The sequence below is a fragment of the Epinephelus moara genome, chromosome 6 (assembly GCF_006386435.1).
Source record: "Epinephelus moara isolate mb chromosome 6, YSFRI_EMoa_1.0, whole genome shotgun sequence".
In the NCBI taxonomy this organism is placed as follows: domain Eukaryota; kingdom Metazoa; phylum Chordata; class Actinopteri; order Perciformes; family Serranidae; genus Epinephelus; species Epinephelus moara.
Window position 1 is genome coordinate 9,662,217 of NC_065511.1, and position 144,179 is coordinate 9,806,395.

Consider the following 144,179-nt stretch of genomic DNA (forward strand, 5'->3'; position numbering starts at 1 on the left):
GTGACAGACCATTTGACATCAATCAGAGTGACAGCGTGGCATGGCACACTGCAGAGAAATTCAAAAGGAATTCCCCGATGACAAACAAATCTTATAACAGTGTCACTGGTCTCCTATATTTACAGTATTATTATGGCAGTGTCATAAAATATGCTTCTTTCTATTTGGGTGAACTGAAACTTTACATTATTTCTGTCAAAGACTGTATTTGGAATAGAATAAGCATGGGCTGATTATGAGACAATTGGCCCCACCACTTCTTCTACACAGGAGCAAGACACACAGACTTAGTGGAAGTTTTGTGTCTCTAGTTGTATGTGGTTTTGTGTCTCTTTCATTTCATTTTTGTCATTTTTTTTGTCTCATTATTTTGTGTCTCCTTGTGTTTTTTTTGTTTTTTTTTGTGGTCATTTGGGTGTCTTTGAGGTAATTTTGTGTCTTTAGAAGTAATTTGGTGTCTTTTTTGTCATTTTGTGTGGCTTTGCGGTTGTTTTGTGTCTCTTTTTGTAGTTGTTTTGTGTCTCTTTGCAGTTCCTTTGCATGTATTTGGGCTCTTTTTCTGTGCCATTTTGGTATTTTAGTTTTTTTGGGGGTTCATTTTGGGTCTCTGAGATAATTTTGTATCTTTAGAAGTAATTTTGTGTCTTTTTAGGTCATTTTGTGTCTCTTTGTCATCATTTTGTGCCTCTGGACATTTCGTTTGCCTCTCTTTGTGGTCTTTTTGTGTCTCTTTATTGTCATTGTGAGTACTATTCTCTACATGTTTATTTAACAACTGATATTCTACAAATGAAGGCGAGGGAGCCCCCTGACACTTTGGGCCTTTGGGCCTGTGCCTGGGCCTGCTCAGTTATCCATCCATGAGTTTAAGTGATGTTTAAGGTATTCATTTATTTTCTTTTAGGTAGTACCTGTCCTTTTTTCTGCTGTAAGTAAAGAAAGAACAGCAAGAAAAGTAGCTGTTGATACTTCTGAGTCTAAATTGATTTTTACAGAATATCCTTGAAAAAGAAAAAAGAGGGATGCAGCAAAGAACGCTAAGAGAAGAGCACAAGAGACATAGCGGCAGAAGAAAGTCAGTGAGATAGCAAGAAATGAGAGGTGAAGAAGAAAGTACACAGACAGAAAGAGAAAGAGGGAGGGAGGTAGAAGCCCACTCTTCTCTTTCCTCTGAAGAGAAAAAGGTAGACTGAAGGATGACAGCAGGGTCTGAAAGCAGCAGCCCTCTGAGAGGATCATAGCTCCTGTCAGACCATCACTCTAGATGTCATAAATTCTCTCTCTCTCTCTCTCTCCCACACACACACACACACACACACACACACACACACACACATACACACACACACATTGAGGCATAAAAGCAGACAGCTCAGTGGGACCTGTCTGAGGAAAACACAAGTGAATGGAGGAGAAAACACCGGGGTCAACAGAGGTTGATGGACACACTGTACAAAACACACACACGTTTTCTGCACTTTGCGAACATAAACCTTGGATGACATTCAGGCGAAAAAATTAGGGGCATGGAGAGACAACCCTGTGGCATAAAAATAACTCTAATACACAACTAATTTGAAAAATGTTTTGTAGGAAACACAAAGCTGCCTGGATTACAGTTTTTATCAACATAAGAAGGAGCAGAGGCAGAGCATGGGGGTGCATGGCTTCTGGGGCTGCAGCCCTGAATTTTTTCCCAAAAGCCCAGAATCTTTTGGGTTTTAAAATACCTTCAAGTTTGTGTCATTCAGATAATAATATGTATGCCCATGTTGTTTATCCTACGATGCTATTCCCAAAAGGAATCTTATATAACTGAGTAAATGTTCCTCTGTTGGCCTTGGCATTGTTGTGGATCCTTAATTTTCAGTTAGAACAGCCCAAATTATTAAGGCATGGATTCAAATGTAGCAGATTTGTCAGCTAAAAAGTTATTTTGTGAATTCCACTCAATCATAGTATAACAGACATTGATTTCAAGATTAGGCTCATAATGCTGCTAACCCAAACACCTAGCCTACCCATGCTATATAACTTTAAAATAGTAACGTCTTTGCCACTGTTTAGGGGGCAGGAATGAAACTTTGTCATCATTAGCATTTGCTGTTTCTGGTTTGAGAATGATGAGGACGTTTCGACAACAGTTAGATACAAAACATGATAACAAATGAAAATGAATGCAGTAATATATATTTTGGATCACATATCTGACCCAGGCACTTCACAGAATGAAGAAACAGAATTTAAAAAGTGCTATCAATGCACAGAGCCATAGCAAGTGTCGATAACAATAACCAATGACACTCCTAACATCTCTTTTCCTCACACACAGCATGGTCAAACTGTGTCACATGAGAAAACATTGTTTTGTGAACAATATGATTGGCAGTATCGCTATACTGATCCATACATCCTGCCCGATTGGTACTGCGCAAGTCTAACTCTCAACAGAGATGAGAAGGAAGGGAAGTGGCTCACTCGTTAGCTACTTCTAGATACTACATGTAGTTAACATACTTTGTCACACTGATAAATCAGATTAATGTACGCTGGGCCACTCGGAGGTTGCTTCTGGGCCGGATGTGGCCAGTGGACAGCCAATCGAATTTGCTGAACAGGATTTTTTATTTTTTTTTTCCTTGGCAACTATCATGTTCTTTCCAAATGATGTACCTCCTTGTAGGTATTCTATCAACTCAAGTGGCTTGAAAAATAGTGTGTATTGCTGCTGTAAATGGGAAAAAAAATCTCTCCAAGGGAACATGCCTCAAATGTTTACAACATCTGGCTCCACCCCTAACAAGGAACAGTTAAGACTCAACCAACATTCACACCCACTTCACACTGTGATTGGCCAGGCATGTGGAGGTAACAAGGTAAGCAGGGTTTTAACCTCTATTTTAAGTCTTTCTGTTCCATTTTTCAGCTATCTCTGTTTTGTGTGTTTAAATGAGTGCAAAACCTGTAATGTCTTCCAAGAAAGATTGTCTGAAAATGTGCACTGTTAATCCCATATTTAATATTCTTACGCCCCTCCTGTCTGACAACTGGCTTTTCACTCCACCATCCAGTGTGGTCGTTCAGAACAACCAGTAGCGGCTCGTGGTGAAATTGGGTGGGAGGACTAACGCATTAGGCTTATGGCCTATACTGATCAATAGTTCAGCTGCAGTAACAGTAACATCACACAGACATACAGTACCAGGTTACAGCAACAATGCACTACAACAAAACTAGAGAATTAGGCTAACTACAAAAACGTTCTGATGCCAAAAGCTCTCTCTCTCTCTCTCTCTCTCTCTCTCTCTCTCTCTCTCTCTCTCTCTCGCTGGCTCGCTCACACACACACACACACACACACACACTGACTATCTTCCGTTGTACACACGGACAGGAAAGGTAACGTTAAAGAAAGGAAAGGAGTAATGCTCCTTTAATAAGAGGTTAGAGCTTGGGCCTAGGGCTGGGCAGTATGGCCTAAAATCAATATCATGGTATTATTTTGGGGGGATGCGGTGACGTTATGATATCACAGTATCGTCTTCTCTCCTTTTTTTACACCTTAAATAAAATAATTTAAAAAGCCATACAAGTCTAGGATGGAAACTATTTATCGTCAGAAGTAAAACGGTTGCTAATCCATCTATTATTGTGTATAAAACGTTATAGTATGTATAAACGTTAGAGGGAAGAGGGAGGGCCGGCGGCTCCCGGGCCCCCTTCTCCCGCGGGCCTGGGTTTGGTGCGGTCGGCCAGGCCACCTCCATCACGTAGCGAGGGGGGTGCGTGAGGGCCGGGCCCCGTTCTGCCGCCTTTAGCCCGAGTACTGCGGTATGAAGGTAACCACAAAAGCAGCACCGCGGCTCATGTTTACTGCGGTAAGTTACCGTCACTGCGAATACCACACAGCTCTACTTGGGCCTACCTTATTTGAAGAGAAGCTCACATCGACGGCCTTTCTGGGATGCAAACAGGTTAATCACCAAGTCATTTAAGTCCGATGATTTTTGGATGAGGTCCCGCTCGATAGACAGCATTTAAAATAATCCACCTCATTCAGCATAATGCTAACGCAATTAGCTCACGCTCCCACTACAGTAACAGCGGGCAGGCCCTCACTGTACTTCCACGCACTGTCATTGGCCAAAAGTCGTGGCCTAGTATGGGCTGTAAAAAAACAGCCCATTTAGATAAATCCTGCGTTTTTGTGACTGTTTTAGTGTTGTTGCAGCTATAGGTTCCACCAAATTCAATCAGTTCTAAGGTTCAATAATTAATATTTTAATATCTTCTTTAATTTAATAATTTTCTCGTCTTTATCGTCTTAGCCCTGCTAGCCAATTTATACCAGCCGTCTCTGAGAACAACTGTAAATACGTTCTGCTGTGGCTAGACAACACCTAGTATGAACTAGTTCTTTCAAGCATACCCCCACCTCCAAACAAGAGTTTAACAAAAACTACTATGTTTCCCAAACTTTGTCAAGTACTTATATACTTGAATCCAACAACAATCAACTTCCACAGACTGTATGGGTGTAATACGGGCTGGGTTTGGGTTTGGTACTCAACACCTTTAAGGTATCAGCTACAATAACAGTAACAATTAAAAAAAAAACCTGCATTCAACCATTTTTGTACCCAGATCTAGGAAAAATAACAAGAAAGACTGTCTGTACGGTTTTGCTCGCAGCCAATCACCACAAGGATTTTTTGATTTAATGTGCTGTGCAATTGGTCCTCAACAACAAAAGCTAAAACCCATACAGTCTGTGGTGTGGTGAAGTCGAGCACAGTGACGAAGTTGATGGTTCAGCATGCTAAGATGTCATCAAAACATTAAAAAATATGGCTATACTGCACACCTTTGGCAGTGGTATTTTACGCAACTGAATGATTCCATTTACGTGATGGGTATAAAATGAAGTAGGATAAAAATGAAGTACTCTATAGGTATTGGTATCACTTTAAGGGTATGGGTATTTCTTCTGGTACCATAATATTTTTTAAACAATAGCTAGCCCTAGATGTAATGCTCCAGTGTCCACAAACTTGTGGCCGTAAGTGTACCTGGCGAAGCAAATTAGTAATATATACATGTATTTTATGGGAGACGAGGTTGTAATGGAAGAAAATGATTGCAGTAGATACATTTTCCCTGATATAGAGAGGAAACAGCAATTTAATTATCACCCCGTCTGAACAAATAGCCCACTGAGTGTACGCGTCAGCTCTGTCATATATAGGATTAAGTGAGCAAACTCATTTCTGAGGTGTAGCTAACTATTCCATATCACCGGTGGCACTAGTGTGTGGCATTTTTGTTACTGTTCCCATTACCAGAGAGGGCCAAAGCTCTCAAACACACACCGAGCATCAAGAAAGAGCCTCTTCATGCCACTCCTCTGTATTCATTATCTTGTTCTGTGGTACACTAGGTGTGCTGTGCTGTGATGTGCTGTTCGGTGCGGCACTCTGCTGTGTCGCACTGAGCTGTGTTGGCTGTGTACACTTCCCTCCTCTCTGCTGTGCTCCCTATCACTAATGCAACAGACATTAGCATAGTGTTTGATGTCGAGTTAGGAGACATTTAGATGCTCTCTGTTTAACAACTGTGTCAAGTGTTTGCCGCGTCTATTTACTGCTAGAACAACATCAAACAATGCACACACAGGGCCACAATGACGCCGCGACTGTTGGAGGATGATGAGTGGAGGAGAGGTGGAGGGAGAGAGATAAAGAGTGAAAGCGAGAGAGGGAGAGAGAAAGGAATGACAGAAGAGCACTCCTTCTCCAGCATCCCTCCCAGCACTATAGAAAATGAAGAGTGCTGTGAATCAGCAGCACTGTGAGGAGACTGTGGTGTCCACTGCAGGTCTTCATTAGAGCACAGCCAAGCCAGGAAGAGCCCGCTCAGCCAAGTGCAGACCCAACTGAGCTGTTCAATACCTTTCTTTCTTTTTTTCACTGTAGTTTTGAATTAATCTGCATCATTCTTCTTCCAAATGTGTGTTTGTGTATGTCTGTATGCAAATAGTATCCCCATTGTGATTCCTTCCTTTGTGAGTTGAGAGTGAAAAACTGCCGCAACTAAATTTGTTTGTGCCGAGTCAAGGGAAGTTTATGCAAGATTAAAATGCAGATAAATGAAGATAAATCATTTGTAGATTTACAGGGAGCCCGAAGAGAAAGGAGAGACACAACAGCTCTGATGTTTGCATACGCTGGTTTCCATCCGCGCATGGAGGTTTGAAAAAGGATGAATTTTCTGCAGCTTTTATTATGTGTGACATGATCAGCATCTTACCTAAAGTCTGAATTTTTCATGGAACAGTAAGAGCTGATTGACTGGTGGATTGATCATGAGGCACACCTGTTTGCTTCTTAAAGATATTAAAAGCTAAGGCTCAACTTCTAGTAAGAATCAGCTGCAAGTCCCAGTTAGGTTTCCGTGCTTTGTTGTTTTCCCTCTGATGTGATTTAATTTCATGAGCAAAAATAAAAGTTTTGTGGTTCTACTGTCTGCAACCTTTCTTTACAATGCTACAGTCACCAGAAGAAAAATGCTGACACTGTATGTTTCTGCAAACCACAGGTACACTACATTTTTGTGTTGTAGACGTATCGTACGTGGAGGGGTTAGTGGATGGTGTGACACCCAGGTGGACACCCACCCTGCCAAGCTACACCCCACTGAAGACCACTATTGGAGACCAGCACACAACAAAACCTTGTTGTTGGGGGGTTTTGTTGTTGTTGTTGTTTTTGGTTTGCTTGGTGGTTTGTGACCCCTGTTTCCAGTAGCTTTTTAGCTGTCACTGTGCTTTCACTGAGGATAGTGCCATTAAAAGCAATTGTTTTTTTACAGAAACATTACTATGTTTTCTACCAGGACAGTGGCACAAAAAGTGATTGTTTGCAACCGAAAATTCACTATGTTTCCAGATGGAGCAGTGCCACGATAAGCCACTGTTATTTACAGAGACACTGCTGCATTTTCATCCTTCATTGTGCCACCAAAAGCGGATATTTTAAGCCAAAACTAGATATTTTTAAAACCAAAACCAAGTAATTAATGTGCCGAAACCTAACCTCATGTTAACTACAATGTTGTTGAAACACATGCTATATAATTTACAAATGTAACGTATCTGTAGTTTGCAGAAATGTACAATGGCAACATTAATTCTAGCGATTGAGTTGGGATTTTAAAAGTGTCTTTCTCACCCTGAGGAAAGTTTTACAAATATAAAACGTCCATGAAACAAAAATTCATAATTGAAAAGGTCCTAATTGATCTTGTTTGAAGTTTTAGGCGTCAGTTTTACAGACCTCTCTTTTATAATGATGGTCTACGGTGAAAATTATATGGCTTTATTTTATTTTTTTCACTGCAAACTGCAAGCAGCCACTGCAGTGTTCCTGGGGTCATGAGCTCACATCACTCACAGTCTTGCTAAATACTGCAGTGTAAACTGCACAGGAACTGGAATATAGGATTGAGATCATGTTATACCTATTCCTGTCCTTTATTCACATTATTTCTGATATATTTTAGATGACTGTATTACACATAACAATTTCAAATTTATTCCTCAATGTAACATTTATTCATTTCAGTTGTGCCTTCACAATTTATTGCCATTTAAAATCGTGTATCATCTGCATAAATAAGTGCATGCTCTTGAGGAGTATGTTTGTGTTTATTTGTGTGTTTCTTCTCTCTGCCATGGAGGAGCTCAGGAGGTGAAGAGGGCAGATAAGAAGACACAGAAAGAAAGACGAGTGAGAGAGCATAAGAAGAGGGAAAGCTCTGTGGAAGGAGGGAGATAAGAGGAAGAAGGTGAACAGCAACACTTGTCACTAACCTTAACCCTTTAGATTGGGATGGGTGGATTTTAATGGAATCCAGCAGGAGTGGGATGGGCTGAGGGTAAAGAAGATGGTGGGATCTTTCTGGTGGGATGCAGTGTTAAGTTACCAGCCCTGTCTCCTAATAAGTATGCAACAGCAAATATAATTTAATGATATGAATTACATTTTCTATTAACATTATTAGGAAATGCTGCTAATTAACAGTAAGTCAACATTGATGATTGATGATGTTCACTGACAATTTATTTCATTTGTTTTCCACCAAACAAGCCAATCAAGCAATTCACTATCTCTCATAGTCAGCCCCTCCAGGAGTTGCGATGTCACGATTGCAACAGTTAATGCAAATTCAACCAGTCCCAATGAATTCTGTGTGACCTTGTGATTTTGTCCAATAACCATAGCTTGTCTGCAAATTTGATCAATCATCATAGTACTTTCCCACCAAACTGACTTCCTCATGGTCCTGAAGATGCAAATATGTAGGACCCTGATGTCTCACATTTAGTAGCAAAAATGACTGCAAAAGTTTGTGTCAGGCAATTTACTGATGTTCTGCACTAAAGCAGGGGTAAACTGTTCTGCACTGTGTGCAAAGTTGTGGTGGTCATCGACTGACAAACACTTTTCTACCACAAAACACACCCAGGAATGACTTAAATTTGTGGACAAGACAAATCACCATGATAAAGGCTGTTGCATCCAGCACGACGGGTTTTTGCTACAGCAAAATCATGTTGTGCATTGCATCCACATCTATTGCACATGCTGAAAGAATCAAGGTAAGTTAGATTAAATATGTGTAAATATGTAGTCGTACACAGCATGTTTAACCTTGTTTTTTTGTTCAACATTTAATCCATATCACAATCTTTCCCTAACATTAACCAAAGTGCATTTGTTGCTTAGACCTAATCATAGTCACGAGTCTGGACGCAAATCTAGTATTGTATGGTCGCCATCCACTCTGATCTGATCACTTCCCTGTGTATTCATCGCGGTACATGAATGTGGTTTGTTATTTCCTCAAAGAAACGTTGCCTCTGAACACGATCCAGGCAGCAATTATGTAAAAATGACAACAACTGAGTAATGTACAAATTTCCAGTAGACAGGGTTGTATGTCACACAGCACTGTAACCAAAAAAGAAAATGTCTTTGTCTAATATTTGTAAACTCCCAATAAATCATATTTGCAATGCATAAAAGGTAAACACACATTTTTAACAAGTCTTCTATTTCTGCATTATTGCAGAAGCATAAGTTTTTTCAAATAACTAGGCTCTATGGTGTTGGGACAAAAATGAGCACAAGGAAAATGTCCTATTCTCACACTGAAATGTCTTATTATTAAAGTGTGAGTCATCATTATTGTAGGGTTGTTTTCTGTTGCTATTTAAATGTAGGTAAGAGTATTTGTCTGTTGCAGCTCCAAAATCCTCCATTGTGCTTAAAAATTAGAAATGAAATTTCCACCCAATTGAGTCAGATAATTCTAAATCTCATAAACCAAAAAAGTACCATACATGTAATTAATTCAGATAAAATAATGGAATAAAACTATGTTGATGTTCAACATATCTGAAAAACATATAATTTAACAGTAATCATATAAACTATAAAGTAAATTAAGTAAATTCTATGAGCTATAATTAAATAAAATTATCATAGTCTATTCATCTCAGTTTGGTTTGATTTAATTGCATAAATATTTTGGTTTCTGTTAGAATTTCTTGACTCATTTGAATGGAAATTTTATATGTAAGTGAAATTCATAAACCTGACAAAATAAACCAAAAATGTTTCTGGGAGTGTGCCATGTCACACACTTTTCATCACATTCATCTTCTTTTTTTTTTGTGCATACATCATCATTATGCATGCCTGCATTTCATCCCTGCAATCAATACCTGTCCATCATCCTGAGCCCGCGCAGTGTTTCTGATGTGAGGCTGTGTCCACTTACAGCAGGTGTTTCTGTGTTTGGGCTGTCAAGGACAAATGGTGGGAGATGGGAGCGTCAGTGGTAAGTAATGAAGAGCAATCTGTAAGGCATCTCTGCTCTATTCAGTTCCATCATCCGCGGGCTAAATGAGGCTACAGTAACTCTGGCAACCAGGTCTGACGAGTACGTCAAAAGACACTGTAGATGTGTGTGTTTTTAATGCACTTGTGTGTGTGTGTTGTGTGCACAGGTCGGTGGTTTTCGTATATCCATGCATGCATTTATAGGTTGCCTGTGTGTGTGTATGTTAAATGTGCGTGTGTGTGCTCTGGAGCATTGCCCTCTGAATCTCTACTTCCTGTATAACAATCCAGCAGAGGTGTGCTGCGGCCAGAGGCCTCTTTTCTTTGATATGAAGAGCAGCCAAAAGGTCTTTGGCTGGAGGCTGATATATGTCAATCAGCTTTTTTTTTTCCACCCCTCACACAGCGGCAGCAGCAGCAGGAGCGTCTGCCGTCCTGTCCGTCTCTCTCACCTACAGCGAATCCCTCCCCAGCGCTGATAACACTCCAAATAACAGGTGAGCGACTGCTGGCAGAAAGGAGATTGCCTGACCTTATTGTTTGCCTTTGCCTCCTCTTTGTTCTTCACAAATAAAGGGTTTTTTAATAAACTGAAAGGTCCTCTGCCGTGGCCCATAGAGAAAATGAAAGGGGGCAGTGAGGTATGGTACAATGTGGCGGGAAAAAAAGAGCAGCTCATCAGAAAATAACAAAGGTGCAAGTTAAAGATAAGGCGCCTGTCAGAGATTAATCCAGGCCCGCTTGATTGTTTTCTTTAATACCAGACCTGCTACAGCAAGCGATAAGTTTGCTGAGTAATTTGGTTTTCTAGGGGACGGGCAGCGAGTGGGTGGCTGGGTGCTCGAAATAATATTCAGGTGTGCTCCATAATTGATTTTTTTTTTCCACCCCTCAGTTCTCAAAGAAAAATGAGATGAAACTCAAAACTGCTTTGACTTGCCTTTCTGTTCACCCCACTCCCTCTTTCCCTTCTTTTCTCCCCCTTTTTTTCTCTCTTCCCTTCTCTCCTCTCTTTCCCCTTTGGATTAATAAACTGGCTTTGTTGAAGACAATAAAGGGAAGGAGAGAGTGTGCTTGAGGAAGCAGTTTTCTCTTCTTGCTAGCAGCTCCATTGTGATGGTTTCTGAAAGAGGCAGAGGAGAGAGAAGGATGGGTAGCACACACTGCAGACAGACAACACAGTGTGTGTGTGTGTGTGTCACGTTCTGATGAGTCGCAGGAAAATGAATGCAAAGAACAATAGATTAAAATCTATTAGTTTGGTAATGAAAAGCGCGGAAACAGTCACCCTATGTTAATTTGACTGCAGAAATAAAATATGTAAATACGGAAAGCGAGCTGAAAAAAAAGCAGCCCAACTCATCTGAATGGACTTTTTAATTTTCTGCAGCAATTACCATCCTTTCCCCTTTTCTATCTCTTCCCTTAGAGATCTTTCTCTCACTTGCTGTATAGGAAATGCTTTAAATTAGATTCATCCGAAAAGACAGCAGACTCATCAGGCAATACACACATCAGCTGTGTGCAAAGTTCTCCAAATCGTATTTTCTTTTTTATATATCTCAAAGGTGAGTAATAGGCTTTTGCATTTTTGAAAAGTATAGCAGCACGCAGGCTAAATCTCAGTGAAATATTTATCGTTAAATCAATCATTCATCATCATCATTTCCAGCCTTTATATGTCATCAGCACTGGGCCTGTTCACGTCTGTGTATTTGAATAAATAACTTGTTTTTACCCTGAAATAGGGATTGGAGAAACACACACACAGAGGAAAAGAAAAGGTTCTTATATTTTTCATCATTTCGCCATTTTGATGCCAGAATTGATCCACCTCACGAATCCCTCATCTCTCTGCCTCTCTCCTCCCTTCTGCTCTCCCTCTCTCTCTCTCTCCTCCATCGAAGCCTCTTCTGCAGGAGATGGCCTGTACTCTAGGGCTGTTTTCCAATTACGGTCCAACCTTTTCACAGAAGGTCATTATAATTAGAGATCCATTTAGCTTTTCTGTGAAAAGCACGAAATAAATTTTTGTGATTGTGGTCCCTGGAAGAGGAAGAAGGGGGGAAAAGGCTGTAGTGCCGATCTCAAGTGGCTCTATTATTATGGTTGGGTGGACAGGTTGCCTGCATTAATGGCTTCACTTGGGGGAGAGACTGGCCTTTTGCACATTACTAGCGCATGAATAGAAAAAGACATCTTGGAAATAGCTCTCCAAATCAATACCAGGCCTGTATGTGTCTGTGTGTTCACCTCAGCAACGGGAGGATAATGAGCAGAGGAGGACTTCATCAGGAGTGGAAGTTGCTGTGGACTATTGCCTGTCTGAAAAAAAATGAAGTCTTCATATGTAATCTGAGGGGAAATGATTACAGTCCTGCTAAGATTGTGTTTTTTGTAAGACAGTAACAAACCTGATCCTGTGTGTTTATACTATATAGCCTTGTAACCGGGGTGGCCTGGATCACAACCAAAATATCGACTGTGAGCGGAATTTTTTCTTCGTGAAGGTCTTTGTATTTTTCTTAACATTAGCCCAACAGACAATTTGATAAACCCTCTCTCCCTAACAGCAGGAGTCCAGCCATAGCTCTTAGCAACCATAACAAAGCACAACAGGCCTATCAAGCTTTGGATTTTCCAACTTGTCACATGGTATCCATGGCACCCATGGGTGGTGTACTTCTCAGCCTTTCCAAAATCGTAAAAAGTGTACAATAATGGATTTTAAAGCTTCTCCTTTAACATAAGCTGCAATCAAGTGGCATGCACCAAGTCTAAGAAGTGAAGCCAATACAGAAGTGCCTCAAATTTGCATCCTTTCTAATGGCCAGCAGGGGGCAAGCGCACTGGTTGCGAATGGAAGTTGGTTGTATGCAAGTCTATAAGAAAATGACCCTACTTCTCACTTGACTTATTACATGAGTAAACATTTTCCTAGTAAGTTTATGGTCTCAATGGCTAGTTTCAAGTCTTCTTCAATACAACATACAACGTTTATTTGTAAATAATCATCCCAATTGAGGGTAAGATACACAATAAGGCAGGGTATGCTGTGGCACGTGGCTATCTTATGATTTACATGTCGTGATAATGGCGGTGTCCTCAGGTTCTCAGTCAGATCCAAGTACAGCCACTTCTGGCTCCAAAAAACCAAGATGGCGACGGCCAAAATGCCAAACTTGAGGCTTCAAAACATGCATCAACAAACCAATGGGTGACGTAACAGTGGCTACACTTCTTCTTTGTACAAATTATGGCTGCAGTTGATAGCATGTTGGGCTAAGTAGCTTACTACCCATAACAGTAACCAAGCATTACTTCAAGTCAGAAGAGCACATCACTAATATTAGTTTGTTAAATTACTTTAGCCCCGAATGAGTTTTTATTAACATTAGCGAGATAGCATTACATTAGCCTAACACATCAATAGCTACATACGTGTAAAAGTGCAAATATAAGCTGACTATTTGAATATACACCTTTATATGTAAGCTAAGCACCAAGAAGCCAGGAATGGAAAAAATAGATTTTGGGATGGTTGCAGAGCAGAAGGTAGCTACTTTATTAGCTAGCTAGCTACAGCTAATACAATAGCGAAGCGTTCATTCTGAGTAAGCCGGCCACCTCATCATAACTGTTAGCTGACCTTTCTGATGTAAAACAGGTGAACAGTTCAACACTGTTGTAGCTACTGCTGCCACGTTATTTATTCTGTAATGAAGAAATGTATTAGTCACAGTCATCCACAAAAAAGCGTGTGAGGTACAAAGTATGTGCTTTTCACACAATATATGAGACTGTGTTTTATGGACAAGGATCCTAATTTAGATTCTATCAGCAGCCACACACAGATAGGAAGTGGATCTGTGCAGCATACAATCTATACAACAGTATGTTTTCTCCTCTCTGTATTACAGAAGCAGATGGCTGGGGACCAACACTCCAAAGTGGTGGAAACCAACTAATTGGTTTGTGGGAAATCGATATGGTGCCGGTAGCAAACCCCTCCTTTCCCCTCACAGTCCATCAGTCTCGCTCTGCAATTACCCCATTGATTGGCCAGTGTTAATTGCAGGTCTCATTATTGCAGGTTTCAGCCAGTCGCTATCACGGCAGCTCAGTTCAGAGGTTAACAGTAAGAAGTGACTGCAGAACATATATAGCATGAATGTGAGTACATACAGGTGCTCATACAGGATCAGTGGGCGAGACTAGTACATCTGACCCGATAATGATAATGAGATATTTATTGAACCTCATAGAAAAGTTCCCTGATTCTTTAGAGCAGCAGGAGGTCAGAGGTCAAGTCAGCTTCACAACAGCACCTTTGCAGCTGCTGGGGTGGCAGTGTGTTGTCTAATACCCCTAAGTTGTGTAGTGTGAACTAAGCTTAAAGGAACAGCTAACCCAAAAAAAAGAAAACACAAATTTTTCCTTGTACTATGTACAATCTAGATTAATAATTAGCACTACAGGTGAGAGGAAAAATGTGTTGATTTGGGGGTGAACTGTCCCTTTAGATGAAAATGTTAAATTAAAATACAACACTTTTTTTTTAGAACTCCATAAAGGACATAACGTGTCCACAGCATTACTCTGAATAGTATTTGGAGCCACATCCTCGCGTGCTAAGAGTCCAAAAAAACTATATTCTATTTAGACTACATCTTCTGTCACTATAAATGAAATGAAATGAAATTCATAAAGCTCCAGTCAACTGGCTGAAAGATTTGTATGTGCTAGTAATAAGGCTCTCAGCAAAAAAATAAAAAGATTTAACTTTGTGTTGAATTAGAAGTAGAAACGTAAATCAACAAATCCCCTGGGGGATGTTTTGTTCAACCAGTATGGCTGGCAGCAACCTTTCTCAGCTGGCTACAATGTAGGGTAATGACTGGGTCATGTATCTATCATGTCTCTGCACAAAAACAGCTTTTGTGATCAATTTTAGCTGCTATAGCAAAGCAATAAAAGATATTTGCATTATTTTCTTTATTGACGCATGTATGTTGCATCTCATTGTAGGGTTCAAGCGAAAGAAAAAAAACATTCATTCAGTAACTGCTTATCCTGTCAGAGGTCACGGGGGCTGGAGCCTATCCCAGCTGACACTGGGCGAGAGGCAGGGTACACCCTGGACAGGTCGCCAGACTATCACAGGGCTGACACATAGAGACAGACAACCATTCACACTCACATCACACCTATGGACAATTTAGAGTCACCAATTGACCTGCATGTCATCGGACTATGGGAGGAAGGAAACCTGGAAAAACTTACTCTGACATGGGGACAACATGCACACTCCACACAGAAGGGCTCCTCCACCCTGGGTTCAAACTAGGAACCCTTTTGCTGTGAGCCAGCAATGCTAACCACTACACCATCGTGGCACCCAAAAAAAGAAGCCAAAATGGTCTGGCATTATGGCATTTTTACTATTTGTATTTAAAACTTAAATGGCTCATTTGAACATGCTGTACCTTAAATTGTATTATTTTTGTCTCTGTCTTAAGGGGACAGATCAACCCAAAATCAAATATACATATTATTCATCTTATCTGTGTTGCCATTTATCAATATAGATTGTTTTATGTCTGCCTTCTCTTGAATACTGTATAATGCAACCGCACAGAGGAAAGCAGGAAATCCACTGCTAGCTCACCTAGCATCGCTGAGCTAGCTACTGTTACAGCTACAGGAGGACATCATTAATGTTTACATCTCGTGCTGTCATGACCACAAGCCTTTCATCTATGAGTAGATGCATGCTTCCTTCTGTGTGGTGATACGGTTGGCAGGTGTTGTTTGGGAGGAGGAAATTAGTTCCTACATGAAACTGCTCATGCTGAGTGCCATCTAGTTCCAATTTAATGGAGTGAGGGCAGACATCTCTACAGCAGATATGTCCAACACTCAGCAACTCGCACCAAAACAATATAGATTGATATATAGGTAAGAGGGAAAATATGTATTTTGGATTTTGGGGTGAACTGTTCCTTTAAAGCTGCATAATTTTGTAATATGTGCAAATAGTATGGCTCTCAGTGGGCAAAGCAATTGTCTGGTCATGTTTTCACTCACTGCCATTGTAGGAAGTGTTGATATAAAGCCTCGTGTTATGCGGGCATTCTTTATACATTTACATTTACAGTAACCTGTCATAACTGCCCGGGGGTGAAAAGATACTAACAGTATTTTTAATTGAAGTCAGCAGCAGTGCATGTGTGTACTGATGGGACGTTAACCCCAGGCCAGTATTTATAGGATGGCTTTCTTTACTTCCAAGCCGCCCTGCCTCCTCTCTTGTTGTTCATTTCAGCTTCATTTTGTTTCATATGACATTACTTCTGTCTGAAAGCAGACTGTATACTGGTGACAAAGCTCTGCAGAACAATGGGTCTGAAACTCCAGCGACATTACTTTCTTCACATTTTCTTCCCACACACTTGCAATATTAAATATCTTGCAGAATAAAGTGTTTTGTTAATTTTAGCTAACTATAGATGTATGATCATCCAGTAAAAGCATGTAAGAAAAGAAAGTGCAGGAATATGCATCTTATCCACACATTGAGGCTTTGTTGAGAGATGATATTCTAAGGAGAAATGTAAATCATTTCTTCAACAAAGTCACTGTCATGGTTCTAATTTCATGATGTGTCTAACTCTAACATGTTTCACAATACCGTCAGGGGATTTTTCAAAGCTAATGCAACAAGTAGAAGCAGAGATTAAACAATAAGAAATCACTCTAACTATAGATCTAAATATCTTGTTGATGCTGACATTTTTACAATCGAAGCATTTAGAATAATAAATGTGTGATTGTAACAGACTAAATTCACTGCCATTCTTCCCACACAGCAGATGTTTGTCTACTTAACTGTCATTTAATCTGCTGATATTCACAATAAAACTACTTCTTTCATACATTACAGTACAGTTAACCTAATTAAGAGTTAAACAGAGGATATAGGAGGATGTGATTGCTGCACAGTTACAGATGGGAGGCATTTCCCTACACTCAAAGGAGGGTAACAGACTTGTTTAAAATGAATCAGTCAGTTTAAACAGCAGTTACTTATTAGTAAAAAAAAATCTGTCTTTGTAAAAAGATTTCACAAGAACCACTGGGAAGCAGTGGTGAAGGATGTATTCAGATATTTTACTTAATTATAAGTAGCAATACCACAATGTAAAAAATATTCTGTGTAGAGTAAAAGCCCCTCATTCACAATCTTACTTGAGTGAAAATATACAAGTATTAGCAAAATGAACTGGAATGAATTAAGAGTAAAGTAGTTTAACACATGACAATGTATCATATTTTAAAAATTGATTTTATAACATTAAATAGATTTTTTTTGTCCAAAAGAAGTACAAAGAAGCATTAAATAAAAGTACACAAGTAAAGAACCCCTAACTCTAAAACAAACTGCACTTGATGGGAGGTAAAGTAAAACTACTACAGCTGTTTTCATGTTTGTTTTTTAAAATATGTATATATATAACATTGTGACAAAAGCCCAAAATATGACTGAAAGTACCAGCCAGAATTCCCTTTGGCTACACAAGGCATACAAACATGTAACTGGGTGCAATTATTAATCGAATTGATAATAATACCACCCTTTCTATCATACATTCATTTTTATTTCAGTAAAAATAGTAGAATTAAGTAGTATTTTTTTCTCAAAAGCAGGTTTATTGTATTATTTTCGACAGGTTGGGAACTAAAGGACCCTGGTGATACAATGTCACTTTTGGGGAAATAACATAGACTTACATGCATTTCCTGGATCTCTAACCTTAAGCCTAACCACTATTTGACTTATCCTTGCCCTCACTTCAAACTTCCTCTAACCCTACTGACCTTAAAATCAGTTTTTTCCCAAACTGGGGACATGGCTTTCTTGTGTCCCTGAATGGGCAAACCATTTCCACTAGACTGGTCTTGAGTCTGGTGTGTATCCCTGAAGGTAACTTAAGTCACAAACAAACACACAAATAGACACACTCTTCATTCATTCACACATTCAATTCCGTCATGCACACAGGTAAACACACACACACGCACACACACAGACACACACACACACACAGATACAAAGACACACACAAACAGAGTCTGCTCGTCCTGCTCTCTCCCATGGGTCTCTGTTAAAATTGACCTTCTCTGCCTTTCATCACAGGAAAATATCACCCTCAAAGAATAATAAGGCCGCCAGACACATTAATTAGAGAGCATCTATTTAGATAAACGTCTGAGTGAGACACACACAGACAGAGTGAGCAGGAATATGAGGGAAGTTATTAATATGCACTATGAAAATAATTGCACACACATCTAATATATGGAAATGGCACCTCTTTATTTGCAAATATTTTTGCCTTCTATAATTTTCATGTTACTATAGATTGGAATGTGAGACTTGCAGGCTTATGTATTTCCCGTTTGTGTCATCTTGGTTTATTATGGGTATATCTATGTATATTTATACTATTTGTTATGAAAAATGTGACTTTGGAAGAAGTGTTTCCTGTGTTTTAATATCCAGCTTGCAAAGTAGCGTCTCGCTCGGTCAGTCAAAGCACTCTTTGGTTTTCCAGCATTGTAGATATACTGAGCTTCAGTGTTCCTCAGGCTAGGACAGCAACATGTTGTAATTGTCCTGGTTTGGTGTGTGTGCCTCCTGCAATACACACAGCTGGTGGGGAAATGATGAAAATGAAATTTGAATCAAGTGACAGCTCTAGAGAAAAGTATATACAACATGTATCACTCTTTTTCCTTCCTGTCACAGGTGTGTGTATACGAACACGTATGCACCCGTCTGTGTATGCATGTAATGGCATGTCTACGTGTGTGTTTTTGTGCATCTGCAGGAGTTCTTACATGCATCCATGTACATGTGTGTGTGTGACCCTCTGTAAATAGGATTCTGTGCTCCATCTGGTCCCAGTCAGAACAGTTTGAGGCAGCGTCTCAATCAGAGCTGCAAATTGGTGTTGTTCTCATGTCGGTGCTGCAGCTGCCCGGCCCTCAGCCGCAACACACGGGCCGGGATCAGCTCTGCTCACACCTTCTCTGACAGCCAGCTGAAAACCGCCCTCTCATGCATCATTTGCCTTTGCTTCATGTGTGCAACTGTTTTTTGATAACCAAAACCCTCGCAGTGTATGTTGAGGATTCTGTGCGGAACACAAATGGGAAAAAAAATCAATGTCCTTGATAAACTTCTGCCTTAAAGAATGAAAGCTCCTGCTCACACACACATGTATTTCTCCTGGTCTTGGTTATTCTTTCGCTGCTTTCTAGTGCTGTTGTAAAAATTTCATTTATGTTGACATTAATTAAAGTGGTAACTATGACAAGGAAAGTGGGAGTTTTCTGTCATACCTAAGATGCAGAGCCATGACATTTAAGAGCCAGTAATCTGACAGGAATTGTCGTGTATTTAATTATATGCCATTATGGTTTTGTATGCCTATTATATGTTTTATTGCTTATTATGTTAGATTTTATTGGTGAAAAATTAAGGGGCATTTTATCTTTTGTTCTGCTGCTAGAGCACAAGTAGTTTGTTGCCACCAACATCCAAATTTTTGTCTGTTCTTTGAGCAACAGGTCACGATTGATGGTGTATGCTTTTCATAATTTTCATATTCATTTTTTTTTATTATGTGAACATTTGAATTGTTGCTTTAGTAATGTTCATTTACAACACCTCAGTCAGCTTTAGAGCAGCCGTCAGTATCTACGGACAAGTTGTGTTATTTTGTGTGTGTGTGTAGTCGAGGCAGGGGGTAACATGTTGGTTACCAAGGCGACAGGAAGATCTTTTCCCTGTATTTTTTTTTTTTTTTTTTTTTTTTTTTGTTACAGCAGGAAACAGGAAGACTTCATCAACTCTGGATGACCCCACAGAAACACAGGTGCAACATATTTCCTTTCTCTTTCTTGTTCTTTCTCTGTCTCTCTGTCTCACACACACACACACACACACACACACAGACACACACACACACACACACACACACACTCATGTGCATAGTGCTGGGGTGGTTAGTTGATTCATTGATTGGTAGATCAACAGATAATTAATAGGCAACTACTTTGATTGTCATTTATTCATTTGTTATATTTTCTGGCAAGTGTGCCGTGCAGTCCTTACAGCTCCAGCTTCTGTGAGACTGAGTGTCTGAGTTTTGGGAAGTTGTGACATGCTTTTTTGCTGCTTTTATTACATTTTATGGACCAAAGACTTCATAGATCTCTGTAATTGTAAAACATTATTACAAAAGAGTGAGGGCTATATATTACTTTTTGCTGGAGGGAAGGTAGTGTTAATGTTTAGGAAGAGAGGGGGAGGTATTCTCATTTTTACTACTACTTTTACTTTCCCTAGATTTAGTTACTAGATTTTATTTATATATTTTGAATATATATTTTGCTTTTTGAATATTTAAAATTAACAAGATGATGCAGAAAATATGCACATATGCAAAGTACAACAGGACTATTTTTCACATCACAGCATACACATGGATGCATTTTGCATAATATGCACTAATATGCATTAATGCATAATATAGTCATGATTAATTGTCATTGTTATAGCTAACAGCATTCATTCTCTCTTTCACTTTATTCTGCATTAAAAGTGTGTGGCAAAGTTAGCCGTAAATATAAAGAGAAGTGAAAGTAAGAGGGTTAGAAAAGAAAGCAAGCACTGAAAAGTGTTACCCATTTATCAACACACTGTCAAATATGTGTGACTCTAGGGTTAAAGTGCTCTGACCTCCTTGCAAACTGTACCCTCTAATACCACTGTACTGTTTACTTCATTGCTCTGACATTTCCACCAATAAAAAACAAAAGGACAGACATTTCCCAAGCAGCAAATCTGTGTGTCACTCACTCAGAAACCTGATTACAGCACCTGATGGAATTATCATATTTACAATAAGACCTTTCCATTATAACGCTCAGCTATTGTGCCTCAGATAGCTGCAGTACGTGATGAAATACAACACAGGCAAGATGCAGACAGTAAATGCCAGACCAATTTGACAGACGGGGAGGAAAAAAGCTGAGATAGATGCCTGACAAAATGAAAAATGAAATGGAAAAATGAGCAAAATGACACAGTGATAGTGATCTGAGGTCTCAGGTTTATATGCATATTAAACTGAATAGCAGATCAGCAGTGTCGTGTGGGGCTTACAACATTTAAGACAAAGTTTAAAAGCTGTATTTTTTATGAGATTCTCTAAAATAATTACATGTATTAATGGGAAAGATGTGTGGGCAAAAGGAAATGAAAGGTTACACTCTCAGATACCTCTTAACCAAGAAGACTCAGGGAATGTTTAACATGCCGCACTCTGGTTTGGACCTTTTCTTGGCTCCGTGCCTCATGAGTGTAATTTGGATGAGTGCAGCTCGCTTGCCTTTGGGCTCATTAACAACAATATAAACAGTAATTACTGTGATCGCCTAATTAATTCATTTAAAAATGCTGCACGGCGTAAAAGGCATGAGCAAATCTTTTCTGGAGATAACAATTTTACGGAATCATTGTTGACATAATTAGCAATTTCATGTTCCAAAATACAACCGAAAATAATTAAAAACTTTTTTTTTGTCCTATTTTACACATTTACTCTTTTATTATTCAGATTGCCTCCGCTTTTCTTTCCCTTTTCACTAAGCCTGCTTTCTGTGAGTTATCCTTCTCTGATCCTGTCTCTGTCTGCGTGGCAGCTCTGCAGTCCTGATAAATGTAATCCTCCCCTCTGGACACATTCTTTTGTTTTTGGGCCATTTTGAGGCTTTCCTCTGATCACCAAGCTCTACTTATTATAGAATTCTCTGCCTTCATTCTGCGGGTTTTGTTGAGGTAAAGAATGGTCATTTGGCCCTCAATTGTCCATTAATTCTATCTACTTTATTGGCTAGTTAATTGTGATTAACAGTAATTAAGATTCAGCTGAACAAAAAGTGGATTTGTTGTGGCTCGGCACAATGAATGATGAAATCTTTACATTTCTTCTGCCACACCCTCATCCTACAGAGATTTTCTCCTAACACAATGTTTCAATTAATCCAACCATTAAGCAGCATAGATATGTTCCATGATAACTTGTGATTATGCTTTCAATCTAAAAGATCAGCTCATATGAAATTCCCAGAGCAATGTTTTATGTTAACTGAAATTCCAACAACCTTTAACATATAACAAACATCAGATTTATAAAAAAAAAATATATATTTTCTATCACAAAATCTATATATTTTCTAAAATTCAGTGCTTTAATGGAAAAAACATCAGTGTATAAGATGAAACCACAATGTTCAAAGCATGTGACAAAGTGCTTTATGTTACAGGCGCAGTCCTCTGACCCTTCAAAACCCCAATTAGTATTCCTGCAGAATTTATTGCCACGCCTGGCATCACTTCTTGTTGATTACCTCTCTACTCATTAAAGTGAGAGCAGATTTATGGACAGATCTGACTGATGCATGGGTGAGGGGGGGAGAAAATCTCACTGTGTCAAAATGGTGACAAATGTATACAGGATCCAGTGCAGTGTGGCTGATGTTTTAAAAAGTGCCAGAGATTAATAAGTATCATTATTGCTGATCTTAAACAAAGGCAGGGGTTACATGGGGTAAGCTGTTCTACCTATACAGACCAGTAACAATATCTGAAGTACAAAAAGAAGCCTCTCATCCACACATACAAACACATGCACGCTGTTTTCTTGATGTAGGTATGCTATGCAAAATCTATGGTCATATGTGGCTAAATTGGTCCCGGGCCACCATTACAGAAACTATAACTGACATGGGCAAAGAAAAATATCTGTGGAACAGAATGAATGTGATACAGTAAAATGAATGAATGAATGAATGAATGAATGTGTGAGTCTTATTTTGTCTTGTGTTACAGTAAGTGAGATGCAGAAAACTGGAAAATACTGTGAAGCACAGCACTTGATCACCACCTGCTGGTGTAAATCACTATACCATGCTCTGTCTTTAAAACAGATTGATTGATTGATTGATTGATTGATTGATTGATTGATTGATTGATTGATTGATTGACTGAAAATGCTGGACACATATGGCAGTGACAGCTTGGATATTCTTTTGCAAAACTCATCATCACCTGTTGAAAAACAAAGATATTCACTCAGGAGTATGGACAGATTATGAGACAACGGGCTTTCGTTACAGCCGGGCACTAATGCACAGACTTGAAAAAAAGGCCCCCCCCTTCAGGAGCAGAACGACACCACATGATATGGAGTGTCATTTGTAGTAGTGTTGTCTCTCGTTGCAGGTGAACCACTGCTCTCAAATCCTGCTCTTAGTTCAAAAATGAACTAACCCTAACCTAACTAACCCTAACCCTAGCTTCAGTATTTAGGTATTGCTGATGATAAGGAGAAGCTGTCATACTCCTGTCCAAAGCTCTTTGCCACAGCACATCCTCTGCACAGGTATCATACTAAATACTACAGCATATGGATGGGAACAATTTCAACACAGATCGTGATTAAAAAAAACAAAAAAACACACAAGAAGTTGATTGTGGGGGAATCAGTGGCTTAGTGGATAGAGCAGGCGCCCCACGTACAAGGCTGTTGCCACAGGGGCCCTGGTTCGACTCCAGCCTGTGGCCATTTCCTGCATGTGCTCCCCCTCTCTCTCCCCCCTCACATTTGTCTGTCCTGTCAATTAAAGGCTAAAATGCCCCGAAAAATATCTTAAACAAAAAAAAAAGAAGTTGATTATGGTGAATTTCCATTATTAGAATAAACGTTAATATTGTGTCCAGTAGCACCTACTCCTGGTGGACCAATAATAAAAGAGACTCTGCATGAACAGGCTGCATACACAACAATATATATATATATAAAAAAAAGAAGTCAAAAGATCAATCTTTGGTTTTCATATTGAAAGATGAAATGTAAGACAAAGTGATTCCAGTATGTTTCAGCGTCATTTCAGGTGTTTTAAGCATTTTTTGATTATTAGCTGAATAATATCGTGAATCATAACTATTTTGGCCAGGATAATCGTGACATGAAATTTTCATAGTGTCCCTTGCATACAGCACACTATACAAATTATTACAGAAACCATGAAGTTCAGCCTGGGATTTTCTTAAGGCAGAGCTATTAGGCTGTTCTGATTTAAACTGCTTTTTGTATTTTGATGTAACATTCCTTTAGTCTCAGTATGTCAGGCAGCAATATAAAATGAAATGATAGATTAAACTAACAAATTTTGGATGAAATATTGAATTTGGCAGGTACACTAAATATCAAGACTCTGAGAAGAATCGGGACCAAAATAACATGACCAGAAGACATCCATTTTTAACTGAGCTCTGTGACTTTTTAACAAGAAATGTTAACAAAGGCTCTTGCCAAGAAGCTCCCTGACCCCTTGGGCCCCTGAGTCTGTGCCCTGCGGGCCTGTTCAGTAATCACGCCATGCTTTGGAGGGGTTTCCAAATAAAAACATGTTCATACGCTACATAACAGAAACATCAGATGCTACAAAGTACATAAGTCCTGCTTTAGATACTATTTTGGTGAATGGTTGGGGTTTCGCTGAGACTCAGTCTGAGGTGTTAAATCAACTCACTGGTCATTATTAAATGTATGTGTGAGTCTTCTTTGTGTTTGACCATGCAGTTTTTATCTATTTCCATAAACTACCTGTGAAATCATCAGATGTTTCATTGGTAAAATTGTCCTCAAGAAAATGATATTTTTGTAAGATTAAAGCACTACAGGTGAAACGATGCCCTACCTTCCCTGGTTGTCCACTAGATGTCGGTAGAGTCATATACAATATATATACTATAATGCAATACAGCTTGAGATGGCCAGAGAGGTGGAATTGACAGAACTCTCACTCTGCTCTGCTTTTTGGATACCACAAATGTACAAAGATGTGGATTGAACATAACGCCTCCAGCAGAGTGGGGGATTAAAATGCCGATTGTTTTTCAAAATAACTACCATACGTGTCGTGATTTATAAAATGTCTATTGGCAAACTTTATGCCATGCCCGACGGCGCATGCGTCATGACAGACAGATTTTTGTAGACCGGAAGAGGAGCCAGTTTTCCTCTCACGCAGCACATCTTGTGTATATTCTATCTTTGACCTAACTCTCAACACTCTGACACTTGTTGGGGATACATGTGTTCCTGAGAGTGTTGCTCTGCACTTTGCCGAGTTACCGGCAGATGAAAAAACCTCGTCTGGTAACATTTCTAACCTAAGTGGATTCATCTCCTGTTTGAGGTTAGCTATTTTTCGGCATTTATAGCTCTTATTAGCGTGTTATTGTAATATATAGCTGTGTTAAGTTACGTTATGGTAAACTGGTTAATTGTGCGACCGAGCATCTTCTTTACCTGGGTGAAACGAAAGCGGTCTCATTAAAATGACTTCCAGATATACTATAGTTTATAAAACGTTTAGCAAGCTAATGCTACTTTTCTCAGTTATGTACAGCAGCTGAGGTTAACACACAATTGACCGTGTGTAGCTTTGCTTTGGCGCATCCAAAAACTGTAGCATTTTAGCTCGCTATGCTAGTTGAGCTTTGTAGAGTAGAAAGCAACTTCTTCCCTTGACTCCGTGTGGATGCCACAAGGTTTACATGTTCCGCAGATTTTTATTCATTTGTTATTACGTGTGCCAGGTTTATGAACACGTATTATGCTCTTATTAATATGTATTTACAAATGCTGTAGAGATTTCCGAAGGTTGTGCTTTGGGCGGATACAAACTAGAACAACAAAACCTCTTAAGCACACAAACCGTTTCCTGTGCCTTAGACAGAAAGTGTGGAGGCATGTAGTTTGTATTTGAGGTGTCTGAGTGTTTCATGTAAAGCAGGAATTTCCTAAAGAGTTTCTCAGGAACCCAAGACCACACAGAGCCATGTCTGAAATGATGTAGCCTAACGTAAATACCTTGCTGTTACTGTATGTGTTTTGCAAAATCACAACTGTGCACTGTTGTACGCTAAAAACGAAAGTAGTCACCTTGCCTTATGCTATAAGCAAACTAGTCATAATAATAATAATACTGATAATAATACTAATAATGGATTGCTGCATTGAAGTGTAGTCCGGGTAAATACATTCCCTTCAGAGATTTTGTAAATCTCTGCATTACAGAGATGTGACACTTAGATACAGCAGATAACTGCTGTCACAAAGTTGGACCACAACCCAGTAAAATAGTTTTAAATGAATTTATTAAATGCAATGCAATGACATCAGCAGCTTTGATTAAAATTACCTACATATCTGCCAAGTTAGCTTTTTACAAGTTTATAAGTATCTGTGTGTATGTCTGTTGATAACCAACAAAAAAAATACTGTAGAGAAATGCCCATTTACAAGGTTTTAGGTAATTTAGTTATATCAGTTTTATCATGACATAGTTTGTCCACCAGGGAGCAACTGTAAATTGTCCTGTATAGTATGTGTCTTGGTGAAGGTTCTTGGGGTTTTTAACTCACAAATATTGATTTCAGTATCAATATTGTTTGTACTATATTAGCTAGTGTCCTCAGTTAATCTGCTGATTATTTGACAAATAACTCATAATCATCTGGCCTACAAAACATCCAAAAATATTTAAAAATGCTCATAATAATTTTCTTAAACCCAAAATAACAAAAACACTCAGTTTCCTATGATGTTAGACAAGCCACAGTCTTTGCTGTGGAGATGCTGGAACCGCCAAATATTTATCTTTTTTTTTATTTTTACCTGAAAAATGTCAATTGTATATCAGTTTAAAAAGTGGCTGCAGGTTCATCTTTTATCAGCCACCATATCCGGCTGCAACTTAATGTTTCAGCACTGTTAAATTGATTTAAAAACACCTTACATTACATCACTTACATCTCTGCTATGGAAGTTACAGTCCTTCCATTGCCGGAGCTAGTGGGAATATTACTCTCTTATATAATCTCTTTTATGGTTACAGAACGTGTTTACTTAAAATACTGCCTACACCACTATCTGCAAGCAGCGACTGGTAGTGCAGCTTAACATTCTTGGGTTATGTTAATTAATTTCCCTCAACAGTCAGAAACAGTTTCTCAGCACATCTCTAAAAATCTGTCAGTATGATTACATGTTTTATATCTGTAAAACATCTGGTCGCAGTACTAAGGAGGTGTTGGCTGGTGGAGATCATAACAAGAAAGCGGTGGTAGCACCCCCCTGATGGATGTGCAAAGTAGATTTCTCACCTTATCTCCTCAGTTTATTACATGTTCGGGGAGCCAGATGAGCCGACATCTGGGGCAGGTCACACATCATCAGGCAGCATGGCATTCCTGACAGCTGTAGTCAGCGTCAGCAGGCTGAGGAGGTAGGGCTTAATGGTAGATTTGGTCAAATTTTATCACGGGGATTATGATGGAGATAAAGCTTCTTTATTCAGTCAAGCTACCCTGTTTGTCAAACTGAGCTGCAAGTGAATGATAGGGATGTGTCTCAGCTGGTACTTAATTGGTACCTGTTCCTGGTCAGAACAAAAATATTGATAAGCTCTGGGACAAAAGGTGCTGCTTCCCGTATTTATGTAATGTTAATTCATTCTAACATAGCTGACATCAAATTCCTAACTGTCCCCTAATGATAATGACAAAGCTACTACTGTCAGGCAATTATGTTTGAAGTTGTGTAACTGTGTGTTTAAATTCTGTGCTCTTCAGTCATGGTTGACAGGGCAAAACACTTAGATGTGTGGACTCACTTTACTGAATTTGATGAAAATGCAACTAAATGCAAACTTTGTAGATAGATAGGTGTGTTTAGAGACGGAATAACACCAGCAACTAATGAAAAATCAAGGTAACACTTGTTATTGTTATAAAAATAAGTCTGTGGTTATTAAGTACAGTTGGCATCGGTTTTAAGCAAGGTGGGAAATTAGCACCAGCCGTCAGCCAAATGCTGGTAAAATACCAAAACCAATTCACTCACAAGCCACAAAAGCCATGGTAATCTATTGAGTGGCAGGTACAGTTTGGAATCCACCAGCCGAAGTGGAAGATGGACAGAAAAGTTCATTTCCAACCCTGGTTTTAAGCACTTCTGATTTATTTCCTAAATAATCCCATAGACAACATCAGTGAAGCAGCAGTAATATAAATAAGATTATCAAAAAGAATTGGAATTGACAAGTGGTATCAGGGATGGATAGCAAAATGACCATTTGTATATCAATTACTCATCAGGTGTTACCTTGAATTTGTTACCTTGAATACATTTTCCAGCCTTAAGTGTTGGCTGTGCATGAGGCTGTTATGTTTTAAATTCTGATGTTTAGAGAAAATGCATGCATTTGGGAAGTACTGAGCATACGACTGGATAAATGAGACTTGGATTATACTGTACGAGTTGCGTGAGAGTTTGTAAACAGATGTTTTGATAAAGCTTTGCTGTTAAGTGTCAACCCAGTTTACTTCAATTCATGAGGAATGTTTGCCTGTTTTGGATTCTCTGTTCACTGCGGAGGCATGCGAGAAAAACAAAGTTTTCTTCATGAAGTCAAGGTAACACATGGGGAGCAATTATTATACAAATGCTCAATTTGCAGGTGAAATATTCCTGTAATACATATAAGGTTCCCATTTTTCATTTGGTTGGCTATGTTCAACACCTGGATTGAAACCCGTTTCACATATAGATTATGCTGTTCCTCCTCCTCAGGGTGAAGGTGCTTTAAGGATAGTGTTTATTGCAAGACCTGCAGTGCATGGCGAGCTTGGATTTTTCCGATATTATCTTTTAAATTTTCCCTTGTGCTTTTTTTTTTTTTTTTTTTTTTTTTTTTTTAAATTTGCCAGCCGTACTAAATAACCTCAAGAAGTGTGGAGTAGTCAGTAAGCGTCTGAGCAGCTTTAATAGAGCAAATACACTGAGGCTGTGATAAGAGCCAGTCATACAGTAACATAATCCAAGCTTTGCCCTCAGTCAGTGTTTCCTCTGACCCTGTGTATGAACTCTAAATCAAACCCTGGACCACGCAGGTCACATGTCTGGACCTCAGTCAGTGATATACAACCACCCACTGACCTACTCTGTACCGGACGTTTGTGCATACACATTTATGGATAAAAAACAAACATAAACATACACACTACAGTATATATATCCAGAGGTCAAATACAGTAAGTGCATAAACACTGGTTGTTTTACTGGTTAATTGAATCCCAGTGTGACATCCAGTCTGGCGGTAAAGCTGAGGTTAAAAGATTGTGTCTTTTGTCATCTTTCTCCAGGTGCTGTTAACTTTCAGGTCATTGGTGGATAGGGAAGGACACTGTAGACCTAAAAACTAGACGGAGTGACCCGGCAGTCTGAAACCACTTACCTGGGCTGCAGGCGTCCACACGTTCCACCTGGTGAGTCACAGAACCACACTAGCTGAATAAGTTATTATCTCCATGTCTTATAGCTTTTCTGCAGTTGTCAGATTCTGTAATTAAGTGCACGAGTGTGAACATATGACATCAGTGTTGGACATCAGCCTTGATATTAGGCAACAGCTGCAAACATTAGAGATTCTCTGGGGCATCCCACAGGACATTGTAAAAGATTGATTTCACAACTGTAAATGTATCTTAATTAGGGCAACAGTGATTACTTTTGTGTCAACAATTACATCGATCGTGGCTGAGCTTCATTTCAACACATTGCCTTCTGTCAGCACCCACTTACCATGATACACTGCATTTGTTAGTAAAAGCTTTGGTAAGCGCTGTGGTCTCAGAGCATGGGCTCTCGCCACAAACCAAAGACGTGCAGTTTATGTGAACTGCCTACAGGTGTGTGATGTCTGTTTAGTGCTACCCACTATGATAGGCTGGCCTCATTCCCAGTGTATGCCCTGCAACCCCAAAGAGGATAAGCAGAATGGAGTACAGAAGCTTTTTCAGTCACTGCCTGTTAGATATAGAGACGTACAGCTTTTCTCACTGCCTCATTGTGTAACACTATTATATCCGTGTTTCTTTGTTTCCTTTTGTATACCATGACTCAACTGTTGTTTATAAAGCTAGTTTACTTCATATATTATTTCCACTAGGTATTACAATATAGGAATGGATGTACTGTGCATTTTGCTTATGGCTCTGGTACTGCAATTGTGTATTTTTAAACTGGGCCATGTGAAGCAGCAATGTTCATTTTGCACGTAGGTGTATACATATCTCTAGTTGTGTGGTCCCACCAGGGATGGGTTTGTCGGTTTGTCGGTATCATTTTGGATCCAGTTCCCAGTCAGCAAAATGCCTGGATTTGTTAAGCTCAAATGCTAATGAAACTCTTATCAAAGCTTTCATCTCATTTTTTACTAGATAAGGGCAGTGAAAAATGTATAGTAGGCAGGCAGGCTTCTTATTGTTTGTTGTCTGTCGCCATTACTGGGGGCTAAAATTAAAAGTGTAGTCTGGTTAATGTGCTGTCTGCAGCTGGTGTCTGTATTCAGCTAAAGATTGTTTGTGAGTAAAGACATATAACTTTATGACACTCCTGTACTACTGTGAGTTGCCTGACTGGTTTTGGAATCCAGCAGGGACGAGGGGTGACTCTTCTCCACAGAAATGATCAGCTGATCACAGTTCAGTTCAGTTTTTGGAGTAAGGAGCTTTTGAAGTACAGTATGCTAAAGCTGTTCATTGAATGAAGATGCATTTAATTTACATTTCATTTATTATGATGCTCATCGGATCTTTCAACTTTTATCAGGTTGTAGGTAGAGACTAAACAAAACTAGTGTTTCTGCCTTCTCAGCCAACAAAAGGTCACTAAACATGTTTGTGTTGTAGTTGTTTTGTCTTTTAGTCTCCTGAAAGTTGTCAGGATGTTGAAAGCAAACCTAATAAGATTTAATATGGATCTCAAAAGGATTCAGACTCGAAATATGTGGATTTCATATTGGATTTGAATTTGCTAAAAAGCTATTTAACCCCGTCCTCAGTTCCCACTGTGTCAAATTAAGTGCACAGACACAAATTAAGTGCACAGACACTTACTGACAGCCCAGTGTTGACCGACGGCTGACTTTCGGCTTGGTGTGGGCTTTTAGACTACAGTAAGGGTCTAATGGTATGTGACGTGAGGGTTTTTGTTTTGTTTGTTTATTCATTTATTTGTCATTTTTTTGTTTTGTGTGAGCTCACCAAACCAAATTCTTGAATTTGGATTGAATCTTGAATCTTAAAGTTATTCTTAAGGCAAAAAAGTGGCAATAGTGAGCGGGATAAACCTGTTATAATGCACTGACAGTGTGGGAATTCAGCCAGAACTGACAGCATGGCATCACTCTTGGTTAGTTGTTTGGTTTTCTTCTTCCTTATCAAACACGGACACAGTGTGGGAAACAGCTTTTACGTGTGTCCTTCAGTTTTCCCACGATGGATAGTTAGCATTGTTGGCATTCCTCATTGAAACCAAGGACACAGCTGTAGTGCTGAGTCCCCTGTTCATAATACAGATGTTGAACAAATCAAATTATGGGTAGTTTTTGTTAATATTTTTATTAAGTGGCATGTCTGCCAATTGGTAAGTTAATTTTAAGTACTGAGACTGGAGAGGTTTAGAGAACTTGTGGAGAACAACATGTAACACATGCCTGATCTGAACCCAGGACGTCACAGTCACATGGTATGTGCCTTTAAACCACAAAGCCGCCAGGGTGCTCCATAAAAGGCAAACTGAAGACAAATGCTGAAACTATACAATATGTCCATGATGTCCTGTGGAGAAAATAAGCCACTGAAATTCTAAATGTCAAGGCATGTCCTACATGAAATATCCTTGAAGCACTCGTGCACAGACAGATATCACAACATCCCACCCACCATCAGTACAGTACAGAGCACTGCAGTTGTTCCCTCGTGCCTCTCTTCTGCTTGACATGAGTGGCTTAGTGACTGAGATCAAACAGGATCATCAACTGTCAGCCTCATGCTTCCCACGAAACACGGTGGTGACAGCTTGAACAAGGGAACATGATGTGTTGCCCACTGCCTTCAGGAGAAGGCCTCGCACGCTACACCCCCTCACTCCATCCATTCATGGGCGGATCGTTTGTTGAGGGTAGTGTTTGTGTTGTTGTGTGGTTCACTTATGAATCGCTGCTCATAACTTTTATATTATGTAAAAAAATATCACCCCAGCTCTGTTCTACCTGTTCTTCAAATTTAGATTACTTGCTCCAGTAGCTCACAGACATGGCAGTGAGCATTAAAGTTTTTAGACTCCCTCTGAGAAACCTACTGATAAAATTACATTGGACAGTCTTAAGAGCTGCAGTGCATTTCGGGGTGGTTGAATATGTCCGGACAGCTCATGTATGAGACGTGAGCTTACTGAACATACTCAAGATTGGAATTCTTGCTAATCTAGTACATGTCCAGGCATTTCTTGCGTGGACAAAATTCACATCCTATGGAGCTGAAACACCATACATTCTCAATTTTACATCATACTTCTTATGAATAGTGTGTTTGTATTCAATTTTGAACACAGTCATACTGAGGGATGCTTGCTGTCTTTAACTGATTTTCCATTTCCAAACAAAACCTAGAGCAAAGTATGATTTTGTTGTTAATTAATACCTTTGTTTTCATTCCTTCACTCCTCTGGTCTATTTACATATGCATTTTTATGAAGCAATATGCACATTAAAAAGCAAACATATTCTTCCAGGTTTTTGCAATTGTGATTGCTCTATAGACCATAAAAATCTCAGCCTCTCCATCTGACTGCCTTGTTAAGCCTGTTATTATCCAATTTAATGACATTTAATCGTAGTTGATGTATCTTGTTTCGTGTTATAACATGGTGTATAGAGGGACAGATTGAGCCTGCAGTCTATAGATGACTGACTGATGACACCTGGCCCTGTGACTGGTCAGATGCTATTCCCTGACCTGTGAGTCATCACAGCTGCCAGTCTGTCTGATGTGTTAGAGCATAACAATGGCTGATATTAGATGTGATGACAGACTTTGGTAAAATCTCTGCAGTCTGCAGCTCACACAGGCTCTGGTGGCTTATACAGTGTATTTGCATTATTGTTGTTAAGAGACACGGGGTGCTCAGTAGCTCACCTGGTAGAGCGTGGGCTCTATGTGCAAAGGCTGTGTCCTTACCACAGCCGCCGGGTTTAATTCCAACCATCTCTCTCCCCCTTTCCTACCACTCCTTTAAGTACTGCCAAATAAAGGCAACAGGCCAAAAAAGTAATCTTTAAAAAAAAGAGTCAATACACAGTCTTTGTCACATCAGCCCTTTTTTCTTTTGTTTGTCAGTGTGACATTGTGTAATTGCAGCACAATTGCTCTCTTGAACAAATATATTTCTGGTTAATTGTAAATGGATTATGTACCCTTTTTCTAATGTTTTTATTAAAGGGGACCACAGGGAGAAATTAAAGCCAGTCACTGAGTGCAAGTGTTATCACTGTTTGTCTCTGTGACATGACAACAGTTTACAGTTGTAAGCTGTTGGCAGTAACAGTCAGAAATGAGTGTTAATTTAACTGTCTGCACAGTTAAGTTAAGCCTCCTAATAGCTCTGCATCTTGTGGACTGTAAAATCATGGCTCTGTTTTTTGGATCCACATTGTGTAGTTTTGTTGATCTTAGAGTTTTACACTAGCATCTTCTTACATTTGATCATATTTATTTTTGGAATTTGCTCTTGATCAGCGTAGCATCTTTTACCGCACCCTTCTGTTGGTATGCCTTGTAAACCACATCCCTGCAGCCTCTCATTCAAATGTCAGCTGTACACACCAGCTGGTCATTATAACTCAACTCTGTGTGTCTATGTGTATATCTGTATATCTATCCATCTGGCATGACTTCCCTCAATTAAGGTCAGATAGAAAGACAGAGACCAACTGTCAGTGTCTAACAATCTGGTGATGGGCTTCAGGGCCTGATGCTAAATAGAGCCAAATTTCTGTTCAAATTTCAGTGGAGTCTGTTGTGCATTTGGCTGTTTTTAGCCACACAGTATAAATGAATCAGTGAAGGTTTGAATTAAACTGAGCACCACTGGGAAACCTGTAAAACACATTGTCATGCATTGTTCAGGCCCACAGCAACTTATTTTAAATTCTAGTCAAGATGCTAAGTTCTCCAAAAATACCGCATGTCATACTGAATCCCACGGGAATGGGAATGATAAAATGTTGAATGTTTCTGTTTGGTTTGTGGTGTAAAACATCTGGACAGTAAATGTTTTACTCAGTGTAGGCATTCTGTTTAAGCTTGGAAGTTCTTGCTTTACTGTGAACAGTATCTGTGACAAAATATCTTAAATCAGAGGTACTAATAGCTTTTCAAAGTTTTCAACCACATTACACTGTCTTCATCAGTAAATGGGCCAGCTTTATTTACTGATGAAGACAACAACTGCTCACATTAGTATTTGAATGCTGAAGGGGTTGTTCGTGGTGATGAACCCACAGAGAACTATCAGTACAGTGGAGTATTTAGCAGAGACAAAGTCAGATATTTTTGTCAGAAAGCAAAATAGAGCTAAAAGGAGAGTGAATGTTGGACATGCATTCATCACATGAAAACAAACACAACACTTGTGAAGAAGCAACTGTTTGTAAACAACTTCGCAATATCAATTAAAGTAACAGTATGTAAGACTTAGGGGGCTTTAGTGGCATCAAGTACTAGCCATGTTTCCATCAGCCTGTTTAGATGCGCATCTAGAAGTATCGCATCGGAAAATTATGATGGAAACGCCAAAATTCAAATTAAAATCCCCTGATTCGCACAAACTAAAATACAATCGCTTTAGCTGGGTTTTGGTTGATTCGAAAAAATGTTGATTCGCAAAACGGGGGATGGAAACGGTTATGTTCAATTTAAGTCTGATGTAGTGCACCTCTCTCCATGGTGATATCCACACTCCGGGTCGGGAAGGCGGTAATGCATTTACAAGCTGATTGCCAACCACCAGAAATGGTAGAAGAAGAAGAATGCGAGACTTGTTTTGTTTCCGGTTCTGCGGAAAACTCGTGCGAGTTCACACAAGATTCGTATTTCTTTTAATGCAGGTAGGTCTCTACTGTACTTCTCCAAGACATTCAGACCAGGTGATAAAAACAGATAAAAGCAGTATCAAGTCCTCCTCTTCTGCAAAACAAATGTACCCATTGTTGTAAACTGGTAAAAACACTTAAAAAAAAAAAAGCAGTTTGACGTTACAAATCAGTGTTTCTCTGACTTTGTTTGGCATGTAGTAGATGGGCTGCTAGCCTAGCATTTGCTAATGTGTGCAAGTGTTTTTCTAAACCAACAAAAAAACAGGAATGTTTGGTTTGTCCATTCTGGGCTACTGTAGAAACATGGTGGACTTTGTGGACAAGGACTCGCTCTCTATGTAGATATAAACGGCTCATTCTAAGGTAATGAAAACACGATTCTTATTTTCAGGTGATTATCCACAAAAAAAATTGCATATTAAAATACATTCCACTATATTTCGACTCAAACTCAACAATCTGCTGCTGAGCGGTAAAAAAGGTTGCACCTGCACTGCGTTCACGGATTCTTAAATGGAAATCGAATAACAGCGTAATGCGTTTTTATTAACAGGTAACAGGTAGCACCATTTGAGATCTGAGTGTAAGCAGCAGGGCTCACAAACCGTGTTTGTGAAACAGGCCCCAGTATCTCAAAGATACACTGGAGGCACAGTAAATGACCCCTCTCTCAAATGCAAATAGGCCTACTGGAGCCTTTTTGGTAGACATCTCTGTCAACATCACCCAGGTGCTCCAAGTCACTGTGGAACATCTACCCCAGTGTGCAACATACCATGGTGCATCCATTTATGAACTGCCTTAATGGGCAGCAGCTGTGACATTTCACAGTGATCTTTCTTTTTATTTATGTCATTCTGCCTTCTCTGTATTTGGCTTCAAACATCTACTTAGAACAGCACAGTGTGGGTTTCACATTAAAAGATGAATATATAACCAAAGATTGACTGAAATACTTCCATTATGCATGATTAGTGCTGTTCACGTCCACGTTGGGGGGTATAATAGAATTAGACCACCCCAAGCTCCCCGTCTAGATAATTCAGGGACTTTGTTCCTAGGTACTAGACATAAAACATTCTGTCCTCTATGAAATTCACTTTGTTATTTTTCTCCATAATAAACGATCATTGGCAGAATAAACAGCAACAGTAGTTGTTTTCACTTGATGCTGTTGCTAACATTGGATGTGTGTGTAATCTTCTACAACAGCTGCTAAATTTCACTCTGAGGCCTACTTGGTCTTCATGCCATACATAGACTGATAGACCAATACACAGCGAAGAAGAAACAGAATGCACACATTATATGTAGGCATGATTACAAATATAAACACAAAGACATACACCACAGTAGACAGGCAGGCAGACAGCTGATGGATAACAAACAAGATAAGAGTTACATACTAGTATGCATATTTAATCTGAAGTGCTAAAAATTGTATTCACTATAACACCCTTAAACCACACACTCCATTACCTCACCAGTTACACAGTGACACCCCGCAGCCAAGGCCAGACAGACTGTCAGAAGTGTTGGCATCAATAGCTGCAGGTTGTGTTAGGAGAGCTGAGAGGAGTTGCTAAGCTCCACTGACAGGCTTTGGCTTCACACTCTGGCTGTCCAGGAGTCTATGGGCATGCCCTGAATTAGCACAGGGCTTTCCCACTATGTGAGAATGCTGTGGTGGCTGAAACGCCCGTCACAAGTGTGAAGACCTGAGTATAAGGTTGACTTCGGAGGGAATTTTTAGCGCCATGGAATGCCTGTTATTTTAACCCCTGAAATATGAGCCCAGTTAAGTCATCGGTAAACATTTACTGACAACATTGACATATCTAAAATGAGCAATTGATTCAATCAAATATGAAAGCATAATAATAACTTACATTTCAAAACAATAACAAAACATGGACTTTGATGAGATTGTGAGGTAACATGTCATTTATTACAGATGAAAATCTACCTGACGCAACTGAGGCAGAAATCATGTTAACCGAAAAGGAAATGTATGAAAATGTTCTTCACGTTATACCTTAAGTCATATTATGTCAAATCATTCTAATGAAATAGGTTAGTCACGTAAACTTCCTAACTTATCGTTAGCATGAGATGAGTCAACCATGTAGGCTACGTTATGTAGTGAATTCAGTCATGGGGCAGAGCTGTGCCATTATCTGTGGTCAAAACAACCACACTAGAAATACATTTATGAGCGTGTTGAATGTTGTTACGTACAGTACCATGTGTATAAGTGGTCTTTTTCTGCTACTACTTCTTCTCCCTCTCCTTCAACTGGTAAATGGCGGGTGGCAACTGGCGTTAAAGGTGCATTACCATCCCCCTCCACGGGCCCGAATTTGGATGACAATTTGTGAATAAATTGGGGAATTTCGGTCAAGCTAAAGCATAGGAAAACAAAATATGCTCATAAACACCATAATCTATTCTTTGTCAGCTGTGCACAGAATTTGTATGCCTTTGTGCCGGCAACAGCCGTGGCTGAAGAGATTATGTTGTCAGATTGTCCATCTATCCGATTCTCATGAACATGATATCTTAAGAATCTTTTGAGGGAATTTCCACAAATTTTTCACAACATCCACTTGAACTCAACAATGAACTGATTTGATTGTGGTGGTTAAAGGTTAAGGTCACTGTGACCTGTGAACTTACACAACGTTTTTGGCCATAACTCAAGAATTCATACACTAATTATGACAAAAATGAGACAGATGTCGAGAAGAATAAAATAATAAAGTGACAGCATTTCTTTATTCAAAGGGTCAAAGGTCAACGTCACTGTGATAACATAATGGTCTGGTGAAACACTTTTCTGGCCATTACTCAATGTCTTAACTCAGGATGTTTACATGATGTAAACAGCAACTTGACTGGTTTGCAGAGGTTACAAGTTGGTAATTCTAGTTTTTCTGTTAATCAAAAAACACATTTATCACTGCTTTTGAGACATTTCTTTCCACATTACATGTGCTTAATGTCTGCACCTTTCTATCAGGACAGTGTGATGTATTACTGCAACTTCCTATTATGTCATTTCGAGATTTTTTTTTAGATAAAGAAAGATCCAGTCACAAAAATGAATCACTTGTATTTCAAATCCCTTGAGGGGAAACTTTTAAGTGGGGTTGATGTCACAGAGTTGGGTTCCTCCTCAGGAGCTGTAGTAACACTTCTGCAAATCTATAAGCCCTCTGCAGGAAAACAGAACAATGAATTTTCTGCCAGAAAACAATATACTGGCTCCTGGACACTTAACTTTTTGTAGATCGTTATCCAACACAAAACTTTTGTCTTGTATGTCTTGCTTATACAGTTCTTTATATTCACACTTAAGACCACAATTGGCAAATTATGTTCACAAAGCTTTTTAATTATAACTGTAGGTGAATACACATAAGTAAAGGCACACATGTCCGCCTAAACTCATACACATAAGTTGGGCCCACATTGTCTTTATGTAACGTTCCAGTTTGCCACCCAGTGTGCAGTAGAGGAGAGGTAGGATGAAAGCTTCTTCGAGCGACAGTTACATGAGAGAGGAACGGTAATGAGTGGGCTGGAAACCGTGACAGCCGGTCTGCTGCAAGAAGGGGAGCGCAAGAGAAAGAGTGAATAAGAGGAAGGGGTTACATGTGGGAGTATACCACAGCATATATGGTAGGAAGACAACACATTGCAGCTGCAGCCCAGTTTTTTTCTTTTTTTTTTGAGCAGATGAGCGAATGAGCAAGCAAGCACGTCTCGTCCAGACACCCACACTGCCTGGGCTGGTGTCCGAAGAGATTAGCAATACATTGTTCCGTCTTTCTCTTTTTTTCTTTTTGTGCTTTAGGTTGTTTTTAATACCTTGTGCCATTTCAGTATATAATCATTCCTTTGATATTACATTGGTCTGGTGAAACTCCTTCATGTTTGTCATTTCTATGTGACAAACAAGACTCACACTATCTCTTTTGTTGTTGCAAAGTGTAGTCCGGATCAATTTCAAGGGGCATTTCACCCCAAAGTTAAGATTATATATGTTTACTCTTTCTTGTAGTGCTTTTTTTCAATGTGGATTCATTTGGTGTGCTGAGTGTTAGAGATATCAGCCACAGAGATGTCTGCTCTCTCTCTTATATGATGGAACTAGATGGCACTCAGCTTGCTCTGCTCAAAACACCAAAAAACAAAACAAAAAAACATCCACTTGAAAAACTCAACAGCAGTGTCTCCCTTCAGAAATCTTGACCTGGTTACCCAAGATTATCCACAGACCTTGTTGTAAACAGTTTCATGTGTTAGCTATTTTCTTTTACCGAACTATGCCTGCCAACCGAATCACAGTGCAGAATAAAGTGTTCATCTGTGCTAGCTCATCTAGCACCACTAAGCTGGTTAATGTCACAGCTCAGCTCAGGAGGACACCATTGATGTTTACATCTTGTACTGTCACGAGCACAAGCCTCTCAGCCATGAGTAGATGCACGCTTCTTTCTGTGCAGTGATACGGTTGGTGGGTGTAGTTCGATAGAAGGGAAATAGTTCCTACATGAAACTGCTCACAACAAGGTCTGTGGATTATCTTGAGCAATATCTCTACAGCGGATATATCCAACATTCAGCAACTTACACCAAAACAACCTAGACTGATAAATACAGGTAAGAAGAAGAACATGTGTTTTTGATTTTGGAGCGAACTGTCCCTTCAGTGTCAAGGCCATAACATGAAGACGACGACTTTTCTTTTCTTGGTTAGTAGCAGAACACCAGAATGACTGTATTAAACATTATAATAAAAGAGAGCAAGAAAGCTGTTACTGGTGTATTGATACTGCAGAAAATTAGTATTGAAACCATTTCAAATATTCATAATCGATATTTATTGATAAATCAATATTTTTACAACACAAGCTCATAATCAGGGGATATAGATCACTGTGCAGAGGTGTAGAGGATTGTGTGGGTCGGGCTCTCTCACACAGTAGTGTGAAAAATCTTTCCAAAACAGTGACCTTCATGTGTATGTAGAGTAGAGCTGCTGGTATCTGCAGGAGTGGTAAGGGATGATTTTATTAATGGTGAAAATTTCTCAATTTTCATAAAGTACACCACTCGTATGCTTAATTTCCATACAGTTGGGATTCCTGTGCCACACCACAATGTGAGCCACCATGATCAGAGCCTGTGATGGAGGCGTGGCAGAAGCGGTTTACCAAAGCAAGTTTCAAGTTAGTTATTGGCCCTTTTTACAGAGAAATCACAAAATAGGACTGCTACAAAATCCCTTCTTCATGCCGCAGAACTCAACTACAGTGACATCATGCTATTCCAGTGTGTGATTAAAGACGGCATGCTGGCCACGCAGAAGCAAAAGAGGCGTGACAAATGTGTCATGTAACACAACAGCCGTGGCCTCCAGTATGACATATAACATAGACATCAGCAGGGCATTATAAACAATAATAATGGCATTAAGATGGCAATAACAATTATTTACCACTCCTGTGATATGGCGGTTGACCTTGTCGTGTACTCAGAGGGTAAGGTGCTCCCAGACCTCAGTGTTTTCCTAATTTGCAGACATGTCCGGGCGCTGTTCTTTTTTCTTAGAGTTAGCTGCTAACTGCTATCAGCTGCTTTTTAAATTTCCCGGCAGTGGATCGCACACATCAGTAACAAGTCATCAAAACGTCACACCCATCCTGTCGATGGTACTGTCCTGGCAGCTGTCCTTTTTACACAGAGGTCGTTTTGGCGCTGTTAGTACCTCAGCTGCTATCTTAAAGGCGAGACAACTCTGTCCCCCCATTCTGTGATTGTACCTTTTATACTGAACGGCAAGGCATTCCAGCCTTGAAGAGGCATTGTAAAAGAGGCTATTGTCATATGTACAACAAGTACAGAGAAGCAGTGGTGGACGATGAAAATCTCAGATCTCAGGATCCCTCGAACAATGCTCATGCAGTTATGTGTAAAGAGAAAATCATCACGAAGTAAAAAATGAGAAGTGAGAAGAGATTGGGGGAAAAAAACTCCACGATGCTAAACTTGAATGTGGTTGCACATTGCTAAAACATGTTTAAGCCCTTGGATTACATAATTTTCTTGTTCAGCTGTCAGTAACAGTGGTGTTTGGTTATATATAAGGAGGTTTTATCCTCATGAATATAACAGAAATAGAGCCCAGGAGCTTGCTGCTAATGAAATGTTAATCCCTTGAATTACACAGTCTTCCTGCTCATTTGACATTGCTGCCGGTGTTTGATGTTTTGCATGAATGCACTAACACACACTCACAGGTTTTTTGATCCTTGATCGTTCTCTCCTAGTTGAATATTGTCATAGTTTTTACACCTGATTCTAGCTGCTTTTTTTTACCCACCATATGCATGGAACATGTTGCCATGGCATCAGTGAAAAGGCTGAGGTCTCCCTGTTGTCACATTTTGTTCAAAGACAACCTGAGCTCTCCAAACCGTCTGCTTTCTGTCTCTCAGTACATTTATTTCCATTTGCACTCTCTCTCCTCTACCCTGAGACTGGAACCATGTGTCTCCACGGGGGAGCTGACCACTTCCTCAGAGATTTTTAAAAACTGAAAAATGACATCATCTTTACAAAAAACAAGATGGAATAAGTCACTGTTACGCTGATTTGATTTTTAACATGCTAACAGCCATGATATTGTATGTAGTTAAATTTCAGTTATTCTCTATTGTTATGGACATTGTCATCTCTTTCATTGCTGTGGCTGTTGTCTGAACATTGTTTACTTGCTATCGGCCTGCTTAAATGGCTCTGTGGTGATGTAATTGCATTGAATCTGATCTCTTGCCAGAAAACAAAAGCTGGACTTCTTCATGGAGTTTTAGACAAGCTATTCTATTTTTAGTTTTGTTTTAGCTTGTTGCTCTTTTTCCCTGTACTGTAACCTCAAAGTTATTGAGTAAATTTGTTATTGAGCCAGAAGTGGCATTCCATATACGGTCGTCAGACAGGCCAACTTCTAGGTCAGTACTGTTTGTGTAGTTTCACAAATGGTGTGTGAAATATGCTCGAGCCCAGGAAAATCTGCGGTGTCTACTCATGTATGATTGCGTGTCTGATAGAGCAGGCAAGTGAGAGTGAGGGCATGAATGTACATAAACACTCGTGGATCAGCTTTCACTCATGGGAATATTAAAATTGTCCTGGGCCAGACCAGCTCTCACAGAACCAAGGGGAAATAATGCTGTCTGATTTAAAGGCATCTGTGAATAGATGGAATTGTTGTTGGGAGGTTTTTGATGGATTGACTATTATCCGTGGTACAAATCCTTGCTTTTTCTCAAGCAGCAATCTTTCTCCCTTCTCTCTCCTGCCCTAGTGTTTGGTTGGAAGGTGCTACAGTAAAGTTGAGTGGTATTTTTCTCACTGAAAAGGCAAGAGAAATGTTTGCTTCCGAATCAGGAAACCTACTTTAGAATATTTATGGAGATGCTCCCTAACATAATATTCTATACTAGTAAGTGTTATCATCACATGATAAAATGCGCATCTATTTATCTTCCAAAGTGCAAAACTTTCCCACTGAATGACTATTCTGGGAAAGCCACAGCAGCAACACCTTATGTTTAGAGTTATAGTTGGAGCTGTTACGGAGGCCCCGTCACAGGGTGCTTCCCAAAGAGAAGCTATGGTGCTGCACATTATAATCCCTCACAAATATCCATTTAAAATATTTCTTACACACCTTCCCAGTAGAAGATATGTGTTAAAGTAACATTTTCTTCCCTCATTACCACTGAGTGGGCAAATAAACCAACAGAAGTCAACAAATCCTCATACAACGGTTCGTATGATATCCTACAGATTAGCGCCTCATGAATGATGTTACATATTTAATGTACCCTCCATAATAGGTACAATTTATCTTAAAATGACTAAAAGTTCACACAGTTCTATACACATCTCCTGGGGAAAGTCCAGAGGGAAAGTCCTGTGTTTTGTGACACAAGCATCGTCCCAACCTGCCTCCTTACCAAATTGATTCCTCCTTTAATTCTGTACTCTAATCAGTGCATTGGTTGCATGATTGCAGCCTTCCAAAATACATGGATTATACATGTATTGCTGGCTCATGATTATGTGGGGTATTTACTTATTTCGGTGCATTACTTTTTAGAGGAAAACGTACAAACGGCACATAAGAACTGCCCGCAGAAGTTGGAGCATCATCTGATTGATTGAACTGAAAAGTGTGAAGCCAACTCATTATGTTAGGATTTATTGTCCGGGACGAATGAATGTCTGTGCAGCATTTTGTGCCAATTCATCTTTAAGAAATTGAGATATTTCACAGGAACTGAAAACTTAAACCTGCTGATGATGCTAGAGAAAATGTCAGGGGATCACCAAAGTAAGAATGCTTCATCCTCTGGAAACCATGAATGTCAGTGCTTCCAGTAGTTGTTGAGGTATTTCAATCAGTACTGAAGTGGTGGACTGACCTCTTGGTCCTGGAGACACCTATATGTCTGACAGATTTTGATTATCTTATAGTGTAACAACCGTGCAAGAAACGGTGTGTGTTAAGAAAAAAAAATTAAGTTTAAGTTTGAAGATAGGCGTGGTTAAGGCATCAGCGCCAAAAGTAGGGGGTGGGGAGTATTAGTACTTGCCCATTTCATTTCATTTTAAGTAGCAAATCGCTGTATCACAGCTGGAGTGATCCCATGCAAGATGCTCTCTAGTTTCTCATAGATTCATTTGAACGGTCATAAAGGATTACTTTTTAATCTCCCCCAACTCAAAGTTTGAATACTTTCAAACTAAAATTAACTTACTTAATACTTTTATGCTCCTGCACTTCTGTACTTGTGTTTAAAACTATCAACTTCAGTATAGCAGTGCTATGTGCAGAGAAGTTAACATACAGGCATGACATGTACACTGATACCGATAAATCTGTGAAAGGTGAATAATCGGTAGGGCTCTAACTTAAACTTACACACAGACTCCGTCTCACACACATGCACACATTTTCAGTTTGCCTGCGGAGTTTGTGGTTATCAAGCTGTGCTCTGCTAGAAGAGCTGTGTTATTCGAGAGAGGTAGGGGAAGTAAGAAGACAGGGACCTCAGGAGCTGTTCTGTTCTTCAGCTGCTGCAACATGGTAGCTTTCCTCAAACTTTCCCCTTCTCAAGGCACCCAACAGGAAAACGCTGTAAAGGGATTGGCTTGTATTGTCATTGCTGAGAAGAACGCTGTGTACTTGCAAAGAGCAGGTCATGTAGCTTGGTATTTAAAAAGAATACCAAGAATGGATGGGTAATTATTATGAGATGACTCATCTTTATGGTAAAAAGCACAATGACCTAAAATCCTCCATTCTTGAAAAGATGAACCATTGTATTTTTATCAGCCTATCATTCAGTCATCATCAGTCATTCTATATTCCACATTATATTCATGTCATTAGCTATTTTTTATTGTTCCTGGTGCCATTATAAAACAGGCCTCCATTATTTTTCTGTGTCCTCAGTGGACAACCACAAGTCATTTAATTCCAGTTTATGAATTTTGTTCCATTCTTGACCATCCTTCATTTCTTTCAGTTTACTAAGTTGTCCCCACACCCTTTCTCTTAATTATTATCTGCTAGTCACAAAAAAGTGTAGTTTAGTAGTCGTGCAGTTTGGGTCATTTTAAATTATGTTATCAGTTCTACCCATGTCAGTTTATGTCACATGGTATGTATATCGCACCTTTTTGATCTATGAAGGCTTTTGTTTTTCGTCTTTTGTGAAATACAGCACAGGGATGTTTTTAGCAAGCACATTGAACTTGGCTGGCCGGTATTTCTTGTAAGTTTAGAGGCATTTTGGTTTGGGCCTAAAATGAGATTTTGAGCTTTGGGATTTTTCCAACTCTCTCTCCTACTCTGATCTAAATATAGATGACTCAAGGACCATGCTTGATTCCAGTAATTCCTGGTTAATTAGGCTATTTCTCAGTGGTATAGTAGCTATGTTTCCCAGCCAACTGGGAAAACTTTAGCTATGTTAGCAACCGTAGGATAGTAATGTTGGTCGGTTGGTCATTCAGTCAGTTGGTGACCATAAAAAGCATGTTGGTGTAAAAATGTCTTAAGTTACAGTCATCTGCTTCATCTGCTAGTTGAGTGGTCCAAGTTTGGGGACAAACATGAGCTCAATGATAACATGTTGTGAAATTATGCTATCTTTAGGCATAGGATGAAATGAAAATGTCAAAGCGTGTTTATCCTGACCAAAATAAGTGCCATTCACAATACCATCCTGATAATCATCCAAATATCCACAAAACTCTTAAGATGGCACTAAAACATATTGGAATCACTTGACCTTACATTTGGTTAAGAAGCAAATATTTTTATTGTGTCACAGATAAGACACACAGCTTTTTTTAAAATAAAAATAAACAAGCAAACAATCTTAAAAACACAGGTTTTTCAACTATTTTAAAGGGTAAATCTTTCGATATCATTTATGTGTTTGCAACAGTTTTTTTCAGAGTCTGTCTTTTTGTTGGTTGCCCAGCAGTCTTTTTTTTTTATCACAATCCACAATAAAATCGTATATCTTCCCATCAGCAGCTATCATAATTATTGAGTTAGATTTTTCATATTTCCCTCCAGTGGTCAAACTGCAGAAAACATTTTAAAGCTACACATAAGTTTAAAGGTCCTCTGTCCTTTTATCTATGGCAGAAGATGGTGTGTAATTATCAGTCAAAGCTGCAGCGTGCATGATCTCTGTTGTTTTTGGTCAGTGTTGTTTCCCATGACTCTGAGATGAGCCAGAGGAAGCCCAATGTGATTTCCACACAGTTCCCAGGCCCCCAGATCCCCCCAACACAGGCCATTAGACACAGTCGCACATACACACTTACCCACTCATGTACTCATAAATCAGGGACAAAAATATGTGTGTGCGCGTTTGTGCCTGTTTGTGTTACTAACATTAAAAGAGATAAATGGCCTGGACATCCTTTGCTCTTTGATATACACATGCTCCCTCTGTGTCGTCACCCATAAACACACGCACACACACACACACACACACACATTAACAGGCCTTCAAGGCTCTCAGACTAAGGGACAGCTGCAGCTTGTCCAGTTGAGAGGCCCGCTGTATAAAACAAGGGCCGACTGCAACTCAGCCTCACATAGTCACACTTCAGGTCACTTGCTTTCACTGGGACATTTGAACTTCCTTAAGATGACATCCACTTATCTCAAAGCTTTCCTGAAATAGAAGACTTCACTCAGTTCAAATCTGAAACAATAATACAAGGGTAATAATTAGTTGGCTACTTTACTACGTTGCTATTAGCATGATACACCGGCTCTCAAAACAAACATGTTTCTACAGACAATAGCGCTGCTTTTATATAGCAGTTGCAAGCCACAATCAGTAATGTAGCTCTATCCAACCATATGCTAACATAACTAAATGTTTTAGTTGCATCTAGTAACTACTGTTACAAACGGCAGACAGTTACCAGAGAAAACACCTGGTGTTTTTGCAAATTCAGGGCATAAGACTGTGATGTTTACTACAACTTCAGTAATATCTGCTGCCTTACATCTGACACACAGCTCCGCTTGCTCACTGGAGCAGCCTCAGTCTGCCTTCATATGTCCATCTGTGGCACGGCAGCCTTCAGGGTTGATAGGCTATCACTCATGATGTGTAACCAACCAGATAGTACTGTGGGCGAGACACTGAGTGAGGCTACAGAGAGGTGACTACAGACAGAGAGGTGGGGGCATCAGAACCAAAGTAGCGCATGGTTCTTCCATTATTAATATATTATATTATATTATATTATATTATATTATATTATATTATATTCCATTTAAATAGCTTTTTCACTGGCTATACAAGTGCTGTTATTATATGAATATTAAACCTTTGGGTTTTCTTTATTAAATATACCAATTTCAAAACTTTATGGCTTTTGACCCCTTAATTTTAAGCAGTGGGTACATCCCAGTTCCCTTAATTACATCCATGTTCCCCTCACTTGTGCCTTTTCCTTGCATCTTAGTCCCTTAGAAATTGACATCCATTCCTCTAAACCTTTACTGAAGTGATTTCCATTTCTGATGAGGGCAGCGTAGCTTTATCAGTTTGTATTATGTATTTGAATAACTGCTCTAATAATAATAAGGCCACACAGTTACCACTGACAGCACAACAGTGTATGTATATATAGACAGTATAAACACCTTGACAATCTTTATCATACTGTGATAAAAACCTGCATCCATACTGTGTACCGATGAGACGAACCACAATGTGTTAACACACTCTAGCCTAATGCTTAGTTGCTGAATACACATAGGCCATTCATGCCAATAAGGGCTGCAGCAAATGATTATTTTCATTATTAATTTATCTAGTTGTTGATGGGTTTATTTGCTTGTATGTTTTTTTTGTTAATTGTAGTCTATAAAATGTCAAAAGAAATGTAAAAAAAAAAAAAAAAAGCTTGTCGCATTATTCCAGGGCACAAGGTGATATCTCAAATTGTCTTGTCTTGTTCCCAACAGTCCAAAACACAAAGATATTCAGTTGATATATGACAAAGAAAAGCAGGATACACCAGCAACAAAAACAAAAAAAATCACAGATTATTTTTTTGTGATCAACTTATCGATTAATTGACAAATTCTTCAACATGATTATCCAGACCGTCATCCACACTGTCCAAAAAAATCTTCGATCCAAAAACACAATCAGCTGCTTATTATTACCTATGTATTAATGTAGCAAGTGAATTGTCCAAAGTTGGAAAAACTGTGACTCACAGGAAGTGGTTGGCCAGTAAAAATAAAAATGTCACGGCTGCTGCTGTGAGCTGCTCCAGGAATCTGTGTCTGACATTTGATAGGCGAGCTGCATCTGTCCATCCCCTCCATGCCAGTAGACAGTCATCAATATGCAAAGACAACAGCTCTATTTCTGTTTGAATATTATTGATGCATGTGTGGGAGCATGTGTGTGTGTGTGTGTAAGATGGGTCTGTATGTGTGTATTCATTGTGTGTCTGTGTGCATGTGTGTATCAGCAATAGTGAGCAGAGGACCAGAGCATGACTCATAGGGGAGGTGGTGATGTGTCATTTTCTTGCTCCTGACTTCCAACCTGCTGCTTTCTGATAAGAGAGAGACTGAGACAGTGGGCACTGGATAATCCTCTCTCTGCATCGAGCTTGCCGTCTGCCATAAAGAAGAATAGATGGGACAGACTGGTCATCCATCTTTTCTTCTGGCTTCTGTTTATAGCTCCTGAATCACAGAGGATAGAGTGGGTTGTAATGCTGTTGAGTAACTCTTGAGACACTTGCAGATTGTATAACAAACCTTTTTTTTCACTCCCAATTTCCTTTGTTCACAGCCCACCTCCCCAGCTATAAATGGGATTAAATAGATAACCTCTCTAAATAATTTTCTTCTCACACTATGGATCATAAAGAAATATAGATAGTTCAAAGATTGACTCATATGTGCAATAGTATTATTATTATGAGAGAGCCATAATGCTGCTTAGACACTTTTGTTCAAGTGTCCAGTAAGATTATTTTTAATTTTTTTTTTAATGTTTGAGTTTCATGACTGGTATTTGGACCATCAGCATCACTTTTGTAAGAACAGTAAACAAAAAAGGTAATATATGGTAGTTCTGGTCTGGGATCATTGCGCTGTGTATCTTTAGTTCATTAGACATGTTGTCCAACCAGTTTGGAAATCAAACGTGTTTATAGCTGTTCTGAACTTCCACACCTGAAGGCTGAGTGAAAAGCCAGCCATCAGCGTGTTAGTGTTGTCATAGTGAGCAAGTTAGTATGCTGATTATGCATTTCGCCCAACGACTGATTAATAGGCTGATTTATTGTTTTATGTTGGCTCTATACAGAGCCCACACGGTACGCAAGTGGCCTTCACCGTTGTGTGCATTTATACCAAGCAGCAACCCCGAGGGCTGAAAAATGAAACCAGCGTGGAAGTGCCACAAACTGCAGATCCTCTAATGGCCACTAGAGGCTGGCTCCAGAAGCCAGTCAGTTTCCACAGACCCCCCATGTTAAAAATGCCCAACTTAACAGCAGAAAAAATCATGTCTACGGCCTATTGCAAAAAACTGTTTTGGTCTCTAATTGCTAGTTTGCCCCTTCATTACGACTTTATTTCAAACTCACTATTAACATTTTATTAAGGCTTAAAGTTATGTATAATTAAGGGCGGGCCACTGTGAGTAACAGGCTGTCAGTTGATAGTGTCCTTGGCTTCTCAGTCAGATTCAAGACCAAGATGGGGACAGCCGAAATGCTAAACTCAGGGAGTCCACAAAACAGTGGGTGACGTCATGGTAGCTACATCCATTATGTTTCCAGTCTATGATTTATACTTGTGCGGTGATGGGTCTGTTGCGGTCTGCAGTTACATCATCAAACCAGTAGTCTGCAAAGGTAATAATACACATATAACACTTAAAACAATGTGTAATAGCAACAACATTTAACAAAAGTACAAAATTCAGCTCCACAATAACTCACAAGGTTCACAGACAAAACAGTTGTCTAATACTAAACATGTTCCCCACATGCTAACATTATTAGCACAAGGTTGTGCGTAGACCCTACGCACGTAGCCTACGCACGTCACCTATGGGCCATAATAGACTTGCTACTTGATCGAACGTACGCATACATAATGCAGCTTGTCCGTGTATATTTGCTGCAGCACTACGCAGCCAAAATGCACAATACTGGTAGTCTCCACTTAGAGCAGACAACAGAAATATAACCCGGAAATTGGGTAGTGCATGCTGGGTGTTGTAAACAAACATGGATGCCCTTGATATGCTTGATGAGGAAGAAGAACTATGTCACTATGTAACGGTGTGGAAACATCATGGAGATGCAGGTAGTTCCGCACCAGGTCTGTCAGCCTCTCTTCAAAATTTTCCGCCATTGCTCCGACAGTGACTCCGTCTGGTCTAATCTCACGGTCACCGTGTTCTTCGCACGAGCGCCTCTAGCGGTCATGTCAATATTGCATCGTGCGTACTACATGTCACGGTACCTTGCGTTGAGATGTGCAGCCGACACATCAAACGAACGCAGATCACGCATGGGAGCCATGATGCGGTCACGTTCGCGCTGTTTGCAGCAAGTATATTACTGGCCTATGCCACTGTGAGCATTTTTACTTCTGCGGTGGTGTGTCTGTGTCACTCTGCAGTTACACCTCCGAAATGCTAGTCGGCGGCAGAGGTTTCTGTGAAGTGCTGTAAAGTGATTCAAAACACATCCAAAACATACATTAAACATGGCTTAACAGAGACAATTTCAAACACAAGTACACAAATCAGCTTCACTACAACTCGCAGCATTCACAGACAAACACTTGTGTTAATCCGGACACATTTTCCCCACAAATACAACATGCTAACATTATTAGCATAAGCCTGTGGCATTTTACATTGTATAAATTAGCCTAGCAACTAGCAATCTTTTCATATAAAACCAGCGACAACAGCAGCATTTAACAAAGGTAACGGCACACAGTTTGGCTCCATTACAACTCAGAAAGTTCACTGACAAAACAACTGTCCTGTACTAAACACGTTATTTATACAAATACAACATGCTAAAGTTAATAGCACAAGCCTATGGCATTACTTTATATTGATTAGTTTAGCGGCTGACGACCTTTCCCTCTTCTCATATAACGCCAGGGACAACAGCAACATTTAACAAAGGTAACGGCACACAATTTGGCTTCATTACAACTCACAAGGTTCACCGACAAAACAATTGTCAAACTAAACAGGTTTTCCAAACAAATACAAAATGCTAACGTTATTAGCACAAACCTATGGCATTTTACATTGTATAAATTAGTCTAGCGACGAGCGGAGATTTCCTCTTCTCATATGAAGCCAGGATAGATCCCTAAGTATAAATCCCTGAAGGATAGATCACACACAAGATTTAAAATGCTATTTTAATGGAGGCTTTACTGTCTTCACAATTTATAGTTTCTTATCTGTGAACTAATAGTTAATACAAGCTCCGTTTCCTCTGAGGGAAATGATGTCAGTATACAGCCACAGACAGGAGGTCTGCGTCACTGCGACGCGTAGTTACAATTCTGGGGAGGTGCATGTTAGGCTATGGCGTAGGTTACGGCGTAGCCTCTACGTGGAGCCTACGCCATAGCTATGGCGTCGATTCAATGCAGAAGTATAAAATGCGTGTATGCAAGTCCCATTGCATAAATTAGCCTCGCAGCTAGGGGCCTTTTCATCAACTCATATAAAGCCAGGATAAATTACACAAGAATTCAAATGTTAATTTGTAGGTGCTTTTAATGTCTTCACAATTTAATGTTTCTTATCTGTGAAATAAAAGTAAATAAAAGATTTGTTTCCACTGAGGGAAATTTTTTCAGACGATAAAATAAAGAGGAGATCTGCATCACCAGGACATGTAATTACATTTCTGGGGAGTTCCATGTCAGGCTACGACATACAGTAGGGTACACATCTATGCAGAGCTTATGCCATAGGTACAGTATAAACCTGACTCAAGTTTAGCCTCACAGATCGACTATGGCTGTAAACTTTTTAGGTGGTTGGTGAGTGATGCTGCTCTAATCACAGTTGGCTTATTGTTCAGTGTGTTTTACTTTCTGACTGTCAAGAGTTTGAAGTATCTGTAAGTATCTGTATCTGGAAGGTCTGCTCCCATCTTTAATCCTTGACACTTCAAGGTTGTGAACGTTGTTTTGTATTTATCCTCCTCACTGCTGGAATTGCATTAATGTAAGACTACCCCAATTCAAGCACATACCAATAACAGCCTGAGGGTCGCAGTGGTGGCTTTACTAATGTGCGTAGATACTGGATAATTTTCAGGGCAGCAACCTGTCATGGTGGCTTTTTTTTTTTACCGCTGCTGTTTGGATTTTTAATGGCCTTAAGGCAGATGGAATGAGTCATGGGCTTAAGTGTTGTTTTGATACATTTGGAATGAATAGATTTTCTGCACCTGTTCAAATACATAGTAGATGCGTAATTTCTTCCATTAAACACAGTCATGTTTCTAACGCTAAAATAAATTTTCATAATGGTATCTTTGCCTTTTCACTGGCATCAACTATTTTTACTCCACTCTCTTCTGCCAGAATGCCTCAGTTAATCACCTCATACAAATGTTGCAGTCACCACTTTCAGCAAAAAATAAAAAATAACTCCTCCAACTGCCCAGAGCTCTGACAATTTGGACTTATTCCTTCAATGTAACAGGTTGTCTATCCGGGAAGGTCAAACATGGGTGACACAAAACAAGTCTGAAGCGAGAGATGGAGGAGGACAGTGGGCAATGCATCCACAGTATGTCTCTTTCTGTCTCTCGCTCAGATCAAATTTATTTTCTGTTTTGGCATCACTGTTATTAAGTTCAGTGTTGCCACAGCAAGCTGTGCAAGGTTTCACAATATGAGTATGCCATTTCAAAATGACCTAAAACAAAAAAGTAGTAAGCAGAAGAAAGGAAAATAAGTTTTTAAAATATAAGGTATATGTGATTTTACTTCATCTTCTCTTCCTTAGTGAATCGGCCATCTTCTTTTCTCCTATGATGTTTGTCATGTCTTCCCCACTGTCAGGTGTGTTGGTATTGGTGTCATTTTATATATAGGAGATTAAAATGATTAATTTATCCTTTGTAGGCAGACCTTTTTTTATTGATAAGTGTAGTAAAGATTTTATTCCTTGATTTGGATCAGAAGATCTCAGTCATAAGATATTTGAGTGAGAAAAACTAGAAATACACTTTAAAATGCACACAATGCTTTAATTTAATCTTTACTAAATTTACACAGAGTTTATCAGTGTTGGGGGCCCATTCATGTTAAATCCATCCGTGCCAAATTTCAGTACCTGACCATGCATCTGGGTGAGAATGCCAGGAAGCCAGACAAGGAACTCCAAGGAGATGACAATCACCAAAGCCAGGAAGATGACCACTGAGCTCCGTTGGCTGCTCTGTCTGTCGCTCCGTTGGCTTCACTGTGAGCCAAAACTATTGTTGCAGTGTCGATCTGTCACACTGGCGTCAGAGACAAAAGATTACCTCTGATTACAAAAATGTAGTTTTTGTTATTACACAGAAAGTAAGTACCGAGTACACGCTACTGTTTCACACTGTCAAGGAATTCCTGGTACTGTACCCAGTTCTGGTATCAGTTCAGATGTGAACTGTACCCAACCTTTGTAGCACCTGCTCAGAGGAGTGCTGCGTAATTCCTCATCACAGTCATTTGAATACTACTTTTAATGTCAGTTCAGGGCATCTTATAAAATGTGTAGCTATTTCAGAGCCTCAGTTTAAACACAGATTATCTCACAAAAAGGTGAATAGCCAGTGTTTCTTCTTCTTCTTCCTATAAATTATTTCCTGTTTTTCTTTAAGAGCAGTTGAGCAGTTTTTACCTTGTATTAATTTACATTATTGTAACGTGTTTTATTACACAACAAGAAGATGCTTTCGTCATCCGTTTTGGCAAGCGGTGTGGTACATTGGATTAGCCTGTTCAGCGAGGTGCATCGGCTCGCCCACCTCATGTACTGCGGTTACATAACACACAAGATTTGTTTTTATACAATCTTGTCTACTCATTTCAGCGAGCTGTCAATTAACCTACTGTACTGTCCTGATAGACGTAAAGCTACAAGAACAGCTGCTGTTTGTAAGAGGCTCTCTGACTACAGCTGCTGAGGGATAAAGGAGTGTGTCGTCACAAGTAGTCTTAGTGGACTGTGCTGTACAGTGCAGCCTCTTTAGACAAGGTTCCCTACAGTATGTGTTTATGCATGGTTGCACATTTACATGTCTGGTGGTGGTAGGGGGTGTATGTGTATGTCCTTTTCCCTCTCTGTCTCCTCTCAGGACAGTGCATTGTTATATTCATAACCATATGGTGCGTGGGAGATGAATTCACTTTGCTGTATGCCCGCCAGGTTTCTGCTGATTCCTGTATGTGTCGTAATTGGCAGTTACATAGAAAGGCGATGCTTGTAATCACACAACACCACATTCGCCACATCATTGTAGTCACCACGTGCTGTGTCTGTCCTGTATTGACAGAAATGCTCCATGTTCCAAACAGTTCCTCTTAAGCAACGGAGCATCTGACACCTACATCGGCACTTGTTGACCTTCACACTGGAAACTTTGAAATGATAAGAATGAGTTTCAGCAAGTGGCTACAAAGCAGCTTTCTGAGAATCCCAGAAGGACAGACATTGAAGTTGTGAGTGTGTCTGTGTGTGTTCAGCCCAGCCTCTGATTGAACTCAGAACTCACCAGACACTCTGGTTCTGCTATTTCCCCTCAGTTTTTCTCATTTTTCCTCATGTCTTGGGTTGGATACTGTTCACATTTGAACCAATACTGTTACCCAGCAGTACCGTTTTTCAGTACTTTACTCTCTCTGTATAAGAAAAATGTTTGTTTGAACAAGTTGTAGGGGTGATGTAGTCTCACTGTCTCTCTCTTTTTCTCTGCTCTTTTATAATCACATGTAGAGCTAGTCTTCTGTCTCTGTTTGTCTGTCTGCTTGTGTGTGAGTGTGTGTTTGTGTGTGAGTGTGTCTGTGCTCATCTGTCCCACTCTTTGTGTAGACACAACTAACAAATATGTGGAACGAGTATGTAATTTAAAAAACGCAGTTGCAAACAGCAGTGATACTAGGCTATTTCTAAAATTACATTGAAAAAAAAAGACCTAACATTGCGATAGTTTCGGCTTGCTGGGAAGCTGAATGTAAGGCTTTGTGGGCAACTTAGGGGCTCTTAGTGCTTTTGCTTCTGTCTGAACCTGGTATTCTCGCCCAGATGCGTTCTTAAGTACTGAATTTGAGTTGATTTAACATGAATTGGTACTCAGTAGTAGCCTACTGACGGAATTTGTTTGGTACCCAGCCCTAGTTATGGAGCAGATTCATAATGTTCCAGGATATGTAATGTTATATGTTGTTTCTTTCTCAAGTTTAAATGTTATTTATTTGTGCAGATGTGTCCTCACATCAGTTTGGGCCAATTCATGTCAAACTGTGTCTTTCCATTTACTCTGTATGCAATCACGATGCCTGTAAAGTTTACTTCGCATTCTGTCTGAACACACAGGTTTGTGATATTCTTGTGACTGTATTTGTAATAGTAGCTGACCCTGGGGATGAACACAGACCTTCAGTTAGCTTTTGTTAGCTTTAGTTAGCTTTTGTTAGCTTTAGTTACCTTCCGTAGCAATTCAGGTTTAGCCAGCACGAACTATAGCACTGTGGGTTGAGATCCAGCACATTTCAGGTTACCAAATTGTTTTTGTTTGTTTTTTTATTGTGAAACAATACAAGATACATGTAAGGACACGTAAAAAAGGCTACATACATACATAAAGAGACATACGACATGATGAAACAACAATTAGTGACTGTGGGTGCGTGGGTGCGTGGGTGCGTGAGTGCGTGGGTGCGTGAGTGTCAGCATACATAACAATAATAGTAAACAAATAAATAAAATAAGCGAATAGAAAGAAAAATAAAAAAACATCAACAAATGAATACATAAAATAAAATAATAATAATAATTATAATAACAAAAGTATATATACATACACATACACACACACACACATAATAATCATCATCATCATCGTCGCCATCATCATCATCGTCATAATGATAGTAATAAATGAAAAAAAAAAGGGGGGGATAAATAAATATAAAGGGAGGAAGAGAAGCGAAGGATCTGCCTCCAGGCACCCAGGCCCCATGCCGCACACCCCACTTGCCCTAAATATAAATATATACATATAGATGTGTTGGTCTGTGACTAGACATGTGGTGCATTAAAAACAAAGTGGGCATTGCAATGCGGGGCCCGCCCTACTGCCAGTCATCGCATGCATGCCCCACTTGCCCTATTCTTATTTTTGTTTGTTTGCTTCGGTTTGGTTTGGTTTTGGTTTTGGTTTATGTTTTGTTTTGTTCCTTTCCTGAGCTGGTGTTACCAAATTGTTAATGTTGACATCATGGAAGAAAAGTGGCAGCAGCACCTTGATAGATTTTTATGATTTTTTTTTTTTTTTTTTTTTCCGTGAAAACTTTATGCCATTTATCTTGTAGCTTGTTCAGAGTATACAGTTGACCTTACTTTACGTTCTGATATAATGGCCCAACTGTTCATGGACTTGAGCACTTCTAACTCTCTAAAAGAACACAGGATATGTGGGGTAAACCAGTGCATCTGAACCCATAGCTTAACCAGTACATCAGAGGGTTAGGTCTCAGAGGTTGAAGAGTGAACTATGTAAAAAGAATCTGTTAATATCAAGTTAAATCACTGACATCATGCCTGTATCACAGCCTGTAATCACACTCGCTCACTGTACAGGATGGTGCAAGCATAGTATCCTAATTGAGACACAAAAATACACGTTTTTTGAAGCTTAGCCTTTTATTTCTCCATCCAGCAGTGTTTTTCCCAAAATATTGCTTCAAATTCATTAAGATGATTAAGGAAACACTACTATCCACTGTCATCCGGGATTGTCAGGGTATCGCTGTGTGTGGCTGTGTGCATGCCTCTGTGCTTTCACTGACTCGTTGGATAAGACACCTAAATCTTGTTAGAAGAGTTCTGGACCTTCCCTGCTTGACATCTGATTATCCAATTTATAATCTGCTGTTATCTAATACCCCCAAGCCAGCTGCTGAGATTAACACGGCAGCTCTCTGATACAAGTTCAACCTTCAGCTTTTAGGTCTTACTGCCCAACAACAACTTTCACTCTTACAAATATGTGTACAGCATAACAAAAGGCATACATTTGTCATCTCCTAGTGTTGCTTGTTTTGGGTTCCTTTGCAATGTCAGGAATTTTTGAGAGTCTGTTTTTTCATACTTGACCTTTTTTTCTACCATCAGTTGATTTTAGAAACTTGCTGCAGACAAGAATGGAGTTATTTAGAAGTGAGTTTCTAACAGTGACAGTGTGGGGTGTTTCCTTTTCCAAAGGAACAACTTCTAAAGGGTTTGCCTCGGAAAGAGAAGTTGTTTTCTCTTCCGCCCATGCTGTTGCTTCCTGAGTCTTCAGGAGGAAGGAATTCCCTCTAGTGCCGGTTACCCACCCTACATCCTAACACACACACGCACACACAAAGAAGCTGGTTACATGACTTTGAGTGCTGTGCCGAAAATCTAAAAGCAGTAAAAGGCCCTATCAGAAGGTCAGATGAGGTGGTCTGTAGTATCAGATCTTTGTGGGGGGGTTTAAAAAATGAAAATCTCTCTCTGCTTTACTGTTGTTTATTTATCTCCTGTACCAACAGCTATGTCTCCTTTATCATCCCCCAACCCTTCATTATAATGACCAGCATCTCATCCCACCTTCAAAAGCAGCCCATGTGAAACAGCATGTACCAGTACAACTTTTGAACATGGTGGACAATCCTCAACCCAAGCTTTATCTTAAACACAGTGTTTCACCTTGAGGCATCACCAGTCAGCCCATTAATCCCAGGACTCAGGCTTTAGTCTAAATAATTTATCCCTCAACCAATATACCCACCTGACACTCAGACTCTCATTTCAGTGTCTTACATCATCTGATCTCTTTGTGCTTTGCTGTTCCCTTCACTCTTGTCTCTGCTTTACTCCTCAGCAGGATCTTTGCAGTCATATATAGCTTCAGGCTTTATTAAATGACTTTTCCCTGCACTGTGTCGATTCTCTCTGCCCTGTGTGGCATTTCATCTTGTGTCTCTTTCCATGTGCCTCTCGCTCAGCTGCACATACCCTTACTCACGGCAGTCCAGTGGGGAGTGGTTTTCACTTGGCTGACCTCGCTCCACCCTCCTCACTACCCCACCCTAATCTGGGCCCCACTGCGCTCCATTCAACTGGCCAGCAGATGCTTTTCAGATGAATGTAATCAGCCCAAAGCTGTTCATACTCACAGCTTGGGTCAGTGGAGAATGGGGTAAAGAGGGTCTTTGGTTGGCCCTCAAATAGTTTGTCTTCCCACACTGCACACCCTCAGTCTTTGTCTGATACTCAAGCCCTGCCCCAGATAAACTTGACATAATGCAAAGCACATTTTGGAAGTGGAGGTGAGGTGACACTTCAACAGATGAGTATGCATAAATTCTGAATGTGCTTAAATGTGCACACGCCTGCAAAAAGATGGTCTCCTGCTCTGATTGAATAAATATGTTTTAAAATAATGAAGATCAAAACACCAAAAGAAATACCGGCAAAATCACATAGGGATTGTGTGGCTTTAGTGGCCACTAAACCTGCTTAAGTAAGATAAAAAGAAAGCTTTTCATTTTCAAAGCACCCACACATGGTGAAATGCACTTCTAACTGCGCTTCCAAGCAAGTAGCATCTCAGTGCTCCTGTGTTATTTGCACGTATTTAAATGAGGCAATATGCATACATTTAGCGCAAAATTGTCCCCTTTTTATGCAAATGAGCCTCACTGCTAAAACTGTCTAATACGCAAAGATTGGCACTAATAGCCACACACACTGACAGTGAAATTAGTAGCATCTTTAGAGAGTTGGTGGTAACTGAAGCACATTTATAAGGGGTGTCACACCCAGAATTTCCAGTGACCACGGAGCAGTGGTTGTAACCAGGCGAAGGCATCGTCATACCAGGTGTACTTGTGAGCTGATAATTTGAAAGAGAATCACTTTACAGTTTGCGTTATCTTTATCTCTCTGCTGTTGTTCTGCCTACTGCGTACCTAATGCAAAGGCAACATTTATACTATGCCACAGTCAGGGATAATTGCAATCAGACATGAAAAAGGGGCAAATTGCACTCAGCTGGAAAACGTTATTGGTGTGTTTGCACTGTAATGTCATTACAGCAATATCTTTTGTGAATTGGACCTTAAGATGGACAGATAGCTGTTGCAAATAATATGCAACTCATGGTGCTGTCAGTTGTCGCAATCCATGCATTGTGAATTTGCCTGATAATGTTTTACAGGAACAAAAAGCTCCAACACTATATCATAATATTTACTGCTACAATCAATGATGCAGTTTCTCAATTGGATACATTTTATTTCTGCAAGAAAACTTTTCAGACAGCCCCTCATATATCAACATGCTGTGGGTTTTCTCCCTGTTCACAAATGTCTTACTTGTGGAAAGATAAATTAATGACAAGGCCATTACTGTGTATATAAAACTATGTAAATCAGCTGCTATATAAAGTGGAACAATCTAAAATAGAACTTAATAACCATCATTGCAACCTTGAAACCCATCAGCTATTGATCCAATGACAATAAACAGATATCTGCATATGAATACAGATCATTTTAAAAAATTGCTAATATAAAGCTACATTGTTGTGCGACAATGGCCAGTTGTTAACAAGATTGCATATCGGCCGATGAGTCGGCCTCTACACTGTTTGCATGCAACTCAAACATAATTGATCAATACTACTCAGAAAACAAACAGACTACAGATGGAAATCAGAAGGCTTCAAATTCCAAAGTCTCATCCCGTTACTTACAGATTCTGCAGAATCTCTTTATAGAGATTACCGTCATTGTTAAAGAAAGAAATTGGAAACTACCAGCAGCCCATTAGCCTAACTTAGCGCAGCAGTTACAGTCTGCCCACCAGAACACTTTCTATCTAGTTTGTTTAACTGTTTCTTGGCTCGGAGCAGTGACTGGAGCTTTAGAGGTGCTGGCAGGTGGATTTTGTTTCCTTTATAAGGACTCAGGCTAGCTGTTCCCCCCTGTTTCCAGTATTTATGTTGAGCTAAGGTAACTGGCTGCTGCCTGTAGCTTCAAATTTAGCATTCAAACTTGACAGTGGTATCAATTTCACCCTGGGAAGAAAGCAAATAAGTGTATTTCCCAAAATGCCAAACTATTGCTTTATTTTACTTTTGAATATTTTCCCACAGCAGAGTTTTGCAGCCTCAAGTCTGCTTGAGTAGCATTTCTGTTATTGTTTGAAGACAGAAGTTTCTGACATTTTTCTGCCAAACACTGCTACCTGAAAGAGTCCAGGCTGATGTGCATCATTAACTCTGACAGTGCTAACCATGTGTCTATTTAGTCTCCACTCTGCTAATGAGAAATTGTAACAGAACCCGTATTCCCTCCTCCCTGATTGACACCATTACTGATTTTCTTGTTACTGTTCGCTGTAAATCACATTATATTTGAAATCTGATATTTTTGTCGAGGTGTGTGTCTTCAGCTTGTCTCACAGTATTATTATATAAACGAAATAAAAACGCAATTGAAACTGGAGCTTCTGTATTCCCCACTTCCCTAAAGTAATGACGAAGGTTATTAAGTTTCTTATTCATTTCTTCTCCACACTCCTTTGTACAGATACAGTTCTTTTATTAGTCATGTGTTGAATAAATCACTGAAGTCCTAAAGGAATTAACGAGTGACAACATAGAGATCCATTTCTTATAACTAAAGATGTGTCCTGATCATAGCTCTTCTATCTTTAGAACCAAATCATGACAAAATCAAATTTTGTTGCTGAAGAAACAGAAAAAGGCCTTAAAAGCACAATAAAAACCACCCATCTCTGTACATCATTGCCCCTCCCAAAGGTCATAAATTGTTGTAAAAACAAACTTGGTGTAAATAGCACAGCATGTTGCTTATTTTGGTTCAGTGAGTCAAAGCACAAGTTCATAAGTGCAGTTTGTCTGGTGCACATTCCTTTTTTAATCACATTTGTTTCTGTGAACTGGAAAAAAAACAAAGTATGAACCACTTCTGATTTTATTTCTTCTTCCCTCTCTGTTCACCTTTTCTACATTAGTCTGTCTGCAGCACTCAGCTCGTCTTTTACCAGCTCCTTTGTATGTAAGAATCTGCGTGCATGCATCTGTGTGTCCATGTGTGTGTATGTGTGTGTGTGTGTGTGTCAGATGACCTATTGAAATCATTGCGGTGCAGTGTGCCTGTTACCAAGGCAACACAGGCTTCTCCGTCTCTCTCTCTTTCTCTCTCTCTGTCTCCCCTCCCCTTTTCATTTCCCCTCCACACCAGAGCGAGGTCATGTGACCGTGCTGACGTCAAGCTGGAGAGGCAGGCGGGCAGAGGAGTGAGTTAGTTTGTGGGCTTTTAACGTACCTCCTGCTCAGACTAGGAGTCTCTGGGAGTCTGTCAGTTGCCGTTAGCTCTGTCTCAGTCACACAGTCCGTCTTCTCCTTACCCCCCTCCGCTGTTCTCTCCCCCCTCTCTCTTGCTCTCATCTTTGTTTCTCTCTGGTGCTCTTCTTTATACTCGCCTGTTGCTTCTTCTTGTGCTGCTCCTGCTGCTTCCACAAACTTAGTCTTGAGAGAAAGTGCTGGGTGATGGACTGCTGAACGGCTTGCTACAAAGTGAGGTAAGCTTCCTGTGTTTTCTCTTTGTGTGTGTATTGTGTGCTTTAGCAGCTAGTGGTTGCTTCCAGAGGGGTGTGCAGTAAGTTAAAGCTGGATAAAGGAGAGCTCTCACTTCGTGAGTCACATACTTGTGCAGAGGGGAAGTTGTCTTTTTAGATGAGTTCCCTGACAGAGAGTGAGTGAGGCTCTCTGTATGTCGGGGAAACTCTTCATGCCCCCTTTATTCATTCGCCTAAACATAAGAGTCAAAAAAGTGCAGAAATGTAGTGTGATGTTTGAGGTTTCAAGGGAGATCCCTGATCGGGGTGTGATCTCGAAGACTAGCTGCTTTCTTTCTCAGCACACACAGTCAGATCTGTTTTCAAACCCCCTGCAGGAAGTGAGTGCACGATAGAAGAGAGAGAGGAGGAGAGTGTGATCATTACGGGGGCTGAGTGTGTTGTGTAGCTGGAGGTGATGGGCAGCTCCACATGGCTTTTCCTCTCAAAGCGTTGCTAATGTTAGAGGCAGTAGTGTGGGCTGGAGCTGCTGGCTGTGTCTGCCGGAGAGTCAGAGGCAGGGAGGGGGGCAGAGCAGCTGCCACCTGCCCCCCTCAGAGGGGATGGGAAAACCTCAGGGGTATGCACTGCGAAAATGCAACTTGCAGTCTCAAGGTCAGCTGTGATTTTTTTTTTTTTTTTTCTTAAGAAATCCAGTACTGGGGTGAGATAAGGGCATTTTCAGGAATTTTCTTGACAAGTGTCTCACTTGAAAACCCCCTCCCTCACCATTTGCCCTGCACACACACCTCCCTGTGTGCCTCAGACAATAGCATGCCAGCCCACATTTAGCCCAAATAGGGTGGAAAGAAAGGGAAATGTGCATAACAAGTGGTTTGGATCTCCCTACAATACTCCACACTTTCTCACTCTCTCCTCCTCCTTCACTCTGTACTTCCCTAGAACTCCACTGCTGTGAGACTTTATCTCTACCTCTCATTCACTCTCCTCAGCAGTGCCTCCCTCCTCCAACTTAATGAAGTGGAGACAAGCCAAGAGCACGTAACAGGTCTTTGTCACCGCCTGAAGTATTCTAGTTGCAGATATCTTCTGACTCCATCCAATTAAATGCTCAGATTAGGACACAAATTTGGATTTGCCGTGCTGATTAGATTGGATTTACGGTTTGGTTTGGAGGTTGTTGTGACATAATACCTTACATGGCCTATTTGAATACAAGTATTTTTATCAGCGAACAGCATTAGGTTATATAAAGGCAAATATGTAATAGATTTCAAGTTGTTCAGTGGAGGTGATCATGCACTTATCTCTCCTAAATGGTGAATACTCCCGCTTTTATGACCTCATAGTGAATATTTCAGCAGGATATCTTTCCTTTACTGAGAATCACAGAAGAAGACTCAAAGTTACAAGAATTTTGACACAAGTTTAAAGCATGTATTAATCTTTCTGCCGTGTATACTGTCAGCGTAAAGCAGCTCCAAATGTCCTGTAAGCCTGAGGGTACATCACTCAGAAGTGTCTTCCTGTTGTGAAATGAGCTGCATGAATACCACAAGAGGCCATTTTGAGTCAAGAGACAGAAAATTCATGTCTAACAAAATAATACTTTGTGCACAAGCATACTGTTATCTAATGTTTGTGTGTTATGAGCTGGGTATGTTGGCAGCATTTATGATGAGGAAAGGGACACTGCCACACACACCTCCAGCATACAACCAGTAGCTTTATCTGACATCCTGCAGCAGTGGATAATTCTCTTGGCGCGTGTGCATGTGTGTGTGTTTGTGTGTGCTGTTGAACGTTTTCCAGCAAGGTTTTTGCAGACAACATCGTGCTGGAGGTGGACAAATATAATACAAACTAAATTTGTACAAAATTTTTAGAATGTAATAATCTTGCATTATAAAAGCTAAGTATTGAAACACATCTGGAGACTGAATTTATGAAGTGAAGGAGGTGGCAGCTGATATGGCTGATTTTGGTGCTGTATTCACACGATGGCATGTTTATTTAAGTCAGAAAGTTGAAAGGTGATGTACTACTAGATGCATCTACTGTCGTTTAGAGGAATGTTTATGTGTGTGATGCCAAACCTGCATATGAAACTAGATTTACACTCAGAAGTTAAAAAGTCACACACACACACACACACACACACACACACACACACACACACATAATTGTATTGGTTCTTAACAGTTTTGCAGGTTACTGCAATCTGTTGTGTAAAATTTTATTTGATACTTCAAACCAGCTCTTTCATTTCACACATGCACACACACACACACACACACACACACACACACACACACACACACACACTCACATTAGAGTTAATGGGATGACTGAGTGGGGTAAGGTGGTTACCATGGTATTTGCTCATTTTGTTCACTGGCTTACATTTACACAGAACACACACCAGGCACAGGTCAGGCTTTTTACCAGTTTTTCTCCCTGGGGTTGGTTTATCTCTGGGTCTAAAGGTGGCATAACTGCTTTACTGATATTGTGTGTATTTTTCGACATCAATTACTAGTTTATTGGTTGTTCACCTCACATTGTGCTAGAATTGATACCATAGTACTGCAGCTTAAGTTTATTAATGTCCTGATAACAACAAGGTAACATTACAGCAGCAAGCTTGTCAGTTTTCTCGTCCATCCTGCAAGAAGTGACAGTTGGCTTTTTGGAGTTGCAGTTTTTGTTAGAGCCAATTAACACTTCCTGTCGCTGATTCAGAGTTAAAGCCTTACAATGAACTAGTCCATGTAAAGGTCGTAGGCTAACCTTAACACTTGATAAATGAAGCAATACATTCGGCAAGGGTGCAGGTGTTTGGGATTTAAGGTGTTTTTGGATTTGGCTCAGTGTGCAGGGTTGTTTTAAGAACGACTTACCAGATTAAGAATGGTGGTTAACTGTGCCCAGATTAATGGTTAAGATGGACACATATAGCCGCAACATGACCGGTTCTGTTCCTGCTAGTGACCTTTGTTGCATTTCATTCCCCTCTCTCTTATCATTTCCTGTCCGTGTCTATACTGTCACTATCTGATCAAGGTAAAATTACCCCAAAAAAATCTTAACTGTGAAACGCCCTGTGGTGCACTCTCCTATCACTGTTGCAAAACTATAGGCTGTATGAAATAATGCATATAGCTACCATGATGTCGTCGATTAGTTTGTGGATTTCCATTTTGAAGCCTTCAGTTCGGCATTTTGCCTGTTGCCATCTTGGGTTTTTGGAGCCAGAGGTGACCATATTCGGAGGGTGGCACTGCGGAGGAGTGAAGGGTGGATCTGACTGATAAGCCAAGGACACTATTGGACACTTTTCCCGCCCTTCAGCTATCTGCGTGTTACCATTTTAAAAATCCCCCTTGGTACAAGAAACAACAAAAATCTCAGAGCTAACAACTTACAGTTTTGACAAAGATTTGGATCATGCAGTAAGGCATGCGGTTTCAATGAATAAAACAACTTATGAACACACCTTGGAAAAAGCCCATACTTCGTCTCGCAGGACCCTCATGCCCGATGTTGATATGTTTTCTGATACGGGCAGTCGGAGCTGATTTGAAACATCTTTTGAAACGTCTCCAGTCAAACGATACCTGAATGCGATCCGTTTTGCAATGGAGGTCTAATCTCGCGCCACCAGATCAACAAACTTTCTGTTCTGACTCATTTTCAGCCCTGGAGTTTCATGCCTCAGACTGGCCCACTTTAGATCACGACCTATTATAACCTTACATGTTAAGTCTACGATAGCGCACTGTTCTTTAAAGCCTTGTAATTCAGTGTATTTTTCTAAAATATTTCCAGTTCAGTGCAAGTAAGGGTTGCTTCACAATGTAGAGATGAGTGCACATCTCCAACATTATTGTTTACAACACAACATCCTTTTCAACAATATCAGAATCTATATTCTGTTCCAATAAGTGTTCACAGATATCCAAACCTTAAAAACGAAATAAAAGAATAAATAAATATATTAGATATTAAATTTTTAAAAAAGAAAAAAGAAAATAAAAAAGTGTTGCACTCTCTAATAACACTATCTCTCAGGGTTTTCCCTGGGTTAAAAAAGTGTTGCACTCTCTAATAACACTATCTCTCAGGGTTTTCCCTGGGTTTTTTCGAGACCAAAGTGGCAAAGGCCTGTGGCAGGGGGCATCTTGACAGCTGTACTTTTAGATACGGTCCCCCCCTCTATTAAATATGAAAGGAGGCCCCCACATGCTTGAGCTTTACACTGCTGACTTGTATAATCAGAACAGACATGTCCTGTGATTTTCAGCCTTCTATGATTATATTTACCCATTACAGCAGGCACATCCTGACAGCTGAGAATATTACTGTCAGGTATTGTCCCCCCTCTATTAAATAAAGGAGGCTGAAAATCACAGGACATGTCTGTTCTAATGATACATGTCAGCGGTACTGAAATGTGTGTTTCTCTTCTATAATACACATTCTACATCTCAGAGGCGACATCTTTCCACATACGGGCTTCCTTCGCCTTTCAAACGGGGCAGAGCTGTTGCTGTGTTTCCCCCTACACTATTTTGCAAGAGCACCATTACTGCATTCTAGGCTTGGCACCAAGCAGGATGATTGTAATTGGTTTAGAGAAATAAAAAAAAAAAGCCTACAGCAGAAAAGTAATATGGTGATTCCAGCCCTTTCTCAAGGGCTGACAGTGCTGTGGAGATAAGTCTTGCTACACACGACTATAGAGACCAAAATCTGCCTTTGGTAAGACCAACATCAATACTGTCACGACCCAGAAAATCATCACTACATGATCTGCTTCCTGTATCAAATGTATCTTCAGATGTAGGTAAATTATTTTCTGTATTAATGCTGCACCAAGAATTTCAGGCAAATTGAAAATATACAATGGCAGACAGTACTGAATTACATAATCATGCATTGTCATTTGTTGAAGGTGATTAGTTCCTAGGCTGCCAGCGTTTTTGGCCTGCTCTACAGTTACTACCATCAGACCTCTCCACAAAGGCTGTCCATGCCACCTGAGTATAATTGTGTGTTTGTAAGTGTGCAGTATGTGTCTGTGTGGTTGCAGGTGGGTGAAAATGGAGTGGCAGTTAGTTGCATGAAAAACACTGAACGTGTGTCTATTCTTTACATACGAGTGCAGAAGATTTCTGTGTGTCCGTGTGAGTGTGAATGTGTGTTTCTGTGTGGAACAAATGGGGATCCAGTGTTGCATTAGGTTTAAAATAAAAGTCCAAAATGATTTAAGAGGTAAGTTATATCATGGAAAAAGGTGACTTGACTCCCTCCTAGTGTCTTCCTGTGGCAGAGCCCACACATACACAGAGACAGCTGTATTTGTATTTGATGTATTTATGCCCACATCCGTTTAAGAGAACCTGGAGAAAACTGTTTAATTCTGCTCCACACAAGCTCAGCTGAACCATATGAACCAGGCTGCTATAACATCCTGTTTTGTACTTAAGGGAGTCTCATGTAACACTGGTGGAAACTAACTTGAAGGCAGTTTATGTAACTGATGATTTATGACCAGAGCCAGAGAGGGAGACAGAAACAGAGAGAAATGGAAAGAAAGAGCGTTTAAGTGAGAAGGATACTCAGAGATAAGAGAAGAGACAGACACTTGGTGAGACAGTTAGATGTTTTTCCTGCTTGGATTCCTCTCAGCCTTTTATCAGTGTGTCAAATAATGGCTTCTTAAAGTAATGGAGCAAATTACGACACTGTATCAAGGAATGCAGGGCTCTGACTTTGATGCATTTTACTGTTATTATTCAGAGAAAGAGCTTGTTTCTGATTGTTTAAGATAACCATTAATTTAATACATGTCAAAAGTGTTGAGGGCAACAAACTACTGACATTCCACCCACACTGCTAAGTGTAGTGATAGTGGTAAGTGATTATAGCCTGTAGGAAACACCTCACTCTGAGTGTGTGTCTGTATGTGTGTGTGTGTGTGTTGCAGTTTTAGTTTCGTCTGCTATTTTAGATTTAGCTTAAAAAAACACTTTTTAGTTTGCGTCACATTTTAGTCATTAATATCTTTCCTAGTTTTAGTGTACTTTTTTGTTGATGAAAAGTCATTACATTTAAGTCAACTTCCAGTCATTACTTTTAGTCAAAACATTTGCTCTTGTTCAACTAATTCAGTTTGGCCAATGCAGGTATTTCACATTGGAATTAAGGTGACAGGTTGTATCAAGCATTGAAATTTCATTTAGACATATTTTTGACATGATTTCTACATATTTACAAACTTGTATTTCTCCAGGAGAGTTTGTGACGGTTTTAAAGGATCCCTTTATTTCAGCCTGAATTTTTTCTAAATCTGCTCCAAGAGTCAGTGATTGAAACTTGACTTTCAGCTCCATCTGAGGAAGTTCAGTGTTTACTTACAGCAGTGCTACACTTACAGATAACCGAGCTCCCTACCTGCCCATGAAGCTGTCAGCCACTGGTGCAATCAACTCCACAAATCCATTCAGCATCTCCACCATCCACAGTCAGCCACACCGCTACTTATTTACTGACAGATTACAGCTCAAAGCTCGTGCTAATTGCTGACACTGCTCCGATTTGAGTGTTTTGCAGGCTAGCAAAACATCCTTGCGCCAACTATTCAGTTCCAATCTTGTACCACTCAAACATTCCAATAGCTCACCACCAACATTTTATTCCCGTCTTGTCTCATCAATGAAAAAAAACATGTTAGTTAAAACATAGAGAAAAGTCATTGTACATTTTTCACCATAGTTTTCATTAACAGAATTAACACTAGTTCCTTGTTCTCAGCAATTGGCTTTTGTTGTAAAGTTTATTTTAAAAACGGCTGTGGAGTTTCATTGTAAAACTCAGTGTTTCACATTTTCCTCCATTCATTCTGCAGTTGGCAGAAATGTGTATGGAAAAGCACGAGATAGGAACTGTGAAAGCACCTGCTCATCAAAGCAACCTCAAAACAAATAAACAAACAACATTAAAACACACAAAACAATCTACAACGTCGTTAGTGGTCAAAACATTTTTTGATATAATTTACAGATTTGTGTAGCATACAGACTCAACTTGAAGTGGAAAAGGTTGTAAAATGTGGGCACTCTTACATCAACACCCACTCAAAGAGAGTGCCGTTCACGTTAGAGCTCCTGGTCATAAATGGGGAACACAAGCATCAGTGGGTGAATGGGCTGTCACAGTTCACCGAAAGATACTTGACACACTGGGTTTGAGAACTCTGTGAGATTACCATGCTGTTTTGCATTCATATGTATTCAGCCATGGCACTGTTAAATGATTATGTTACACTCATCTGAGAATGTGTCTGTGTAGTGTAAATTTCAAAACATACTGAAGGAGCAGGTGTAGAAACAGGCATTTGACTGAAGTGTGGAAATGTTCAGTGTTCATGAAAAAACTGGAAAAGTCATGGAATTTGGAAAAAAAGCCATTTTCAGCCCTGGAGACGTTTTTGAAAAATAAATAAACCTGGAAAGTTTTGGAAAAGTTAAAGAGCTTTGCCTTACAAATACCTGTATAATAGAGTATACATGCTGTATTTAATAATGTTCGGGTATTTCAGTCAGGTCAGTCACGCGACTTGACATTATGTCGTTCTTTGGGTGGGTAACTGTCAGATGCTCATATACAGTATATGTACTTTTGGACTTGGCACTTATTTAAAAAAAACTGTCTAGTAAATTTTGATCAGTATGTGCCTAGCAAAAAACAAGTTTACAAGGCAGACCATCAATTTCCATATATATAGGTCTATGACAAAATAAACAAGTAAAGGAAACCTTAATTGTGTAATCTCAGGCCTTTACTGTCAAGTTTACCTAATTTTTCAAGCTTTAGGAATAAAACTAACCCACACTTTGCCATTTCATCCTGTTTTTTCATTTTCATCAAACCAAAAATAAAATTAGGATTTTTGTTCTGCATTCTTTCAATGTTTCACACAGGTTATCATATAAAGTATGAACGTGACTGAGAGCACAGGCTGAGATGGTCACAGAGCTCACTGACGCCTGCACTGCTGCATCCTGCAAAACCACAACTGTACAGACGAGAACATTTTAGTTAGTCCCAGCAACTGAAACTCACAGCACAGTTACAGTTCTCTGCCGAGGTATCGTGGTGGTTAGAGTTCGAAATTACTCATTGACTGTAGCAGCACCACCACCCTAGATAGATGTGCCATGCAATTATCAGACATTTTGTATTTTGTTTTGTTTAATTGCATATAGTATCACATTCAAAATTGTCTTGCATTTCTACAACAACATAATCATACCATATCATCTATCTAACAAACACGACCAGCAGGGGAGACATGGAATAAAACACAAAGCAGCCGTTTGAGCTCGCCAGTCACTTATCTTGTGGTCTCCGCCTCACACACACTATATGTAGTTCAATATTTTGAGAAAGTGCATGTGAACCACTGTGGTGAGGAACTGTACTGCAAAATTCATTATAGAAATTCTTTTTCATATTTAGACACATGAACTGTACACACTTGAATTCACTCTAAACAGGTTTTTGTAAACATGTAGAGGAAAATGAGTGCAAAAAATACTGAGTCAAATTCCTTGTGTGTGCGCACATACTTGGTGATTAAAGCTGATTCTGATTCTATGGTTTGCAAATGCTCTGTATTTTATTGTTGTAATTTTGTTTAATTATATGTGAATCAAAAAGGAGTCATTTTTACAATGCCTGCGTGGACTCCAGCAGTGACTGAGTGGCTGCAGTGACTGAGTGGCTGTGGCCTGGGACTCATCAGTGATAGTTAGAGGAGGAAAAAATACCTTTAGAAATTTGACACCAGGCAGACTTATGGAGACATTAAATAAGTTCACTGGACGTTTGACAGACTGCAGACCTCCGTAGTGTTAGTCTCCATCCTGGATCTTGGAAGAGGATCTTTTTTTTACAGTTGGTGCTTCAACCATTTATGTATGGCTGTATTTGACCCAAAGATGAGTATATCCATTGTTTAAGTGGAAGATTCTGGACATGAGAGAAGTGAATATCAATGACCTTAAACCAGTGTTTCCCAGAGCAGCGCCATATAAATAATGTCACCCTCCATCCCCTGTGAAAGCATTGCTATGACGTCCAAGTTGAGTGAGAGCATGCAGACAGACACATTTGGTGGTGGTTTGGAGGGACAGCTGGTTAGCCAAGCTCTTGTCATTCTCCAATAGGCTTCTTTATAAAGGGGTCAAAGGTCAGTCAACAGAAATCCAGCCTCAATGAGGTGCAGAACGCTCTGAGAGAGTGCCCCCAGCTAAAGGATAACCCTGGCCTATAAGCTCCCATGCATCGGTTTAGGGGGACTATGGGAAACAGATGTTCTATTTTTAGCCGCACAGAGGAATTTACACACATTATCATGTCATGCTGGTCACAAGAGACAAAAGAGTTTTTGTGAGCTGTTGCTTTTTAGAGCAGACTTGTTGAGGGAAATTTGCACTGCAATAAAGTTCCCTTGCTGCCATACTGAGAAGGGAGGGGGATTCAATTTTCTCTAACCAATCGCTAGTGACCAACTTGTCCACCTGACGCTAACATCATTTAGTCAACACTAACACTATGATGTCAAGTGAAATTAAGAAGACATGCTGATTTAGAGCAGTCTCTATCGTAGCACCCGCTTTGTCTATAGCGCTCGCCATTGTTGTTATTACTCCTCATTGGGTCTAGTGCACCACTTAATAATGCTTGACAACAACTTGACGATGGTATTATGCCTACCCATGTTGCTGCTTGGCTTATCATTAGTCCCCCTGCAGCGCTCTTTGGATTGTTTTTTATTTTAACGGTGTCACAATGTCAGACGAATCAGTCTACTCAGTAGAGTGGGGGGGGGGATTCTCAGGCAAAGATAATAGTGTGTTTCATAACCATTAATGCTGTATTAGCGCACTGCCAGTTAGCCCAGAAACTAACAGATCTGGGTCTGATGGAGGCTTAAAAATGTGCATTTAAATCTCCCAGATGTTTCCTCTAACGCTGACACTAGCTATCTTGATGCACACTGCTCTTTCACTGGTAAACCAAGCATAAGCCCTGATGAATACGGCGAAGGTATGGTCCAGAATTTCTCAATACGAAAGAAAGAGTAGACCTGCTGTCAGCCCTTTTAGAGGTTTTTTTTTTTTTTGTCCTTTCATGTGAAAAAAACATGTTAAAATATTAATCATAGCAGAGTATTTTTACATACCTTAAAATGTGTCTGGATGGGAACTTTAAGATTAGTCAATGTCACAGTGATTGTAATATTTTCTACATGTATTTGCCCATTATTTTTGACTTGGCTACAGAGATGAAAGGAAGTTGGATGTTCTTTTTTTTTCCAACATGATAAAAAATCAGCCATCCGATGCAGCTTTTATTTGTTGCTATGCTTCTGCTGTTTGTGTTGTTTGTTAGTAACAGAGAAATTATGACTAGACATCACTACACATCAGTGCACACGATATTTCAGTAGATGTAGTTAATGTGTTTTGGAAATGAGAGAAGATTAACGTGATTCTTTTAATGTCTGTGAGGAAGCAGGAAGACAACAACATCAGATTTCAGTGTCAGCCATTACAGCACTACATGTTGTAGTGCTATGCATGCCGCAACCAGATTATTCTTTTAACAATTTGTGATTTAGTAATGTTGAGTAAAAGAACTGTTGCAGTGGGATTTATTAAAGGCTGCTTAACCATTTGCAAAACAAGTTCTTTAAGGCGTAAGTTATTAAATCACTGTGATGGATGTGTTTCGTGCTTGTCAAGACTCAGTCCGTGATCACAGTCAAGACTGGGGTATAGACCGTGGAGACTTCATGAAGGAACAATTGGTGCTGGACACTGAACACTCATAGATTATTAGGGCTTTAATAATTAAATAATTCACTACACGTAACTTAAATCAATATCAGATTAAATCTTATTTTGGGATGACTTTGGTAAAATTAATAGTTGAGCAAAAATAACATGCATAGCCAACAAATAATAATTTTGGGTCTGTGCAGTGAAGACTAAGGGAATCATGAAATGTGTTTCAAACAGTTTTGATACTCGTGGGGGAAAAAGGATGTCCAATTATTGTGGACATTATTTTGAAAGTAGCTGGGGTTTTTTTACCCTTCGCAAGGAGCCCAGAAACAGCTCTCTGCCAATATGGAACATCTTGAATTATTCACGATATAGCATGTGAATGATTTCGCAAAGGGAGTGTTGCAAATGACAGTGTGGCAGCTAGGAGGTGATAGATCTCAGATACACAACTACTTAGAATTCCTCAATGCCTGCAGAGATCTTTGGCAGTCAGGATGCATGCCTTACTGGGGTATGTGAGGCGAAAGGAGACGAGCGCTATCACTGAATTGTCACTTAAAAATCACTTGAATGCAATACGTGCTTGGGAATTGCTTTTTGAAGCTGTGCAGTTATTGTGAGCTGTCTGAAATGAAGATGTTATCGTAGAGAGTGGATACTGTATTGTACGCCCGTATGTTGTTGTGGCAGCTACTCACAACACAGATAGAGATACTGTGAGCCCACACAGATTAGCGCTTCACTGGTTTTGAATATATTTTGCACACATGTGACAAATGCGGTGCTAGGACTTTCCCTCACTGTTTTTAGTTATCTACAAAGTAACTGAGACTTCCTCTTGAGTCTTTAATCATTCTACATTGCATATTAAGTCTGACTTTGTATAGAAGGAGAGAGTTTGACAAAAACAGCATTGGTATAACGGCCCATCCCTGTTGTAACTAGCTCTGTCCCAAACCCATGAATTTATGCATGCATGTAAGCATTGTATCTTTGCAGATATTATTCAGAAACCATTTATTACCGGAATATCTTGATGGGAACAACTGTTTTTGCTTAATCCAGCCAAAATGCCAGAAATCCTTTAAATCCAATATTGCTATAATCTAGTTCTGATCATTAATTAGCAGCATTCACCACAGTGTAATTTGAAAGGGGATAGCTACGTTGGTAGAAATAGTAGAGCAACATCTTATTGTGTGAAGAATATGCTATACCATTTGATTCACTGAGATAAAAATCTTGATGACAGCACCTTTAAAGTCACATGATTTTCTAAAATGTTACTGAGCCGAATATAAAAGTGTAGTTGTTGACTGTCATCAGTACGTATTGTAACAGTTTCTTTATAACCTAAAACATACAGCATCCATTAACACTGGCCTCAGTTGTGGTTAATGATTGGAAACACAGTGACCCCTCATTGCAGTTCACAGTGGCTGTTTCCCACTCACGCAGCTGAACAATGTGTGAGTGTGTCACTTGCTCTGTCTGGTCATCTCAGATGGTAAACTCGTACCTTCCAGTCTGTGTGAGTGGGCGTGACAGTCAGAAGATAAAATCATATAGTTTGTTATATGAAAAGACTATAATCTTAAAACTTCAGATCCGGTTACTGTCAGTCATTCTCGTAAAGACTTTTTCTTAACATATTTAACTTTTGTGACTGATATTGGCGACCAAGGGGGACATACCAGTCATACCACCTTAATTTCCCTCCATAGGTTATACAGTCCTACATCCCTCTCCATTCAGGGTCTCAGCCAAACTCTGCGCTTTTTTTTTTCCCTCCTTTTTTTTTGGCCTTTTCAATTCAAATCGCATTGCATACAAATAGTGCAAGCAGGTGGTTGACGGCGGTGAATGGTCCAACTTGGTCCAACAGGTTGAATGTACATTGGCAGGTGTATGAAATGTCTGTATCGTCACTGCACTGCATGATTTTATAAACTATGATCATCTGGCTGCATCTCTTTCCCAGAAGTTGCACGGAGAAATTATGCTTCAGTTTGAATTAAGCTCTAATGAGAGCAGCAAAACTTATCAACCCTATTATAAAACTAATTGTATTTATATTAATTAGTCGCAGATTCTTGCTCTCCTTGGTACAACACAGGAAGTGACTCATTCAAACTGCCTACCAGTGTCTATATATTTAGTCATCTTAACGCACCAAAACATTTTCACTGTTCAACACATCCCAGTTCCCCGAGTTCATCCCGACCCCTGACCTCCACTGTGACGTAACTTCCATTCTGTTTGTTATTTTCCGTGATGTTATATCCTGTTTCTATATTTTCCTTTGACCACAGGAAGCAGAGCAAGCTTTGTTGCATCCCCAGGGGCATTCTTCAATCACAACTATCTCCAGGCTCAAGCTCTGCCCAAGTCAAATTTTGTCTTTCGCTGTCTGACTACTTTGTCTCTCATAATGCGTTCACTGACATGATAGCCTCGCCCTTATTCTGTAACAACCTCTGTACATTCTCCAGCTGCTCTTATAGGTGCTCTGAAAACATCTTTTATCAGTTATAGTTGAGCTTTGGCACATTTTACAGCCATTAAACTTAATCTTTTACAATGCTAATGGAAATTTGTATCCAGCAGGTGTGATTGAGTGGGAAGCAATTCTTTTTTATCACTGGTCATCACTTTTATGGAAAATGTACTTTGAACAAATAAAGCATAACCAAAGCAGGCAGCACTTTGTGTATTGAGCATTTAAAGTTTTAAGTTGTTATTCTGTTTTGTTTTGTTTTGTTTTTCACTGTGCCTGGAGATCTATGTTTACTGCTGATTTTTTCCATACTCAGATGGTAGTCAATATCAGACTGTTAAAACAAGCTATCTGAGCACATGCATGTGTAATTGACTATTCACTTAACCCCCAAACACCATTATTCCAGTCATAGTGTAACACCTGCAACTAGATACATAGAAACAGCATGCCTGTCAAACTTTGGATTTCCCCATATGTTGAAGGAATGTGCACAGGACTGTAGTAAGACCATTGCCTGGTATATAAAGATGGATGTTGTTCTTTTTTTAACCTCCAAAACCTAAAATACAAGAAGGAATGGATTAGACAACGTGTTTGTCTGCTCTAAATTAAGCTGCAAATATTGGCTAAGTAGCTGGCTTCCTGTAGAAGTGGCTAAAAGGGCCAGTGTATTTCATAATACAATAGGTTATTAATAAAAAAGAAAAAAGAAAAAAAGCCCTGTAAACAACTAGCACATTCCCTGGATGCTTGCTATATCGTGTAGGCTAACATACATCAATTCTGCTTTGTTGCATGTGCAGACAGATTTTTCAACTAACCTATAAAACTATATATTCAGTGTTAATAGCTAGCTAGCTACAGCTGATAAAATCTGCTCATGACGGTTGTCATTTCAGCTGACAAACTTGACTGTTGCTGTGTAGAAACAAGAAGCAGTTCTGTTTACCCCTGTCTGAAGTTAAAGGAACAGTGTGTACGGGTTTAGTGGCATCTAGCAGTGAGTATTGCAGATTGCAGCCAGCTAAAACTTCTCCCATGTGCCAAGCATGAACTCCCAGTAAGGATTCCTTCAGTGTTCATTGTTCAGTAGGTTTCCACTAAGAGCTGAATTATGCACAGAAGGGCTGGACCCAACTCAGAATTATGTCAGTCAGCTAATTGTGCTAACGATGGATCGGAATTGTGCAACATTTTTTTCCGACACTCGATACCAAACAAAAGCCAGAGACTGTATCGTATTAAGTTGCTGTGAGCTGTAAATTCACCACTTCTAAGCAGAAGAGAGAGAGTGTCTCTCCTCCTCTGTGCCACTCTATACTATATATCAACGAGTATCATGAAAATTAGGAGCACTCACTCCACAGCAAAATCTGGGGACCGAAATGTCCCCAGAAGTGCATTGCACACGGCACACTGACTACCCAAAGAAAAAGAAAACGTTGACGTGAAGCAGTCTCTGTTGACTGAGGGGTCTCTGACTAATGATTCAAATCTCCAACTTTCAGGGTGCCTCCCTAATCCACAGAGGTCTCCTCATTTCTAAAGCAAACAGACCAGGTAATTAAAACTGAGAAAAACTCTGAACAAAGCTGTTTCATGTTACAAATTAGTGTTTCTCTAACACTGTTCAGCTCATCGCAGATGGGCTGCTACCCCAACACCTGCTAATGTGTGCTCACCTTTTTCTTTCTGATAAATTAAGATCTTGATGTTCAGGAGGTTTTTACTGGGAGCTGCATTATTCACAGAGGTCTCTTCCTCTCCAAAACACACAGACTCAATGTGTGACCTTAAGTTGCTTAATCCATCCTGTACATTGGAACACACAGGAATGACCCTATCTAAAGCCAATATTTGGTTTGTCCATTCTGGGCTATTGTAGAAATGTGGCCATGCAACATGGCATACTCTGCAGATGAGGACTCACCCCCTATGCAGATGTACAGCTTGTTCCAAGGTAACTCAACAATTCTTATTTTTAGGTGATTATACACTAAGGAAAACACACTGATTATACTATATTCTGTTCCTGCCAATACTTCCCTATAATTCCTACACACTGGACAGTTAAATTGAATTTCTAAGAATTTGTGAGTGGTGATTTATCATTTAGATTTGTAAACTGCACAGGTACAGCAACAATGACTAATAGGGGCTGGGCTTAGTGTGTCGTCAGTTGCAAGAATTGTATCATTAGTCAGACGAGGCAGGATTTATACTAAAGCAGACTCACAGATTAGATCACTGAACCATAAAAACTACAATAACAATATCTTTCCCCCTGTTGAAACCCATGGGTTTGTCATCCAGCCAGTGAACCAGGTCAAATGATCCAGTGCCAGGCAGGCAGAGAACTCCCACCAGGGCACCACGGACAGGGAGCCAGACACATTAGATATGACCTCTGAATATAAGGCAGGGGCCCTTTTCTGTTGGTCTAAGGAAGCGAAGAAGAGATTCTTCGCAGGCATGCAACCTGAGCTGATTCTCATAACAGTCCACCAAAATTGTTGTCAAATCAGCTGAGAAGTTGCTTAATCCATGTTATCCTGGATCTTTGCACATTTATATATCTAATGCTCACAAGCAAGCCAGAATAAACAGTAGAGCTGTTATATAATCCTTATTTAATACCTCTAACATGGATAATAGCACATAGTTGAACAGGCGCAGTGTGAGATCTCTACACTGTGGCTACATAGATGAAATTACATAACCCTTAAGTTGATTATGAAAGTGACTTGAGGAAGTGTGTCATCTTGTGCTTCTCATTGATTCACTCTTCTCCTGAATCAGTAGGCACAATGTGTGCCTCCTCCTCCCCCTCCTCCGATCAGGTCTGTTACCATAGCAACCTAATGAAGGCTAAGGAGGCCATTTAAAAGTATAAGGGCTGAAAAAAATGACTGTGGGCAGCATCGGGCTAACCAACAAGCAACCTCAGTCAATCCGACAAGATTTCAAACGCCGTTTGTCTGCTGTCTCAGGTCTGGTGTTGGTCTGTTTGGGAAGGAGCTTGCACAAGTATGGTCAGCTTTGCTACAAAAGAAGAGGGAAGAATCAAGTAGTCCGATGCTAGAATACTTGGCTTTAGTCCAAGTAGTACAAACTCATCTGCCCCTCTCTTGGGTCACCCTCCATCCAGCTACTGCCTGGCTGTCTGCCAGTGCCCGTCTCTGTGTTTTCCCACCTCGCCTCCCAGTGCCAGAGTATTGTCAGGAAGTTGAGGGGAGAGGTTTCTCCTTTTGGACGCCTCTTTGGAAGCAATAAACATTGCAGACTGATTTTAGCCCTTATTGTGTTTCAGTCAGGTTGCAGTTGTGCCCGATAAAAACAAACAGGTATGTTGGTGGTAAATTAGACTGGTTAAAAGAACAATGTGGCTTGAGTGATGAATTATTATTAAATGGCTTGAATTGTCTTCGAGTTTTCCTGCTGGGACAGGAAACCTAAGAACAGAGTTGTGTCTCTAAGGGCCCAGTAGGATGTGGGCAGATGTATGCATTATCTTTCTTATTTTAATTTCTATTTTTGTGTGTGTCTTTGTCCTTCTCTTTCTCACCTCCCCTCTCCCATCTCTGTTGTTCCTGCTGTCCATTGTTCTGGAGACTCAAGCTGCTGCCTTGCACTAAGAAAAACCAAATGTACAGATGTTTCTTACAAAAAAGACACTACCCATTTCTTTATGGTTGCACATCACAGTCCCTTTGTGTGGTTAGCACTCATATTATTCTGGGGTTTCATCGCAAACCACTTTGGTTTTCCATTGCAAATTTAGCATCACCATTTGGGTTTCCATTAAAAACAATTTGCAATGAGTCGAGAGATTAACCAAAGTGAAAGGGAGGTTTCCAAAGTGAAGTGCTCTACTTAAACTCACTTTAAAACCTTTTTTGCAATATAGTAAATAAAATGTTTTTGCCATGGACTTGCTACTCTTTAAAACACTTCACAAAGGGCAGTGCTTTTTTTACCTCAGGTTCAGCATGCTGTACTGTATGTATCATGATTTGTTATCAGTGGATACTTCTTAAGCTATTAAGCCTTTAAGTAATGTATAAATACATGATTGACAAGTTAATCAGCTATACCAGACAGCTATATCCCTATAAAGGGGCTGGATCTTCCAGAGCATTTACCACTCAAGCATAGATCTTTAGGAGATAGCCTTGATCAACCCAGAAAGTCTGAATTATTAAGTGAAACTGTGCTAGTTTAATGTCACCAGAGTTTACAGGTTTTTCTATTCTTCCATTTTTCAGTAAGTGTAAGGAAGCTTCCCTTCTCCGCTGCATTTAAAAGAGCTTTTAAACAGGTCCCATGACATATTTGGTGTAAAAATGCAGAGCTCAAAGAATTCGGCCCCTGAATTGGGAGACAGTTATTGTTTGTTCTGAAGTTGTCATCAAGTTGGCAGTGTTAGATAAAGCAGTCTCTTTTGATTCCTAGTTTTCTCACTTAAATGGATTGTTAACACTTGAACAAGTCAGACATCCACGGAGTCTTTTTACTGGGTCTTCTCCATCTGAGATTCCTTCTCCACAGGAATCTGCTGCAGCTGGACCATAAGCTTTTTCCCCCTCTGAAACAGCTGGTGTTATAGGATTGGTAAAATGGGGTAGCTAGGGCTAAAAGAGCATTATTAGTGGTAAATTTGGTCAAACAAATGTTAATGTTATGGTAAAGATGCAACCTTTGAGGTGGCCTAGTGACCTGGGATTAAGACACCCCTAAATTAGGGAAGTTTTGATGCAGGATGTACCCAATTTCTATCTTGTTTCCTTTCATCTCCACTGACAAAACCCCAGAGGTGCGAGTCACATGACTTGGACTCGAGTTAGACTCAAGTCAAAAAAATTTGATGACTTTAGCCTGGACTTGACAAAATCGAAAAACACTTCAAGCTCGACTTGAACTTTAACACCAGTGACTCGTGACTTCACGTAAACTTGAGCCTTTTGACTTGAACATACGTGATATCGTCCACAAACCCAAAGATTAAAGAGTTGTCTGTTAATTTCTATACTTTTCCTCAGCTAACATTAAAGCTAATCATTTTATTTCTTTTAGAAATAAAACATGCAACATATAATATCATTTTAAAAAGAAGAATATTCTGACAGAAAATGTCTTAGAAACTTGGGAAGATAAAGTTATAGACATTTTCCAACATGAGATAAGTTGAATACAACAAGACAGGACAGAAACAGAAAATTCGCTGTGCTGTGGTACTGGTTAGTAATGCTGTATGCTATTAAAATGCAATGTCAGCTACTACTTTTTTATGTTTAAGTTCAGTCACATTTGTTTTTAGAAACTCATTTTTGACAAATAGATACAATTTTTAAAAAGCATGGAAGAGTTTTTTTTAAATTTAATATATCATTAATGGCCTTACATTTGGGAAATAGTGCATTATGACTTGTTAAGGACTGGAACTGGTACTTGACTTGGGACTTGTTCATTTTGATTTGCGACATGAGCACAAAGACTTGAGGCTTTGTACTTGGTCCAAATATGAAGTAAATGTGATCCTGTTTTTACTAGAACAAAAGGTGCAAATGACATCTGTCTTTTATTCTTAACCTTAATATTACGAGTAGTTATGACACTATAGTCAAGAATATTAATAACGTTTATTGTGAGTGGTATTGTTACAGATAGTGTCTCTCAAAAATAAGACCATGTCTACCATAAACCTTCTTGTTTGTTCTCACAAAGCGATTTTGCTCCTTGTTCCATTGGTGTGAAAAAGCAGTTTTCTCTTCCTGTTCTGTATTTTAAACTAACCTGACCTGACATCCACAATCAAAGAGAGTTTCTTCTGAATCAGGTGGAACACAGTGTGAAAGGCTGTTCTGGCAATTGTTAAGTTCAGTTATGGTTATGATAGTAATGATTATAATTTGTTGATGTAAAAAGAATAGTCTGGAGTAGCTGATTCAAATGTAGGATTCATGCAGAGTAGACTGCTGTAAGGCTTTGTGTTTAAATTGTTACCATTTGTCACTCTGCTTCATAAAAAAGATTTTTAATAACTATGAGTTTATACAACTGTTGATCACAGTTGGCTACATGCTACTGACCTCACATACCTGCACCCACACAACCACCTATACACCCCCACACACACATCCCGCAGTTACCGATTCCATGTATCTGAGTAGTTGTGACTAGTCTGTGTGTGTGTGTGTGTGTGTGTGTGTGTGTGTGTGTGTGTGTGTGTACGCAGCGCACTCAGCCAGAAAGCTCATCAATGGCTGTGAGATTTTTCCGAATGTTACTATGGTAACTGCAGTGAAATTGCTTCATAAGAGAGTGAATTGTTCATGTGTAGGATGAAATGAAACTGAGGATGAAGAGTATGGAAATAAGGTACAGGAGAGGTGGAAGAGAAAGATGAGGAGTTTATGAATGGGATAGTAGACAGATTTGTTGACAAGTAAGCGGGATGAATGAGGGACAGCTGAAGAGTATGAGGATGGAAAAAGATTAATAACTAGAAAAGCACTCGGGGAGCGCAGACCTCCGCCAAGCAGCTCGGATTTCCCGCCATTTTATTATTTTATCCACTTCGCTTCAACCAATCACCACCAAAAATTTTATCATCTGTTCCTTGTCCCATTATCAACTTTTCCTGAAAATTTCATCAAAATCCGTTCAGAATTTTTTTTTATTTTGCAGACAAACAAACAGACAAACAGACCAACGCCGGCGATAACATAACCTCCTTGCCGGAGGTAAAAATCAAGATGTATGTATAAGATGAAAAGGTTAAAATGGAGATCTCTCCTGTCAGCGTATGAGAGCTGTCTCATAATGTATTCATACAGTATTAACATCATCACAGTCTTTGTAGCCTTTCATTGTGGAGAGCCTTTGTGTTTAAAATTGATATTGTTTTGTCCCCAGTGGAAGTGGTTAGAGAATATCAGCAGCTTAACTGGTGAGTGTGCATGTGAAGTGGATAGGTTGTTAAAATCTGAATGTGAATCTGAGCCATGGAGCGAGTTCTGCACAGGCTCTATTTGAATCTGAATTACTGTCCGCTTCTGTCTGCACGCTTGATTTGAATGATAATCAGCACTGAAATGGTTCTGCAGCTGGCTTCAGGAGAGGGAATGTGAGTGGATTAGAGACGGGAACAGTGGAAGCTTCTGCCTGCTTCGACAAACTACTTAATGCCGGCCAATTACATTGCACAACCAAATTGTTCTTACCTTTTCTGAACTATAGCTAAAATTTTAGGTGATGCAAGAAACTAGAGTATATAATATAAATATCTTTATTTAGTTATTTGAGCTCAGGCATCAGGAGGGAGCTTGGAGTAGAGCCGCTGCTCCTTTGCGTCGAAAGGGGTCAGTTGAGGTGGTTTCTGATCAGGATGCCTGAAAATGGATGGATGGATGGATGGATGGATGGATGGATGGATGGACGAATAGTAGCTTTTGTAGAACATAGAGATCACTGTCATTTAGAACTGAATAGTCAGTCAATAGTTTCATTGGCTAAGACTTTTACCATTTATCTAACAGACTGAAACCTTGAGGTCTCTCAATTTTCTCCTTTGCAGCACTTCATGCAGCTACTTGACAGTAAAGGCCTTTCAGATTCACCTCCACCCTTCGTTTCTTTTTTTAGCCTTGCTAGCAATGCTTGGATGGTAATATGATATTGGTCAGTCCATTCACCACCATGGTCTAGACTGAAGTATCTCCAAAGCTGTTGGAGAAATGCCATGAAATTTTGTACAGACGTTAAAGGGCCAGTGTGTAAAATGGGTTGAAAACAGTGACATGTAGCGTTTAGATTCTAGATTGCAGCGCCGGTAACATATCCGAAGCAACGAGCAATGAGGTGAAGATCTAAACCATATTATGATATGTTATAGGTTATCAGTGAGAGGTTAGGAGTGTTTTATTCCTAATTGTTTTGGTAACACGAGCAAACATTAGCGCAGTAATGCTAAATAAAGTCATGGCACAGTGCGGCAAATAATCGTTAGGTTGGTAGGATAACCGTTAACGTTACGTATTATATTGTTTGCAGAGTGATTTTCCACAGGAGACAGGGAGAGGATGGAGAGGGAAAGGAGGAAGACCAGGGAGAGGAAGATGTGCAGGAAGGGCCAGGCGATGTGCCTCAGCCACGGAGAGGGAAGAGGAGGAGGGGAGGATGTTATGCCTGTTATGCCTTTGACATAAGACTAAAATTTTCACAAGTGTTTTACAGTAATTGCTCTACCTGGAGATGATGTAACATTATGAACTCTCCTCCTCACTCCCTACTTGTCGAGTCCGACACGTAACGCTATTATACTACGTGCTGACAAATAGTAGCATTTATTTTAGTGGTTTACCTGTCCAGCAGAAAACATGCCACTTCAGCGTCGGATTGAAGCCCTTTGTCCTTCATGAATCCCCTCCATCGCTGAAAAACATCACCGATGTTTATTCTCTGCCGCTGCTTGTCCTGTTTTCTTTGCCCCTCTTTGCGTCTTCTTTTCCTCGCCGATGACGGTTCGGGTTCATTCTCTCCTGTTGCGTGGTAAGTGTGGTCCATTCGCAAACTTTATAACTAAAAAAACTTTTCACTACTCTCTATCGACGAACTGCTAACACCCTGCTGTTTCCTCCTCCTTCTTCCTTCCTTCCGCTGTCTTCTTCATTGGTTTATTTATACATGCAAAACGAGTTCTCTGGCTGGCTGGATTGTCCGCTCGGGTGGCACAAGATGGCGACCTCTCTAAAGCAAGGCCCTTGCTATATATATATATATATATATATATATATATATATATATAAAAGCATAATTATAAGGCTACAAAAACCAAACAAATTTTATTTTATAGCGATTATACACTTATATAAACATATTAATGGGTAGAATATTCAGATTCAGATTTGACAATAAACCATGCCAAATATTACACACTGGCCCTTTAATGGTCAGAGGATGCTACCATGAGGTTGACATTTTCAGATTTGAGTGGAATGTCTCAACAGCTATTGGATGGATTGCCATTACACTCCCACAGGTTGCAGCTGTGTTTTATGATCAGAGCTAACTAGTAAATGTTAACATGTCAAAATTCCAAACAAAGAAGGCAACAACTGAGAAACATTAGCATGTTAGCATTGGCATTGTGAGCATGTAAGCATGCCAATGTTGGCATGTAGCTAAGGCTGTGCAATTAATCGTCTGGTGATCGCGATTACGATTTTGAGGTCAAACGATTTCAAAATTAATGAAATCGAGTGCACACGATTTTTGGTCACCGATGCCTGGAGATGTTATTTTGACTTCTATGGAAGCCGCGCATGCGCAATACCGCCCCTCCCCTCCTCTCCTCTATTCACTCCGCGAGCCTGTCAAGTAAGTGAACTACGAATAATGCGAGGGGCAGGTGATCGTGGAAGATTTCAAAAACAGCGAGCGGAAAATGGCAGAGGGAGGGCAGTGTGTGTGTGCGCACCTGTGTGTGTGTGTGTGTGTGTGTGTGTGTGCGCACACGTGTCTTTGTGTGTGTGCACCGGGGCCGAACTCCACCGTGCCCGATACAGAGAGCAGAGGAGAATTGCGCCCATGTAGAGACAGAAATGACATGCCGTTGTATAAACAATGTAAGTCATCACGTGCGGCGCATAATCGTTTGCATAATCGTGATTTCAATTTTGACCAAAATAATCGTGATTATGATTTTTTCCATAATCAAGCAGCCTTACATGTAGCTCAAAGCTATGTTGAATTACAGCCTTGCAAAGTCACTAGCATGAGTGTAGACTCGCAGTCTAGTAAAAACAATGCTTAAACCATTAAATGACCATTTGTATGTCCATTACAGCATGTTACATTTAATTTGTGATGAAGACTTTGTTTTTCTTGTATGCCTCCACGGTGAACAGAGAATCCAAAAAAGGTGAACCCTCTTCATGAATTGAAGTAAACTGGGACCAAGTTTAAGAACAGCAAAACTATATTAAAAAAGCTGTTTGCAAAATCTCATACTACTCCTGCAGTATAATCCAAGTCTCATTTATCCAGTTGTATGCTCAGTACCTCCCAAATTCATGTATTTTTGCTAAAAATGTTAGAGTATATCTCTTCCACCTATGCATAGAGCACCTTTAGCAAGCACATGCATATGAGCTCCACTTAAGTTCGGCGAGTTCTGTCGCTTCTCAGCTGTACATGAGACTGTCTGTACTGATGTGTTTTAATCGTGATGTTCTTGTAAAAATGCATGTGTTTGGGAACTTGGGTCCCTCTTCTGAAAAAAAAAAAAGGAATGGACCCAACAAATGTGGATAAAAGTTATTGATATGTTGGTCACAGTAGCTGTTTGTAGAACTAGAACTGAATTTGTGAATTAACTGGCACTCCTCCTAATATCCCATCAGAGCACACCTGGCTTTTTGACGAATTTGCATCTCCTAGCATGGCGAAGGCATGACCTGCCCTACTCTTCCTCTGATTGGCTAGCACTGGTCGCCTTCATTGGTTGAATTGGTCAGGTTTAGGCCAGAGGAGGGAGATTGGTTAAAGTTAGGGTAAGAATGAGAGGATATCCCAAGTATCCTACTATCCCAGGAAATGCAAATTTGCAGCCTGTTGATGTGGACAGTGCACAGACACTGTCAGATTGCCTGTTTTAGGAAAGTTACGAAAATGTTTAGATGTACCAGCCCCAGCCCAGCTATGAGAAAGCAGCCTTCCAACGCTGTCTGACATTCTGAACAGCCCACTGAAGCATGCAGCAGCCTTGAATAGTACAGAAACATTTTCTCTCACTCACCAGTGCCTACACATTTTAATGTCAGCTTCTGATCTCAAATATATAGTACAGTACATACACAAGCTCTTGTTTTCTTTTTGTGTTTCTGCCTTCATTTGATTATCAAACTGATTCTTACATGAATAGAGGTACAAGCACACACTTCTAGACGAGCAGCTAAAAAAAAATCCATGTCATCACACAAGTGGGTTGCCAGCAGCATCCTCAGTTGGCTGAGCCTGTCATCAGGAGCATCAGAGTGCTTCAATGCTATGTTTGTGTGTGTGGAAACATACTATGTGTACAGACTGGAAATGGAGTGTATCATAACAGGTGACAGGGCACAGTGGGTCAGTAATTAAGGCTTTGTGAATGTGTATGTGCATGTCGTCTGTGTTATAGCAGTGGACAGGGTCATGGCTATGGATTCCATTAGTGAAGAGCCTGGCGACAGACTGAAGTGTAATCACTCTGAGGGTCAGCTGCTGAAGCAGAACCTTTAAGAGTAGTCAGTGCGGTAATTGGCGTGAAGTCAAGAGTTTTTTAAACTTTCTCAACCAAACCTCCAGTTATGCAGTTTCACCTGCCATTATAGGACAAAGGACAACTTGTATCCAAAACAAACTAACCCAAAGGTCTGCAAAGTAATTAACTCTTATTTTAAATTTTGATGCTCTTTCATTAAATGTTGAAGGCCTTACATTTCTTTAGTCACCTACTTTTTTGTTTGTGCCTTACAATACTAAAGCATTTGGTAGAAGAAGAATGAAAGGAAAGGAAAGAAAGAGGGCACACTGTAGAGAACAGGATAAAACCTCCTGAAAGCAATGACTAATTAAATCTGTCTGAGTAGCATGCGGAAATTGCAGCCAAAGACTCGGTGTAGAGAATTGAACTCATTGTTTGATATTATGAGCAAGCTTTGCATCCTCATTCAGGTTTATACTTTGTTTATGCTTTCTGGCCACATGAGCTGCATGGCTGTCAAGGATAGCAGTGTCAGTCAGTCTGCCATTTTGCAGTCTTTGCAGCCAAAAAAAATTCAATAAATTTCAGTTCAATTGTCATGAATGTTTTTACACACATGCTCCCAAGAGGTTGAATCCCTCCGACTGTGGTGATCAACTGTCATTCCCATTAACACCACCTTAAGGTTGAGATTTGTGGTTGTGAATGAAAAGTCTGGACAGCTATAGCAAGGATTGCCATGAAATTTGTTCCAGACATTCATGTCCCCCCAGGCAGCAACCTCAAGACTGAAAAATGAAGCCAATGTGGAAGTGCCAAAACTGCAGTTCCTCAAATGGCCACTTGAGGCTGGCTCCAAGAGCAAGCCAATTCCAATAGACATCCATTTTAATTTGCCCAACTTCACAGCAGAAATAAACATGTTTACAACCTGGTACAAAAATGGTGTTGGTCTCTATAGCTACTTTAAACATTGATGACAACTGTGCAAGGTGTGAATATTTATATAACTTATCTGTTTAAATGCTATTAAGGCATAATAACATGGGCTGTCTGTGAGGAGTCTATGAATCAGATCCACCCCTCACAGGTCTACCCTCTTGTCCAAACATGGTCACTTCTGGCTCCAAAAAAAGACAAGATGCTGATGGCCAAAATGCCGAACTGGAGGCTTAAAAACAGGAGTCCACAAACCAATGGGTGATGTCACGGTGCTACAGTCTATAGCCCTTTTTACACAGAAATCTTTCCATAGGGCTACTACCAAATCGGTTCTTTATTTCGCCTTTGCAATTTTACACAACACTAAACAACGGCGGCATCACAGAATCAAAAGAGGCATGATGGGCGTGACATTTAACTCAACAGTGTTGGCCTCTAGCGTGACATAACATTACAATAACAATCATTTACCTTCTCTGTTATATGGCAGCTGATCTTGTCCTCTGCTCGGAGGTCAAGGAACCCCCTTCCCAATTTTCAGAAATTTTCGGCCACTGTTCTTCTTCTTTGAGTTAGCTGCAAACTGCTACCACCTACTTTTTCAATCTCCAGCGGTGGGTCGCATAACACGTCATCAAAAATGTTGCACCTGTTCCGCCCATGATCGTGTTCTACCTCTGATACTGGCTGAAAAGAGAGACAACTCTGTCCCCCCATACCGCAATTGTACTTTTTATACAGAATCGTGAGGCAGCATAATGGTGTGAAATTCCTGCCTTGAAAAGGCTGTGTTAAAGGGACTGAAATGTCACCATCAGGATGCATAACTTGGATGATCCCCTGACATTTCTTCTTCTAGTGCCATCAGCAGGTCAAAAAATTTATTTGCCCAGAAATGTTTGTGATCAAATACCTGCAAAGCCAATTCCTATTAGCTGTACTTTTTTTTTAAAGTATACTAACACGCTAAACCAAGATGGCAAACGTGGTTAACATTTTGCCCATGAAACATCAGCATTCTTTGTGAGCATGTTGATGTTAGTAGTTAGTTTAAAGCACAGTTGCGCCTACGTAGAACCTCATAAAGTTGACAACATGGCTGTAGACTCTTAGTCTTGCTAAACTTGTGTAAACATCCATAGGTTTTACTTCAGGATTACAGTAAGCATTTCGCCATGTGTAATATTATTATCTGGGTTAACTTGCACATGGCATTGAGAGACTTTTCTCTTCTGTTTCTCCAGGTTATCTTATTTTTATTGATATATGTGCAGGCTGTTAAATTTTGCTATCTACTTCCGTGTTATCTCTCCTTCCCACATTTTTCAATATGCTGCTGTTTAAATGCTAAGCAGTTTTTTGCTGTGCTCAGTGTGGCTGTGCAAACACAAGTCTGTGATAGAAGTAAACAAAGGAGAGTGTTAAACATAATTCCCTACAAAAAGCATTCTTCCATTAATTTGTGTGCCACTCAAGTGACTGCTCCACTTGATTATGATTCTGTCCTACCCAGACATCAGAGCTGTTTTCATTGTCATGTTTACCAAAGAGAGATAGATGCTGCTCTGCAGCATTAACCGCTTGGCTGATTATTTTACAGTGTTTTAAGGCACTCAGGCTTTTCCATCAGGCTCTGCGAGTAGATAATTCAACACTGATAGGTTATCACTTCTCAAATATCCTTGCTTACATTGTGGAATTTCTACTCAGTGGTAGCCTTGGTTGAACCTTGAATGCAGGAGGTCTGTTTTTTAGTGTCTGTCGTGATTTGACTTGATGTTGGTAGAATGAAAGTGAGAGTTCTCTCCATTAGATTGTAATAGTCAACTAGAGACTGTAGATTACCTGTGTCCAAAGATTTCAGCTTCGCTTGTTGTCATTTCCTATACTTTCCTATATAGAACAGTTGTATTCAAGGACCTTGCCAGGTGGTTTTGAGTACACATGTGACCTGTTTCCTTAAAGTTTACAGAGTGAAGGCCATATCAAGGCTAACAGATCATTGCACAGGGCTGAATACATACTGGACATAAATACACACAACCTAAACACGTACAAGGAATAATATGTTAGGGAAATCAATACATTTGCTATAGTCACTTAAAACACGTTTGGTTCTTATAATTGTATTTTGATGGCATTAAGACTTATGATAGAACACATGCTAAAATATGAGCATGTATATACTCACATACTTAAAAAGAGCTTGGTTACTGTACTGAGAGCACAGTCTCACTGAGAGTGGAGCAGACACTTCCTGTTTGTGTCACAAAAAGGGCAGATAAAAAACAGACTCAGAACTCTTCCACGTTGGCTCGTCTTACTATTTCCCTGTCTAACTCTGACACTCCATCCGTCTGTCTATGTATCTGCCACCGCTTTTGTTTCTGGAGATTTAATATCTGTGGAGACCCAGAGTGGCCAGTGTTAAATAAATGCATAAGAAATGAGATGAACAATCAAACAGATAAATACAGACTATTTTTGTACTTATGGCAATGTGACTTATGGCAATGTGAAGTAACCCGATATAATTTCAGTTATGTATTATAAGATATAATATAATCCTGTTTTATTTACATAATGGAACAGAGTTTGTTGGGTTAATTTTTATTTCACTGAGCAGTTTTTTTTTTTTTAAATATGGCATTTAAAACTTTTTTGAAAGTCTTTTTGATTTCAAATTAAGGTTGGGCGATATGACGATATATACCAGTGGAGATGTGTCCACTGATAGAGATTTGGCAATACTGTTTGTACCGCAAGAGCCATTCAGGGCAGGCTGTGTGGCAAAATGCTGGACTCTCATGTGACCTGTAACACTTTTTTTTATTGTTCTCAGGAACCTTAAAGCTCCCATTTTGGAAAAAAAAAAAAAGTTTTACTCTAGCAAGTTTTTTTGTGAAATGAAAGAAGACATTAATCAAACAACAAAGAAGTACAGAATGATTATTTTAAACCATTTCTTTGATTTATAGGACAACTGTTGTATACTGTTACTATAATATGAAATTACCATGATTGGAGATTTTGACCATATCACCCACCCCTATTTCACACTGTCATTTCTCTCAATGACCAGCTGTTCACAAATTCAGCCTGAATCAACAGTTCATCATGTTACTGGCTCTGCCATGTTTGTCTCGATTATCAAAGACTTTGTGATGAGAACTGGCAGTATAAAATAAAACAGTCATTGGGAAAAATGGCATTGTGAAATAAAAACATTTGGGTCAACATGAATATCAGGTGTTACTTGTTGCCTATAGAATCCTAGATTTGAAAAGAATATGACTGGAATGATTCAATTAAACTACTCAGCAATTTCTTTCCATTTTAACACAGTTTTATAAACAAGCAACAATGCCTGGGGCTGAAAAGTGAAGCCAACGTGGAAATGCCAGAAAATTCAATTCTTTGAATGGCCGCATGAGGATGTCAATCCGCGTAGACCCCAGTGTTAAAATGCCCAACTTTACAGCAGAAATAAACATGTTTACAACCTGGTACAAAAATCTCTTTGGTCCCTATAGCTAATTTAGCTAACTCGCCTGTTTACATCCTATTAAGGCTTAAATTAAATTGTAATTAAGGGTGGGCAACTTTGAGTGAAAGGCTGTCTGCGAGGTGTTACCAGTCATGAGTCAGATCCAACCTTCTTTCCTCCACAGCTCCACCTTCTCATTCAAATATGGTCACCTCTGTCTCCAAAAAAAAACATGATGGCATAATGTCAAAATGCCAAACTTTAGGCTTCAAAATGGGAGTTCACAAACCAGTGGGTGACATCACAGTTGCTACATCCATTATTTTATCAGTCTATGGTCATAAACTAACTATAACAATGGATCTTTGAAACATTTCATAGTTAGTTTCCTAGTCAAGCAAGTAAATTTAGTAAATCCCCATAAATCCAGGAAATTTAACATCCATACTACAAACACTGATAAGCTGATTCCAGGAAGAAAATTAAGGAGGTTATGAATCTGAATGATGTTTGTTGAGAGGCTCAGCTCAGCTATCATTTGGCGGCACCACCTTTTCCTTCCAGTTAAACTCAGCTTAGTGTGTGAGTAGAGATTTACAGAGTAATTAAAGTCATGATGGGCATATGGCGCTGTGTGTACTCAGAGCACACAGTGCTGTTTTCCATGGAAAGTTCCAATAGTTTGTAAAAGAAGGGGGTGATTTTAGTCCTGATAAACGTATAGTCTGAAAAGGAGGGTTGCTTGCATTTGAGATTTATACCTCAGTAAAGCCACTTGAGGACACAGCTATTGTGTCCATGAGCTCAGTCGGGTGGTCATTTAACTGATGCATACATGGGAGTCAGGCCTCTAAACTGACAACCTATAATGGACCCTATTACTTAACTCCCTTTTCAAAGTAAAGTGGTATTCAATATTAAAAAACAAAACATGTTTTTCAAGGGTTGACTCCACGAGCAATGGTAATGACTCTTTCTAACCACAGAAAAATTAAATGAAACTCCCTTATTCTTGATGTTAGTGACGTTTGCTGCAAGGAATCATGAAAAAAGTTTAATTATTTTATTTATTTATTTTAAGTTTTGTACAATATAATGCACTTCCCATGGAAGAGCATCAGCCTGCTTCCTCTAACAGCTAGGGATGAAATGCTTTTACAATAAACTTTGGTGTAAAAAAAAAACTCACAGTAAATACTGTCTAGCATCGACCAAAGTTAGCAGCAGCATGCATTGGGTTTGCTTTCCTATTCCCTTGTTTACAAAGTGGGTGTGCAGCAGGCAAAGCCAGTGATGCTTTTTGATCTTTGTCCTTATCTGCAGTGAGCAAGCATTTCAAAGACAGGCTATCCGTACTGTTAATGTACATTTGATATGGTTTAATATGTTTACATAAGGTATTGGCCATGTTATTATAAATGCAAACAAAAAGTGCAGAGTGCTGTTATTTTCTTTTTGGTTTTCAATATAAAACTTGGTGAAATGATTTCAGGGTGTTAGACCTGCTCTGAAAGTGGAACTGAGACATGCGACCAATTACTTCCGGAACACAACCTATTCGGCAACACAAGACACAGAGCCGGACTCGAAACCAGAAATCTTACGATACATATGCGCTGTTAAAATAATTTAAAAGTGACAATTTTGGGGTATTTCGTACATGTGAAACTATGATAATGTGTTTTAAAACAAAGGTAATTCAGGAAATACAATTTAAATTAATATTTTTCACTTATTATCATAATACTGAGCAGAGCATCTCCAAAGCTAACATACCTGATTGAAACGGCTCTCGTATTCCAGGTGGCACAGGAGACAGAGCTGACACACAGTCAGCAGTCAGAGGATTGCAACGTAAAAAAAAATTAATTAAATATATATATTATTATTCTCGTATTATTTCATTATATATTTATTATCCAACACCTGCAATCCACCCAGAACCTGACAAAATACCACCAGGGAATCAACTTTTTAAGAGTTACCTGCCAGATACCCACAGGTACTCAACTCAGTGCAGGAGTCTGGTGTGTTGGAGTACTTTTTGGAAATTTTCAGCACATTGTAAAAATAGGATGATAACACTGATAAAGACTAGAATTTTTTATCACTATAGTCCTGAAAAATCAAATTTGCTCTGCTGTCAGCTGTCAGCTGTCAAACTGATCTCATGCATTGTTAACGTTCATCCCATCCTAAAACCAAACCTTCTCTCCTCCCTTTCTCTCACAGCTGTGAGCCGAGTGATTGACCAGACCTACAGACATGGGGAAGCAGAACAGCAAGCTCCGTCCGGAGGTGATGCAGGACCTCCTGGAGAGCACTGACTTCACCGAGCACGAGATCCAGGAATGGTACAAGGGCTTCCTGAGGGACTGCCCCAGCGGGAACCTCTCCATGGAGGAGTTCAAGAAGATCTACGGCAATTTCTTCCCCTACGGAGACGCTTCAAAGTTCGCCGAGCATGTCTTTCGCACATTCGATGCTAATGGCGACGGGACAATAGACTTTCGGGAGTTTATAATCGCACTAAGTGTGACATCTCGTGGCAAACTGGAGCAGAAGTTGAAATGGGCATTTAGTATGTACGACCTGGACGGAAATGGGTACATCAGTAAAGCTGAGATGCTGGAGATTGTTCAGGTGAGTGTGCATAGAGGCAGATGGACTTATCATGTTCAGTGTGTTGTCATATACAAATACTGCACATTGGACAGACAAAATATCTTAGTTTCTAAAAAATGCAAAAACAGGACAGAAAGAAAGTTTCTATCACATGGTAGTGCTGTCGAGGCACTTAGTTCTTAGTTAATGTCCATCAGGTGACTCATAGACACACACACTAACTGTAACATTAGCCAGGGTAGTGATTGTTAAACAGGACTGCCACTGTATCCATAACACACTCTTTATGAGACTAGGAAAACCAGTGCTGGCATTTTAAGAACAGGAGGGTATACGGCTGTGCTCCACGGAGCAAGGAAGACATGGAGCAGGATGTGCCTCCGTCTATTACATGATTTCTAAGAGATATGTCATTCAGGACCTCATTTACTGCCAGCATTGAAATGTCACTGCACTTAAAAGATGCATTTAGATATTAAGATTAATTGAATGAAAGCAGTTTTGGAAACAGTCTGGGATTTATTAGCTTTACTGCTCCTTAAATGTGGCTTCTATTCTTATCTAAAAGGAAGAGGATGGATTTTTCCATCTTTTCTGCACCTTTAAATTCCCTAAATGGAGCTAAAGCTTAGCCTAATCCATGTCTGTTAAAACACCTACTATATACTGTAAAAGCTTCTCTGTTAAAATGTTATGTTGTAGGCTGTATTAGGACTGTATTAAGTCTTGTGCTATTGTATTTACGTGTGCATGTTTTACCTAGTGTCAGCATTAGTGTATTCTCTAAAGCCTGCTTTGTTTGTTTTATAGTTGCCAAAAACAGTCTTATGCTGGAAAGATGGAGAAGGACGTTTATATTAAATCCCCTGACAGTGTCAAAAGCCCTGCATGATAACCTGTTAATCATTAAGGTAATGGATGTAAATGCCAACTAAAATGCTCAGCAGGCTTTTAAACATTCTTACTGAAGCTGTAGTTGGTAACTTTTATAAAAATAACTTTTTGTCATATTTGCTAAAACTGTAACTATAGCCTGACAGCAGTACATGAGACAGGGAGTCCGTGAAAAAATGCATGTTCCGCCTCTTGGTGGCTGTAATGGCATTTGCTGAACTCTACAGCAGCTGAACATAAACAACCAGTTGGAGCCAAGGCGTCTCTACCGCAGCTGTGAGTCATGTCAATCACTTCTCATGAACTGTGGTCAAACTGTCAAACTAGGAAATTCTGTCACTGCATTGCCTTAATCTCACCTCAGATGTTTTCAGGAACATATTGTAGTTTACTGTTTAGCTTTAAATGAGAACATTTGCTCCAGGAGGTGGGGGTGCTTTACAGCTAAACAGTACACTACAGTGTATTTCTAAAAACTTCTGAGGTGAGAAATAGGCAATGCCTATTCGGGAAACCCTGATAATTTTAATATGAGGAATATAGTTTCTTTTAAGATTTTAATAGGACATTCAGCAGTTGTATTTTACTGTAGTATGACAGTATAAGAATTGGAAAGGTTTTCTGGGTTGTGTAGCAGGGCACAGCTCACCTTTAAAAAGAAGATAAGGAGGAAAAAGAGGGAGCAGGGGCGGCATTTCCTGCACAAGAGCTTCTCATGTAAACAGACTATTACAGCTGCACACATACACTATACATCAGTGTGTGTGTGTGTGTGTGTGTGTGTGTGTGTGCGCGTGCGTGCGTGCGTGCGTGCGTGCGTGCGTGTGTGCGTGTGTGTTAGACCTCTTCACACACTTTTATTTACGTTCTCCACATTGATGTAACAGCAGCTGGTCCCACTTAAATTTTACCTAGTTCCACCTCTAGCTGAGCTGATTTCTGAATTTTAGAGGCAGTATTTCTCTGTGATGTATGTTCGGTTGTGTCTCATTTATTTTCGCTACTCGGTCCCAGACACAGTAAGGGGGCACTTCCATTCATTTGTAGTCCAGTTTTAACACTGGGGAGTTTTTGTGTACTTCACCAACCACCAGGTGGCATTTGTGCGTGAGAAGGAGCCAAAAACGCCTTTTAAATCCCTAATGACTGTACATGTTAACCGCAATATGATACACGTCACTGCAGAATTTTGACTGAAAAGAGGGAGTACGGCGCGCAGTAGAAAGGCAAGACACGGACAGACAAACTACAGTGTTTTAAAGCAGCAGTTTGATTTTTTATGATGAATAAGTAAATACATTAATGTATTAAATTTAATCATCAGTTCATTTGAAGGCTTGAAGAAATGATCATTTGTAATACACAGCATTACTTTAAGTCTATAGAGTTTCCCCTAACCCACAAATCATTAAAAAAAACTGCAGGCGTAGGGGAATCTGGAGACTCTCTGGGCTACAAATGAGCATATTGCAGTTGCTGTTGACTGTGTCTCTGGTTCCTAGTTTTGTGTGGTAAAACAACCAATCACATGATAAAGTGTGTTTTTGAAATTTGATAAAATAGATGTAAATGTGTCCACAGTATAACGTTTATCGAAACCGATGACAAGATACATAGTGGTGCTAACATATACGTATTTATAGGCTATGTAGAAAAGCTTAAGTATATAGTAAAATGCTCTGCTGCCCCTCCTCTGCATATTTGAAAATACACATATATGTATTGAAAGATTAATAAACATCAGTCATTATTTATCCAACATAACAAAGTTAAACATGTTAAAACAGTCTCAATATCATTAAACAAACAAAAATAAAATGGCAACATGCCAGCTATGCGTAATACAGGAAGTTTGGAAGAGCCTGAGTGTCTGCCTCTGCCAACAGATGGTCTGAGCAAGAGAGCATGATCACTAAAAACATGGAGGGTGCTCTTACATTTCAAATCTGCATGTATCTCACTGTGTTTAGTTCATGCATTTAGTTTTGACATTTATTCGCTCCAAGCTCAAGCTTTTGCCTGCACTGCCCAGCAGCAGTCTGTAATTATGGGCCAGGTCAGGTCCTGATTTGTGGATGTGGTGTGGTTACATGTTTGCTAACTGTACTGTAGCAAGACTGCAGCCGGGAGGTGAAAATGTCATGTCCACCTGTTTTATATGCTAAGGTTTAGCCCTGTGGGTGGATATTTGTCTGTTGTACGTGGAATGCAGGCACAGCAATAATTGCCTCTCCTTGGGTGGATCGTCCTATTAAGTTTTTTAGTTTTAAACCCTGGTGTGTCCAGAAAATAACAGTACTGATTTCAGTCATTCCCAGAGTTAATATGTGATATAAAGGCCAGACGTGGGATCAATGCTGATCAGAATCGTAGACCTGCATTAATTGATTTTCTGGCCACTTGGGGTGCAGCAGAAACAACCAGAAAACACAACATTGACACATTATCACCTAATAAAGCTGATATAACTAACTTGCTAGTAGTTGTTTATTTACACATCTAGCAGATATGGAGCAACATTTGCATTCATGTTTGTATCCACCTAATGAATGTAAATTTTCACTGTCCTTTTAGCTCTGTTTTTGAGTAACCATAGTTTAACTAGTTGCTAATGGTGCTAGGCAGGTAGTTTATCAGTGTTTTTGTTGTTGTTGTTGTTGTTGTTGTTGTTGTTGCTGTGTTAGTTGTAAAATCAAAACATTGGGCTGAAAGACACTAAAATGCCCTGCAGAACTGAGAGGAAGTGCACTTGGGTCATAATTCTGCGTGGGTTTGTCATTATCAATGACCCCATTCACATTACACATAATCATTTCATCAATCGCTATCCTAAAAAGATTGATTATAGCTGCTTGTTGACATTTATCAGTGCCTGTCCCACAATAGCACCACAGACCTTGGGTTTGATTCTCATAATTTACATTTTAGTTTCTCTAAGCACACTCTGAATCACTGATGATATAGGTACAGTAGGTATATCTAAGTTCATGGAGCCAATTTCACTGATTCATTTATGCATGTGTTTTGTTAGATTATTTCAATAATTTTAAAACATCCCCGCATTACGCCAGACCTTGTTATCAATTGGGACTATTTTCTGGCCAGTATCACTCCGCCGTGCAGGCCCGCAAGACAGCACGCCAACAGAAATCAATTAGACAGTTCATCACCACGCCGTGCAGGTGCGCAGGATAGCAACGGCTGCTGTAGGTAAACAGAGGAATACCAAAATGGTGCCAACTTGTGATTTCCCCAGCTGTGGGAATAAAAACATCGCCGGCTCCCAATTCCATCGGTTTCCTGTTACAGATGTAACCCGTAGGCAACTTAGGCTTGTGTCAATTGGGATGAACCTCGCTACCAAGCCGGCGAGGGTGAAGCAACTGCGCGTATGTCAGGCTCACTTCAGCTGCCCACAGATCCCGACGGACAGAGAAAACGCAATTTCCGCACTGCTGTGCCCAAAGAGAGATATATTACCTAATATCAGTCTATATAACGATGTCTGTAGCTGATTGTCTGTAAAAAAAAATGTTTGACTGAACTAATAGCCTGTTGTGTTGTGGAGAGTACATTATACGCGGCCTCGTTTTACCGTAGGCATTTAGTTTATTATATTAGGCTAACTGCTAAATCCATGACATGAGTAATCAATCACATAGAAATGTGAATTCATATGTGATTATGACCAGTCTCTGCTTTGTTCTGGTGGTGGGTTAGCCAAAGTTGCCTACGGGTTACATCTGTAACAGGAAACCGATGGAATTGGGAGCCGGCGATGTTTTTATTCCCACAGCTGGGGAAATCACAAGTTCGCACCATTTTGGTATTCCTCTGTTTACCTACAGCAGCTGACGAGGGTGTGTCGTGAGCCTGAGCCGGTGTTTGCGCTGTAGTAGTAGGTATATATAGGGCTAGTACATCTTTTTCCTCACTAATAATAGCCTACTGGTTCTCTGTTGGAAACAGCCGATGAAGTTTTCGTTAGCCGTTGCTATCCTGCGCACCTGCACGGCGTGGTGATGAACTGTCTTATTGATTTCTGTTGCCGTGCTGTCTTGCGGGCCTGCACGGCGGAGTGATACTGGCCAGAAAATAGTCCCAATTGATAGCAAGGTCTGACGTAATGCGGGGATGTTTTAAAATTATTGAAATAGTCTAACAAAACACATGCATACTTTTTTGTAGCTTAAAACCTTTTGGTTACGTGTCCCCCGTACATCTTCAGAACTACTTTTTCTCCGGTAAGCTACGGGCCATTGCTCAGAGCAGGAGGCTCGTTGACAGTAGTGACACCGTCACATCAGAGCTACAGATGGTCAGCGTTTCACACAACTTCATGTCCAAAAATCCGAACTATCCCTTTAACCTATCCTATCCTCACATTTGCCCACGTATCATCGTTTCAAGGTTAAATTAGCTTCCCTACCTCAAGACGGCAGTGATTCAGACTTCAGTTTGTCACTAGATGACACAAACCCTCTGCCCACTTTCCATTAAAAGGTGGTGCTGTTCCCAAGGACAAAAGAATAGAAGGCAATGACTCAGACGCTCATGTCTGGCTGTGTGTCGGGCTCATCCATTGAAGTGAATAAAATGAGAAGAGTGTTGAAAAGTTGATAGTTCTGCCTTAATGAGGGAATAAGTGTGAGTTGTGACTGTTCAGTAAATTTCCTTGTGTGTATGTGGCAGTGGTTAATTAGCTGCCTTTTGTTAAGGGCTCAGAAATGTTGTCCATTTCCACCATTAATATAAAGCGCAGCATTGCAGTTCTAACTCAAGTTTGATTATGGCTTTTGAAATGCAGGAACAGGAGCTTTGTGTTTTACTCATTAAATTAGACAATGCCATTCCTCTTTGCTGAAGTGCAGTTTTACAAAGAGCCCGGGGCCATCTTAGTTTCTCTCTGTCTCAGACATACACAGAAGCGCTAATACATACACACAGTGTTCATCTATCCTCATGTCTATCTACTCCCTCTCTGCATTTGGCTGGCTCACTCTCCCGGTTCAAAGCCACCCACCTCTGCAGAGAGAAAGCAGGCTCAAGAGAAAAGTTTTCAGGTAGCGGTGACTTCTGCAAGTAACTACTGAAGTTAAAATGATGCCTGAGCTCAAAGTCTTTCAGTAAAGTCTGCTGCTTAGTGTGATCACAGTATCTGTGTTCAGTGGAATCAGAAGGCAGATCGGCCGGTGGATCTTAAAAGGCTAAATCCATCCATCTTCTGTTGCATGTCTGGCAACAGGTCATAATGGTAGCAGACGAAGCAAAGACGCCCAGACATACCAACCTCCTCAGCCTAAAGGCAACATTCACAAGCTTCAGTATTGTTACTGATGTAGTGCTGGTTCCGTTAAGGTTGAGGGCAGTGATAACTAAGTGGTGAGTGAAGTTTCCTATTCCACATCATTGACCTTTATGCTAAGTATATTGCTAGCAGTGTGGCTCAAGAGATGGAAATTTCAGTCAGTCCTTCCAGCACTAAGGTTTAGATAGAAATATCTCAACTATTGCACTGACATTATGTACAGACATTGATGGTCCCCAGAGGATGGAGCCTACTAACCTTGGTGATCCCTGATCTCTAGAGCCATTGTGAGGTTGGCATTTATGGTTTTGAGGGAAATGTCTTTACAACTCTTGGATACATTGCTGTGAAATCTGGTGCAGACATTTATGCACCCCTCAGGATCAATTGTTGTAACTTTTTTAACCCCTCGAGTTTGTCTAGCTATTCCATGGGATTTATTTTGTCTGTTAATAAAAACTGTACGTGGGATGCATTTTATCTAACAATTTTGGCAACTGAAAATTATCATCATTCAGAAATATGACAAAGAGCTACAGTGTGAAATGCAAAGACGTGATTTGCATCCAAAATCACAGCTTCAGCATGATTGTTTTGCCCGTCTTTTGGTTTGTGTTTCTTAATAGATTGAGATTCTCTGTTTTACTTTGTGTAAATAGACAAATGTTGTAGGGGCAGGGATTCTGTTTGGTGTGGTTCTCCTGCTCTTCTATTTATCCAATAAACTGTCAGTCATATCCTGACAAGAAGTCTGTTGCTGTTAGCTTTTGGGCAGAAGCACCGAACTGCTAAAGGCTCCAGAGCCTATTGGTAGTCAAGCAGGCAGATGGTGATGTGAGTTAGATTGCAGGAGAGAATCTTAGAGTAGGAGAGGGTGTGTGGATATGACGTAGTTCAGACAGGTAGGAAGGGGCTTGATTATAAATGGCCAAACAGGTGAGAAGTTGGATCTCGAAATCAATGCCATATTTAACAGATAGCCAGTGAAGTTGCCGGAGAACAGAGTGATATGATCTATGGAGGAGGTTCTGGTAAAAGTGAAATAATTTCCACTGTCAGTTTTCATTGTTTATATATGAAACCTTTCTGCTGACAGATAACGAATAACCTTCTGGTTAAGGTGTCTACAGTAGCCCAAGTTACTGGCATTAATGTTAGCAAACACTAGCAAGCTTGATAGCTACATCCTCACTAGCCAGCAAAATCTGGCCATGCTGCATGTGTTCAGGTTGATTGGTAAAGATCATGAACCCCCTACAATGTTTAAACGCCCGTGGAAAAAAACAGCTAAATCTTTTCTTTTTATCTTTTGTCCAGCTAACAAAGAAAGCAGCTGATGACAGCCAACATGTTTCAGTCATTTTTATTTAAGCTTTATTTAACCAGATAAAAAACAATTCAGATAAGAATCTCTTCTTCACTGGTGACCTGGCTAAGAAGACAGCAAAGTTATGTCCAGTGCATGTCTATTACATAAATACAACAAAATACAAAACAATCCATCACAAATGGTACATATTAAAAACCACTGTGTACGCATCAAAAGAAAAAATTGAATGTACATATAAGGTACAGTACAGACATACAAAAAGGCATCTGAACATGCAAAAATTGTTATGCATTTAAGCAAAAACAACAAATCTCAGACGTTCCTGGGTGGAGCCTGCAGGTGAGGTCAGACTCTATACAACAGTAACTACAAAAACTCGTAGACACCGCCAAAAAAACCCCACAAATATAATGAGACCAAACACCAAGTGGACAAAACTCCAAAACCAGAATGAATTAGTGGTTGTCTTTCTCTTTCGCTGGCTATGTTTACAAGCAGTAGATGACAATTCTATGTCGTATACCTTTAAGGGCAGTTTGTGGTTGCTGCAACCGCTCAGCCATGAGGGTCTACGTGATGTAAAAACTGCCATCTGCCCATGTGAATACTACCCAAGATGTGTGAACTATAGGCACTCTAAGGACTCTGTGCATGCACTGGAAAAGCAAACTACATAGTTGTTCCATGTACTGTGTTCCCCATTCACAGCCCCATTATTGTTCAGCTGTTGCATTTAGTGTTCGACTTTTACTTCTTGTGTAGCCAGATACAAAAAAATGAAGGAGCTCCTCCTCATGCTGTTATGAGACCGACATCTTGTTTGGAGTATGCTGTTTGGAATGCATCTGCATATACAGACCCCTGATTGTATGTGTAGAAGCATGTGCCAGTTCGTGTCCACATCTGCACTGAATACATGAATAAATGATGTTTTTAGAAATGTAATTTTACTGTTTTAGTCACGGTTTAATAGCATTTTTCTCTGTAAAGGATATTATACACCACAGCAGTATTTTTGTGACCATCACTTGCAAATGCTTCATCCAAGAGCCTGTCATCGTCCCCACAGTTGTCTCCATGTTTTCTATTCACAAACCTCCATTTGCCGTAGTGACTGAGAGCTGCGGCTCACTCCAGCTAGCTAATGGTCTCTCCTGCAGAGAGTGTGTAAACGCTGGTGATGCTCATAATTAGCCTTACTGTGGGAGTAATTGAATGAGATGGATCGCAGCTCATCTTCCTCAGATAATAACAAAATCTGAACTCAGGGAGAAAGATAAAAGTGTCTCATCCACTCACCAATAGTTGATATCTAACCTCTGTCTACCGTTCATTTGAAACGTGGCGTTATCAGCAGAGCGGATGGGCGCAGAGGGAAGTTCATTGTCTGGATTGGCAAAAAAGGAGGGAGAGAGCATTCATACTGGTAATTTAGTGAGGTTGAAGAGAATAGCCAGTTAGATGAATAGATCACTGCTCAGGCAGATAAAGTCACCATGGGAAACATATTCATCTTTTGTGTGAAGGTGAGGGGAGACACAAGGTGCATGGTGTGTATGTGTGCTTATTACTGCGGGATGACTCAAATGGCGCTCAGCTGGCTCCATCGGCACAAATAAGTCTCAACAAGTAAACAACCTCCCTCACTCGTCCCTTAGTGTCTCTCCTAAACTCTGCCTCCCTGACTCGCTCTGTATTATTTAATATTTTTAGGGTGTATAGGGAAGCTAATAACATGTATGCGATGATGCTTTCCTTCTCACTTTCATTCATAATCGGCCAGGTAATAGTCCTGGCTCAGTAGCTATGCAGTTTTTTTTTTTCCCTCTATCTGTCCTCACTGAACTGTGGTGCAGGCTTTTTCTGGCTCCACAGGAGACTGTGTTGTCCTCTTGTCTGGAAGCTCCCCGCTGAAAGAGTATGAAAGAACCATTTTTTTTCTCCGTGGCACTCAGGTTATAGCATGGATGCTGCTTCGACTTCTGAAGCTTGATGACGTGGGTCTAAAATGTAAAAATACATATGTGCAAGACAACTAAAGGATGTCCAGGCAGTTTTCCTTGTTAAATTTGTGTACTATTTCCTTAGTAGGAGGTGAGAGGGGAGATGGAGACAGACAATCAGCCAGGGAGGATACACCAGCTGGCAGGGTGTCGTGTGTGAAGAAGAAACAGACAGAAAGACACGGCCAATTAAGACAAAGGTTATGGTCTGTGGTTACAGGGGAAGAAAGGATCAAACCTAAATAACACTGGCTTTACTTTCAATGCAGGAGAGTTAGTTTACCTGATACTTTAAACACCAAATACCACTCAAATATGCTTTCTAAAGAGTGGCTGTGTTTAAGGATAAGGCAGGTGTTCTTTTTACATATATATGTATGTATATATACATATGTGTGTGTGTGTGTGTGTGTGTGTCTTTTTTTTTTTTTTTTTTTTTTCAACAAAGCTCATGAAAAGACCCAACAGGGTTCGTCTGTTGCTCAGTACTTTCTGACTTCACTATTCTGTCTGTGGCACTCCGACCTGAGTCCATTGGTTCCTACTGAAGACAGAAATCTTTTATTTTATTTTATTTTTTTTAAGTCACAAATTATATAGAGAATTCTCGTAACTTTAAGCGAAGGTTACCCAAACAGGAGGAAGTAGGGCATTTGCTGGGTACTATTATCTGTTTTTCATCAAGTCAAGATTTTTAACTCTTTTGTTAACATGTTTTTCCAAAAAGTTATTGATGTGTCGTCTCATGAAGTTTAGGTTTCAATGTGCAATTAATATGAATGAACAGAATAGTCAATAATCTGAAATCTTAGGGGAAAAAATGAAATTTTAATTCTGTAAAAACAATAACAATACAATAAATTAACATATACTACTCTGGAAAAAAAATAGCAATGGCTCATCCATGAGATCTACTCATCCTTTGTAATGCTGATCACTTTGTTTTCTTACTTGCATAAGGGATCCAAAACTGGTGCAGACTGACCAGCACAAGATGAAGCCATGTCAGGTGGCACATCCTCAACACTTTCAACATTCTCAGCTTTATTGCTATCTAGTTATCTAGTCATTATTGCAAAAAAAAAAAAAAATGTCTGGCGGCCATTCATCATCACTGTTATTGTCAGCATTCTCGCTTGACTCACATCCTGTAGGCCTGTCGATCATAAGCTGCCCTCAAGCTCTATAATAGTTGCACAAAATATTGCTTTTGTAACGCACAACAATAGTAATAACAGTAATCAGCTGTATTATAGAGAGTTTTTTTTCAAAATTGAATATTGCATGATATGTATATAACTGATCATACATTGTGTCCAGTTTAGTGGATGCATAATTAATTGTAATTTAGTTAGATGCTAACATAAGGGAAACATGTAGTCTCGGTTTGCATGATATTCCTGCTGGAACATGTCTATTTGTGTTTAGAAGCTTGTTTTGGTGATTTATAATGGAATAAAGTTTCACTATTCTCCATTACATTAATTTCCCGGCTGCAGTCAAAGTGCAGAGAGGCAGAGATATGGAAGACTCAGAAACATTGACCAATCAAAGCAGACTGTACTACAAAGACATAAAAACCTAAAATATAAGTATGAGCCTGAAAATGAGCAGAATAGGTCTTCTTCTGTAGGTGGACTGGACAGATCAGACACCGAGAACTTCAGTAATATCTGTTGACACGCAGCGAATGGCTGCAAGCCGGAGTCGAACCTGCGACCGCTGCAGCAAGGCGTCACCTCTGTACATGGGGCGCCGGCACTATCCACTATGCTACCGACGCCCCGGTTGTCATGGTTTTTAATTGCACTTACAATTACTTGACATTAGGTTCCTCCCTATAGTGTTGTAAATTAGTGTCCACTGTAGTGGCTGTTCAGCCTGACATTGCAAGAGTAAACCGCCGTAGCAAATAAAACATGAGCTGGCAGATTTGTCTAGTTCCCAGGCTAGCTGCTGTTATGAAGATTAAACGTAACTCATGCATATGCATGAAAATGGCTCTTGAGTAGTTGTCAACTAGTGATTATTCACACATTTGGTGCTTTGGTGAGTATTTGTGGCAGCAGGACTGTGAATGTGGGATTCAGTCAAAGGAAACTACAGTGTGTGTGTTCATGGTGATGTCGGAACGTGTCATCCAGTGCAACAGTGTGGCTCACTGATGTGTTTTTAATAGTTTTTGGACAACAGTGGCGCTCTGTGGCACAGAAGAATAAGACAATTCCTCTGTCTCTCTTTGGCTCTAACTGTTTTCACAGCACTGTGTGTAGTTTGGAATATTGTGAGGGCTATAAGCTCCAGATCGTTTCACTTCTTATTGGTTGCTTGTAATTTTAGGATTTAGAAATTTAAGCTTATTCCACTGCATTGCTCTGGATTAGACCGACAGCTAAATCCCCAACATGTAATATTGGCTAAATGTACTAAACGCTCACTGCAGTTTGAAGGATTTTGATTAATAACAGACCCAGCTCCAAACTGAAAGGAAGACTGATATTAACTGTGGCTTCTGCTTGTTCCTCAGCTCCACGATGACCCAGGAGCTGAGCCGCCCTGCTACCGTGTAATCGGAGGCATAACCAGCACCTATTTAAAGCTTGCGCTGCACTGTAATCACAATCAGCCCTCCTCTGTTCACATGTCAGCTCCCATTCCCCTCAAATCCGCCCCCTTATTAGAGACTGAGAGAGTGGGCTGTGATTTCACTGTTTACTGCCAAACAGCCTGCAATGCAACAGAGAGCAGAGGAGACACAACACTGATAAATAGTCTGTGAGGGATTGTGTATGTGTATGTTTGTCTCCACCCTTCCCTACCTAAACCACAGAAATGTAATCACACCAGAGTAAAATACTCTGTGTAGTCTCTTCTGTGTAGCCTAGACCAGGGATGCATCTATCTGATACAACATGCCTCCATCAGCGCAGATACTGACCCTATTAAGCTGGTTATCAACACTGATATGACAAATCCATATAACATACAGTTTCCTTAAAGGCATACAATGCAAGATTTTCAGCTATTATTTGTAACCATGCTCATCAGGAAGGTGAAAGTAAGAGCCAACCCCAGATTCACTCGTCTGGTGTTTTCACTTCACTGTCAATGCGTTTTTTTAGGCGCAGGGTCTCTTGGATGCCTGCTGCTTACGATCTGGCACCTGGTCGATACCTTTTTCATAAAGCCCTGACTTCACCTGAACACTGTAGGGGTACACAGCCATAAATGTCCAGCACACAGAAAATAAGAAAGTCCAGGCAGAGGGCAGAGTCTCTGTAGAAAAATACACCGCCACACACTTCTAGTGGGTCATAAGTGATGATTGAGAGTGATTACTTCTGTATGAGTCTATACGTTGTTTTTAGGGAAAATATTACATAGTGTACCTTCAACAACAACAAAAAAATTGTGCCTCATCTATCAGTTATATTGACTAAGTCATGTTGAGCAGCGGGCTCAGTTTTTCTCACCTTAGTGATCCCTGACGTCATGTTTTTGTACATAAAAATGATCCCAGTGAGATTCACACAGAGTGGTGTGCAGTTTTTTAAATTTAAGGGGAAATGGAACACAGGTATCAGTATTCTGTATCAGCAGCTATTTGTTATTGGTGGAAAATGTTCGATCAGTGCATCCTCAGTCGGGACCTGATCCAGCTGTAGTTTGCATCAAAGCTGTGTAAAAAGAGCAGACAGACACAAGTGATGTAGGAGATCCATTTCCATGCTGTGTAGACCATGGATGTATAAAGAGAACTGGATACAGTGGTGGAGGCAGGGAGCCAAAAAAAAAAAAAAAAAGACTCCCGGGGTATAATATTACCCAGATCTCCTGCATTTAGACACACTAGAGACTTCATCAGCCTAGAAGCTAACGTCCAGTTTGCCACTCCACTATCTTGAATAGGGATAAAATTCTTTATTCCTGCAACTCTTCTAGACTTTCAAATATGAAATCAGTCATTTTGCTGGGGTTGTGACGAAAAATATCCATAAATTATCCACTGATTTACAGACATCTCTTTCACATTGTAAGTCTTTCTGGGCCCGATAGCATCACTTGATGGACTTGCAACTTGCAACTGGGAAGTCTCTTGAGATGCATTACCTCCTCTACAAGACAGACCTAGCCAAAATGGCAGCATAGTGTTTACCACACAGTCACATAAAAACCACACTCAATCAATTTCTAACTTTAACATATCGTTCACTAAGAGAGGACCTTAGAGGCATGACTGTTTATAGCAGTGCCGATCATTGTCTACTGAGAGTCTAATACTCACAAACTAAACCAGTCTGCTTCATCAGACTGTGTGGGTGTGGTAGATGAGATTTGGCAACATGTGCAAACAACCCCACAACTGTCACATTCTGATTCAAACGTTGCCTAATCCTGATTGGTGCATGAAAGTATGTGACATCGCCTCTTTTCAGCTGAGTCCCACCCTTTAAACTAGTAAAAAGAGCACAGACCAAAAAAGTGCATGAAATCCTGTTTGTGAAATAACCACAACTGCTCAAACACTGGCAGATAATAGTGTTTTCATTTAGGACTCCCATTGTTGAGTAAGAAGTTGACTGAGAAAGAGGTTATTAAGGCCTATAAGAGGTAGACAAGAAGTTTACAAAAAATGTCTTTTAAGATGAAACGGTCCATGTGAATCTTACTCTTTATTTTCATTGAGGTTCACGAAGTTAATAAACATTGAAGCAAGGAGTTTGAGATCCAACATTAATAAAATAAAAGACGAATAATCCCAAAATCTCATCTGGAGTTAGATACAGTCAGGCAGCCGTGGACATTCATAGGTGTAACATTCCTAGAGGCAACAGTTGGTGCTACTAATACCTTCAGTTTAGAAAATAAAAGGTGTAGAGACCCATGGATTGATAATTAATTATATGACCTCACATGTGTCCCCTTATAGGCGATCTATAAGATGGTGTCCTCTGTGATGAAGATGCCTGAGGACGAGTCGACACCTGAGAAGAGGACAGAGAAGATCTTCAGGCAGATGGACACCAACAGAGACGGTAGGCTAACCTCACCTGCTGCAGTTTTAAGTGTGGGGTAGTTTCACTAGTAGCAGGGTAGTAGTAGTACTACAGTAGTAGTAGGGGGTCAGTTTTGCTTAAACAGAAGGTCGATGGTAAAGACAAATGTTAAACTGATTTCTAAACACTTCATTGGTCATTTTGGGTTAAGAAAATGGCCATCAGGTATTTGCTCACACTTATGATTCTAGCTTGTGACCTGCCCTCAGATACAAAGCCTTTCTTTTGCCTCTCTAAGATGCCAAATCATAATTTAAAAAGCACCTGAATTGGTTTATTGATGGGTTTATTTATTGGTTTCAGTGAAATGGGACACACCAGGCATTTAAATTGCAAATGTTTTGAACAGCTTGTCACTGCCACCTGGTTAGCTGGCCGGCAGCTGTTGTCATTGTACACAGCGGCCTGGTCCCTTTATCACAGAGGCACTTGTAGAGCCCTCCAGGATGAAGCAGCAATTCATTGACAACACAACTCACACATGACCTGTGATTTTAGTCATACACAACACACTTCAGTCACACACAATTGTGCTGTAGATACTCAGAGAGAGCATTCATGCAGCACAGACAGTCCAGCGGTTATCCTGAGCACAGGAGCCACAGAAACAAGATGGGAAGAACAGAGATGGACGATGAGGAATTAGTGAGCAGTGTGGGTAGAAAGAGAAGACATAGCAAAAGAGGAGTGGGTTGGAAGAGAGAAGAGGAGGGAAGGGGAACTGGGAGAAAAGTGACAGCCGAACAAAGACGGCAACATAAAGTGAGAGGGAGTGCGCTGACCTGGACATGGAAATGTGCTGTCTTTCTTTTGCGTCTTCTGATGAGAATCACGAGTAGTGAGCAAGTCTTAGAGAGGCATCTTCAGACTGTGGAGTGGGTGAACAGGGGACAGAAGAGCTGTCTCAACACCACCACCTGTTGGTGAGAAAGGGAACATTACTAGGATGCACTGATTCAGGTTGTGGAGGCTCGAAGGTGACAGTTACAAAGAATCATACGTAATTCGTCTTCAGGTGTGTTTTTTTGTTGTAATTGCACCAAAACTCTATGAAAAACCCTTAACTTGGTTGAACTTAATCAAAAATCCCAGCCATCTCCCACCCACACTGACTGCTCAGGTGAACGGGTGCAAGGTTATTTAAGGCTTTCACCAGTGATTCACCAGTGAATTGCACTCACATGGACAGGTCCTTATCAGCCTGTGCAGCACAGAGTGTACATCACATGTTGCAGCAGAACGGGTAACTCAGCCAATTAGATCCAACAGGAGCACATTTAGTGAAGAGCTAAAACACACCATACTGCTGTCAGTGTCACTAAATACTGACTGCACTGTTGCTCAGTCACCTCCATAGGGTGTTAAAGTGAGGGGTCATTTTGTGCACTATAGAGCAGTATACAGTGTGTTGCTGTATATCATCACTAAATATTTCCTTCACAGTATAATACAGTAGTGGTTCATTTTTATTTTAAAGGGAACCTTAAATGTGTTTTTGTTTTCATTTTGTTCTTAACTAATGGAGACAACAATTTATGTGATCGGTCAAGTATTGAGGACATCACTGCAGCTGCCAAACAGGCTGCAATGTAATGTTAAAGGGATAGTGCACCCAAAAATGAAAATTCAGCCATTATCTACTCACCTATATGCCGATGGAGGCCCTGGTGAAGTTTTAGAGATCGACGGGGGGAACGGGCAGCACACCTAATGGCAGACGGCGCCCCAGACTAACGTCCAAGAACACAAAATTGAATCCACAAAGTATCTCCATACTGCTCATCCGTAGTGATCCAAGTGTGCTACAGCGTGGAGCACAGAGAAGCAGTCAGAGCTACAGGTTACAGTGAGGCTAAAACAGAGTTCATATGACGTTTTTCGAAACAACTTTTTATGTTGGGGCTGCAGCACACTTGGATCACTATGGATGAGCAGTATGGAGATACTTTGTGGATTCAATTTTGTGTTCTTGGATGTTAGTCTGGGGTGCCGTCTGCCATTAGGTGTGCTAGCTGCTCCGCCCGCCGATCTCCGCAAGGGATGTGAGGACTCTAAAACTTCACCAGGGCCTCCCTCGGCATGTGGGTAGGTAGATAATGGCTTAATTTTCATTTTTGGGTGCACTATCCCTTTAATGGGCACTTGAGCACCTTTAATTTATGTCCACTAAAAATGTGTGTTTTTGCCACAGACAGGCTCAGGTTGTCATTAGAAGTGTCTAACACTAAGGACCTTACAGATAAATTAAACGTTTTTCTTTATCTTGCTCAAAGTCTTGTTCTGAAATCTCGGGAGAGGTGACTTGCTGCAGGAAAACAGCAATGGAAACGTTACAAAGAGTTGGAGAGAGAGTGCCAGGAAGAGTTTGCCGTGTTGGAGTACAGAATGTGTAGCTTAGCGTTATCTTAAGGATTTTCAGTGTCATGGCTGAATGTTAAGCTAATTTTGACAATGTATAAAAGTCTGCTTGATTTTAGAACAAGACTTTTTCTTGGGGAAGATTTGGTTACACACACACACTAACAAACAGACCAGACCAGCGATAGGTCAACAAAAGCATTTCATTTCTTATTGGGGTCTTTTCTGTAATGTCATCAGACACTCCTAGTAACAGTCTGAGTCTGTCAGTAGCGAAAAGAAGCACTATTAATGGACGTACATTCATGGTGTGCAATTGCCTGGACCAGTTTCAAAAATTGTTGTCTTCATTAATCACTTTAACACAAAAACATTGGAACATAGAGTCCAGGTTAAGAAATACTGAAGAATCGCTTTTAGCACAATAGATAATTAAAAAATTTGTTTTGTGGAGCTCTAAATGTGATCATACCTGTCTTTGCTTTAAGCCTCGCTACTGTCCCTCGCTTGTGTGCTATGCATTGAAATTTAAATTACAAAAACATAATTTCTAACAGTGTGCTGGTGTTCTTCATGTTTTAGGTAAGCTGTCCCTGGAGGAGTTCATCAAAGGAGCGAAGAGCGACCCCTCCATCGTCCGTCTGTTGCAGTGCGACCCCAGCAGCGCCGGACAGTTCTAAAGCTGAGGCATCAACACAACCTGTAAGGCTCACATTCAGCATCTTCACCTGCAGTGCAGCTCGTAGTGAAGGGCTCACATTCAGCATCTTCACCTGCAGTGCAGCTCGTAGTGAAGGCGTCAGTTCGCTAAACTTTCTGAACGTTTTAGCAAGTTCAGCGAGGTGAGAGTTAGTGAAAGTGCGCTGGTGTTGCTGCAGCCAGTTTCAGAAAGTGCCATTAGTATGAAGGCTGAGGTTCAGCCTCAGGAACAAAGGTGGTTCTCCTACGATCAGTTGTGCCTCCCAGGCAGTGAGCATGCCTGCTGGAGGGAAGATATTCAGAGGCTGTGTGCGCCGTGCAGGACGTGGGATGGGTCATCCACGATGTCACAGGCTGTGTGACTATTTGTAGTTCGTGGATGGATATTAGAGACTTTGTAGGAGGTGGCCTGTTATTTTTTAGCAGTTGTTGAAGGTGTTGATGCTCTGAAGATGCTTCTTATTTTAAAGCCCCCGTGTGTGGGATTTACCAATTTTTGAAGCACTTTTGTAAAGAACCTTAGTTTTCTCTCAAAATTTAAACTCTTTTCTAAAGATTTAACTCTTGAATTTGTGTTGCCGCTCCATGGGTGTTGATGACACTTTTACAGGTTTACAGTCTTCTGATGTCAACACATATTCATTTGTGACTAAACTCTAGGACACAGCAGCTCTTGATGAATTTGGGAAGTGTAAGTCAGAAAGGCCGGAGTGTGTCGTCTGCCGTGTGTTGTCAGAAGTTAATGATTCATAAAGTGATTTTGTAGTTAAGATGGAAATATAAAAAGAAACAGAAAAGCAAACAGTCATCTGGCAGATGTCTGTAGTCTCTCTGAATGTAACAGGAACATCACCTCTTCCTGCACTGTAGACATATTTTGGAGGATTCATCAGTAAAGGTTTTTCTTGTTTTAACTGGACTTTTAATGAGGCAATGCAGTAACAATCCTGATTCATATTCGATCTGCATGGGCTAGTTTGACAGCGTGATCTGAGTTTCGTTAACCTGGTGGTTTGCACTGGACAGAGCAGAGAGCACTCTGTCAATCATCAAATCAAAATCGCCCCGTATTAGACAGTCTGGCCAGGGGAAATCCTGTTGTAAACGGCAGGGGGACCAGATGCTTCTGCCAGAGCAAATAAAACATTAGCTCACAGATTCATCTGGTTTTCAGGCTAATACGTTTTCTTGCTGTCACAGAGTTTCCCGCACCGTTTATCCCATGGTGTCTCCTTTTAATGTCTCTGGTTGTGTTATTAGGCCTATGGCCAGTGTAGCAAATGAATTAAAGAACTGTTTATGGTAATTTTGGGTTTTTATATGCATCAGTGTTAAGATGTACCTTTATTTGTCAGTGATATAATTCACTGGAGTAGCCAAAACCAGACATATATCTTTTGTCGCTGACATTGTGTAGTTTTTGTTGGTAAAACAAAAGTATTATTGTATCATAAAGCAAACCATGTACTAACGCTGACCTGTTTCCTGACTGTTTGCCTTCATCTGTCTTGTCCCAGTGCTTCTCTGGGTGACTCCAAATGCCCTTAACTCTCCACTATGGAGCAGACTGACGATGAAGAATGACAAGTTGATGACGATGAAGAAGACAGGCCTTCAACATGCACTGAGGACATCATAAATGGGCACAGGAGCCAAATTCTCCAGTTCTCCACCCTGAGCTGTTTATATAAACCCGCCAAACTCCAACAAAAACTGAACCTGAAGACTTTCCCAAACCCTCATCAGGTTATCACCAAACCCCACTGATTGTAGTTGACCAGGATCCCTCAGTTCTCCTATAGGCACATCAGAGTATAAAGAAGGTCTGCAGTAGGTTGTATATATACAGTATAAACTGGAGTCTCTGTATCAGTGTCTTTGCTTGGCCCTCTGTGCCCCTCGAGGCTCCAGCCGGGGCGACACCGAGCCTCCGTCACTCTAACGTGTATCATAGACAGAGTGTGTGCATGAGACAACGAGAGAGAAAGCGACATGATGGTGTTGAGTAACAGGACATACTGTAGGTGAGATTATTTAATCTGCAGAGAGGACTTGTGAAGTTTGTCCTTCACTCAGATCAAGTACCGCTTTTAGTTTCCTTTTTTTCTACAGTGAGAATGTGTACGTGTGTTTGTGTATTTTGCAAACTTGATAGACTTTGTTTCATATTTTGTGCTGGGACAAAAAATTACATGAACATGTAATATTATGCTACTATGCATACGCGCCCTAATCAGTAGTTTGATTTTGTGAAGTCTCACTGATGTAATGAAGAATGAAACGCATCCCTTTATCCATCATCTGTTCCAGTGCTTTTTCATATCAGTAAGAATTTGACACAGAGGGTTTTGGAGTGCCAGTGTGTTACTGCACTCTAGTTAAAGGAAGATAGAAAACTAGTCTTTAAAGTATCTGAGTACAGTGTAGATATATTACAGTGCACCGAAATTTGTAAAGCAAATTCAGATTGCTCAGTTCATAACAAATGTTGTGAAATAATTTTAAAAAAAAACAACTGTTTTGTTTGATAAAGCTATTGCGGGATGTGGAGCATGCAAACCAGTTTCTTTTTTTGACATTTACTAGGTGGAGAACAGAGACGCACTTCTTCACCTTCACTTTTAGATGTTTTTAAATGCCGCATGTTGGGTGCAGGGGTGCATAGGCTAAATAACACATATGCATGTGACTTAGCGCATGTGTGTGTTTTTTGTATGTTTATGGATATCAGTGGCTAAACGGCCAGTCGCCCATCCAGCTCTGAGCTCGCTTCTGTACGTTAGTATTGTCATCGTTAGTGCTACCAGTAGTCAGTGTTATTGACAGCGTATGGACTGCCAAAGCTGACACGTGTAATGGTTCACCTGAAGACCAACACGCACAACAATCACATAAAGACTCACTTTTTAATGGGGATGCTGTGTAGTCAGAGCCGAAAGCTTTTTTTTCTGTTTCAGTTGAGTTCAATAATCAAATCACCATCCAACTGTATCTGTAACGGGGCCAAACACACACAGAGAGGACTGAATTCTTTTACCAACAGTCCTCTATAGCACGCTTTCAATTAAATAGCATGAACACAATTTACAGTGTTATGTAAAATAAATGACATGCTATTGGTCACACATAAGTCTGCTGTCCCACTAACAAGAGTACTCCCATTTATTTCAAACTGAAGGATTCAGTAGACACTTTGTTTGTCACTTCCTCTCCCTCGTTCTTGCCCTCGCTTAGCTGTCAAAGAAAAGAGAAAAAGCTCTGCCTCAGGTTATTAAAGGGGAACCACCACAGTATTTAAGAATTCTCAATATGTTATTTCCTTGGCCTAGGAAAGTTCAATCACTATTTGTGAGCATGAGCTTCTCTCTCTCAGAGCCAGAAACCAGCGAAGTAAGCCTCACACTTGTGATGTCATACAGAATAAAGTCTGGAGCTGCTCCATAGACACAGTGAATGGGAGCCTGATTTTGTGGACTGGGTTTTTTTTAATACCCAATTGAGCTTTATAGATGAAATCACAATGTTTATATTTACTTCCACAAAGAAAATCCTCACATCAAATACAGAAAATGAAGCAGCACAGAGCAAATGCTGCCATTAGTAGTTCATTTTTAACCACCTAAAAGAATCTGTATCAGTTTCAGTTTTTATTATATTTTGAATATTTTCCTGCCTTTTCTGACAAGGAACTGAAGCTGTTATCTAAATGCCACTCATTTTAATTCAAGGAACAGGGGAGTAACTGATCTACCGCTGCTATAATCAGCTTGTGCATGGGACTTTATAACATGGCTAAAAAAACGTTTTGCTGCGGCCCCCATTCACAGCAGTACATTGCTTTGCTTCTGTGCCGCTACATTCTTTTTATCAAAGATGCTAGCAAAGCAACACAGTACACAAAATAAGCAACAGAAATGTCAGATATTGGACCACCCTGTTTAACTATAACTCATTGAATATTACAGTTATGACTGAACATGACAGCAGAAATAAACAAGTTTGCCAATTTGCTACCCGGAAGTGATTGTTGTTGTTGTTAGCGTGACATCACAGTGATTCAGCTTTTGCTATTGTAGAGTTCTCAGTTCTGAAACAGAACATGTACCTATATATACTCAGAACATTCCCCTGGGTGCTCTCTGTCATCTAGAACATCTTTCCCAATTCATTGTCACTGTAGCAGCTCCAAACCTTACACGTTATGACATCACAAATTTGATTTTTAGCATTCTAGTTTGTAGATTTGGGAAAGAGAGTAGTTTATGTTCACTAATATTTTTGGACTGTCTTAGACCGTAGGAATATCTTGTATGAATTTTGAAAATGGACATAGTGCCCCTTTAAGCCAGTTCAGCCAGGACCAGTGTGACCCTCCCCTGAATGTACCCGAGCCCTCCGCAGGGCAGAGAGACCGTTTCAGTTATTGTATTATTCTCCAATTAGAAAAGCTTTGAATGTTTTACTAAATAACTGCTGTTTTATTGTAAAGAAGAAAAAAAAAGATGCAGACAAACAAACCGAGAATCATAACTGCTGCAACGATACTGTCACCATGTGTTGCTTTTATTGTATTTTTATGATTTTTTTTTTCTTCTTTTTTAAAAAAAGCTACGACAGGTGTAACATTTCTGTTAAAACACAAAACAGCATCTTGTGGTCAAGTGCCAAATAAAAACAAAACAGTATTGTATAAATTTATACTGTACAATTGTTATCTGTTGAACAAACTGTTTGTAATTGTTGCATTTTGTAGGTTTTGTATGGTATCCTGTATTTAGTGACTGCAGTTTTGGAAACACAGGATTCTGTTTTTTGGTCAACTTTAAAAGGCAAGAATTAAATTTACAATTTATTGTGTGCAAGCATTATTGTGGTGTCTGCTTAATCGTAATGTTGTGGTTTTAGTGATGTCATGACTGATAAAGTTCAGCCTATATTAGCTTAATGCAAATATATTGTATCCTGTATGTGTTGGCCCGTAGGTAACAAGAAACATCAGTGCAGAAATGTTAGCAGTAGTTTGTGTTTACATAATTTGTTATGAGAGAAAGCACTGACTAAGTTTATTTTTCAATTATAAAATCCCACTCAGTGTCTGTGTAGGTCAGAATTCTCCACAAGATAAATTAAAGGAATCCTTTGTATGAAGAGAAGCATGTCTGGAAAAAAAAAATGCAAATCAGTATCAAAATCAATATCTTATTTTTCTAACTTTTTGATATCAATGTGATATCGGCCTCAAAGATCCAGTATCGCTGAGGTTCTAGTTTTAGTAATGCTAAAATCTAGACCATGGGTCGGCAACCTTCACCACTGAAAGAGCCAGATTTTAAAAATCTATCTGGAGCCACAAAACCTATTAAGCCTTATAATGAAGCTAACTCAGCCTGTTAAATCTAAATTAGCCTGTCAACGTTAAAAATGGGTCTAAATGAGCATTCATTAATATGTTTTACCACCAGGTGGCACTGCAGTGGGCTATTTCTGATGATAAGGAACTTTAACTTTGCAGAGTTGGTGGTAAAAGCAAACAGTGCAACTCTTCCTTTTTTGGATTTGGATTCCATGGCACGCCAAGCCTGGGAGACTCAAGACAACTGTAGCTACAGCTATTGAGATTTGGCAGAATGTAAAGGAAAAGGCGCCAGGCTGAAGACGATTGATGCGTATTTTGGTTGCAGAATTTTAAATTTGGTGTATAGGTTACACATTTTGTACAATTGAAGAATGCCAGAATCACTTTAGGCCTACAGGATTGATAAATGAAAATTAAAATGTTAAAAACATAACCGTTATTGATCGTAAAAGCTGAAGGGAGCCACTGGAGAGGGGCACATGTGGCTCCTGAGCCGCATTTTTATGTTGCCTACCCCTGATCTGGACCCTAATTCCAAAAATGCTCGTAAATTAAATCAGTTAGAAAAGCTTTACACAGTAACCATCCTGTCAAACCACCCTTTATCTTATATTACAAGTGAAAGCATACAGGTAATATAAATCATAAACAGTAGGACTGTACTGTAGGGTACTGTATATTGCAACAGATCTTAGTAACAGAGAAAACAAAAGTCTACAGCCAAGCTGGCAGCTCTTTGAGAGTGGGACTTTCAGCTAAATGTCAGCATTCTAACATGCTAATAACATGCTACCAGTCCATTAGTATTACAAATTAGCATATTTAATTTGATAGTTAGCATTAAACACAAATTGCAGCTGAAGTAGTGGGAATATTATTGTCTTTTCAGCTAAAAAAATATTAACCTAGTAACAGCTCTACATGAATGTAGCAAACATGAATGGCTGTATCGAATATTTCACTCTGAACTTAAAGGTCCAGTGTGCAGGATTTAGGGGGATGTGTTGGAAGAGATGGAAAATATCATGATAAGTATGTTTTCTTTAGTGTGCAATTACCTGAAAATAAGACTCGGCATGTTTTCCTTACCTTGTAGAGCTGTTTATATTTACATAGGGAGCAGGTCCTCGCCCACGGAGTCCACCGTGTCGCACCGCCATGTTTCTACAGTAGCCCAGAATGGACAAACCAAACACTGACTCTAGATAGGGGCATTCTGCAGCCCCTCCAGGATGAGCAGTGTCGGAAAAACAGATTTTTATTTCACATGAAACTCCTGTATTCAGTGTTTTTACCAGTTTAAATCAGCTGGGTGTATTCTCATAAGCAGGTTTGGTGAAAACTCTAAGTTAATTTATCCTGAGATGAGGGAAACCCTGGGTCTTCTGTTCCAGAAAGAGAGGTTACTTCAACTTTGTGTTTGTTACTGTGCTAACTCAACCTAATCTGCTCACTGGCAGGTTTTCTTCAGCAAACCCTTTTTTTCTGTCTGTCCCTTCACTCTTACATCGGCAGACTCACTGTTTTATTTCCTCATTGATTCAGTCCATATCAAAGTGTGCTTCAAATCACATTAGCTAGCATGTGTGTCAGAATCTAAATCTTGGTTGGATATTAGTTTGTTATCCAGGACTATCTAGGTTCTGCCCACACATTAAAATATCACACAGCATCAAGCAAGTCCCCCTCAGCGCAGAATCAAACCTCTGCATGTCCTTTTTTTATAACACTGCAGACAGCTGTCAGTCTGGTAGAGCAGTTCCACCAAGAAGTTTATCCCACGTCATGTGTCATCTTGGTTTAAAAATCAGTATGAAGCTTTAGACTCATCAGCTCACTGAGTAATTATCTCTATCGCTAATGATATGATTTGAGCTTATATGTTAATATTTCTGAGTAAGCAGGATCGTGGTGCAGCGGCAGAATAAAAGTGAGTTTTTTTAAATAGATGCATTAAGTCTGAACATGTTTTAACAGTATTTCAGTTTAAATTTACTACATTTGTTGAAGTAGCTGAAATAAAGCCACTGAATGCTGTTCTGTAGTGTATTACTCTATTCAAGTGGCAAGCACCAACAACCACATTATTACTGGATCCACCCCAGGGGTGCACACTAAGCCCAAATGTCCTTAAATCCTAGAAACACCCGTGCGTACACCTGACCTGTGTGGGGCTGCTCCCAGGCAAAGAAATCTGAGTGTTCCTGCGCTACAGGAAAGGTATGGGGATAACCAACGTCAGTGAGATTCACCCTCTGAGGACCATGAATATCTTCACAAAATGTCATGAAAACACATCCAATAGTTAGTGAGATATCTCATTCTGAATCAAAAAGGTGGATTTACTCACACTGCCATCCCTACAGTCGCCCCACTAACATGGAAAAAAATACAATTATTATTCTGTGGAAGCTTCCATTTACCAAAACCATTTTCAGAGCCGTTTTTCTCAGCTGAAATGTCAAATAAAAACTTTTGTCAGTTCAACTTGCTGAGATGAGATCACTGTGACCTGTCACACTGAGCTGCAGTCTGTGTGTAAAGTACTTTGATCCTTGACTACAGAGAGGAACACAGTGAAATAACCTCTTGGAGAGATGAAATTTGATACAGCTCAGTTTTCTTGATGCGCATTCAATACTTATTTGTTCTTGAGGTGACAGGATCCGGAAACTCCGTACAAGTACAAATCACTCAGTACAATGTCACCTATTCTTTCTAAGTTTCATGGAGGAACTATTTTCTTTCCACCAAACTACACCCGGTATAAAAGTTATGCAAGACAAGTGACTGCATATAAAACTATATTTATTGACTCATTTAAAAGACTGTACATCAAGATGCATGAAGCAAACGAAGGACGCTGAAGCTGTCAGTAAATCAGGTGTAAACAATGGCAGTGAGTGGGAACAGAGTGATGAGACTCTTAAGATCTGATGGTGTGCAGTAGCCTCAGAAAAGGATTGTGTAAATGGATGGAACAGTTGGGCCTCATAAGTCCCTAACTAACGTCATAAATACTAATGACTACAGTCTCTTCAGTGAGAGGAAAAGCAATAAACACATTCACAGAGGAAGCAAAACAGTTTAACGGCATCCTGGAGACTTACTGTCCTGTTCCATAATGGTGCCTCATGCAATTATAAACCCTGAGACACAAGCATGTAATGACAACCTGGGATAACCGTTATTTCACTGGCACCAATTGGAAGCACTAGTATGCAGTAAAAATATAACCAATCAATAAAAAAAGATGGACGACCAAGACGGATTAGGAAAGGTCCACTTTCGCTTAGAATATTGACATGAGAACAATTTGAGACGCATCTAAAAATCTTATATACATACAAAACAATAAGCCATGACTTTCTGTTAAAGCCAGCAAAAGATGTTGCATAGTCTCTCTGTGAGGTAAGAGCCTTTCAAACATCTGACTGAGTCATTTAAAAGCTTCCACCACTATAAGAGGTAACAGGAAGGATGGCAGAAAGCACAGAGGAAGCAACAGTCCCTGCTGTTAATCCAATAAGACGACTGTATTCTGTGCTGTCTTCTTCCTGTGAAACCACAGCAAGCTGGCGGGATGCTCTGTGGGGACCTGGATGAAGACCTCTCCTCTGGTTCACCAGGTATTAAGAAGTTAATTCCAGTCAGCTATAGTCAAGACTTGCATAGGTAGTTAGCCAGGAAATATTGAACATCCCCCCACCCCCAAGCCACAAATACAAGAAATCCTCCTACACCAGCTTGTAAAGTAAACGAGTAGGTGAGGCTGATGTAGACTCCTGAGTGGCTTTCTTCAAGGAACACATTTTGGTGCCATCATCTAATACTGCTCCCAATGTTCACAACTGCTACACAAGGCATGGCTAAAGCGTCAGCCACCCGTGATTATCACTGCCTGACAATATGATGACTGGTGAAACCATCAGATTTCTGACAGAGTGATACAAAAGGAGTCTGCTGAGCTCTCGATAGCCAGGATGAAGGTGTCCTCGTTGGAGTAGTGCTGGACGATGTTGTCATCCATGTTCACCAGGACTCTGAGGAAGATGGAACACAACAAACAAGAGTGTCCTGGTTACTTTAGGGCAAAATCTTCTTCTCTACAGCTTCCTTGAGTTGATCTGCATGTTATTTTAGCCAGCGTGGATATGTGACTGTGGAGTATTGTTCTTTTTTTTTTCATGCAAATTTCATGACATAGATAAGTCCCAACTGGTCGACTATGTCAGCACTGGCCTTGCAAGGTTAAGGGCTGATTTAAAGGGACCGTTCGTATCTATTTAAGTGAGGTTGTGTGGGGTACTTATACACAGTCAGTCTATTACATAAAGTAGATTTTGGTCTACACGCCCCCACTTTAGAAAAGCAGGCCAGAGTGCCAACACAGAAGCTAAGCAATGTACTGCTGTGGAGGGGTCAGCAACAAAACTTATTTTCCCATCTAAAGAAATTGCTCTCATTTTAAGTCTATACTATATTTAGAATATGTTTACCACTTTACCATACTGTCATTGATTTGCAATAGGGAACTGAAGCTGTTAATCAGTGTCTTCAAAGCCAGACTCCAGTGGACACAGGGGCTGCTGGTCTACCACTGCCTCAATCAGTTTGTGTTATTGTGTGACTTTGGCTTTTATCAGGGTTAGTTCAGATTCACCAAAGTCACACAATAACAGAAATGTACGGATCGAGGCAGTTTAAATTACTATTTTTTCTCAATGAAGTCATGTCGCCTTGACAACAGCATTGATGGGGCACTGAAGCCATAAACGGCTTGTCGCTAAGGGCTGTCTGTAGCAAGGTAAAGCATGAAAGTATTCTCCATATAGCGTACACTTAAACTATCCATTTAAAATAGTAGATGGCCGTTGAGCCATATTTAACTCATGACATGCCAATTTTTATAAATTTGGTTAAAAAAAAAAAAATGTCAATATTAATCGGCATTGATGTGTTTCATCACAGTACAGTCATATCATTTAGGTTACAGTTCATAAAAGAGTGCAGTACCTATTTAATGGATTTCCATGAAATGTTTTTACACACATTCATGGTCCCCAGAGGATAAATCCTACAGACTGTGATGGTCCCCTGCCACTGTGAGGTTGTTGTTTTTTGCTTTATAGTTAAACATCTCAACAAGTATTTGATGGATCTTTATTAGATTTAGTACTAGCTTTGGTGATCGCCTCACTTTCCCCTCTTGTGGCTTCGTGAGGTTGACATATTTTGTTTTGGGGGAAATGTCTTAACAACTGTTGGATGGCTTGCAATGAACTTCACTCACTTACTTACTAAAATAGATAATACCTTCCATCTACTATGGTTTTTGACCAAATACCTGCAAAGCTAATGACACTCCCATCAGCCTTAGCTGCACTTTGTGTTTAGTGCTAATTAGCAAATGTTAGCATGCTAACACGTGAAGCTAAGATTGTGACCATGGTAAACATTAAATCTGCTAAACGTGAATGTTAGCATTTAGCTAAAAGCACCACAGTGCTTCTGTGTGCGGCATCACAGAGGCAGAATCCTCCAACTCACTCACCCTTTTTTGCTTTTTTGGTAAACTTTGGCCATCTTGTCAACAGGCACTGCGTATTTCTCTGAGATCTGTGAAGAAATTTTCAACATGTTGAAGCACCATGAGGCCATACCTTCTCAAAACACTGTTAAAAACGAATTAATGATCTGGGACTGACTGATCCTGTTTAGCACAATGGATGTAACATGTCATATTGTTTTGGCCTGAAGCAACTATACATCTTTAATACTCACTGCCTCCATCAGTGCTTTAAGGGTTGGGGTACGAAGCATTAAGGCATCAAACACTTCATCACACTCCTTCCTCACATAGAGCAGAACTGGTAAGGCATAGAATAGACAAGGCATAAAAATACATTAATTCAGTCAAATAATAAGACACGGCACCAACACTAATGAGAGAAAAGTAACATTTACAAACCTTTCCTTTCCAGTTCTACTTTGGACTTCTTGGACTGAGGTGAACAGACATCATCCTCAGCAACACATGACTTCCTTTTAACCAGAACACTCCTAAGACACACACACACACACACACACACACACACACACACACCATTATAATTTAAAGGGTATATTGCAGAATTCCTGTATTGAGTTTCTCATTTCTCAAAACAACAGCAAAGCCTGTGGAGATAGCAGTACGATACTCACCCATCTCTGTCGACCTCTTCAGTGTTGAAAGCAAACACCTGCAAATGGAGTAAAAAGGCAACATGAGGCACACTGTACAACTGGACAATGACTGAACTGGACATTTCTTATGTGTGTGTGTTAATGAGAGACAATGAGACAGGGAGGGGTCCTTCACCTGGCCGGCTCTCTGCAGGTTTCCAAAGTGGACGTCAGGAATGAAGAGTACAGGCTGGGAGTCCAGGTCTAGCATGGTTCTGAACAGTGTGTTGTCTGCCCTCTTTAAGGGAGGAGAGGTTGGCCCTGAGCTGCCATTTTTCCCTAAACCAGAGAGAGAGGGTGAACTCAGCATCTGTTGCCAGGCAACCATTCCAAATACAGATTTGATATGGTTTGATTACATTTCCCTGGCTTTGCAGTCTTCTGCCGAGCACTTCTATTTAATTTTATGATTTCCTGGACAGTGCTTTGTAACCTTGTTTCAGAGGATTTTAAATCGAGCTCAATAACATTATTTCTGTGCATCAGTATTTCATTACTTATCCAAACTGAAGAAGAAAAAAAATGTTTTTACCTTTCATCCTCTTCCTGAGCTGTTTCTTCTCCTCATCACGAAGCTTCCTCTCAGCACCCTGCAAAACATTTAAGTGTTTGACAGGAATGAAAGGCAGAATATGCTCAAAGACAGTGAAGTAAAGCAAAGAAAAATCTTCCATCCAAGTCTAAATGATCTGCTCATTGTTGTGACCAAATCAGGCAACTGACTGTGCCAGCAGGCTGTCCTCACCTTGTCGCAGAAGACCTTAATCTGAGAGAAGGCCCTGTGGATCGGCCTGCTCCTGCAGCTATTGTAATTGTAGGTGTCGATCTGGATTATTAGAGGCATCCCCTTCACGCCCTTCTGTGAGGAGAAGTCTGTGCTCAGACAGTTCACTGAGATAAAGACCTAGGAAACAAAAAATAAGACAGAAGACAGGGTTCATTTCTAGAATTTTGTGACCTAAAACTAGCAGTGGGAGGGATAATTATCAAAAAGTCGTCATGCATTGGTGATTCCCGATCAAGGTGTACCTCTGCAATTGCCAGGGGGAACATGGGAAGGTTATTAGCTCAACTAATATGAAAAACATGCAAATTATGATTGATAAAAAATATCATATATCCTCATATTGACTCAGCTGAACGGGAGTGTATGAAAACTAATTAGCGAGCAAGGAGGGAGGTCTAAAGCTGGCGAAAAGCAGTGGATAAATAGTTGAAAGAGTCAGTAAACCCCCCCAAAAGAGTATTAATTACTTGCCCTGCGTCACGTTGAACTCATGAAAAAACTTTGTTTTTCTTGCATGCCTCCAGTAAATGAAGAATCCAAGAACAGAGAAAATTCTTGATAAATTGAAGCCATAGGGGTCTGTGTTTCACACAACTCACGCAGTATAATCCAACACTCATTTATCTAGTCGTATCCTCAGTGCTTCCCAAAACACAGGCCTTTCTGATGGGGAACTGGTCTAAAAGGTTAAGTTATCTATGATCTCGTCAAAGCCAAACTCCACTGCAAAAAAACAGTAATTTTACCTTGCTGAACACAGGAGCTTCTGGTGAATCTGTCAGTTACCAATCAATCAGTAAGTTTGCTTGTGATATTGTGTGACTCTGATGAATCCAAATCTTCAGATCTTCCTAAATAAAACACCAAAGTCACACATTAACACACACTTACTGACCGAGGCAATGGTAGACCTGCAGCTTCCATGTTCAGCGAGGTAAAATTACTGGGTTTTTTTCCAATGGAGTGTGGCTTTAAAAAGAGCATAAATAAGTTTCACTTTCAGTTAAGTTCCCTGCTGGAATGGACTGTCAGTTACTGGAATTACTGGGAAGTAATTAGCATACTGAATAAATGAGACTCAGATTATACTGCACGATTTGTATGAGAGTTTGTAAACAGATTTTTTGACATAGTTTTGCTTTTGTTTAACGTGGTCCCCTCTTTTTCAACTCATCAAGAATTTTCTCCACCATTGGATTCTTAGCGCACTGGAGGCATGTGAGAAAAACTTTTTCTTAGTAACTAATATACAAATGGTCATATTTATTAGTATTTTTTTAAGCTAAAAGTATTAACAGCTGAGCTGTCCAGAATCTGCCATTTCAAGTGGCAGTGGTAAAGAACCTTGGCCAAACCAAGCTTAACACAGACAGTTCAATTGTATGAAAGCATTTTTGAAAAAAATATCAACTTTTTATATGATTAATAGAGTTTAATAACGTCAAGTTTAAAATACATTCATTTTTGTTGTTGTTTTTTTGTTTTTCTATCATTGTGTACATGTTTGGTGGTTCTTAGTGTGTTTTTGTTTTAACAGTGGGTCTATGTATTGCTTCGGTTTTCAGTATTGAAACAATAAAAAAATACTGAGGGAAAAAAAATACATTCAGATGAACATATTTGCAACATGTCGGGTGATGTCACGGTACCTGAGATACAGCTGTGGTGGTCAGAGCAGTCATACATCAGGTTTTGAATATGAATATTAACATTCCTATACAATAATGGTTTTTAAATCCAATTTCCAGGTTTTTAAAAGAAGTGAAACTACACAGATCACTCAAAGTTGACAATGATGGTGAAAAAAAAATCCTCCAGTCTTATCTTTTCTACACACTTAAATCATCAGTAGTTGTGAATTATTTTTTGTAGATGGATGGTTCATATGCAAAGAATCCAGGAAATGCATCATTTTTAATTCACTTTAGGTACATTCATTCATTTTCTGTAACCAGCTGACATTGGGTGAAAGGCGGGGTACACACTGGGTGGATCACCAGACAATCACAGGGCTGACACATAGAGACAGACAACCATTCTCACTCACATTCACACCTACAGGAAATTTAGAGTCACCAGTTGACCTGCATGTGACTTTGGACTGTGGGAGGAAGCTGGGGTACCTGGAGAAAACCCACGCTGACATGGGGAGAGGATGCAAACTCCACATAGAAAGGGCTCTCCCACCCCAGGGTTTGAACCAGAAACCCTCTCGTTGTGAGGTGACAAAGCTGACCACTGCACCATCGTAAAACAATAACTCATTACTTGATATGATGATAATAAGGTACTATTTCATTTTGCCCAGGGAAACCCACTGGCCTGTCAGTTTTATAGCCAGTGTGGCTCAGACGAGGAGTCAGATCTGATGAGGATCTTTGTTCCCTCGTGAATCTTAACTTGACTCATATACAATGCAGTGATGAGTGAGAGGGCCACAGGGTCATGAGTCACAACAGCAGCTGTTCACAAGCTTGAAGCAACACTCAGCCATGCAAATGCGTGCCACCTCCTCTCAGCACTCCTTATGTTAAATGTTTTATATGTTCACAAATAAGCTTCCAATCTGTGAGAACATACTTGTGAATTATACAGATTGATTATATTGATGCTGAATTACCAGTGGTTTATTGTTGTTCCAGACCTCACTGTACCACAGCTTTTAGAAATGCGAGGCTTGGCTCCAAAATCCCTCTCCTACCGGTGCTAAATAATGTAGCAGACAGAGCTGCTGATCTGATGAATCTTTTAAAAGCTTATGAGAGAAAAACAGAATTCATAAAATCTCACCCAGATTGCAGTATAGTGCTAAACCATGAAATGCACCCTGTAAACAGTACTACTTGTGGTTATCTTCAAAAATTTAGCAACATGACGGAACAGGATTCCCTGATTAATGACAATGCCAAATCATCTAAACCAACGTAAACTCCTGATGAATTTTCCAGTTAAACAGGTCCAACAGCCTGAGCAACAGGTCGGCTGAGACGGATAACGGTAGAGATTCCTCACCGCGGCTCAAAAGCAATTTTCCCACTACGCAGCGTCAACAGCATCATGCCTGAACCTGCAGAGGTGAGGGCTGATTGCTGGAAAGGCCTGGAGCACAAATGAGCCTCCTACACACCTCCACAAATTCACACCTCCACAGACCCAAGCCATTCTCTATAAGCACTGGACGTGTTGCTGCTAGCATCTGTGTGTGTGCATGTGTGCGTGTGTAGGAGGCTTGTTGTGTTTGCACGTACTGCATGTGTGAGCTTTCAAATACCTTCCTAAAAAGAGAAAAGTTCAAGAGGGCACTGCTAAGTGGCTGTTCAGTGCCATCCGCTCAACCAGGCACAAACAAACAAACAAAAAAACAAAGTCATGCTGCAGGAAGCAGCTCATCTCCCCGACCAACACATTTCACACTCCATTACAATGAGGATGATGATTGTTGCTTGGCAACAGCAGAGCCATGCCAAAACAAAAAGCAAAACTGATCATTTGCACCAAAAAATACCAATTTTATATGTCAGCCCATCACAGCCTGACTGGACTTCCAATTATGTTTGGAAACCAAAATTTCTCGCTGGCACAACACAGAGAGGAAGAGACGGGAGAGCAGTGACATGTTAGCCCACATACTTTCTCACAATAACAGGGGAGGTCTCTCTCATCCTCTTTCTCCTCATGTCCCTGCAGCCCAATCGCCAGAATAAAAATTGGCATTGTACGCTTCTGCAAACCACAAATATGTAACATTTGTTTGTTTCATATGTAGCAGATATGTTGAAACTTGGCATTCTTCAGATTTCAACAACGCTTTGTTAATGTTACATTATGTTTAGGCACAAAAACCATTTGGTTATGGTCAGGAAAAGACCATGTTTTGGCTTGAATTACCTGGATTTGTAGAAACAAACACTACTGGAAATGCCCTGATGTCTGCCTAAAATAGACCCAGTTTTGGTGCCACAATTGTGGCTGGAAATACTGCTGATGTCTGACAAAAAAAACACCCAGTTTTGGTGGCACAATCAAGGCTAGAAATGCTGCGATGTCTCACTAAAAAAACATGCTTTTGGTGCCACAATCGCAGAGAGAAATGTGGTGATGTCTTGCTAAAAACACCTAGTTATGTTTATGTTGGTTGGTCTCCACACTGGTCAGCAGCTTGGCAGCTGTCTCGCCTAAGTGTCACACCATTCATCATCTGCTCCATCTCCCAATGATAATACACATGAATCTGAGCTACATAACTGCAGAAATGTTGATATGTTGTGTATGAAATGCACAAATGCTATAAATCTGTAGTTTGCAGAAATGTACTATTTTCTTCTGGCAACTGAGCTGTATTTCAAACAACTTTTCACATGTCTATAACAAGACTAAGGACTGTATGAAAATAATTTGGGAGGAGGGCATTTAGGAGAGTGGAATATGTACTTGATTTCAGCCCCTCTGCAAGATTAATTGGAAAAACAAAAACGGATAAAATGGTAACAAATGATGACTTTAATCAATCAGTCATAAAAGTGTGCTTTGCCATATGCACCACACAACATTACTATCTCTGTATCAGAGCTTCATTTCCTCCCCCATCACAATCAGAAGCAGCACCAATATGTCAGTTGGAGGCTGACATGTTGGTCCTAAATTTTGTACAGTCCCTTAGAGTCAACAGCCACGCTAGTGCCTCTGTGAGGCTGAAATTAGGCACTGTAGTGTTTTGGGTGAAATGCTAAGGTTGGCACGACAACATGATCACAGTGACAATGTTTACCATTTTCGTTTACCATGTTGGCATGCACACATTTGCTCAAGAGCACTAAAAACAAATTACAGGTAGGGGTGACGTAATGTCATTAGTTTTGCAGACATTCAGTCATAAACAAAAGTATTGGACAAAATTAAATTTTGACCTGATGATTAGGGATAGGAATTGATAAGATTTATTGATACCAATGCCATCATTGATTCTGCTCAAGGTCCAGTTCTTTATTGATTTTTTTTTTTTATTGATTTCTGATCACTTGTCTGTGTTTAAAAAGTAGGATTACACAGGTGTGAATTGTCAACTGTCATCATCTAAAATTGATTAAATGACAGTATTAATTTTCATGTAGGTTGTCTTATAGTAATCTACTAAGCCTGCCTGTGTGGTGCTCATGTTATTATAACCTAGGACATTCACCTCAGTGTTAGACATGCTGCTCAGGCTGGGAAGCAGTGACATCATGCGTAGGTTGTCAAATACACAGCACTCCTGGATTTAAACTCCTGTGGCGTGGACAGATATTACAGCATATTGCTGGTCTTTCCACCCTTACTCAAAATGATCATTTTAAAGACACCTTTGTCGTCTTTTATTTTTAAAATGAAACACAACTTTGAACCGTTTGCTCCTCTCTGCCATGACTATTTCTTGTTGCAGGTTTCCAGCAGTGTAGACACATGAGATTTTGCAATGCACAATAGCTGGAAAAACATGCCGGCACTAATAAAAGGAATTGATACACTCAGAGGCATATGATTGTGATGGATCGGACAATTTGGAACCACTTCTCGATTCCCATTCCTATTGATGATGGCACTAGATGACCTGTCTCCAAAGTTATTTCATCCCGAGGGGAACACGAATGTCTGTATCAAATTTTATGGTAAACCATCCAATACTTGTCAAGACATCTCACTAAACCAAATTATGTTCACCGTCACATGATGAAAAGTAATAAAAAGAACAATAAAAAGATGCGGGTGTTTACCAGCCAGAGGGGGTCTATCGAAAAGATGCAGTCAGCTTGCACTATGTGTAGTGTAGGATCAAATGTTGTGGGGCTTGAACCCATACTAGGAACTAGAATTCAGGACGCCTCCACCTTAATGAGTATTACTTAAAGATGAAACAGAGCAATCTGTATCAATTAGTGTAAAGCTGGAATATGTGCGTGAACATGTGCGTACATTTTCTTTAACTGCCGATGATGATAGCTGAAGGGATGTCTGAAATGTAGTTGCTTTCCATCTAAACATGGTCTGCACCACATTCTCAAAATACTGCTACATTATTGCGGTCAGGTGTACAACGGGAAAAAGCCGATACTGAGTGAACTGTATCATCTGAACACACTGAAAACAATTATAGTGGAATGAAGGTTTATGCCAAACAGTAAATATTTATCCACAAACCCACAAAGCTGCAATTACCTTTCTTACAATGAGGCTGTTTGTGGAGTCCTCATTATGTTTGAGCTGAATGGGAGCCACAGCCACAGTCTCCTGAGCCCAAAACACCCTGAGGGGGGGCTGATGCTGTGTGTGTGGGTGTGTATATGTGTACATGTTGTATGCCAATTGTCTTTATCCAACTGACCACTTTTACAGAGGTGAAATCTGAGTAGCTCTTTTCAGGGTCTATAGCAGCATGTCTGTGATTCAACATAATGACCCGACAGAGACCAAGAGGGGCGTCCTGTGTCATGGAGGACAAAGGGGTTGGGGGTGGACGGAGGGGCCTGGTATATGCTCCACTTACTATTCTGTGGTTTCATGAAACAACATTTTCCACAAGTGGCTATGAGAAACACAAGAAAAATATGACAAAACTAATTTTTTACTTTCTGTGTGTGTGTGTGTGTGTGTGTGTGTGTGTGTGTGTGTGTGTGTGTGTGTGTGAAAGTTAAGGTAAGAAAATAAATACCCATTCACTTCTAGATCATTATTTTTTTGCTTTGACTTAAACAGCATGTTCCCCCTGTGTTTCTGTTGCTTTCTTACCTTAGCTACTTCACTGACATCCCATGTGAAAGAGACAGCATTGTAGGCGATTTCCTCCACGTTCCCGATCGTGCTGAAGCTCTCCTTGTAGTCGGCTGCATGCAAAGTGAAGAGAAAACTGTTTCAGTGGGTGTTAGATCCTCGAGTTTGGTGTCAGCTCTAATTTTAACATTTCACAGCTCTCTCAAAATTGTGGAATAAACAACAAAATTATTTTATCAGTGTAAAAATTCTGCATTACGAGTAAAGGCCCTGCATTTAAAATCCAAAGAAATGTAACCAAGTATCAAAGGTCGGGCAGAAAATTAGCCACTGTGACTGATATATTGACACACGTATTCATTAATAGATTGTACATTCTGCTGCCTCAGTGTTTAAGCAGCATTTTGCTGTTGTAGCTGGGCAAAGTGGAACTAGTTAAAGGAATACTTCACCCCCCAAATTACCCTTAATTACATCAAATTTGTCTAATAACCTTTTTTTGCATGTCTCTGTTGATCAAAGGATCAAAAAACTGTGAAAAATGTTGATGAATTGAAGCCATAGGGGTCCATGTTTAACACAGCAGAACTACATCAATACATCTGTTAACAAACTTCCACATCTCGTGGAGTATAATCCAAGTTTTATTTATCTAGTCATATACTAAACACTACCCAAAAACATACATTTTTGCTTAAACTTTTCTAATGAAAACTTAACTGATAGTGAAACTTATCCATGCTCTCTTCAGAGCCAGACTTCATTGACAAAAATGGTAATTTTACCCACCCTGAACATGGGGACTTCTGCTCTACAGCTGCTTAAAACAAATACTTACAAATAAATGAAATACAAATAATAGGATTAATAAGGATTCATCAAAGTTACACAATAACCCCACAAAACAACCGATCCAGGCAGAGGTAGACCAGCAGCTCCTGTGTTCAGCAAGGTAAAATTAGTGATTTTGTCAATGGAGTTTGGCTTGCAAGGTTAGAAGAGTCTTACTTTGAGTTCAGTTCCCTGTCAGGAAGGGCTGTCTGTTTGGGAAGTACTGAGCATATGACTGGATAAATGAGACTTGGATTATACTGCTCGAGTTATGTGAAAGATTGTAAACAAATGTTTTGATAGAATTTTGCTATTGTTAAATGCAGACCCCTATGACTTAAATGAATTAAGAATTTTCTCCCGTTCACATTTTTGGATTCTTTGCTCACTAGAGGTATGCAAGAAAATGTGAGAGTTTCTTTTCAAGCATAACACAACACTGGGTGAGTGACTGACATACAGTAATTTGGGGGTTGAAGTATTGCCTCAGACTACTTAGTATTCTGTACTTTTCTGTAGTTTGGAGCAGTCATTCCAATCCTGGAGGTCAGACCCCTCCCAAGGGTCACAAGACATATCTGAGGGGTTGTGAGACGTTTATGGGGTTGAAAAGACACCTTTACCTCTGTGGACACTTTATTTGAATGATACAAAAAATGGTGGAACTGCTTTGATGATTAGGGGTCACAAAAATGTTACAATGTTGTTAATTTCTGATTCATCTGTTTGCACTCATTTTGCAGTTCATCTTAAATACAGTACCTATACCTATAGATATCTATATCTGCTATATTTTCATCCATGAAACAATTTTCCCAACAAATCAAGTTCCAGATTAGGAAAAATTCCAATAAGGCTACTGTTACCTCCTTAAACACACAGTCTCTCATCACATGGGCTTATTATCACCTTAAAGATCAGGTTAAAGATTTTACCAGGGTACTGGCATGAACTTGCCACAAACAAAACCACCACAGTGTCTGACATCTCTGCCTCATTCCATTCAACCACAGGTTGAGGCCTGCCTCTTGCTGATCGTACAGGATATGGCTTCAGTCCAGGCCCCCACCTATTTCTCCTGTTAACGCTTATGCAAATGCAATCCCATTGGCTGCCTATTCCCAGTGCTCTTGTGGGAATCAAGGATTGACAGTTATTCAAATTGTGTCCTGGAGGCTCCTACAGGTTTGCCACCTGCTTTGAGCTTAGGTGTTAAAATAACTAAGTGTGATATTCAATACCAAAGTTTGTGTGCCATTTTTGTATTTGGGCCTATTCTCCATCTGTTCTACTTACAACCCCATCAAGCCATGAATGTTGGTAATCATCTTACCAATGTCCAGGACTCTCTGTTTAGCAGTGTGCTGGCGGGAGTGCCAGTATTTCCAATTCTTTAGCTGCTCGTCTCTGCACTTGTCTTCCCCAAAGACAACCATGATAACACTCTGAGGTGGAAGCAAAGATATTCGGGACATATTACAGTATATTCAGGCTGAAACAGAATAAAATGAATTTTAAAAAAAAAAAAAATTCCAAGTTTAACAAGATTTCACGCCACCAAACTATAAGGTAAATGTAAAATCCTCAACCTCTACGCTTCCAGCCCATGAACTATCTCACCTCCCTTACCTGCACAATAGTGTCCCGCTGCAGCTCAGAGCCTTCCATGGTGCATTGTTCATTACTGGATGGGCCCCCATCAGGTCTGTGTGATGCCGTCGGCCCACTCACCGGCACTTTGCCTCTGGGCTGACATAGGGACAAACCGAAGCTAGCCTTCGACAGTGTCAGAGCATAGAACTGGCCCCGGTTCAGGTAAGCCATGGGTCCTTCTCCCTGTCGAGGCCGCAGAGACATGCTGGCCTCCAGACGGTACTGGAAGCTGTGACTGGAAGAATATAAGCATGAGTAGGGCAAACTTCATGACGATACAGTTTAAGAATATCTTATTTTATGATATGCACAGATACGAATTTAAGAACTAATCATGAAAAGAAGGCTGTTGCAGCAAGACGCAATTCTTGTGGCACTCTTAAGGGATAGCTCAGATTATTCAAAGTTGGGTTGTATGGGGCACTAATCCATAGAGAGTATATTACAAACAGTAGATGACAGTTGACATACCGCCCGTTTGGAGAAGCAGGCTGGAGTCCAACATGGAAGCTAAGCAATCTAATGCTATGGAGGGGTCAGGAACAAAACATATTTTAGCCACTTAAAAGAAGTCCCACCAAAAAGCAACCATATCAAATTACATGTATGCTATATTAAGAGTATTTTCACTGGTCAATCTGAATGTCAGACAGTGATTTCCAACAGGGAAATGAATCCATTACAGTGCTCTCTTCAAAGCCAGACTCCATAGGGAAAAAACAGTGATTTAAAATTGCTGAACACGGGAGCTGCTGGTCTACCGCTGCATTGAACAGTTATTTTGTTTGTGTTATTGTGTGTCTTTGGCATTTAAAAGGGTTAGTTCTGATTCACCAGTGTCACACAATAACACACACTCACAAACTGATTGAAGCGGCAGTAGACAAGCAGCTACCATGTTCAGTGAGGTAAAATTACTGTTTTTCTCAATGGAGTCTGGTGGCTTTAGATGGGGAACTGAAGCTGTCAACGGCTTCCCTGTTGAAAGGAAAGGTAAAGCAGAGAAAATACTCTCAATATATCATACACTTAAACTGATGTTAATCATTTTTGGTGGGTCTTTCCTTAGGTGGCTAAAATGCATTTTGTTGCTGACCCCTGAATTGCAGTGCATTGCCTAGCTTCTGTCTTGGTACTCCAGCCTGCTTCTCAACCTCACTTCAAAAGTCCGAACTGTCCCTTAAAGGCTCTAAACAGACTGATCTTTTAATTTATCAAAGATACTCCCACATGCAACAGCACAGCTTTAAATAATAAGTCTGGTGGCATTCTTCATGTTCTGTGTGTATTCGAGCCTGATGAATCTTACCCCATTAGAGCTCCATTGCTCCATTGCACACACACACACACACACACACACACACACACAGTCTTGCTGCAATATAGTAACTTCTCACTAGATTAAATGTGTATTAATCCACAACTGACAAATATTCCCCAGCAAACACTATTTACTATGAGCAACTTTTGCAAAAAAAAAAAAACTGCAGAGCCCAGCTGGGTCCTTTTTTGAATGAATCTTATATATAATCGTGACTCAGGTAAAGAAAGTTTTTGTTAATCTCAAGTGGGAATAACTGGGCTTGGGAGCCACAGAAAGGCTAGGGAAGTCATAAAGTAATGAGAGACAGACTTGGTTTTGGTCTTTACTTGTGATTTATCAACACTAACAAAAGTAGCTATAGATTATTGGAAGCCTTATCCTTTGCACCTGATAAACACTTGAATCAAAACATACTGTGCACTTGAAAAATCTAATCTGTATGTTTAATGTTGTCACATATCTGTAAATTTTAACTTACAGTGGCAGGCTGTGGTGAAATTCATCAACTCCTGAGGAGGGACTTCTGTGGTACATCTGTTAGAGAGATAATACTGTGAGTTTCAGAGGAAAAAAATGCACAAAACTGCCACTAACAGAGCAAAACAATCCAACAGATGTGAACCTGGTTCACAAAGCAAGGTAGCGACCACCTCCACCTCACCCCCCTTGTAAAACAAGCCTCACCTCTCCTTCCACAGTGTCCTCATATGTGCTGTCTGGAGTGCTTCTCTGTTCCTCTTTCAAATACCCCGCACGGGACAAATCATAGTGGCTCTGCTCATAAACCATCCTTATCTGCTCTCTGGGTTCTTCTCGGTAGGAACCTCCAGAACAGGACACTCCCATGGACGTCTGGCCCTCTGTTTTCACCAGAGCTCGAGTCACCCCACCTCCACCTTTACCATCTCCTCCTCTGGTGTCACCTGTGAGGCAGGTGGCTCCGTATTTGGAGCCTTGATGTTCTGTGGTGACGCTGTTGTTTAGGGAGAGGTTGACAGGCATGGATCTGAGAGCCTGAAGATGGTGCTCTAGTATCTCCAAGCTCCCGCAGTTTTCAGGCGCAGCAGCAGAGGAGTCTGTGGGTTTAACACCACTGGAGGTGCGTCTCCTCTCTCTGGGGACCTGACAGGGTTTAGCAAAAACAAATAATAAGATCTGAAACAAACCAGAACCATAGAAGGATTACTGAACGGGGCTACCAGGCACAGGCCCAGGTGCCTTAAGTGTCAGCCGCAAAATGTCACTCAAATTAACACCACCTACAAAAGTCCCACTTGACAAAAATTATGTCAAATTACATGTATGCTATATTAAAAGTATTTCCATTGGTTAACCTTCATGTCAGACAGTGATGTCCAATGGGAAGATTAAGACATTATAGCACTCTCTTCAAAGCCAGACTCCATAGGGAAAAATAAAAAAATTATAAAATTGCTCAACACAGTAGCTGCTGGTCTACCGCTGCCTCAAACAGTTATTTTGGTGTTCAAAAGGGTTAGTTCAGCTGCAAAATGGTCACACAAATTAACAGGTACTGACCAGGAAGAGATTCAAAATGACCACAAAGAGATGTAAAGAGTAAATGTAAATGTAAGAGATTGGGGGGGGGGGGGTGTCTTTTGCATATCTGTGCCCAGGGGCCCATTGTCTGATAATCCGCCCCTGATTCATAACATATGTTTAAATTGCCTTCTTGTATCACTATTTTGGCTGTAATGTCAGACTTTCCGCACCTTGTAGTAGTCGTACAGCAGTCCCAGTGCTGCTGCACTGTCCTCATCTCCATTGATGCTCATCATGGCCTTAGTGGCAGCAGTCAGTGGGTTCTCCAGGTAACTCCTCCACGCCTCATCCTCGCTGCTGAACACCCTGCGAGAGGGCACCAGCGCTTCATTTGGTACCACCACCAACAGACGTTTACTGAAAGGACATTGGGAAGAAACAAAACGCCATGTTGTTACTGTAAAGTCAATCTGTCATCAACAGCAGCTACGTCTGCCAAGCCACCAGCTCTGCCCCAGGCTGTTTCTCACCAAACTTCCATCCAATTGCCTGCTCCATGTGAGGCGTGTTTATCTAAGGTCACTTCTGTATATCACATTTAAATAACAAAAAGATGTAGTGATTCAGCTCTGGAAATGTCAAGAGGATGTGAGAGTTACTTTTTAGTGTGTCATTTTTGAAACATCATTCAGAGAGGCTGGCAAGAAGGACACACATCACACTGTTTTAATATTCACAGTGAAGTGAAATATTTTGCAATAATTATAGCACATATTAAAACAATAACACTTAATTAGAACTCAAATTACAATGAGTTCTCCTTATACACAATCATATTAGTTTTGGTAATTTCTGCAGTGTCTGAGAAGCATTTTGAGTGTTTTACCTTTTGCACTACTACTCCATAAAAAGCAACTCTTTATCAAGTAAATGTTAAAAGCATAAACTATATTAGCTGTGGGGGTTTTAAACGAGAACGATTCTGCTGCTTATGTGCAAATAACAAAGAGACAAAAGACATCTAAAATATGTTAAGTAGCCTACTTTTAAAATTGTAGTAAAACTGACAGTTATTACCCGCAGTGCTAATCTCCTACCTGTCCAGGTCCATGTTGCCTCCAGGACTCTCCGGCGTTTTCTAGGACTTGCTTGAGAAACTGGACTTTCTAGTTAGTGCAGGTAACTTTCTGTGGGAGAAAACCAGGCGCACGAGAGGCTGGCTCTATTTAACCTCTCAGTCAAAACAACCAATAAAAAACCTCTGTAACCGTGCGTAGGCCTACTAAAATATAGGCTACTCTTACGTCTTTAATGTCGGGTATAATTTGAACCAATACTGACTAAATAAAAGAGAGCTACATTTCTAGCATGGGCCAGGTTTGTATCCTGTCTGGAGAAGTTGGTAAATTAAGAGATGGGGACTGTAGCATCTGAAGAGGCAGGATAAACAAGGAAACAAAAGCCGCCTTGCTGATTGGATAGATGTTCCCACACAGGTGGCATAGTCGCTTTCCCATTGGTGGACACGGAGGGGAGGGGCGTGACCTAAAAAATGAGGAAAAGGTGGACACGTTAAAGTTAAAGTTCAGTCTGATAGTGATGTGTTTTTCCTTGACAGCTGTGCTCTGCTGCAAACTGTTCTCTTACGTGAAAGGGGGTAAATACTTTAAGGAGGTAGAAGTGAATGACAACATACTTGCTCAGTTGGGAACGTTTTAAGATATTGTGTTAATATAATCAGAGGTAACATGGTGTTTCACTGATAGGAACTCCGCCCCCACAGCCCTGTTGATCCTTTTGACCCACTAGATGAGACTAAGTATGATTCTACCACTGCGAAAATTAAAAGAATACCCAGTTCAAAAGTTTGTATCATAAGCGAACATTCCAAGCACTTTATGCTGCCTTTATGTTTTAATTTGCAGTAGGAGGAAAGTATGGGTATTTTTTTTTAATTCTTTATATATATATGGAAATATATTTACATTATATACACACAGAACTATCCATACCAGGGGTACATATTTACAAAGGAAAAACAAAAGGAAAGGAAAAAGGAGAGGAAAAAATAACAAAAAAGTAATATCAGTCCAGAATACTGTCTGATTTGTTCATATGGAATTTATCAAGTTCGTTTTTATTGTCTTTTTATTCTTAAGGACTCTTACTGCAGTGCCATAATGTTGTAGTTCTTGACATAAAAGTTCAAGTTTAGGTTTGGAGTCTGCCTACCTCTTCTTGTGAATGTGGAACTTTCCCCATAATAATAAAATGTATTGTAAATAAAATAAAATAAAATAAATAAAAAATCTTTTTCCACCTTATTACTTTCAAAGCACACAAAATGTCTTTATCCTGCAATTTAATTTTTTGCCCAGTTTTTCCTGTTACGTAAAGTTGAACATCCACCCAAAATAATCTGGTACAGATACAGTGACACAATAAATAGCAGCTTGTTTCTTCTTTAATTCACATAAAGTACAAGAATATTCAATATCAAGTCCAAATCTCCCCAATGTCTTTTTTTGCTACATATATCCAATGCAGGCCTCTTAATACTAGCACAGAATCTGTCCCCAACTAGCCAAATTATCTGCCAATCAATGTCATCATAAATTGAAGCCCAAGAGAATCTAACTGGGGCAGAGTTACAGCTTGTATGTAATTCCTGATGTGATTGTTTGAACATTTATTCTTGGTAACATCAACTTCTCCAAGGAATATACCTCTATCAGATATGTCGATGATTGAATCCTCAGTTACTGCACTTCTCAAAAGCTGCAGCACCCCCCTTGGCAAAGCATTAAAAATTACAGTATATTCTTTGGGTGAAACTGGTAGAGTGAATTTGGAGAGGAATTCATTATACATCAGTATCTCCCCCTCAGCATTAACAAGTTGTTTTACCAATATAATGCAATTGTCAACCCATTTCCCATAATAAAGAGATATATTTTTATATTGAATATTCTTGTTGTTCCAAATGTAATAATTACTTGGTGAAAAAAAGTATGTTTGTACATAATTTTTCAGGCCAGCAGAGCTTGTTTATAAAAATTGGCTAATTTTACATAATTTGTCAACTTTGTAATTACATTTTAGTTGAAATTTAACTCCACCCTTTAAATTAAATATATATTTAGGGAACATGTTCCAAATGCAATACTTTTTCTTCAATCAAATTAGTTTATAATTTTACCTTAAAAGTATTATTTTAAGTTCGAAAACTCAGTACCTCCGTTTGCCATGCGGCATAGAATAACTTCTCAAGTAATGACATCTGTTTCTACAAATGAAATTGAATAAAATCTTATCTTTTTTTCAATATTACAGTAAGCTTTTCTAGTGATCAGGACACATAGATATACCTTGGGATACCCTCAGCTCTAGATGACAAAACTGCCGTTTAAGATAAAATCTCTCATCAATCACATATTATACCTTTTCGTTATTTAGGAAAGTACAGTGGCTGGTCTGAGTATACTCGGCCTATTGTTGTCTGTACCGTGACACCTTGTGGTAGGCATTCCATTTTGCACCAAGCAGACAGAAAATGTTGAGCAAATAGTCACCTATACATGTGGTTTTCAGAGTTGTGTTTTTATGGGTAAAGGGCTCCTTTTACACTCATAAACTCTGGTACATTCGTATTTAATGTTGTTTTTTATTATTATTTTATCTGCTTTATTTTATCTGCTGACGTTGAAGCAAGAGAGGATAGAACGTGTGCTGCCTTTAAGTGCTGTCGGAAATGTTCCTATCCCACCCATATCCCTGCAACATCAACTGCAAGGCGTAGGCCTATTTGTGAACGCATCTGTCGCTACCAATGACAACACTTGAAAGCAGCACAGTGCAGGGCATGCGCAGAAGTGCAGAGTGAGGACAAACCAGTAGAAGCTGCGGAAGAGAACTTAATATAGCGTTTCTTTAATTTTACTTTGGTGGCTATCTTCAACAATACATTTATTTATCACTGGTAAGGCACTTACAAAATGTGTATTACCACTCTTAATGCTTAATATCTATCAGCATTCCTATTATCTGCATGTGCTCTAACCTAGCGTCGGCGATAGCAACCGGCTAACAGAATGCTTGACTCTCCAGATTATTAGGAAATTAAATTGATGTTTTTTATTTCTTCTATAAACGTACTTGGAGATGTGAGTTTATGTTCATAAGACGACCCTGTCTTCCACGCTATACCTTTGCAACCGTCGCTGCTCGGTGGTTGGCTGAAGTTGAGCTAAACCAGTCCTAGCGGATACCGTTAGCTAAGGTTAGTGTTAATAGCCGTATGAGAGCAGTGCATGGCGGGGACTGACCTCACAGCACCCATAGTGCTCATGGGTGGAGGGCATTTTTAATGGAAAAGGTTGCCGCGTAAGTTAATGTGAAGTTACAGCCATAGACAGCAATGGGCACTCCTGTCCAACACACATTTTTTGTTATTACTAATTAACCCCAGTGTATTGATAGACTATCAGTCCCTCCAACGTTAATATCAGTCAAAAACAAAACCATATCACTGACCTAGTTCCAGTAGTCTGTCTATAATAACTTTGAATATGTGCAGTCTGATTTTCTTTGGGGAAATTTCCAAGTTAATTGCCTTATTCATGTGACCCAAAAAAACAGCAATAACCTAGTTTTTGAAGATGTTTCCAGCCACTGCTTTCTTTCACATTTGAAGTATGTTGATCCTAAAGACAGCTATCCTTAAATTGTAAATCATCAAGGTGGCTTCATCAGAAGCCTCAGGTGGTGTAATTGCTTAGTGTTTCCAGGCGGTGGTCCTTCAGTCCTTCTGTGCTTAACATTTTCTTCTCCATCCGCTTCACAGAAGTCATTGTGTGCAAGCTAGGTTTTGTGGTAAATTAAGTTAATGGCTCATCACCTTCTCCATGGTGTTGTGCTGATCACATTCCTGTATAATTTCTTCAGGTCTAGCGTCAGATATGGCCCGTGGGCACCAGAAGTTCCAGTCCCAGCAGAAGAATGCCAAAAAGCAGGCAGACATCAAGAAGAGTAAAGGCCATGACCAGAAGGCAGCAGCAAAGGCTGCTTTAGTATACACCTGCACCGTGTGTCGGGTATGTGCCTAGGCGGTAAACAGAAGCAAGAATAAAATTATTCTTCTATGAGCTTGATACCATTTAACCGTCAAGTTAGGATAGAAATTAGTGGAGATGATACATGTCGTTGTTCGATACAATGAGTAGTCTAAGTAGGATTCAGGCAAGCCTGGTACCCCATCATTTCACACCACAGATTGTTGTAAACATACTTCCCAAACCCACCACTTTCAGTGAAACATAGCAGGTCCACAATCCCTGCCTGTGTCATCCTTTGGGGATTATAACCACTTATTGTTTATGCTCTTGTAGACACTCTGAAAGTGTTAAAAAGCCCTCAGAAAATGGTTGAAGAGGCTCTGCCCAAATTTTTTATCTTATCGAGACTGGCTGACAGTCACACCCTCCTCAGTAATTGTTCAGATGCACTTTGCAGGTATGAAAATAGGCAGAACTCCAAGTGCTTTGTGAAGTCTTCTCTGCACATTCCTTTTGTCTCTACCTCCACCAGTGTCTGTGTTTGCTGCTAAATTGCACTCACTCCTGCAGCACTCCTGTGCTCAGCAGCTGGGACAGATATGTGCTGATATGCAAACTCTTGCATACTTCCTGTCTACACTTTCTAATAAACACTCACCAGGAAAAGTGGCTACGTGTATGTCACCTGTAAATGCAATAATGTATTTGCTTTTGCCCCTTAAGTGATCTGTTGTGCAAGTGATTATTGACAACCAGCCTCTCACATCACCTATTAAGGTAGAGGTTCTGAAAAAACAAGTTGCATTTTTATCATGGTGGACTGTGCGTCTTTTGACCCGTCATGTGACTTTGTTGTGAAACTACAGGTATCTATGGTGCTGTTGGTGTACCTGGGCAAACTGATATAATCAGATGAGGAAACACTGAAAATAAGCAAGACTCTGCTGAACGCCTTGTATATTGATAGCATTTTTTAAGTGTGCTTTTCAATTACTGTTTGTTTAAATGTATATTTTCAAAATTTTCACTTTTTCTTTCTTACACCTTCTCAGACACAGATGCCCGACCCAAAGACCTTCAAGCAGCACTTTGAAAGCAAACATCCAAAGGCCCCAATGCCCCCGGAGCTGGTTGGTGTGGAGGCGTAATAGATTGATCTCTCTTAAAGTAAGACAGTTGTGGTTGATTCCGGACAGGCTTCTACATTTTGCAATGTTTTAGATAAAATATCTTCAGTCCAACTTCAATTATTCCCCTATGCTGCCTAATTTAGATATGGTGTATGCGTGTTTTATGCAGGTGTGTGACTGGCCCAAGGTCTTATTTCCAAATTGGAGTTTTTATAAAACTATCCTTAACATGCCAGAATTTGGCCGAGGGCCAGTAGTGAAGGTAGACACACTGCAGATAGCTACCCTCTTTTTGGCCTGTGCCAAAAATGTATATGTTTTTATCTCCGATTGTATGCAATATTTCTATCTGATCATTTCAAAATGTTATGCTGACAAGACTAGCTTGTCCGTGGGCTCTACCACCATTACACCACCTCAGGGCTCCTACAGTTTCAGGACAAGCTTTGAATTCAGAAGAAAATGTGAACTTGGCACTGGCTCAGCTGAACAAAGTCATAATACTGAGATGATAATTGGAAGTCATCTGCATCCAAAGCCAATGTACTGTGAAACCCGTTATGGATTTTGGCTGAATCTGATTTGTGATGTGCCAGTATTGGGCTCGTAAATCTAGTTTATTCAGAATAGTTTTGGAGTTCACAGTGTGCTTGGAAAGACACTTATTCAAAACCATTACTAATGCTTTTTTTTTTTTTTTTTTTTTTTTTTAGTAGATTCAGATTTACTTCCAGTCTGCACTGATCTTTTTTCCCGTGCTTGGGTAATTTTTTAAATTTCATAACAAGTCTATCATTTTTGTTGATATGAAGAATATATTAAACACACTGTGCTACATGGGCGCTGAAATTGTGTGTTGCATTGCCTCAGATCCTCATGAAATGTGTCTAGTTCATGTCCAATGTTAAACTTTCTCATGTGCAACAGAGTTGTAAAAGTCGACCAGAGAGGGCACTGCAAGTCTGCACACAGCAAACCCTTCCATGACACAATTTCCTCGACTCATATGACTGCATAAAACATTTATATTATCATTCACCCTGTTAGACGTGGTCTGTTGACTGAATTGGGGTGAAGATAAAGGTTTGCACTGGATGTTTTAAATGATAACGCATTGAGCTTCTCCTGTTCTCCCAGTTTGTCATTGTAATAAGTATGTGGCATAATTGTGTGCACCGCCTTAGTGTTTGATGATGATTTAGTTCATCACTTTTGTATTTTGCAGTGTAACGTGTCTCACACTGTCATCTCAAAGGCATATGTGAAAACAATCCCAAGTACAGTCTCACACTGTTTTGTGTTATCCCATCCCGATGGTGCAAAAGTATTTCAACTCTTGCCCTGCATTAAAATTATAATTAATTTATAGAAAGGAACTATTTTCAAAACATTTAGACCTACTGTTCATTAACCACTGACATTGTATCACTGTGCTAAAGTCTGGACTGACTACCAGGCATGTTTTTACTTTTGTAATAATCATATCTTTGTCCACACAATGTTATGTATCCCCTTTTAATAAAGGTGTTACTTTTATATGAACCATTTTTAAGTTGTGTTTTTTTTTTAATCATGTATAAATGTATATATGTTTGACTGTTTGCGTTAGGTTGTTGTAGCCTCTACCTGCTGTATGGATCATTAGTGTAATGCTGATTCAGACCTTACTGGTTGAGACTGATGTGTATTTATATCATAAACAGTACAGTTAACATTAATGCGCCAATTACATGTGATAAGGGAATGCAATGAAAGTGGAAATTCATTTATAATGAATTGCACTTTCTCATCTACCTCTACTCTAAAGTCCTTTCAGTTAGTGCGCTAAACCTAATAAATTATAATTGTTTTATTAGCTTTTCAGGTTACACCCTGATGAGAGAACAAGACTCTTGTTGCTCGTCCACGAAGTGTTGATAAAACCAATTCTATATTTAAGAACAAGAAATGTAGTATGGAGGTAATAATGAATAACTGCTTCAGTGGGAATGTTGCAAGAACTTACGAACACCAATAATGTTGGTTCTTATTTAGTAACACACTTGGTATTAAAGTATTAAATGGTTGCTTCAGAAGATCTGTGTGATCTGGATGGACATATATATATGATGGATGCTGCTGATGTCAAGACAAGAAAACTCATAACACATGGAGGGTTCCAGCCAAAGTCCAGCACCCTGAGACTATGAACAGCAAAAAGAGGGAGGGCGTGGATTTGTGAGTGTCAGGGCCACCATTTAGGTTGAAACAAGGAGTATCCAAGTATACCCTGAGCACCAGATCCATAGAGGCAGTGGTCTACCATAGCAGACAGGGCCCCAGGTGCAGGCCGTGCAAAGAGGGCCCTGAGACAGTCCAGCACATAGTAGCAGAATGTAATCACACAAGTAGCTGGAATAGTTTACAAGAACATCTGTGCTGAGTATGAACTAGAGTCTTCAAGTCCCAATGAGACACAGGACCGGAAGTGGTTGAGAACAACAGGGCTAAGATCCTGTGGGAGTTCCAGACTGATAAGCAACTGCTAGCTAACCAACCAGACAAAGTGGTCGTTGATAAGGAGCAGAAGAGGGCAGTCATGGTAGCTGTGGCAACCCCAGCTGACAGTAACATCAGGAAGAAAGAACATGAAAATACTGAGAAGTACCAGGGGCAGAAGGAACAACTGGAACAGATGTGGAAGGTGAGGTCCAGATTGGTCACAATGGTAATAGGAGCATTCGGGGCT

General features: G+C 40.0%; 3 protein-coding genes across 5 annotated transcripts; 2 read left to right on the forward strand and 1 right to left on the reverse strand.

Moving 5' to 3' along the window:
• Window positions 1–25,062: 25,062 nt before the first annotated feature.
• LOC126391404 (neurocalcin-delta A) lies at window positions 25,063–115,709 on the forward strand. Of its 2 annotated transcripts, XM_050046147.1 has the most exons (6): window positions 25,063–25,238; window positions 29,251–29,373; window positions 92,803–93,213; window positions 107,661–107,766; window positions 110,728–110,847; window positions 112,362–115,709. In XM_050046147.1, the coding sequence occupies exons 3-5, from the start codon at window positions 92,836–92,838 to the stop codon at window positions 110,823–110,825; spliced, it is 582 nt and encodes a 193-aa protein (XP_049902104.1). In that variant the 5' UTR covers window positions 25,063–25,238; window positions 29,251–29,373; window positions 92,803–92,835; the 3' UTR covers window positions 110,826–110,847; window positions 112,362–115,709. The 2 variants fall into 2 exon arrangements, with proteins under 2 accessions (XP_049902104.1, XP_049902105.1); XM_050046148.1 differs by lacking the exons at window positions 25,063–25,238; window positions 29,251–29,373 and adding an exon at window positions 61,253–61,540.
• A 3,288-nt stretch (window positions 115,710–118,997) lies between these two features.
• LOC126391637 (grainyhead-like protein 2 homolog) lies at window positions 118,998–136,789 on the reverse strand. Of its 2 annotated transcripts, none has more exons than XM_050046522.1 (15): window positions 136,365–136,789; window positions 135,498–135,684; window positions 134,449–134,886; window positions 134,243–134,298; window positions 132,417–132,675; window positions 132,121–132,232; window positions 129,975–130,069; window positions 123,171–123,329; window positions 122,958–123,015; window positions 122,562–122,704; window positions 122,405–122,442; window positions 122,172–122,263; window positions 121,985–122,070; window positions 121,755–121,819; window positions 118,998–120,243 (listed from the first exon to the last, which is right to left on the reverse strand). In XM_050046522.1, exons 1-15 carry the CDS (start codon window positions 136,376–136,378, stop codon window positions 120,129–120,131), a joined length of 1,917 nt encoding a protein of 638 aa, XP_049902479.1. In that variant the 5' UTR covers window positions 136,379–136,789; the 3' UTR covers window positions 118,998–120,128. The 2 variants fall into 2 exon arrangements, with proteins under 2 accessions (XP_049902479.1, XP_049902480.1); XM_050046523.1 differs by lacking the exon at window positions 136,365–136,789 and adding an exon at window positions 136,345–136,363.
• A 2,327-nt stretch (window positions 136,790–139,116) lies between these two features.
• On the forward strand, window positions 139,117–142,993 carry LOC126392289 (zinc finger protein 706). The gene is made up of 3 exons (XM_050047614.1): window positions 139,117–139,246; window positions 140,212–140,360; window positions 141,374–142,993. The coding sequence occupies exons 2-3, from the start codon at window positions 140,226–140,228 to the stop codon at window positions 141,467–141,469; spliced, it is 231 nt and encodes a 76-aa protein (XP_049903571.1). The 5' UTR covers window positions 139,117–139,246; window positions 140,212–140,225; the 3' UTR covers window positions 141,470–142,993.
• Window positions 142,994–144,179: the final 1,186 nt, after the last annotated feature.

What these genes read in the sequence shown, in the direction of transcription:
- LOC126392289 (XM_050047614.1), top strand. Translation starts at nt 140,226, where the DNA reads ATGGCCCGTGGGCACCAGAAGTTCCAGTCCCAGCAGAAGAATGCCAAA. An exon ending in ACACCTGCACCGTGTGTCGG is followed by an intron (nt 140,361 to 141,373) that starts GTATGTGCCTAG and finishes ACACCTTCTCAG; the next exon opens with ACACAGATGCCCGACCCAAA.
- LOC126391637 (XM_050046522.1), bottom strand. An exon ending in TGCTGTACGACTACTACAAG is followed by an intron (nt 134,887 to 135,497) that starts GTGCGGAAAGTC and finishes AAACCCTGTCAG; the next exon opens with GTCCCCAGAGAGAGGAGACG. An exon ending in ACAGAGAGTCCTGGACATTG is followed by an intron (nt 130,070 to 132,120) that starts GTAAGATGATTA and finishes CTTTGCATGCAG; the next exon opens with CCGACTACAAGGAGAGCTTC.
- LOC126391404 (XM_050046147.1), top strand. Translation starts at nt 92,836, where the DNA reads ATGGGGAAGCAGAACAGCAAGCTCCGTCCGGAGGTGATGCAGGACCTC. An exon ending in AGATGCTGGAGATTGTTCAG is followed by an intron (nt 93,214 to 107,660) that starts GTGAGTGTGCAT and finishes GTCCCCTTATAG; the next exon opens with GCGATCTATAAGATGGTGTC. An exon ending in GATGGACACCAACAGAGACG is followed by an intron (nt 107,767 to 110,727) that starts GTAGGCTAACCT and finishes TTCATGTTTTAG; the next exon opens with GTAAGCTGTCCCTGGAGGAG.